Raw genomic sequence first — 121896 nt, 5'->3', positions numbered from 1 at the left:
ATGCTCAAACCAAAATGGATCATGTGGTGTCCATTATTTTAAATGTGTCCATTATTTTAAATCAAATTGTAAGTAATGAAGCTTAGAGTCTGATGGACGAAAACGTGCAACTGTCCAAATAGTCTGGACTCTACGTGGATTATCTGTTTAACCACTAGATGTCACTGCTTTGCTTTAGAATCATTGTCCAGAATGTTTTTGCTTGTTTTCTGTCTCTCTCTCTGTCTCACTGGGATAAAACAGTTAAATCAGCCATTGTATGACAACAGCTGCTTCTGTCATTGTGTTTTTAGCCACTGGTAACCTCGGCTTTATTTCGAAAGTACTAACCGGAAGATAAAGGTTAGCTTTACAGCAGTGGGGCAGGATCCTCTCCGGTGTTTTGGTCCAGTCCACCGAGCTCACGACAATGACAGCGAGGAAGTCTGGCTCCCGCCTGGAGACGGAGATCGAGCGGTGCCGCTCAGAGGGACAATGGGACAAGATACCGGAGCTAGTGCGGCAGCTCTCGGCCAAGCTCATATCAAACGGTGAGTTACTGCTGGTTCGTGGACTGGGCCTTGTCCCTGCGCTCATGTCCTCTACTTCCGGACAGGTGATGGGAGTTTCTCCAGCACTGCTCACAGCCAGTTAGCTAGCAAAGGTCACTATTGGTTTATTTACACTGGAGGTTTTAGCTCTGTACACACTGACATAATGCTAGTTTGATTTTTAAAAAGGACTGGATTCAGCTGTCTGAGCTCCAGTGGTCTGACAGACAGCTCAGGTCAGTGGTCCAGCTCTCCCACCAGGAGGAGGTCCACTGGCACTAGCTGAGTGTACAAGCTAATAGATGTTGAATGCACACATTGGCAGTCGCTTTGGAATAAAAGCGTCAGCTAAATGACATGTGATGTAATGTAATGGATCACAGCTAGCCTTGCTATGTGGCTAAGCTTCGTGATGGCTACATGCTAGCTGTCAAACTGCAGGCTAATGATGCTAAACTGTACCACTGACAGTACAGTAAACTATTATTAATACTCCACACTGTGCTTTGGTCACATTTATATTTTCCATATAGCATCCTACTTGGACTGATCTGGCGTTTGTACTTCTAATATATTCTCATCACTTTTATATTTAAATATACTTCTTGATCAATAGACTTTCAAATATCACGAACCTGCCACACAGGAGATACTTTACTCCTCTTATATACTGTAAACTGTCTTATATACAGCCTGCTCTTGGTAGTTAATGAATTTCACTAACATAAACACTTTAAGTGTGATTCATATTTCCTATTAGGTCCCTGGCAAGGTCCATGTATATCAGTGTAATATAGTTATTACTAATCAGCATCAAGAGCGAAACGCCAATTGCTGTAAAAGTCTAATATTGACACCTCAAAGCTCTTTACAGTAGAGTTTTGCCATCCACCCATTCACACACACACACACACACACACACACACACACACACACACACACACACACACAGTGCAATCAATCATACACAGCCGTCAGAGGCACATTGGGCTCCACAGTATCTGGCCCAAGGCACACAGCCCCTGTTTAGAGGATGAAGAAAACTTGTGACATTATAGTCAATATAAATGGTGAGATTAATGTAGTTTTAAACTGAAAAATATTCCAAAAGCTTTTGTATGTGAAAGTTTTAAGTCTCCTGATTTAAGAAACAAGATTGTTGCGCTGAATAAATGTGATTTATAACATACACTAAAACTGATTCATTTAATGTTTAGTAATAGCAAACACAACCACCTGCTACTTTTCCATTTTAGTAGATGTGAAAATCACAGTAGATTCCTGACTGTTGTGGAAAATACTGCCATTGTGGAATGTCAGCATGACTGTACTTTGGCATATGAGAGCTATTAGCTCTGCTCACTGACTGGGATCAGTTTTAAGTGTTGAATAAGACGATTAGTCAGTTCACCATTTGATCTGCTAAACACACACTCACACACGATTTCGGAGCTTGTGACTATTCATAATTCTGGCCTGTGTGTGTGCCAGTAAAGCAGTGTTTGTTGATGTGTTTCCTACAGTCTCAATCAAGCATATCAATTCATTTTAGATTGATCCTAGTTTGGCAGTAGACTGACCTTAAAACCTTATACAGTAATCCTTGATTAGCCATATATTGTCCATAGATGACTGACTGTATATTTTCTCCAGACTGAACCCTACTTTATTTATGTCAAGTCTGTAACAATGGTGGAGCATTAATGGTCTTTACACTTGTGGGGTATTTCTTGATGTTTATTCGTAGATGACCTTGGGGAGCTGTTGCTGGGAGAATGCAAGCTTCAGACGTACTTGAAGGAGAATCCCATCAAACAGGGATCCAGTCCCCGGGGCCCACGACCAAAACTGGTGGAGGTCAGGAAACACCTCACTGCTGCTCTGGACAGAGGGAACCTCAAGGTAACGAATGATCGACCGATTGATGGCTGACAGCTGAATGAATAAGTTTGGTTTGTGTAGTCACATAGCAAATTCGTTTTCTAAGTTCTTGTTTCCTCATTTATTTATTTTCTGATTTTGTATGGTATCTCCAATTCTATGTTTGAAATATTGTGCAGTTAAATCGAATGTTTTTGGTGGGATTCATGCTAAGATGACATTATATATTCCTGTCTCTAAGTTAAAGATGGAAACCCAGTTCATTATGTTTTCTCTGGAAAATCCTTAGCATTGAGTGGAACATTAACCTAGTTCAGACCTGGTATTCACATCCATCCTGAGTGATCCAATCACAAGTGGTCAGCGCAAGTGCATGTGTGAACACACCCAAATGTGTCCTTAGATCTGGTCACTCAGAGCACATTCAAAAGTGTTCTGGGATGCATGTGGCCAAATTCTTTTCGCTGTGTGATCACAAATGTGTCCTGGGCCTCATATTAAGGACTGTCTGCTCAGAAGATGAACAAAACTTATTTTTACTCTTCTCAGTGTCCATACATTGATTTGTTTGAGGTTACTGCCACAATATCAACACTGACCACCACATAATAATTTTCTTTTCAAATGGGTAAAATGTAATTCCATGAGAAGCTGCATAACCATTTCCACATGGATGTATGGAGCATGCTCTTGAGTGACTGTGTGGGCTTTCCTCTAATTTGATTAAAAACACTTTCTTTGTTCTACAGGCCGACTACCTCCAGGAGGCTAGCCTGCTGATGGCTAAACTCTGCTATGTTGAGGGAGAATACAGAGACGCTTTAGGTAATACACACTATTACAATCAATCAATTGATCTATTTTATTTGTATAACCCATATTCACAAATCACAGTTTGTCTCACAGAGCTTAACAAGGTGTGACAGCCTCTGCCCTTAACTCTCAGCAAGAGTGAGGAAAAACTACCAAAAAAACCTATTAACATGGGGGAAGAAACACAGAAGCCTCAGCGAGAGCCACATGTATCAATGTGTAATATTCATACATACAAAAATGACCACTAACCATTAAAACATATATATATAAGATAAGATAAAACTTTATTGATCCACACACCGGGGAAATTCAGTAGTTACAGCAGCAGGCAAGTCAGAATGAGGTAGACAAGAGAATCCAAATATATATAAGGCAATAGAATAAAGATAAACAAATTAAGACATGCAGACATGTACATAACAAAATGCAGACATGTACATAACATACACCTTTCACTGTAGAAGTGGTTTGAATAGAAATGTTATAAAGTGAAGTGCAATCGCACAGGAGGATTGCACGAGCAAGTAGAAAAAACGTTTGTACATTAGTATAAGGACATATTGTGATGTGCAGATAACACAAATGTGCAAAAGACTATTACACACTATTTCTTTATGTTTTGATTCCTTTTATTTTATTCATTGAAAAACTGTAATTAATTGTATATATGAAATATCGCCATATCGAATCAATAAATTCATTTTGTAATACAATACATTTGTTTTGACAGGTCACTACAGCAGAGTATATATGGACGACATGCAGCTGCCGGGAGCTCCTGTGTATAGACTTTCCATGATAGCAGAGGCTTATGCTACTAAAGGTCTGTACACACTCGCACGTGCACACACACACACACACACACACACACACACACACACACACACACACACACACACACACACACACACACACACACACACACACACACACAGAGCTACAGCCAGTTATCTGTTTCTCATGTCCTTAACGTCACCCCAGTCTAATCTGCCTTAATCTCTGCAGTACCACTTCTGTCCACATGATGTCATAGTCTCACTGCTGATCAACAGCTGGAGTTTAACATAAGGAGTAATTATATAAGTAAATGCACACAAACACGCAACCAGCATCGCTTAATAATGTTTATTCTGTTAATATACCTGTATTTACCTGTTTTATTGTCATTCTTTAATTTGCCTGTGAAACAGAACACAATATATATTTACATTCATGATTGGTATATCAATGTTCTGACTATAAACGTATATTATGTTTTGAGGTTTAAGGCAGACTGTTTTGAAAACATCAGTAAGGCAAGATGATCGTCCCAGTGTCAAAAACTACACCAAACCAGTCCATTAAAAATCACTTTGACAGGCTAAAGATTTATACCACACACTGATAATTGACTCATAGCCTTTGTCACAGTTTGTGTCTTTCCCTGTCACCTTGATCACTCACTCATCTTCTCCCCTTAGGACTGTGTCTAGAGAAGGTCCCAGCTGCTTCTCCGTCTCTGTCCAACAAGAACACTGGCTCTCCATCTTCTAACAGGAGCACAACAGACAGAGACCAAGAAATCATCACATGCTATGAAAAGTCTGGAGACATCGCTCTTCTGTACCTGCAGGAGGCTGAAAAGGTGTGTGTGTGTGTGTGTGTGTGTGTGTGTGTGTGTGTGTGTGTGTGTGTGTGTGTGTGTGTGTGTGTGTGTGTGTGTGTGTGTGTGTGTGTGTGTGTGTGTGTGTGTGTGTTTTTCCCCTGTGGGTGTGTGATGAATACTGCACCACCAACAGCGTGCAAGTTTGACTAATGCATTACCACCCATGACAACCAACTGGCAAACAAATCTCTTTGTCTTTATTTGGAGACCGTCTCTTGGGACACAGACTAAGCTGGCAAGCAAGAGTACAATATAATAAAAGATGGGAGGATACAAATCAAAGACTCCCAACATCAACATTATACTAAAAGTCATGTGAGATATATCCCATAAACTCATCTAGCAGAAGGTGTAATAGTAGGGATGTGATATAAGGTATAATTAGAAAAATGCAATGCATATCTGGTCATATTCAAAAACTACAGAGAAACATTGTGAACTGGAGGAATATTTAAACATAAACTAAAATTATAAGTCATGTCAGTAAAGGGATAGTTAAAAGAATCTTAAATATGGTAAAACCAGGGTTTTTAAAGTTGTTTAATTAGTCAATGAAATGAAATGAAATATGACAAATTATTATTTGTCATATATTAAATTATTCTGTTTTGTCTGACAACCTTTCCAAGCCAATGACGCACAGTTAACTATCATAGAAAACAAATAAATGCTAGCAATTCAGAGGCTGTGACCAGATAATTTGGGGCATTTTTGCCTAAAAATGACTTAAGTGATGAATCTAATGTCAAATAATTGCCAAATAAGTTTCTATCATTTCACAAATTTTTGAGTTGATACTTTAAGCTCAGCCTCCTGTATAATTGCCCCTATACTGAAACAAAACTAGCAATTTTATTCATCAACTACAGCCTAATTACTATGTTCCTATTATAAGGTCATTATTATAAAAAGATAGAAATGTGATCGTTTGAATTCAATTTGTGAATGAATAAATGAAATGTGTAAATGAAATCATAGAAGTGAGTAATTTGAAAATGTAAACATCTATCGGTAAAGAACATCAAAACCAGTGTTTCCCCTGAGAGAGGATTGCTAACTAGACAGAGGTTTATCCAAACGCTGACAGTTTGTAATGCATCTGTGTCAAGTTGTGAAATTCAGCACAGCTCATTATTTTAACTTAACCCTTTTTTTCATCCTGTCACTGGCAGCTGTGAATCAAATATTAGATAACCACCTTTAGCGCTGCTTCCACATTGACATAGATGTTTGACTCCTCTACACAATATTAAAATCTAAAAATAATCTAAAAACTTAGACATAGATTAGTGGGATTCAGGCAGAACTTTCTCTATATTTTGTTTTAACTTTTTCAAATTTCTGTCCTTACCCCTGTGTGTGTTTTTCTGCAGGCCTTGTCAGCAGGGATTCAGAATCGCAGCCCAAAACCCGGGCCGACGGCCCAGGACCAGGAGCTGGGCTACTTCCTGGAGACGGGCCTGCAGAGGGCCCACGTCATCCACTTCAAGAATGGGTGAGCAAGGGAAACAGATGGTGGTAGATAAATATAAGAGGCAGATAAATGAGAGAAAGCATAACAAAGATTTTTTACCTTTATTTACTCTGCTCTTAAATGTTGACCTGTTTTCTTATTTAGAAAGGACGTCAGTTGCCCAAACAGACACTAAGAAAAACCCTTGTGGGCACTTTCCACCCACTTTGCAAAGATGGGTGTTACAAAGCTGCTGGCAGGTGGTTAAAAGCATAAAAGCGTGAAGACAGTTAAATAACATTCTCAGTGCAGCTGAAAGTAGTTCCCACGCTTTTGTTGTTTTAAGTACAGCATGACTGTTGCAACTGCTAATGTCTTTACTAGAAAAAAGATTGGGCTGGGGGAAATCTGCATATGTCTTGTATATTTTGTGCAATGGATTCACTCCCATCTCCGAGGAAAAAAGAAGGAACCAAAAAGAAAGACACTGATCATCCAAATTAAATTCTGGGATAAGATATAGAATCTTCCTTATTGAAGCCTCAAGTTATGGCTTCAAATTTAGAAAAAGTAGATGATTTTCTTTACTGACATCGTCTTACTCCATTTCTGAGTTTTATCGTTAAAATGTGTTCTTGTTTGAAGCCACCAGCATGACATTTTTACAATATATGAACAAACTTCAAGAATCCAAGTCCTGAGACGTGGAAGGCAATATTCAGGATGTACTTTGTTTAGCTTTACAACATCAACTTTAGACATCATAGTGAAAACTAGTAACTAGAAACATCTGCTATTGATGCTACTAAATATTCCCAGTCAGTGACTCACACAAAAACTTGAAAATGTTTTGGACATAGTGTGTTGTACAACTTGAAATATCTTGAAATAAGTGTTTTTTTCCCTGTTTCCTGTCTATATTACCATAGTAACCTCACAAAAGGTGTTGGCCGGTTTCGAGAGATTCTTCGGGCTGTTGAGACCAGAACCACACAGAACCTGCGCATGGTGAGTGATGTGTGGGGAGGTTATCTATTTATTTCACTTAGAATCTATTTGATTTTTGTATCACATGATAACAGAAGACTGCAGATCACAGTGGTAAAACGAAGTAAAGTTAGCGCCAAGTTAACAGATTGCTGCTGTGTAGGTGCCAAAGTATCTTTTTACTAATGTGTATGAATATGTGTGCATGCAGACCATAGCCAGACAGCTTGCAGAGATCTTGCTCAGAGGAATGTGTGAACAGAGTTACTGGTCCCCTCTGGAAGACCCGCCCACGGTGTCACCATTGGACGATCCAACGCGGCAAGGACACACTCACAGCAAGAACTACAACCTAAGCCGACGCCCACGAGTGTACTCAGGAGAGAAGTAAGTGATAATGTTTTTCTTGATGCTAAACTTGGAGAATGGAGAAGAATCGCCAACATGGTTCTAAAATTAAATCTGTTGCCAGTGTAATTTTTCACCGGTAACTCTCTGCATCTTCTCCATCACTTTTCACTTCATTCTCCCACTTTCTCTTAATGTCTGTAGTGGCCGTTTTACCTTGTTCCACGTTCCAATAGGCCACTTAATGTTAGCCTGCAGAGTGATTACTAGTTACTAAGACTCGTGTCCAACTGAAATACTTCTGGCCTTGTTGACCGTTTTGCTTGAACGGTTCCAGCAAAACGGTTATCCACACACCTTAGCTCGGTCCATCACCGGCTTGTTGATACATATAGCCCAAATATCCGTTACATGTCCATTGTTCGATTCACACTGCCAGTTGCAGGTCGCACGTTTTATGGGTGTCACGGTCAAAGACTCTGCTCCACAGACTTCACACAAAAAATATCTAGCTACGCATGTGCACTAACACTACGGCATCTTTCATAAGCAATAAGCTGTAAATTAGCACCTAAAGCAGAATATAACTAAATATTAGCAAATACACTACAAAATATACTTTAACTGTTGTATAAACTTGAATAACTTTAGAACCTTTTCAAACCAACTAATACTTAGGAAAATAAAAATGCAGGTTGCTTAGTGGCTCTTACCATGTATAACTCCATCTTTCTCTCTCTCAGTTTGTTTTGCCCTCAGGAGAATACAGAAGAAGCATTGCTGCTGCTGCTCATCAGTGAGTCCATGGTGAGACACAAATACCCAGTGGAAAATCACACTAGTCTTAAAACATTGGATCCTCTACTGGGTTAGGGAACATTCACACAGTGCTGTTTTAACAACTATAAACTAATATCTATCCTTGTGTGTGTTTGTGTTTAAGGCTAACCGTGATGCCGTCTTGAGCAGAATTCCTGAACACAACAATGATCGTATCATCAGCCTACAGTCTGCGTCTGTGGTGTACGACCTGCTGACTATAGCTCTGGGGAGGAGGGGGCAGTACGAGATGCTGTCAGAGGTGAGTAATATTACCATCACAGTGATAATTAAAAGTGTTGAAGGCCCAAACACCCATTATACACCTATATTGATTTTCACATCAATGTCTTACTAAAATCGAATAGGCTTTAAAGTGCTGGTGATGGTTGAATTTAGCATGACTAGGTCAGTGCCCGTTCTAAACCTGTCTGTTCTCTTGGCTTGTGTTAATGTTCCAGAGCTGCTTCAGAATGATTCCTTGTCATTAGTGAGTCCTCCTCAAACAGTTTTACAATATACTGTCACTTTTTATTGTTTGTGTGCTGGATGTTGTGTGCAGAGCTTTTTATCAACAGTCTGTGGTGTAGAGTGAAGTTGGATTTTTTTTTGTTCATCCTACCCAGTTTATATGCAGTGAAGATTTTATCGACAATGTTTGTTTTTTTTACATTGCATGTTAGCTATTTCAGATGTCTGTAAAGCAATCAACATAATCTTCAGACCCGAGTTCACAACCTTTCAAAATAAAAGCTCTGTAACTCAGCTCAACATAATGCTTTGCAGCAACAAAATGTTGTGGTTTTACTTTGAAGACAAATTGCCAAACCGGAAGTGATCCTATGAAGTGTCCAATATGTTAAAATTAAAATAAAAAAACTCAGAAGAAGATTGTAGAATTAGTAGGTAACTAAAATTGATGTACCCTAATGATTCTAATGAAATGTGTCCTCTGTCCAATCTGTCCAGTGTTTGGAGAGGGCCATGAAGTTTGCCTTTGAAGAGTTCCATTTGTGGTACCAGCTCGCCTTGTCACTAATGGCAGCTGGCAAATCTGCTCGTGCTGTTAAGGTCCTAAAGGAGTGTATTCGTCTAAAGCCTGACGACCCCACCATCCCTCTGCTGGCTGTCAAACTGTGTATCGGAGCCCTGCACTGGGTAATGGCCATTCTAAAGACATGAACTCAAACAGGGCTCATTTATAAAGCATCTCAGTTATTTTAGAGACTTGTGGTAAAGTTTTCTTATGCTATATTTCTGTGTATGTCACTTTTCTTTGTTCAACCCTCTATGTTGTTGTTCTAAAATCATTTAATTTTTATCGCCAACCCCCCTTCCTTTTTTCTCTGTTTATTATATTTCTACTCAAACAATTCAGCTGGATGACGGTGAGTGCTTTGCTAAGATGGTGATTGACATGGGGGAGAAAGCGGCTGAGTTCAGAGCCAAAGGCTTCTTGGCCATTGGGCTGGTTTACAGCCTTAAAGCCACTGATGGTAAGTCTGAATTTTATTTGGGTTTACGTGTTATTGTACATTGATTAGAATCTTACTTAAATTAAGCAACTTGTTGTTTATTTTTTCAAAAGAGTTACGGCAGAAATGTGTTTCCTGTTTTGTGGATTGTGGATGTTTTGATTGCTTGTCTGTCTCTGTGTCTGCGTCTCTTTAGCCTCCTTACGAAGCATGCAGGAGGACTACCAGAGGAAAGCTTTGGGTGCCTTCCAGAGGTTGGGACTGAGCCATGTTGCTCTCCTTTCTGTTTTCTGTTTTACTCCCACATTTTCCACACAATTATTTTTGACTGGAGCTTTTGCTTTTTTCCAATGGAACAAAATTAGGACTGGTATAAAGACACAACCCTATCAGAACTGCCCTGTATCTTTTGACACTAAATATGCTTGTATCCGTGCAATCTGCGCATATAGAACATTGCTTGGCACTCACTTCTGTCCTTAGACTACGTCCTTCCATAAAAATGTTCTGATAGTGTTGTTAATTGTGTCTAAATGTTTAAATGTCAGTGTTGTAGTTGTTAACTGTGTCTAAATATTTCAATGTGCTCTGGTTTGATTTCTTCCATATTATATTACTTTGCAGTCTTTGCTAGCCTTTTACCATTTTGCTGCTGCAACGACCCAATTTCCCCCAGGGATCTTTAAAGTTTCATATAATCGTATTTAATTTCTTATTCAGCATGTCTGAACACTCTCTCTCTCTCTCTCTGTGTAGAGCTCAGAGTCTGTCTCCAACTGACCACCTCGCAGCCTTCTACTTGGCACTGCAGCTTGCTGTGTCCAGACAGGTAAGACACTGTGTCGTGGTAAAAACTGGATAAATTTGTTATGAATGTGGACATTTTAGAGGGGAATAAGCAAAAGGTTGAGAGCATCAGGGAATTTAAGATCGGTCACTTTACATGATGCTTTTTATCTCAACTGTAGTAAAAACCTGTGGTCTGTATGTGTGTGTGTGTAGATCCCTGAGGCACTGGGGTATGTTCGCCAGGCGTTGCAGCTTCAAGGGGATGATGTCCACTCCCTTCATCTGCTGGCCCTGCTGCTCTCTGCTCAGAAACACTACCACGACGGTCTCAATATTATAGAGATGGCCCTGTCCGAGTATCCGGAGAACTTCAAGTAAGATCCACACACAAGTGCTGCGCTTCATTGACAGCACACACACACGTGTATTTACTTCCGTTTCATTAGACCTAGCTTCAGATTACTGTGTATTTAAGTGTGTGCTTTATCCTTCAGTCTACTGTATACCAAGGTGAAACTTGAGTCGATGTGCAGAGGACCAGAGGAAGCTCTGCTCACCTGTAAACACATGCTGCAAATCTGGAAGAGCTTTTACAACCTTACCAACCCCAGGTACACACACACTCTCAAAATGCAGAAATGTGTTTTGATGTCATTCCTCATTAAGATTTTTTTTTTAATTTTATTTTTTTAAAGTTCTTAGTTAGTTGTTCTTAGATCCTAGTTTCATACTAAGCCATTTTCACACATGAACAACGTAGCAGGAAATCCTCCGGTCAGACGCATTCACAACAACACCGACATCTCCCGAGCATTTAGGTGAGGGGTGGTGCAGAAAGAAGAGGCAGGTGTTTTTGTTTACTGCACATCGACACCGGCATCCGACCTTAGAACCAAAAGCTGTCTTGACATCAGCGTCTTATATGTGTTCTACACAGCCTTTCCATCCTGAGATATTTTTGATCATTTTTGTTTAGTTTTTTAATTTTTGCGTCTGTAGTGCATTAGAAAGGTCATCAACACTTGCTCCTACATAATAGTTTGCTAGAGTCAAATGATAAATTATAAACTTTATAAGTATAAGTAACTAAGAGGACAAGAAGAGGCTAATAAACCAAAGTATTTATTGGTACTGGAGACCATGTTTGCTTAGCAACTCTAATTAGCAAAATAAAAAATGAGCAAAGGCTCATTTGTCACATTTGTCTGTCTCTGTGTGTATTTGTGCCCCTGTTGACATAAATGCATGTTTTATGGCAGTGATTCAGGGCGTGGCAGCAGTTTGCTGGATAGAGCCATGGCAGACAGACGACAGCTCAACGCCATGACTCTTCCTGACTTCAGTGACCCTGAGACTGGTAGGCCGCGCACACACACACACACACACACACACACACACACACACACACACACACACACACACACACACACACACACACACACACACACACACACACACACACACACACACACACACACACACACACACACCTCAACATCTCCCCAGTGAAATACATCCAGTTGTGCAACGTTTCTCAGTAAACAAAGATTCAAACACAGACATAACTTTGTATCTATAATAGTGACCCTGACTTATTTTTGTATTTGGAATATCAGCTAATTTCAATGTAATTGTGCAAAGGAAATCAAGATTGAGACATGGCCTCTTCTTTCTTTTTTAATTTAATAAATTCCAATGCATAGCTACACATGGCATACTATGTCTGTGCCCACTCTTCTTTACCGTGCCTTTTGTTTTCTTCCTATTTCTTTTTATTCCTCATCATTCTTATTATTTAACTTAATTATACTATTTGTCAAAAAAGTTTTAGATAATTTTAGAATACAATCTGTTTGTATGTTGTTGTTTTTTTCTCTGTCCCTTGTTTGATTTCAATCATTGCGGTTTTATTTCCTTTGTTTTACTCTCAGCTTCTTCCTCTTCTCACTCTGGTTCTGAAGCAGTATCCCCCACTTCCCCATCCACCATTTCCACCTTCTCATCTCCGCTACCCTCCCCTTTCTTTCCTTCCTCCCCTTCCTCCCCTTCCTCCCCTTCCTCCCCTGTGTTCATCCTCCAGCCTCCTCCACCACCCAAAAACCCACGCTTCCTCCCGCCTCTTCCACCTCATCCCCCCCCTCCTCCACCTCTTCCCACATCCACCAAGACCAGGACTCACTCGTTTTGCAACCACGCGACACTTCGCCATCTTTCCTCCAACTGTAATCTGCCCTTGTGTCCACTTGCCCTGTAGCATGGTGTGGAGAGTGACCTAAAAAATATGCAGCTTTTGGGAAATTGGCTCGTTGGTCAATTTTCACATTTAGTAATGAGTGCATTCCCAGTAATATGTATTGATGATACATTAATGTGATGAAGAGGGAGAGGAGGAAAGAGAGGTTTCTTGTGTCATGTGTCCCCGGACAATCTAGACCTATAGATAGCATAACTAAGAGCTGGTACAAGACAGACCTGATCCAGCTCTAACAGTAGCTTTATCGAAAAAGGAGGTCTTAAGTCACCTCTTAAACATAGAGAGATGATTTCACAGGAGAGGAGCTTAATAGCTCAAGGCGCTGGCTCCTTTTCTACTATTGGAGACTTTAAAAGTGCAATAGATGTCGTGTGTAGCAAAGCAATAATAATAAGATTTAAAACAATACAACAATATTTAAATAAACTAGTGGATGATGGACGTGTGGCCCCGGACATCCTTGAGGTTGTGGTGTGACAGATGATTGATTGGCTCGAGGAACGTGGGCAGAAAGAGTTTTGGTCAGATATGGTGATGTGATGTCGGAATTGTCATAGAGAGACCTGACAGTGTGGGTAAGTGGAAGTGAAAACTTGTTTGTGGTCTTTTATTCACCTTGGTTGACATCAAGACAAATATAGAAGTATAGAGCATCAAACCTGTTGTTGTAAAAAGAAACTTGAGTCACAATTTCCATTTCTTATTTTCTAACTCAAAGACAACATTCGTGGTGTTGCCACAGTATTATCATAGAGCTCTAACATGACCAATCTGCTGGGATATGTTGATCATTTTGAGATCACTCATCACTAAACTCTAGAGATGACCAACAAGCTGATGACCCAAAAGCTCAACACATTCTTAAAAGGATCACTGTAGAGCTCTCTGAGATCTTAGACGAGGTGAATCTTGAAGTTGTGGTCTTGTAAACCTCACAAGAATGAAACAGCCTAACCCAAAGTATTGGATGTGCTTTATAGTCGCACATACTGTAGTTGTCTCACCTGCTGTGAACCTGTGCATGTTGCTTTGGGTGTGGATCTGAGTGCAGCTGAAGGTTGATGGAGCTGATGTTTTTGTGACTTAACTCAGGTGAACTCTGTCACTTGACACACACAGCTTCAAACATAACACGGCCATGGTTGATTCATACAGGATTTATACATCAGTTATGTTGTTTTTTGACAGTACGGAAAATATTTGTTCACAGATCACACCCTTACGAACTCTTCACATCTATCTGCTCTTCCCAGCTGTTTGTCTTTTTGTTAAAATTGTTCATCCTCCTTATCTTTCTTTTTTCTTCTGTGAGGATTTTTCAGTTAACATTCATTTGTCTCGTTTCCCACTTCATTTTCCACTTTGTTTCATTCCTGTTTTATGTTGTCTCTCCTTGATACCATCTCTTCTAGTGATGTTTATACCGGAAAACAATAATGGTTATATATAGATAAATCTATAAAATCAAATCAAGATTTTCCTCCAGAACAGATTTTCATCACTGAGCCTGAGAAAAAGCTGGATGGATAGATTGATAGATTGATAGATAGGTATATAGATAGCTAAATGGATGGACATATAGCTGGATAGGTTGTTAGTTAGTTAGGTCGATAAATAACTAAATGGATGCACAGGAAGCTGGATAAATCGTTAGATGGGATCATTTATTGATCCCATTGCAAAATAAGGAAAAAGGTGCATTATTTAAAATGATCAATATAAATCTATTAATTAATAGATTACATGACTGAAATCCACACAGTGTTCTGTAAAACAGTAACTTGTTAAATGTCAGTGTCCCTCTGGAGAGCATGTGCTTTAACACATTTATTTAAAATAAACAAAAAAAAAGAAGTAGAAAGAGCCTGTGTCTTCTGATGTGGTTTCAAAGGCGACTCTGAAGAACAAAAATCTCCTCTCTCTTCTGCACAATCATCCTCTGTGGACTGAGCATCTTCTTTCCTCTCATAATGATATTTCATCTCTGACTCTTCCTCTCATTCAATCATTAACAGTCATCTTTCTGTTTTTTTCCCCCAATCCCTCCTTCTTTTCAAGACGGCCTTCACGACGCTAACATTCTTGGTTTTTCCTCCATGTTTTCTGTTTGTAAGTAGCCATCAAACGTCCATCCGGCCTCCCCTTTCCCATCCGTTTCCCATCTGTCCATCCGCCCTGTTGACTTTCCATTTTCCCGATGGGGTTCAGATGTATGTACGATATGTGTTCAAAGACAATGTGTACATATATCCTCTGCTTTAACTTGATGTCTGCGAGCACATTACAGGAGATGTGATGAGCTTTTAGTCATGTTGATGGTACAGTATGTCAGCTGTATTTTGTTATTTTCACCTTTTTTTTTTTGGTTTGAATATGCAGCTGATGAATAAACCTAAACGTTAGGGTCACAGAAATGGCATCAGTGAAAGCAATCCATAACAATTCCTATTGTACCACATCTACCACTTTCTCCAGCTGTTCAGGAGACTAATCACTGACTGAACAACGCTTCATGCTTTCACTGTCAGGTTTGCATCTTACTGTCTGTATGAGATACAGGTATCACTAAGCACGACAAGAACAGTGTATCCATTGAAAACCCTCGTATTATTAGATTAGAGTTTTTATTAGCCTTTGGGTAAACTGGCTGAAAATTTCCCTTTGCAAAAAATATTTTGATATCTATCAATATGATGTTAATTTAGGGAACAATTAATGTCTTATGTCAATGTTTGTCTGCAAGTCTTTAAATGGGATGTATTAAGTTGGCTGCTGCCATCTTATACGTTGTTTCTTGTAGTCTATCCTTCAAACTCAGGATACTCAGCTGCAAATGTGTTTGTGTTGTGTGTGAGAGAGAGAGATTGTATTGTCGTTTTCCTAAATCTTCTTATCAGCAAGACACTTTTGAGACACACACACACTCACACGCACAGAGCTTAAATGTTCAAATCTCCTTGATTTTTTACACGTTGGTAGTTTGTCTCCCTGAACACACGGACGCTCCGTCCATATTGATGCAGTGAATGGAGAAACAGGACAGACAATGTGAAACCAGAATAAGAGAAGGGGACAGGAAATCTTTCCTTAATCAGATTTAAAGCTTTTATTCCAGCCCTCTGTGACCACCAGTCACCTTTCATTTAGTCCATGTTTCAGGCTAGAAAGGCATATCTTTATATTATCTATTCCCTCTAGGCTGGAAATGACAAAACAGTTCAATTCAGAATTCGGCCTTGATATCTGAAATCTGCAAACTAAAGTAAAAAAAAATCTAGCTCATAAATCAGTGTTTTAGTTCCATGAAAACATGGAAAGCTAACTAACGACTTTAAAGAGATAATCCACTGCTAATCTATCTTTTAAGTGTCCAGCAATTTCAAGTGGTCTCACATCTGGTTTCAAAATGCACCCTGAATGTGTCTCCTGTGACCACTTGGGATCAGATCTCACTTTCCCGCTCTGCAAATAATCACGTACGTCATTTGTGTCCGAGACGACCAAATGATGTTGTTTTTAGCCAGTCTGACTTTACAGATGTGTCCGATGTCAGTGTTTGTGTGTGCGCGTCCGTGTGTTGGCTCGAATGAATGCAATCATTATGTGGTGATCAGTGTTTATATCGTGGGCACTGAGGAGATTAACAATACATTTTATTCATAATGAAACTAGCAGGTCAGAGGACGAAAACAATGTAGCCACCTTTGACTCTGATCTGAGTGAGTGAAACTCGGGACATATTTAGGACGCATTTGGGTGCGTTCAGACCTGAAGTTAGCGCTGACCATTTGTGATCAGATCACTCGGGATGGATGTTCAAAACACTGACAATAACTACACTGACACTAAAGTCTCATGGAAGCACCATATGTAGCTATACATTGTTTAGGTGAAATAATGATCTGTGCTGTTGATGCACCAAAGTGAACTGTGCTGCAGGGATGGTTCCTATGAATACAATGATATTCAGGTATATGCAATATGTAACTTTTGACAATATATGAATATGTGGGACACATTATAGGAGTTTACAACCCATAAATCCTGTTTTGCTTTCACAGATCTGCAGTGTACATCTGCAGTCCAATGCGGGGGCCATTTTGCATCCCTGTAACAATCTGATGCAACTTGAACGTAGAAGCAAAAATATCACAGTCTCTTCCTTCGACTACTAATCAGCAGAGTGATGCAGTGTTTATGCATGGTGGTGCGGATATTAATTCACTCTAACCTGGTTGATCCAGGGCCATAACACTGTGTGTTGTAACGTGTGGAATGGTGTGGACTGAAGTGACTGAAGAAGACTGTAGTGCAGGCACAGGAAACTGTGTGCCAGTGTGGAGTCTTGAGCTTTTGGCTGCAAACAAACCCTCCAGATTTCACCTATAAAACCATTTTTTTCCCTGAAATTGTGGAAATCATTGAAATCTGCTGTTTGGATTAGTTGATTTTAAACCCTGCATAGTGGCACATGGCTATCCTAACACTGCCGTAGCAGTGAGTCTGTACTTGAAGGAGATGGCGTGTATGTTGGTTGGTAATGGATTCTTTCCCTCCAGGTTCGGTGCACGCTACTTCCATAGCAGCCAGTCGTGTAGAGCAGGCTCTGTCTGAGGTGGCCTCCTCCCTGCAGAGCAGCGCCCCCAAACATGGGCCGCTCCACCCCTGGATGACCCTGGCTCAGATCTGGCTGCATGCAGGTATGCACATAAACATTTGAAAGAAATTATATTAGCACTTTTTTAAACAGGATTTACAGAGAGAGTGAAACTAAGTGAAGGTTGAAGGTCGACTAGAACCTACAGTCCCCTCATGAAACCACATTTAAACATTTAAACTAGCTATAGTGAAAAGTTAATGTTAGAAAACTACAATGGCACCCAAAGAGTGCACACCTCCACCAAGGCTCAACAGTCCCCTAATGAAAATTTGTATTCATTAGGCCCTGAACTTTATTTGGCTCTGCATCAAATTACACGCACTCAAAAATATCAGTCGTCTAAATGTCCCTTTTTCATCAAGATCATTTAATCCTTCTCTGGGAAATCTGTGAAAATGTATTTTCCCATTCCCATTTCCCATAACCTAAAAATATGTGTTACCTTAATATTCAGTAGGTGACTTGGTTAATGTCCCCTAATAGTTTCTGTGAGTTTTAACGATCCACTGTCTCTAATCCGTTGACCTATACCTGTCTGAGGTGTGTTAGGTTACAAAGTCAAACCCATAGAAACTCACCTGTGAAGGCTCATGTAGCATTTGTCTGCTGTGAACCTAAAAATGTCCTAAAGCCCGTCTCTGTGTGGACAAGTCAGTCAACAGACAAAGTTTGTTAAAATATTTCACTCCATTTAAGCAGAAGAAAGTATATAAATATCTTTTCATTACACATTGACAAAGAGCACTTAGCTGGGCTTGCTGTAAACCGGTAAACTTGAAGTTGTAGTGAGTATTCTGGCATCAGCCTGAAGGATTGTATCTAACAGTATTTCGATGGACTATCTGCAATCACAACAAATAATGTTTTCAGCAGCAGCAGCAGATGCTTACAGACACACAGAGTGCACGTAAACAGATGCAGGAAACGTGCACACACATGTAGACAGAGGTTGTTTTGTTGCTCCTGGTTATCTCTCTAGCTGCTTCCTGGCAGAGGTGGTCATTTCCAGCCTGGCGACACAGCTAATGTAATCTTCCAATCGCAGCACGGAACAGGCACAGATCAAACTCATTTCCTCTGTCTCTCTCACTCACTGCTTGTATCGTTGTGTGTTCGCCACAGCAATACAAGGCTCATGCATTGAATTACCTTGATACTGAAAATGTTAATCAGTTTCCTGCAGCTCAGTTTGACAGGTTTAGAAATGTTACTTGTTTTGTGGCAGCGTCCTCTTTGTACTGTGTCACACCAGTATAAAGGAATTGCAGTCTAAATTTTATAAAATGGACACCTCCAGTTATATTTCAAATTTTTGTTTTATATTCTTAATGACAGTTATATCAAACTTTTAGCTAAACAGAAACGTTTGAAACACATTTAAAAACACTAAATGAGACTTGCTGCATTGCTTTAGTTTGTTTATCTAAAGAGTTAAACACTCGAATGTCTCCCTCACTGTCTTTGTTTCTATCTGATAGCCGAGGTGTACATCAGCATGTCGAAGCCTGCCGAGGCATCAGCGTGCACCCAGGAAGCCTCCAACCTCTTCCCCACATCCCATAATGTGCTGTACACGAGGGGGCAGATAGCCGAGCTGAGGGGCAACATAGACGAGGCAAAACGCTGGTATGAGGAGGCCCTGTCCATCAACCCGACACATGTCAAGACCATGCAGAGACTGGTAATACACAACACGCACACACACACACGCACACACTCAGACTCTGATGTTCTCCCTTCGGCTCTGTCCTGTGTTTGGTCTCTTGGGAACATAACAAATTCTGTCGTGTCTGTCTGCTGTGTCGGGCAGCCCGAGGGTTTGTGTGTTTTATGTAATTAGCCACAGTCTCGTGGGAGAGTCCTGCCGACCTTCTGTGAAGAGAGAAAACACTGCCTCCTTCTTTTGACCTCTCTCTGGCCACATCCATACCACCAGGTTTTATTTGGAAAACCGCGTCTAAAATGTCCATACAAGGGTTTTGGCTCTTTATCAGTTTTAATCCCTGTCCATACTAACGCTGAAAATGCTTATCACGTGACCGCTGGGAATGTGCGTGCCGATGTAAACAGGAAGCATTTGGGGCGTTAGTTGCTGAATGCCGCAGAATGCTCGAATAATAGCTCGGCTTGTACCCATGTAAACAGTTGTATCAATGTCAAATGCAGAACTTAAAGGGATAGTTCACCGAAAAATGAAAATTCACTCATTATCCACTCACCCCTATGCCGATGGAGGGGTGGGTGAAGTGTTTGAGTCCACAAAACACTTCTGGAGTCTCAGAGGTAAACAGTGTTTCAGCCAAGGTGACCTCTTCTTCAGGCGTAAGAAAACAACAGAAAAACCCCACAAAGTGTAGTTGTTCTACTGCTCCTGTGGTGTCATCCAAGTGTCTGGAAGCCCCGACATTCATTTACACTGTGTTTTAAGCCTAAAAGTCAGCAACCGGATGGAGCCATGCGTGTGCCCTTGGGCGAGAGCTTGTGAGCAGAGTGTGAGTGCGAACGTGAACGCGGCTCCAGAGGAGGAGAATTGTATTGGATTTGGCTGCAACACTGTTTACCCCTGAGACTCAAACACTTCACCCACCCCTCCATCGGCATAGTGGTGAGTAGTTAGAGGGAATTTTCATTTTTCTGTGAACTATCCCTTTAACACATTCACTTGCACCACATCATAGGCCATCCAGTAGGTTATAAGAAAGCCAGTCTGCATCAGTACTGAGCTCCACTGACCCTAAATGAAGTGATTGAATAATAATATTTTCGTGCACACAACTAATGTCCAGTCTTCATGGTGCAAACAGCCACCACGTAGCATTTAGAATGAACCGCAACAGCCTATTTTCCTTTAAATTTTCTCTCTCCCTCTCTTTATTTTCCTCTCCCTCTCTTTTGTTATTCACTGTCTTTGTGTCTCTACCTCTCCACAGGGTCTGATTCTCCAACAGCTGCAGCGCTACAGTCTGTCTGAGAAAGTCCTGAGGGACGCTGTGCAGGTCAACAGGTATGTGTGTTTGTTGTGTGTGCATGCATGCGTGTGTGTGTGCACGCCAGTATAATGTACTGTACTTCATTGTAATATTTGGTGGCAATAACATTATTTCATTTGCTCTTTTCTTCTCTTCGCCTTTCCTCTACTTTCATCCCTTCTTCCTACTTCCATTTTCTCATTTCCACTCTCTCCTTGATCCTCCTCTCCTCTCCTCTCCCCTCCCCTCCTCAGTACGGCTCATGATGTGTGGAACAGTCTGGGTGAGGTGTTGCAGGCTCAGGGAAACGCTGCTGCTGCCACTGAGTGTTTCCTCACCGCCTTGGAGCTGGAGGCCAGCAGCCCCATTCTGCCCTTCACCATCATACCCAGAGCTCTATGAGACACACACACACACACAGCATGCCTGGATGCAACTTACACACAATTGCATAAGGTGTTACTGCCATACCCTCAGAGATACACACACTGACACACACCATAGAAATGCAAATAATACATATGAACATTCATACACGCTTCTCCCTACCCACCCTTCCCATAATGCCTTGCTGTGGCTGTGACTCTTGTGTGTGGGAGTAAGTCTGTGCCGATACATTGCTCGTTTATGTCAGTCTGCACTTTTGGTGTGCCTGTTTGTGTCTGTGCACGTACACCCATGTTTGTGTATGTGCGGCAACATGACGTCTGTGCATATTCTGTGTGTGTGTTTGTTTTTTGTCCTGTTCACAGATGTAAATATGTTTCAATTCAATTCATTACTGTGACATTGTTAGCATTCGCAAACCTTAAAGTTTACATTTTGTTTACATGTTATTAAGTACCAAAACAAACACACACACACACAATTTCATGGTCCTTTCACACACTGAGGGAAGATCTAGAAAATTTTACAAAAATTGCTTATGGGCAGTTAAATAGTTCTATTAATGTTTCCTTTATAGGCCAAATGTAACTGGTAATCTCGTTGACTCTGAAAACACACACACACACACACACACACACACACACAACACACACACACACACACACACACATTCACCTCTTGCTGCAGAGAATTGTTACTGTGGGGAATCACTGACATTGAAGGAGGAGACGTGCGCGTAAAGTTTTCACTTTCTGACTGAGTGTAAGATGATAACACAAAAATATGTGACTGCAGTAAATAGAAAGCCAGCTGCCATTAGCCTATGTTAGCATAAAGGCTTTCTCCACTTTCTGTAATAAAATGCACTCACCAGTATCTCTACAGCTCACTAATTAACATGTTCTGTGTTGTGTAATCTGAACAGAATCATGTTTAAACAACAACATACAGATTGTGCGACCTCTCCTACATTTGTCTTTCGCTGCATTTTCTCTGTCTGCCTCTTCACTGAGTAACAGTGGAAAACATGCTCATTAATGAACTGTAAAGATGATGGTAGGTGGATGTTGCTCATCTAGGGTAATCAAAGCTAAACCAATAAGCTCCTAGCGTTATATTTAGTCAACAGACATGCGAGTGTTCGTCTCATCAAGAGCAACGAGATCGATTTCTCAAAAATGTCTATTGTTTTAAAAATCATCTATTGCTGTAGAGTGATTCCATTTCCACATTAATAAGGATTTTTAATGATTGCAATCTGTTTGGAAAAGCTGAGTGTCACACACATAAGAGCAGACACCAGTCAGTTTCATATAAACTGCAGCTCCTGTCAAACATTTCTATTTTTACTCGAGGAAATCTACTCCACTCACAGCACAAAATCATGAGTCTGATTTTGTGTTGTGCGTAAACGCAGCCCCAGTGACTGTGTTGTGTCTTTGCCCTGTCGCACAATCACGCTAAATACAACCAGAGGAATATAGCTTTTTTAATTTTTAATTGTTTGAAGATAAATACACAGAGTTATCATTGTACATTTGATTGTTCCAAGTGTAATATTACTGTTATTATTTCAGAGAGTAAATTATAATTCTATTTTCTGGAGAGCGATGTTGCTGAGGTGCTGTGGGAGGAGAGGAAGGATGAGCTGATTCAGTTTGTTCATATGAGCCCTGTCAGTGAGTCCTTAGTGCTGTAAATGAATGACTGATATAAGAATGATATCAATGAATCAGAGAATAAAATTGGTTAAAAACAACCGTGGATTATTTGTCTTTTTTCTGTTATTCGATATCGTGAATATTGACGACCTCTGTGCTCTCTCCCTTTCATCAACTCAATTTAAACTGGTTAAAAAAATATTTACTGTCAGGCTTAAAATTATTTGTTGTATCTATATCTATATGTGTGTGTGTGTGTGTGTGGTATTCCCTCTGGCTGTGACCTGAGGGGTCAACAGTGTGTGTTACTATCTCAGGTGTGTGTCTGTCAGTGGCCAGGTGTGTCCTCCTTTGTGTGTCTTTAATCAGAGGATTACAACACTGACAGGCTTTGTTCTCGAGTGTCAGGAAGCTAAAGCTGTGTCCGACTGCCCCTCCTCCTCTGCACTCTCACCCTTTTCCACCGCTGCCACCTGAGGTCCCTGCCGCAGGTATCTCAGGTATCACTTAACAGTTCGTCCAGCAGCGGTGGCTCTGTTGCTTTTCAGCCTTTTTGAATTTCACTTGGTGGTAAGGACATTTTAATGTGGTGTTGAAAAGCAACTTTACATTTGGAACAATCTCTCTGAGGAGATCCGCCTGACAAACTCCTCTTTTAAAGGGGACATAGCATGCAAATTCCACTTTGTTAGTGCTTCACAGGTTAATGTGGGTATCTGCATGTCTACCAACCCAAAACCTGGGAACACTGCGTTTGTTATAGTTCCTCTAAGTCAAACGTCATGTGAGCGACTGATTCGCTTCCTGGGTATTGTGCGACAAGGAACTGGAAGTCTCCTACATGGTCTTGGCCCACCCCCGTCCCCACACCGTCCCCCACACTCGTTACTTCCGTGTTTACACGGAGGCAGCGGCGTTCCCAACACGCAGCGGGCTGTTCACGGACCAGCATTTCTCCTGGTCAGCCGCGATTCACTCACATGTGGCATTTGTCTGATCGTTGGGACTGGGAGGCTGCAGCAGCTGCTCGGCGACCGCCGCCTCCGTCGTGAGCTGAATTTGTGTCAGCGCCACACGCCAGCAGTGGGAGGACTTCGCAGTGTTCAGCGCTACTGTAACCCCGAACCCGACATTCAACGCAACAACAAGCGGAGAAAGCAGAACGCGGGCTGACCTTATATGTAGTCTATGGGGCTGACCAGGGAAATGCACATCCGGTGAACAGCCAGGCGCTGCGCTGGAGAAGCGCTGCGCTGCCCAGTCTTCCACACTGCCAGCTGTGTGAAGACTTCGCAGTGTTCAGCTCTACTGCCGGGACAGTAGTTCCGCGGGTTACAGTAGTTCCGCGGGTTACAGTAGTCGGCGGAAGTGCCGCTGCGAGGCAGCGCAGCGCCGTTCTCCAGCACGCAGCCGCCTGGCTGTTCACAGGACGAGCATTTCTCCGTGGTCAGCCCCATAGACTGTATTATAGTCAGCCGCGATTCTGCTTTCTCCGCTTGTTGTTGTACCGTGAATGTCGTTGGGGTAAATGATGGTCTTCATAGCCCCCCTCTCTTTCTCTCTCTGTCTGTCTGCTTGTGTGCTTGTAGTGGATGGGCAGGGGGACATTTAATTATGTGATTGGGAATTAAACCCAGGACAACAAGGGAATACAAAGTATGGGATGCATATTTGATAATTTATATCATATAAAATATGTAATTTATATCGTTTAAAATCATGGGGGAGGAGGGGAGCTGGCTCATTAGCATTTAAAGGAACAGGCACTCAAACAGGTCACTCGGTGGAGGCTGTTTATACAGGTAAAAAGGGTGCTGTTTATATGATCCTTGTTATTTTGACCAGTATGTTACAGACATTTCATTAAGACCCCAAGGAACCATATCAACTTGTGTAAATGGGCATGCTATGTCCCCTTTAAAACTCTCATTAAAACCACCTTTTTATAGGTGTGCTTCCTAGGTTCCCACGTCTGTGCTCTGTGATTTTCAAATTGCTTTAAAATAGTTTCTTATTGTTTGTTTTCACTGTTTTCTGTTGTTTCCTTTCAATTTTTGGTTCTTAACTTGTGAAGCACCTTCTAACTGTTTTGAAAGGTGATATATAAATAACTTTTACTGTTAATTTTATTTAAAAATGTGTTCTCAACAAAAAATCGTACACCTATGCACGTACATGTATACAAATATGTGCATACATGTAAAAGAAATGTCAGTAAGACATCACTTGGGGATTGTGTAGTGAAAGTACATTAGACGTCTAGATTTTACATTAGAATTTGTCTTTACAGCATTTACATTTTTTTAAATGAATTCTTGAGATTCTCCGCCAATGTGTTTTAACCCCAATGCCCGATTGTTTGTTGTTTTTATAACGTTGAATGTAAGCAAGATTACACAAAAACTATAGATGAATAATCATGAAGGATATGGTATGAGTCAGGGGAAAAGATTTTACATTTCTGTACGGGTCTGGATCAGGCGAGACAGTTTAATTTATAAAGCACAATTTATAAACAGAGGTAGAGTCATGCAGACAAAATGAAAAGAGGTGAGCACAGTGAGGACGGCAAGAAGGAGCAGCGAAGAGGAAAACATCTTGTCGAGGCTGAGGATAGGACATACTAGACTCAGTAATACACTGCACTTAATAACCAGACATCTAACAGGATTATGTGATTACTGCCAAATAGAGTGAGTGGAGCATGTAATGCTTCACTGCAATAAGTATGTTGGAGAACGAGAAAAGCTAAAGAAGGAAATTGCAAAGCATGGAGTGGAAGAACTGAGCTTGGAAGTAGTATTTACCATTGGAATAGGGAGTATGCTCCATTATCTGAGGGAGACAGGAATGGACAAAAGAATATGGCCTAGATAACGCAGTAGGTTGCCATCCGCCACTAGAACGAACGAAGAAGAAGGAGAAGCTATCAAATATCAAGGGAAATAAGAGATATACTGATCGAATGGGGAAGAAGAAGAGGAAGTAGGATATTGAAAAAAACTCACAGTGGTGGTAATGCACCTTGACGCTGGTTGGCACTCGCCAATAAACGAGAAAAATAAAACAAATTAAGAAGATACAACAGTCTAAAATAATACAATTAAAATAAAGTAAAATACAATGATGGTATGAGCTTGTGAAATAGTTTATTTAAAGGCATTTGTGAAGTTTTCAATCTGGTTTTAAAAACTGCAGTGGTTGGAGCATTCCCAACACCAGCAGGCAGTGTGTTGCAGCACTGTGCTGCTTAGTGACTAAAAGCTGCTTCTCCATGATACAACATTTCCGTTGATTTCTCAGAGAATAATTCATGGAACTTAATGAAAGAATCAGGAATGTTCAGGGGACTGATAATTGTGTGTGCACTTTAGTACAGATCCAAATCAGAATCTGGATCTAATGAATTTGAATGTGGTTGTCGAGAAATCAGACATTTAACTAGTTTTTTTTATAGCATATTGATTGGATAACTGATCAGTATAATGCAGAACATAATTGTCCTCTATTCCATATATCATTATAAATATCAGAGGTACGTATTTGACATTTTACTCTATTATATTTCCTGCTTGTGAATTTACCCTGTTTTTAAAGGAAAAGTTAATTTTCCCGAATTATTAAATATCACCAAATTTGGAGGTGCATTTTCTTACCTCCTCGGGAGTAAAGCAGTGGCCAGACTCCAAAGTTTTTCTTTTTCTTTTAGTACATTTATTGCCGATACTTTTCTGTCTTACTTTGAGGAATTTTACTTTTACTCAATTCTGATATTTTAACAATGATGCAATGAATATTCTTCAATTGTGACATTAATTGTTTTTAGATTCCAGTACTTTTCCACATATCTTTACCCTCTAACATCACAGACAGTTGAAGCTTTTTATAGGTGTGCAAACAGAACAATATTCTTAGAGCTTGTTGAACTCACCTCACATCATATCAAAGAAGAATGGCACTAAGGAGAGCTCATAAACCTCAGGGCCCAACAGTCTTCTTGAATTCAATCCAGCTGCACCAAATTACACACCATCATGAATGTCAATCCCCTCAAATGTGGCAGATTTTTCGTCAGCAAGATCCATGAATTATTCCCAGGGAAATTGGTGAAAATGTCCAAAAAACTCAAGCTCAATGTTAAAGAAAGTCAAATTGTAAAGGGCTCTTCCCTGACCCACACCACATTGCTCCAACAAGTATCATAGTAATCTGTCCAGTAGGTTTTGCATAATGCTGCTAAATAACAGACTAACAAACAAATGCACATGAAAACAACAACCTTGGCTGTAAGGTACAAATAGACACATGCTGAGGTCTCATTGGTTGATTTCTCCTGAGGCCAAACACCCCATTAGACGCCACTTATAACATTGTGTGTCCAGTGATCAAAACGTGAAGAGGGAATCGCCTCTGTCTTTTCCCTTTGAACAGCCCCACAGACACACACCATGTTTACAACACTGATGCTGAAGTGATGCTGTGTTTCAGCAGCTTTTATTTTATACCAGTGGTTTCCTACATCATAGTGTTTCCCCCAGAAAACAGCCTCTGTGCTACATCTCGACCAGAACAGTAGGATTTTCTGATGTTTATATTGGTTATCACTAATTACTCACATGAGCACATTCTCATAAATATAAATTATGATCATAATTTAAGCTTGTTGGATGAATGGATGAAGTTACATACTGAAAATCGGTTCTGTCCGGCCCCCTCTCTCTCCCCACATCATTCTTCTGGATGAAAAACTGAAATATTTATGTGCGTGAACGCCGGCGCCAGGAGAAGGGATTTGTGAGTCTGTTTGTGTAAGAGTGTGTGCGTGTGTGCCAATATACATATTTTGCACATTTGTGGCCATCATAGGAGACACAGAGAGAACCTTCTCAACTGGAAGCCCTGTTAATGTTAATAATGCTGGAGAGGCAGCTCACTATTAACAGAGCAGCAAGATATTAATACACTTCAGACGGTTACATAACTCCAGCTGCTCTGTGTGTTACATGGATTACTAACACCTCCCACACTTCTCCATCCCTGTGTCTTTCCTCTCTCCCCCATCTCTGCCTGACTGCTTCTCATCACGAGCAGATCCTGCCTTTTCTAGGTTCTATCAATAGTACAGATATAAAGTGGTACTGCTCTCCAATACACACCAAGTATGGTGTTTGCGTGAAAACTGGTTGTTAAAGCCAGTATACCAGCTTTTCACTCAGAAGACAGAGGGAGGTGTTTCATCAGGATGTCAATCTGTTCTTTCTCTTTTTATCCCTCGCTCTCTTCCTCAAGTCCTTGGATTCAATTATTGTCTTTCAACCTCTCCATCTCTTCCCCTGATTGTCTCCTTCTCTTGCTCTGTCCACAAACTCCCACGGTTTTCTCCCTCTCTTTTCACTTCCACCCATCCCATGCCTGGCTCTGTTGCCAAGCAACACCTCATCTGCACAGACGATCTTGGCAATCTGGGGTAGTCTCTCTGACTACCCCCAACACAAACACACACTCACTTTTTGTATCATTACACTAGTAAAAAAACTTCAGTCAAATTAAAATCAACTTGTGAACATGTGCCTTTTAAACTAACAACTTTACACGATAATCTGTTGTTCTGCCGGACATGTTCTTTATTAAAATCTGTATCAAGGAAATAAAATTAAGGTAACCATGGTGACATGTTTAAACAGGTGGAGATTCCCCCAAAGAATCCTCCTTCACTTGGAGAGGACACAAGTCGACTCACAACATTCACACAGGAAACAGACTTGAAGACTCAACGAGATCTTAGTTCATGGTTTTTTATTGGAAAAACAAAATGTAAAGACTAGCATGTACAACTTGGAATGCAGATCAACTGAACTGAACAGAACAGTCGGACTGGGCCGGGCCTCGCCGCACCCACTCTCTCTCTCACACACACAGACACTCACGCACGCCAACTCATACACAAACACGAGATAGAAATGCTGCTAAGCACCGACCCTGCCCCCACTAAACTGAAATTAACCCCCCCGTTGAATGACATGCACGCAATGTTGGAGGCAATATACTCTACCTGAGCACGCTTCAGGAAGGAATAACCTGATTTTAGTTCACTACTGACTTCAAACTTCTTAATCGTTTTTTTTAAATCTCCACCTTTGAAAAAAAGTACACTCATGGGAATGTAATTGCCCCAAACATTGCTATTGTGCATCACTTTTAAAGCCCACCCAACCCCTCCAAAAGTCTAGGACACACCCACCACCCGAGGAGTTAAAATCTATGCCCCACCAAGGCCTCACCCTCAAAAAAGGTAAACACACAAAGGATAAAGCGAGTATCCTGACATGCCAGAAACACAGAATCTAAAATTAGTTCTTATTTATTCCATTTTAATATTTTTCTTAAAAATATCTCTGTCGTCACGGACTTCATTTAGGTAAGCAAACTGCAGGTTCCGCTGGTTCACTCACTCCCATCCATCTGTTACCTGACCCCTCCCCTTCCTCCTCTCAGTGGGTCCCAGGTCGACCTGAGGCCCGACAACAGCCCTCTGCGTTTGGGCTCTTGACAGTAAACCCATCTAAAGCTGCATGCATGAAGAACAGAAAGAAAGAAAACAGAAAGTCGTAGAAGAAAGGCGATTGGCCAGCCCAAATAATTATCATGACGTCAGGCAGATGGAACCAGGAAGCAGGAGAGCGGAGGCCAAACCAGCCGGCTGTGGAGGGGCTGCTTGGTTGAGATCTGATTGGGCAGCTCAGTGCTGGGGGAGGGGGGAGGGGGAATACAAGCCAGTACATGCAGATTCATTTAGGGTTTTTTCTTTTCGTCTTTTAACTTATTTGAGCTTGTTTATATGGACAAATTTTCAGTTTTCCAACATCCAGTTTAAGTTGTCTATACAGAACAGTATGAATAAATGTAGATTTTTGCAGTAAGAGGTAAGTGAAACATTTGACTGATTCTGAATCTTTGATGTGAGAGCCCAGTTCATTTGGCGGTCATCATCTGAACAAATTCTGTAGAGGGAAAAAAAACAATACAAATTCATCAGAAACAGTGTTTAACCTGTGGGCTGTAAAACAATGAAAGAACATGATTGATGAGATTACAACAAACATCCAGGAATAAATCATGACACTATGGTGGTAGAAAGCATGTGTGTCCATATAGCTGCTGTTTTGCACGTAAACTGCACTTATGTGTTTAACGTCTTTTTGAAGTGTTTAATCTCATGTACCTTCATAGTTGACCTGTCCGTCTCCATCAATGTCGGCTTCTCTGATCATCTCGTCTACTTCCTCGTCTGTCAGCTTCTCTCCCAGGTTGGTCATTACGTGACGCAGCTCTGCCGCACTAATGTAACCATTGCCATCCTGAAACACACAAACATTACAGTTAGTCACACAAGTTCTACAAATTGTAGAACACTAACAAATCAGTCATGCCAAACAGTCCTCTAAAGAAGTGTCAGCTACAGATTTAGGAATGTTCTTAAATTCAGATTAGTTTTGTGCAGTTGACAGCTAATGAGCAAAACACTTAATTTACTCAATTATTTGTATTGCCTTGCCTTCAAATAATAAAACACACACCTTATCGAAGACCCTGAATGCCTCCCTGATCTCCTCCTCACTGTCAGTGTCCTTCATCTTCCTCGCCATCATCGTCAGGAACTCAGGGAAATCAATGGTCCCGTTACCTATAGAAGAGAGGTCAGATTTAAGTTATACATAACATTTTTATATACTGAGGCAAGTTTAAAATATAAATCCTTCCCCGTGTTGAGGGGGAACTAGCGTACCATCTGCGTCCACCTCATTGATCATGTCCTGGAGTTCAGCCTCAGTTGGGTTTTGACCCAGTGACCTCATGACTGTGCCTAGCTCCTTAGTGGTGATGGTACCATCTCCGTCCTTGTCAAACAGGGAGAAGGCCTCCTTGAACTCTGGACAGCCACGAGGAGAGGACAAGAAAAACAACAGAGGGCAGAGAAAAGGATGACAGAGGAAAACATTAGCAACAGCACATGTGAGCAGATGTAAGAAAAGGTGTCTTTTATGCCTAAAATGGTAAAAATGTGTTTTTATATTGTCACCTTACCTGCAATCTGCTCCTCTGTTAGTTGGTCAGCCTAAAAAAAAATATATAAAAAAAAAAGAACAGAAGGAAGAGGGGGTAATGTTTGGTTAGAACAGCATCATATTAGAGCAACAATTACAAGTCAGATGGAAGCATAGAATAGTACAATACAAAGGAGGCAGGCTGCAGCAAGACTCCATTAAAACAAGCTGTTGTTAGGTGTACTAAGTATCCAGCAAGAGGCATATGATGTGAGATCCTGGTATCAAATAAATTTAGGGCGACATAACAGTCAGACATGCTTATTTTTAAACTTTGAGACTCCCCGAGCACATCATCATCATCATTTCTACTGTGAACCACAACCAAATACAATTAAAAAAAACACGGATTCTAGAAGTTTGTTTTTGCTCAGGCCATAAAACAAACACCACTAAACTATCAAGTTATTTCAAAAGGTCTGGTGAGGCCATTCATTCTCTGTGTACAACCTTTATATCTTCAAAGTGGATATCTGTGAGGTCTGCCACTAGCTTCATTGCCTTCGGTTGTGCTTTTTTCACATCTCCACCTCTGCCTCCACCTCCTCTTCCTCCTCCATCCAGCCTCAACACACCACCTCCCCTGCGCTGTTTCAGATCTAAACTTCTTCCACCGGCACCTCCTCCAGGTACTCCTGTTTTCATGTCGAGGCCGTCCAGTGCCCCTCGCACCATCACCAAGCCTTCAGCTAGACACTCTGCCCTCTTGCTGATCTGGTTGCCCTGTTTTTTGACCTCGGCCAGCTCTGTCTTGGTTCTCTGCAGGGAGTTCCTCAGGTCCTGCATCTCTCTGACCACGGTGTCCATGCGGCTGGATGACGTGTCCATTAGCAACTGCAGGAAGGCTCTGTAGTTCCTCTCCTGCTGCTGGATGAGCTCCTTGTAGTAGTGCTGTTGTTCATCCAAGAGGTCATAGACGGTAGACAGGCTCACCAGCTCATCCTCTGCGGGGTACAGAGCAACTTTCTTCGGCAGCATGACGAGGGAAGGATGGCAAGAGGGTTGATGCCTCAGCAGGGAGGGAATAGCTGGATGAAAAAAATGTTGGCCATACATCTAGAAGTCGTTCCTGATCGGTACAAGTGATTGAAGAAGGTAAAGATGAACGGTAGACTTTGCCATTTATCTGAGTAGTTGCATAATTTAGGGATGAAGGGAAAAAATCCAAGTCTTGATTTGAGTAAAAAAAAATTGATGTATTTTTTTTTAGTCCTGGAAGGGTAGTTTGTTAGAGGAACACATGATGATCAGATGACTTGATAACTGCAGGACGTGTCTTTCAGTCCTTCATTGATGGTGGACTTTTTACACGATTCTTCTGTAGTGGAAGAGATCAACAGATTGGCACTGACTTGGCGATGCGTCCCTCCTCGGTGTAGCTGGATGAGGAACTGATGTAAGTTGGTCCTTCTGTTGATGTTTGCCTAGTTATGTGTCTGTTCGTCTGTCTCTGTCTCAATAAATCTGTCTGCCTACCTGTCCATCTTTCTTTCTGTCCTCGTGTCTTCCAGCAATGTGAATGTACGTGGCCAGACGCTGTCCCTCCCTGGCTCCATCTGACACCAATTGGGTGAGACTCTGCTGAACCCAACTCCCTGTGCCTCCATTTCAAACTGTGTGTGTGCGTGTATGTGTGCATGTGAGCCAAAGCATGACAGTCAAAGACTAAGCCATCTGTCCATCGCTCCAGCAGATGTACAGAAAGCTGAAGAGTCCCCCTCCTGCAGTAGTTCAACACTTGAAGAGCCTTCAACAGATTGACAGAGAAGGGGAACGCGTGTGTGTGTCTAGTTGCCAGGAGGCCGAGTCAGAGGAGGTCATTCAAGTGTGTCAGGAAAATTGGTTTAAGGTTTGAGAGTAACTGTGTCCAGACTGGGGGAGGTCACAGGGGTTGTGTGTATGTTTAGATGCATGTGTCAATCTGTGGCCTGTCACCTCACTGCTACTGTTGCAGCTCCTAGGGAGGATCAGTTGGCTGGATATATGACTCTTAGACAGACAGTCACTGGTCACACCAAATGCCCCCCCACCTTGGGCAGCCCCCCTCTCAACAGAGGTTCACTCTGAGTCACGGTTAGTTTGACCGTAATGTCCCAAAATAGAAAATTACATTTCTTACAAAACTCAATCCATACAATCACTGACAATATTGCATATAAAATGACATACATATAACAAGCAAGAATCATGTTTATAGAGGCGTGTCTTCTACAAGTTATTGCAAATATTATTATTATAATAATGTCAGTAAGACCTGATTGGACAACATAAAACACATGGATTTGAATGTAATGGGTTGTGATATTTCAGTTTTTGAGAAATATAGCATGATATATAGAAAATGTCTTGGGTGTATTTGTCACCTTAAGGACAGAGAGAAAGAGAATACAGGTATGCGTTATGGATAAAGGTGAAATGTTTGAACTACATGGTTTAAGTATATTAGAATAATAAGGTTTTCAGAATATGCCTGATGATACTGACAGTACGGATTTATGTGTCTGTGTCCATGCACGTGCCTGTGGGCTTTAGCTATGGTTAACAAGCTGCTAACCCCTCGAATATCCAGGCCAAATTCATCCCAAGGCGCTACAGTGCCTAGAAATACAGAGCACATTACTATTAGATAGTTACAGTGTAGCATGACTGCCCCATGATGTACTTAAAAAGCATCCATGACAGTATTAAGGAATTTAAGGTGAAAATGACAATGTTTTATTAACAAGACCAAGTAAAAGACTATAGAAACCAAGCATATAGCTGTATTAGAGAGCATAATTGAAGATTTGCCTTTCATTCTAGACATAAAGACGTTGTCTTGGTCATAGCTATGCATTGAAATCTTACTGCACTGTGTGGTGACTCATGTCGGGCCGTTGACGGCATCGTTCAACAGTGTTAAATCATTAGAGTATCGGGTGGCAAATAGAATAAAAAGAGTTGCACTTCCTTTTGACATTTCAGTAGCGGTGTCATTTGTTACCTATACATTCTCACTTCAAGTAGGTTGATGATAAACCTATTTGATTCATGTGTCAATAGCCATAAACTGAGTCACAAGACAAGTTGTTAAACAAATCAGACAAATATAAAAGAACCGACAACTACAACAGTGAAGTCTCAAACCTACATACTACTTACTTTACCAACCCTGTAGCTAAAGCAAGCAAACACAAATTGACACTACAGAAGCCTGTGAGCATCCAGAATATACATTTTGAAATAATTTCATGATCAACAAACATTCAAATATGCAAGCCATTGTTTGCAAAGAGAAAGTACTGAGGCATATTTTTCTGGAGTCAGATGAGGCCATCGTATCAGAATATGTTTATCAGGATTAAGCATCTAACCCCGCAGACAGGGTTTCAGCCTTCTCAGGGCCAGGGACAAGCGTAATGGAAAACACTGTATTTTTCATTGCAAAATCAGTTTTCATGCTATTGCTAGCGGTGTGCCCATGTGCCATTTACCGTCCTACTTTATTTGGAATGGTGAAGTCAAAAGGATGAAGCCACACTGCTATTGGAGGGTAGGGAATTACAAACAACGCAATGTGAACCACTGTCTGCAATGATTCTTTGCATGTAAACAATCACTTCAACTCAATAGGGTTTTTGAAAATGGATACAGAAGTGCAACACATACTATTGCAATACTGAAGTATGTAATACATGCACACCTTTCTTTAATATCAGGGTCAGAGCTAATCAGGGGTATGGTCTTTGAAGGATGTAGGTGGGGGAAAAAATTATCCTACAGAGAGACCTGCTAAATGTCAGAAAAAGACGGTGCCACTAATGAAAATGTTTATATTTGGACGTATGTGCAACCAAATTGCTCAAACTCTGGAGCCCTGTGACTTAAGATTCAGATGTGATTTAATACAAATATCAGCTGCCATGGTGAAAATCCCTGTGTTTACAGGGAATGTTCAATACATGTGATGTGTAACTAAAATTGGATTTTCAAGCTGCTGAGCAAAACTACCATAAAACTCAAACAAGCCTCTACTCAAGCCTCTCTGCAACAGTACAAAAAAAGAAGAAAGAGACTTGGTCAAATCAGTCCACTGGTTATAGACCCAAGACTTATAAAAACAAGAGCCTGCTGTTTTTCATTATAATAATACAATTTTATAGCAATACAAATATTTATGTGGGATACAGATTATAATGAGCTGCTGGGGCAGATAACCAGGAGGCACACTAAGACAAACTGTGATAGTCAAAGCATGCGTGCAAGAAGGACGTGTCAACCAATACAAATACTGACGGTTTCCTATTTTGCTTAACAATCCTAGGGTTGTGATCAAAAAGAAAAAAGGAAAGACATAAACTTAGGTGACTTGTTGCTGTTAAAGAGGTGTTTACATAGCTGATGAGGTTTACTCAAGTAGAGGGCTTTGCCTGCATGATAGCTGAGCCAGGGCCCGGTGATATGCTCCTTTTGCATCTGTCAAACATGGTTTGTGTCGACTAGCCTAAAGAAAAGGTCCACTATAGGACCAGTATTCTCCACACGACAGATGTAAACAGATCCCTCCACAAGCTAGACACTATGAAGCGTAGCGGATGAGTGATGATACCATATCTATTCCATAAATAATAAGATAAGACGACATTGCATGAACGGACAAAAAAACTAATTTCGTTTCAGTGCAGACAAAAAGCTACTTTCTTCTTGTTTGTTCAGATGATAGGACATAGCAGACATCAAGACATCTCTTTCCACAGCAACAATAAATGTGAGCAGAAACAAGTCAATTACCCTAAGCATGTTCGCAAACATCTCGTGTATTGTGTAGTTAGGTGGCCTTACACCATAATGTATGACATCATGAACTGTCAGTTGTTTGGACGTGTCTTTTACAGTGTTTTCCTATTGTACTTTGATGAGTAGTATACAGATTGTTAAAATAACATCTTAGTACATGTGAGCCTGTCTAGATACTAGGCGGGTGTTAGATTAGATGGCTGTAGAAGCAGATAGTGGAGAGCAGTGCAGTAGCTCTGACTGTGCCCCACCACCACCTCACCCATCAGTCTCATACGCCGCTGAATGTCTAACATGAATCTCACTGGTTACAAATGTCGCTGCAACACCGGCATCAACGAATCTGCGTCCAGACTACAGCTGCCTTTCCAGCATCGCTCCAGCCGCACGTATCTATACTAAAATGCACAGATGACTGATGTTATCGATGTGGGAAGCCGGGGGGGACGGGGGACGGACGGACGGACATATTTGAGGATATCACGTTAGCTGTAATGCTAACACCGGCAACCAGCCGAGCTGCTGCAGCTCCTGCCAACACATGACCACCCGTGATAAGTAGCACACGTCTGCTAACACCAGCTACTGTTATAATTTCAGTGATAAGCTCCTCGCTCGCAGCCACGAGCCGCTGTGTGTGGCCGCCAGTGTTAGCAGCTAGTTAGCTAGCTAGCTAACTCTGAGGTGTCAGTTCAGCTCGCGCGCTCTGCAGTGGCGGTTTATTAATTCCCACACAACAACTGGGAGAGACTTAGCGGAAACACACGCCGACTGACACTCACACAACCCCGCACTGTTTCACATGACACACACACCCCAACCGCAGTGGATACTCACCATGTCTGTGAGAGCTGGAGACGTCGGTGCGCTAATGCTACAGGAGGAAATGGACGGCTGCCTCTGAATGAGCCTGGCTGGAGGAGGGCAGGCGAGACGAAGCACCGCTGCGAGGCTCACGGTATTCCTCCGCACCGCGGAGAGGCGCTCGGGCAGGGAGGCGTGCGCGCGCTTTGTCCGTCTCTTCCACTCACGCGCGCCCACGAGCCTAGGAACCTTGCTCCTGCGCGCGTACCTGTGCCTGGACGTGTCACTCAGTGAAGTTACTCTGATCTTATTCTGTTCTGTAAAATTAAAAAGTAGTTACTGTTGAGTTAAGTTCCTCAACATCAGACCCACAAGTTTTAATGGAAGACAACGACAACAACAAATTATTATTATTATTGTTATTATTATTCCTTACTGGTGCTGCCGTCATTAATAACATCATTACATTAAAAAAATATCACTCTTATTATGTTCATTGTATCAACAAGTCTGACACAGCTTAAATATGATGGTTACATAACTGTCCCTGGTCCCTGTCTCCTCTTTCTCTTTCTCTCTATGTCTTTCTTTCTATCTCTCTCTCTATCGCTCTCTCTCTTTCTTTCTTTCTTTCTCTCTCTCTCTCATTCTGCCAGTATCTCTTACTCCAGAGCTGCAGGATCTGACACAACTCAATAACATGAACAACAATTATTATTATTATCATTATTAACTGGTGCTGCTTTTAATAATAATATCATTACATCTATAAATATCACTCTTACTGTTTTCATTATGACAACCAGTCTTACAGAGCTTGGTTGACAGTTACACTGTTCCTGGTCTCTGTCTTCTCTCCCCTCTGTTCCACCTGCCTCTCCTCTCATCCCAACCAGTCCAGGCAGATGTCCGCCCACATACACTCTGATTCCAGAGCTTTCCACCAGTTAATCAGGGACTTTTTTTCTCTCCACTGTCACCAGTGTTTGCTTGTTGTGGGAGCTGTTGGTTTGAGGTCCTGACCTTACTATGTCAAGTGCCTTGAGATAATGTATGTTGTGATTTGGCAGACTACAAATACAATTTAGCTACCACACTGATTACTGTTGCCTAAGATTTTAAGGTAGAAGTGCATATAAAGCCATAAATGAGATACAGAAAGTGATGTCAAGGTTATGTCTTGAGGTCAATTAAAAAACAAATAGACAAGCACCTCTCATCAGTCACACACATGTTTCACCTGATAGCAATAGGATGTTAATGCATTGAAACTTACAGCATCAGTCAGGCAACTGGTCCATTGGGCTGAAAGCCTACATGGCCTATCCAGGAACTATGGCTGGAAACGTTCACATGGCAGTACCACTATCAATAAATGTCTACAAGTATTAAGGATAACTAAGACAAGTCCTATTTCTGGTCAATTATCGGAACATTATTTTGAAACCAGACACATTTTAATTGAGTTAATTGTATGACTTTGTCTTCGGGAGAGACTTTCTCTGGGAAGTATCTTGAATAGAATTTAGTGTATGATTCCGTGCTGTTCCTTGTCAAACAGACTTAAGTATACCCTCCAGTGTCTTTCTACTCTGAGACTCTTATTGCATTATCTTCTGTGTGGCCACATGTCCCGGCCTCACAGCACAGATCATAGAGTCTGCTGATGTCTCTTGGCCAATTGCCTGCAATAACATGTGGTATTAAAGTCATTTATTTCCCTTCGGGGGTCAATAAAGTTATCTATCTATCTAGCTAAATATAGCCCAGTGAGATGCAGTATTAGCTTATGAATCCTTTATCAATGGAAAAACATATTCACAAGTTTTACTCAGATAATTAGGTTGTAAAGTAGAGTGAAAGTTCACCTCTAAAGAAAAAGTGGTATGATCGTGAGACCAATCGCATGTATCAGCGCGCACAGCAACACGGACACTGGCGGACTATTTTGCCTTACGCTAAGTTTTATCCAAGCGGAAGGATACGTTCTACACGTCTCGTCAGGCGGCAACGGGGAGGTTGCGGTGGAGTTTTTGAGAGGCGGACTCTGATTGGACAGAGCGAACCCGCAATATTCTATACGCTGTACAGACGCCGCTGATTGGCCAGGTCGGATCTGCAATGCGTCAAACCACGGCGCGGCAGCGGAGGTAGGAGGGAGAGTCTCCGCGCTGAGTGGAGAGGAAGAGGACACATGATGGAGGAGGAGGAGGACACATGATGGAGGAAGAGGAGACAGGATTGAGGAAGAGGAGACAGGATGGAGGAGGAGGAGGCATGATGGAGGCAGGGGGAAACGTCCTGGTTATTCTCAGCTGTTTGCAAATACAGAGGGAGTGTTTCTGTGTAAACATCAAGACACTGCGGGTACACATGCCAAATAAAGTTTAAAAAGTACTTATTCTAAAGAACTTAAGTTGAACATACTCAAATGTTCAAGCATGTCGATATGCTTTACAAAGGCACTTTAACATTATGAAATTAAAATTTAAATGTTATAAAGCTATAACTGACATAAAGTAGCACCCTAACTTTAAACAACTGCACGTTGTAAACCTGCCTGTTTGTAATGTTCTCTTCTTCTTTTTCCTTTGTTGCTCTGGAGCTACTTCAGAATTATTCCTTGTCATTAGTGAGTCCTCCTCAAACAGTTGTACAATATACTGTCACTTTTTATTGTTTGTGTGCTGAACGTTGTGTGCAGAGCTTTTTTATAAACAGTCTGTGGTGCAGAGTGAAGAAAACTTTGTGCTCATCCTACCTGGTTCATATGCAGTGAAGATTTGAAAGTAAATGTTTTTCATTTATGATTTACTGAACTGCTGTTATTGTTTCATAAATTACATGTTGTCTTTTAAACAACCAACAATTTTCAGACCCAAGTTCACAACTTTTCAAAATAAAAGATCTGTAATTCAGCATTGCAGCAAAAAAAAAACCAACCTTTTTCTTTTACTTTCAATACAAATTGCCAGACAGGAGGTGATTCTATGAATGTTGCTGCCATCATGGAGATCAGCGCAGCAAGACCTGTGAATGTCTGTGTCAGTCTGATATGGTGAAATAAAAAATTATTAAATTATCAAATTTTGATCAGCTATTTGACCCAGTGACCGACCACTGCTGTAGTTTATCCGGGGACGTAGAGGAAGACACGTTCAACTCTGTCAGCAAACCCAACCCCCCCACTGACAGCTACAGAGCGCTGGTCGCCTGTTTGCTCAACATCCAAATGGCACGAAATTGGACACTGCACTTCCCCAGGCCATCAAATACACACAGGGCAAGTGTGAAGCCGATAAGATGAATGGTTTGCAAGATATGCGTTCCACATACAGGCAGGCAGGCAGGCAGACGTTTGTGTGTGTATTCTGCACTTAAACATTAACAGATGTACATCATACCCAGCATGGATGAGAATCATATTTATTGACATTGTTTTATTTGCTGTGAAAATAAAGCATCTTCAGATATTATGTACACAGGATGGCTCTTTGTCCATCTTTGGATAAAATTGTTGAAACTTCACTGCTCAATACAGGAACCGTGTGTGTGTGTGTGTGTGTGTGTGTGTGTGTGTGTGTGTGTGTGTGTGTGTGTGTGTGTGTGTGTGTGTGTGTGTGTGAGAGAGCATCTGACTTTGCGTATGTCTGCTATTCTTAACAAGTGTGCCAGTATGTGGGTTGGCATGTTACCAGAAAAGCAAACTCAAAGTGAGTACTTGACCAGTGTGTGTGTGTGTGTGTGTGTGTGTGTGTGTGTGTGTGTGTGTGTGTGTGTGTGTGTGTGTGTGTGTGTGTGTGTGTGTGTGTGTGTGTGTGTGTGTGTGTGTGTGTGTGTTTAGTCTTCCAGTAGTATATCCAGTTCTTCCAAAGGCAGTCTGAGTCGAAGCTCTTTCTCTGTCATCAGATCTACAAACTCCTGCAGTTGCTTGGGGAACAGCTGTACCGCATCCATGTACAAACCCTGATATCACACACACAAACACAGACATTTGCATAAATCCAAATTTACATTCATACACACCCACACAAACAAAGAGGAAGACAATTATTTTTTGAATGTACAATTTGTGGACAGGGATCAGCTGCTGTTAGAAAATACCACTCTAATGTCTGTGTCTCACCTTGGCCCAGGGAATATTCTGTAAGGCTTTATAGAAGATCCCAGTGGCTTTATCCACCTTCCCTTCTGACACCTATAAATACACACACACACACACATACAAACACATTACATACACACAACAAAGACAGGACTTTACTGACGTTCAATATTTGTGCAACGAAACGTTCACACTAAACAAAGTAAGTCTGTGTAGGCTGGTCTGTGTATGTTAGTTCTTATAGTTATGAGATACAAATAGTTCCCTAAGGTCAGAGATCAAAAAGTTGAATGACATGGGATCCTTTGGGATCGTAAACAAACAGCAGGTGTTTGAAAGAGCACACATTTTTTCTTGTTATGATATATATATATATATACATGATATAAAATATATATTTGAGATAATTGACAGAGATGATCAGGCCTGTGGAAATGCTCGTATACATAGTGTAGAATAGGAAATGAGTTCAAGTCAGTGGAGCATCCCCGCAAGAGCAGTAAACATGTGTGTGTGTGTGTGTGTGTGTGTGTGTGTGTGTGTGTGTGTGTGTGTGTGTGTGTGTGTGTGTGTGTGTGTGTGTGTTGTTTGCCCTCTCACCAGGAAGTACATATACATCCTCCAAAGTAAAGGACAGCGAGCACCCATTTCTGTTGCTATGGCGCTTTCAAACAGTCCACGGATACGGTTGCTGAGGCCATTCTCTGGCAGGAAGGCAGGTAAGGTAGCGTCACTGCAACAGGACCTATAGAGACAATATTATTGTTTTTCTCTAATTAATAATAGGTTGTGTGAATTCTGAAAGAATATTTGAGAAAACCCTCTTGGCTTATCACACGAGAAAGAAAGATCAAACCATGACCATAAGAACTTGACAGCATTTTTTTAGTTAATTCCAATATAACATGAGTCCAGACAAAACCCCACAACTACCCATCATGCATTCTGTTACCTCTGAGCAGCATCCACCAGCTGCTTCCTTTGTTGTTCAGTAACAATGGCAAAGAGGCGTGGAACCACACTGCTGCTTTCCCTGGTTACAGATTGGAAAAAGCGGCGTGCCCTGCCAGCGCTATGGTAACGGTTCTCCACCTGAAAACAGATCGCCTGAGGGTCATTATGCTGCGATACACATTTAAAGATTCTGTGCAGAATAGGTGGAAAGAGCCAGAGGAGAAACAAGTAGCTCATGCCAAACACCCGCATGGTTGGATGTTTTATGAATTGATTTACTTTGGTATCTTATGAGCAGACCACAACTTACCTGTGCATATATGCACCAGAGAGGGGCGCTGCCAGGCCAGGTTGAGAGGGCAGAGGTCAGCATTTGTCTCAGTGTTGCCAGTGGAAACACACTGGTGCTGTTGTGGTATCTGAGCAAGGCTGCCTGCTGTACTGCCAATACCTGACACTCAGAAGCTAGCTTGTGAACATGGCTGGAATCAGCTGCAGGGGTGGTTTCATCATCACTCTTTAATTGCTCGTCGAGTGTGCGATGCAGTGCCTCCATCTTTTCTCGGGCCTGGCTGTAGACAGTGTTAGCAGCTTGGATGCCCACGGTGAGGTACTGGAACAGAGCGTAGCAGCCTACCAGACCACTCAGCCTCAGCTTCTCTCCAAGCAGGTCCTCTTGACCTAGTTGTGGAAATAATGTGATTAGGGAATGAATCAAATTAATAACTGATTCAACTGGGTCCTGTATTTAAATGAATTGGGAGGAGAAATAGCTTTTTTAATTTGTTTTAAATTAATTAAGCATCATAAAAATAAACTAGTTTGAGGTAACTTTTTCCATTTGCTATTAGTCCTCCACCTGTCAACGACCTGCAGCAAACTGAAAGCTTCAGCTCAGTTTAGAAGAACAATTGTTAGCTGTACAGAAATCCATCAAATTTAGTGGTACACGATATGAAATTAAATGCAGAGGTCATTGGCTACCAATCAGTTTAATAATGATTAACTAATCTATAATATGTGTGTAGATCATGTATTGTTGAAGCACAATCCCAGACTTTCTCCATGATTCAGACCACTTACAATGCCACATTACAGCCTACCAGTGTTTTGGGTGATTGACAATAACAGTACTTTATGTTATGGGTTAAATATTAAACATACTTATATTTGAATTAATGTGGTTTTAAATCTCTACAAGTGGGTTTCCATGGCCTGCAAAGTTGATAAAACACTACTTGCATGGGAGAAATTAAATGAATTTATGAATTCAAAACTATGGAATTGTATGTTTGATTGTGGTCAGCGGTATATTGAATACTGAACATACAGGATGTGTTGAACATGGACTAAAAATATGTGAAAACTGTCCTGTGTGGCAAAACACAGACCACCTTCAGACTTGGTGTCAACTTCCATCCTAAGTGAGCATTGGAGATCTGATCATTCAGACCATACTGGGAGTTGGTCTGGGATCCATTTGGTCACATTCTTTTATGTTTTGTTTTTTTATGGCATTTTCAAACTAAAACAATCTCTGTCCAGTCAATTTTAATCCCCATCAGTGCTGACACACCTGAAAATGCATATGTTGTGACTACTCACATACACTGGGCATGTCTGTGCTGGTATAAAAAGGAATTGCTCAGAGAATTGGAAGAATAGCTCATCTCCTACACATGTTAGTAGTTAGTAAAGACAACAGGGTCAGCAATGCATGTAATTAATTATCCATGTTGCGTGCTACACTGGTCGCCAAGGCTAATGCTGGTTGTTTTCTTCCAGAAGGGGTCATGTGATAGAATCCTGACGAATCAGCTAAGGCTACGTTGTGACAGAAAAGACCCAATCAGCAAGTGGTTATGAGTGTTTACGTCATAGTTTCCAAACATATCTGTTTCTCTAAAACTCTAAACAAGCGTGGATGGCAGGCGTATCCGTACCAGAGTTGATGTGTTTTCAAACAAAATAATCTCAGAGCCAGGAGGTAATCTCAGCACCTCCTGGCTCTGCTCACTTTCTATCTCCGACACAGCACGGACACATACATGCTCACATACACACAAAAACAACCTTGTTTGGTCTCAGAGAACAGAGGTGATGTAAATGTATATTTGCATATAGAGTAGGAAAGTGAGATCTGATTACAAGTGGTCACAGGAGACACATTCAGGACACATTGTAATGCCAGGTGACGTCCTGAGAGCTGTCCTCTTGTGACTGGCTCTCTCAAGACAGATGTTAATACCAGGTCTGAGCAGGGCCTCAGATATTAATGTGAATGTACCTTTTGCGTTGGTCTGAGGGTTGTTGTGAACTTGGTCCAGGGCTGACAAGCTGGCCGTCAGAGCCTGCTCGTAAGACCTCCTGGCTTTCAGGACAGCTACTGGGGAGAGGGAGGATGAAGAGAAGGAAGAGGAGGTTCCTTCTGCTAGCCTGGTTAGGACCAGCACAGCTGGGGACATAGTTACATCAGTTTGTCCCCCTCCTTGCCCCCCTGCCTGGTCCTCCACCTCTAGCTGGGACCACAGCAGACACAGCTCACAGAGGGTTGGGCTACTTAACCCTTTGCTTCCCCCAATCTCTGTGGCCGTGGAGAAGACTTTGCGAGCTTCTTCCAGGTTTCCCAGCATCCATTCCAGGTGAGCATACTCCCGCCACAGCACCAACGAGGAGCGGTTGTCGGGTTCTTTAAGCAGTCGCTTGGCAACCCGCTTGCTGCTCTTGCCTTGAGGACGGAGACGTTTTTTGTTGCCACTGCATAAGCAGCGCACAACCTGATGCATGCAAAAATACAAATATGTTAGTGCCGAGGTTCAGCACATTTCGGACCTGAAAATAAGTTGAGCGAAATTCTTTCTTTTTCTTTATAAATAAACCAATTCTTACCTTGAGTTTCTCGTACTGCATCCAACTGAGTGACAGAACAGCTCGGTGATGAAGAGGAAGGACGGGTTGGACCATATTGAACACGTTGGTGACAAACCTCTCGCCCTGCTTTCCAAGCCCCACCCATTTCTTTGTTCCCTGAAGGGTGGTCATGTGACCTACAGAGTTAACCCCGAGTTCAGGTAGGTTGTAGGAGGTCATAGGACGCTGGAGCTCAATACCTAGGATGTAACATGAAGCCAGATTTGTCATTGCCTTCATCTCACTATGATTCACACCGATCGCTATATTAAAAAAAAATTAAGTTGCCATTTTTTTAATGATTGTGGCATTTTTACCCTGAGTGAGCAAAGAGAGGTTCTCCAGCAGCAGGCCAGGCTGACAGGGGGCAGGAGAGAGAACAGAATCTACAGGCAGCCCCAGGAATGACAGGAAATGGAGAAGAAAACGTATCTGCAGCTCTGGTGACGGCAGACAAATTAGGGATGGACCAATGTCATCAAATAAAACCTAGAATTGGAGAGACAGAAAGAGAGATACTTTAGATACACTTAAATTACATATCATGTAAGTGTAACTTAAGAACAGATGGACTTATAAGGATTTACATCTATCTTGCTATGTATGTGTGTCAAGCTGTATGTACCTGTCTGTCAGGGTCCTCACAGTCCTCTTCTGATTGGCCCTTGGCTTTGTCCGGCCGCCAGGGCAACCACTGAGCTGCTTCACGAGAACACTCCACATCGAGCCACACTGTCCCTCTGGGCCGGCTCCGATCCTTCACCTCCTCCTCATCTTCCTCCTCCTCCTCATCCTCATCTGTGAACACACAAACACGATGCTTAGTTTACTGTTGTTTTCATAGTTCTAGCACAAAAATCAATTCCAGGATTCACATCAAGGCTCAGTATAAGTGTGCGTGTGTGTGTGTGTGGTTTACCTGCACTGGGCTGTAGCCATCCCCCACGCTCTTGTTGGAGCATCCAGGCTTTCCAGCCTCTGGCCCCCAATTCCCCAACTCTTGCCTCACCGCTGTCCCAGAACGGCTCGAAGAACTCCACCTACGCATGCAGACACACATAAAGACACATCAAACTACAAGACCCCATTTCCTCCTTATTGGAGCACCGGTATATTACCCTTTGTATGTCTATGAATATAACTCTTATTTGACTGTTTAAACTTTGGTGCAGACAATCAAACAAACCAACCTGCTGTTTGGTGGAGAGTTCTCGTACGCTGTCAGGTTTGTAAAAAGTAAAGTCGATCATGGCCTGAAACAGAGAAATCGCCTTCTCTGAGTGACCAGACTGACGCAGGAAATGACACTGCTGGGTGAAGATATCTGGACAGAAAGATAGAAATAGGCAAAATGAAAAACACATTGTATAAAGCATTGAGCATTCAGACAAATGTTTTATTCTACTAAAACAAATGAGAGTATGATGTAATAAAAGTTCCAATGTCAAGTGTGTACAATTATACATTCATGTCTGAGTGAGCTCATGTGAGAACACAGCAGGAGATCCTCCACAGGATTCACCACGAGCAGGTTCGTGTGTTGATGTCATTTCTAACAAGTGACAGATGCAAAAATTAAAAAAACTAAACAAAGAGAATACAAATATCTCAGGATGAAAAAGTGGTGCCATAGGCGTATAGGATGCCGACAAGGTTTTGGTGACAAGGGTCGACTCCAGTGTCTATGTACTGAGAACACAATCATGTGATCTGGCGGAATAAATACGTTACATTCTGCCTCTGCCTGTTATGCCAACCCTCACCTGAACACATATGTGAAAGATAACCTCCAGGGAAAGTCCGTACCCAGTAGTGCGGACATTCTGCGGAGTTCTTGACTGAAAACTACTCATGTAACTGTTTTGCACTCAGTCTTTCAGAGTGTGAAAACCTAAAAAGAGCAAAACAAATCTCTGTTACCCAACATATCCTCCTCAATCCCTGGCAGGGCTGGGTGAGAGACCATGCTGCCATCCTGCACGGCACTGAGCGTGCTCAGACACTTCCCGTAGGCAGAGTGGACCTTTGGCACAGTGAAGTTGCTAAAGTAGCTCTGGGAGAAGAGCAGATACTCCCTCCACAAGGGGGCACTGTTTGGATGGAGGAACACCTGGTGTGCAACAGATAAAACACAAGTTAACTTCGTTAGAATGACGGAAAGCTTTGGTCACACATTTAGGCATTGGTCAATTCTTTCAGCTCTGGTTTGGACATAGACTGTATATAAAGATGGGCGACATGACAGATTCAAAAGGTGAATCCTAATCCTCTTGATCGCCCCCCTGGTGGCTGCTTGCAGTATAAGTCAAACCCTGCCTCCTCCATGTTAGTTGATACGTAATAAACATTTCTCAAAGATGGTTTCTGTCATTTTAATTAGTTATTTGATGCATTGAAAATGGGTGAAGCATCATGATTGACTGCTGAGACCGACTCCAAATTGATCAAGCGTGTGTATCAGCAGGACCTCGATGGCGCAGCTCCACACCACGATCACTACTGCACACACTCTGGCTCCAAATTACGTTGAAAGAGGAAGATGGCAACACGCATATCCCGGATAGTTTAGCTTCATTTTGGTAGAACAGGAGGAGGTTGAGACGCATCACCTATCTTTATATAAAGTCTATGGTTTGGACCAAGGTAAACAAACCACACCTAGAGTGTGCTGCATTGCATGTAGTTTATATACAACAGCACTGAGCGAGTTTGATGGAAACACATGACTGAAGACTGACCAGTTTCTTCCACTCTTTAGCCAGAACCGAGGGCTCCCAGAGCTCCTGGCAGAGCCGGAGCCTCTCCAGCTGCAGAGCTATGGAGGTGGGGTTGGTTTCCACAGCGCGCTCTGCGATGCACAGCTTTTTGTCCAGGACTGCTCGGTAGGAAGACTTGCGGTGCTCAGTCGAATGGCTGCCCTGCTGTTCCTCCTCGCCTCCAAACTCTGCTGAACTCAGCTCATCCTAGAGAGCCAGACAGGAGATGAGGAAGATCAGAGGCGATGATGCACAGGAATAATCAGACAGATAACTGTGTTGGTTTTTTTCACAGATTTCCCAGGGGATAATTCATGGACCTTGATGCAAAAAATCATATTCAGGGGACTGAAAACTATAAGTGTACACAAGTTGTTACACACATAGTAGATGTCACAGATAGAGACACACTGACTCATTCCTAGTTTTGGTCTTTACCTGGGAGTTTTTGACAATTTGAAAAATATAATATATAATATATAATATAATAAGCCTACTTTTTGTATTATCGTCATGGGCAAATTCTGAAAGTTTGAAAGATTTGTCTGAACACTCTGAACCCTGAGGTAGCTGGCACTACCTCAAACTACACACTGAGGTAAACAGTACTTTTAAGTAAAAAAAAATCTTCATACACACCACTGTTACATCTGGAAAACAAATAACACACATGTTGCAATGGCCAATTGTTGAAACCCCACAAAAGTATTGAAATTATATACATTCGTACAAAAATAAACATACTATATTGTACAATGACAATAAAGTCTTGAATCTTGAATCCTCTCCGTAAATAGCTGATTAAAATACAGGTGAAAAGTAGAGCCATCATACCTGGTAATGTATGAATTTTATCCATAGCTGTGTGTCTGATGGCTGTTCTCTGAGCTTCCGGTTGAACTCCTCAGTCCTCCGGGCCATTAGCACAGAGCTCTCCCCTGTTTGTACGTCCTGTTTCTGCTGCTCTGTCTGCTCCGGCTGTCCCTTCCCCTGCAGCCAGAGGGCCGTGGAGGAGTCGTACACACCGAGAGGATTAACTGATGATGTCTGCACTCTGCCAACTGCATTGAAACATTATGGGGTTGAAGTTAATTGTATGGGTTAAAATGACATGGTCATTGTAAGGTATGTGCAAGGTAGGTCTGACACAGAAAATGTTGTGAGTAAATCTTGTACCCGTCTGTCCTCCATTGTTCTCTCCTTCGTGATCACCCAGAGGGAGGAAAGTGATGGCACTGATGACATCACGACAATCAGGACTCTTTGGTAACGTAGGAAGAGCTAATTGGGACCTCAGCAGCTGGCGACTGACTGCAGAGAAGTATCTGTCTGCTGCTTTCCTCTTGTCCCTGCCTTTCTGTTTCTTATTCGACTCCGACTCCTCCCAGCTGACTCCCTGTCTGCGAAGGTCCAGACCCAATGATGAGATGCCTTTCCTCTTATACCTGGAACACACACAATTTCAAAGCTGCAATTCCAGTTCATGCAAGATTAAATGTTTTCTCTTCTGAAGACCTGAAGATCAAGAGAGCCCTTCCCACTCTGAAGAGTGAGTGGTTTTAAATATACTCTGCATAGGCAAATACTGTAATTGGCATGAGCAGGGATAGTCACTAAGGCTACGTCGACACTTCTATGTTTTCATTTGAAAACGCATCAACGCTGCTTTTAGAGCCGCTAAAAAGGAGAAGTTTAGAAATGCTTCTGGCCTTGTTTTAGTCTGGGTCTTTGCTGTTCCTATAACATGACCCCCTTCCAGAAGAAAATAACCGACATTAGCCTTTGCTACCAGTGTAGAACACAACAAGGATAATCAATTACAAGAGTATGCTGACCCTGTTGTCTTTGCTAACAGCTGTTGTGCAGTTAAATTCATAATTTTACAATGATTCAACTGCTTCCATGTGTAGAAGACCAGCCATTATTTGAGCAATCTTTGTACTACAGCACATGCACCTAACTGTTTACACCAACATGTGAATGCCCAGTGTACGCAAGTGGTCATGTGAGATGCGTTTTTAGGCATGTTTGTAGGGACAGGGACTAAAACTGATACGGAGCCCAAACACTTGGTTGGTCAGAGAATGTTTTAGTTTGAAAAGACCGTTTTAAAATGAAAATGTAGTAGCATGGATGTAGCCTAAGAGAGACAAATGTCACAACACTATGCATTGGGTGCAAAGTGTAAGTTTGTGTGTACATGTTACCTCGCTACATCTCCTCTGTACAGGGACTTATACGTCCAGTTGGCTTGGTCTGGCTTACGGTCCATACAGAACGGCTGCTCTGCGGGCGACTGGAGGTCATCTAACCAGGAGAAAGTATTTGCTAATGCAGCAACCTGTGATCTGTAACAGTGGATACACACACACCATCAAAAAAGGACTAAACAAAAGTCAGCCAGTGTCATTGTGTATAAATGTAAGAGTGTAATGTAAATGTGTGTTGTCTATACCTATCTGCCTCTTGCTCCCTTTTGAGATCACTGGGGTAGGTGGTTTCAGAGTCTGAGCCGCTGCTGTCGGAATACCTCCCACTCTTCTTTTTGTGTTTTTTCTTCTTTTTCTTCTTCTTTTCACTCTTCTTCCTCTTCTTTTTGGATGGCACATTATCCTCTTTTTCTTTCTGCTCCTCAGCAGAACTCACCTCTCTGCTTAGACTGAAAGGTTCATTCACGAGGTTACAACACATTTACACATTTCCAATATAGTATCTTGAATACTCGTAACTAGAAAAATTATAGACTAATTAACTTTATTTAATAAGTTTCTTACGGTACAGAGGTAAAAAAAGAGGAAAAAATAAGAGGAATAAGTTCACAAAATCAAGAAAAGGCAAACAGAAATATGCATGACGATATTGGAAATGGAAAGATGCAACAAACTACAACGTTGTGTATTTGACCACACAAAGTAGAATTTCCAGTGATGTGTCTTTTTTATTATTACCTTGTCTCCTTCTTTAAAAACCGACCGTGAAGAGAGAAGGCATCTCTGGTCTGAAAACTTGTATTGCTCAGCCAGCCTAATTCTAAAGGGAGAGAGTGACCAAGAAGAGAGAGACTCAGGAGGACTGTTGGATCATGATGTTATTATCAACCACTGATTTATGTTGTTATGTGCAGTGTAGTATCATGGTTGTGACAGGCTGTTTAAATTGAGTGGAAACAAGCTGCTCTATGGGATACATTTCTATTCTCTTACAACGTAGTTAAATTGGCCTAAATGGGCCTGAAACCAAACCGGGGTTAATACGCCTTCATGTCTTCTTGGAGCAGACAAGCAAGACTTCACAATGTTGCATGTAAAGGTGCATGACCGAAACATAATTAAACCCAGATTAATGTGGCACTAGCATTTTGTATGTGGTCGATAAATAGTCTTATGGTGTTGGTTTTAAAAGACACAATGTAGCAGGAATGTAAAGTTATTGTTATAGTTATTAACGCCAGTCTTTTTTTTAGTTTTCAAATATGTACCAAAAGAAATACAACTTGAACATAGAACAGTCAAGTTCCTGTCCATCCCCTCAGAATGCCCCCCCTCTCCAAATTACTGGTCGATGATAAAACATTTGTACAGCCAGACATCCATGAAACAAAACTTATATAAATACATTTGTAAATACATTGAAGTGAAAACACAGGTGAAAAAGCAGATATAAATAATAATAATAATAATAATAATAATAATAATAATAAATAGCTGAAGGAAAGAAAAAAGGGGGGGTTATTTTGGTAGCTGCCATGCATTCTCCAAAGAAATAAATGGTTGGCGAGAGACGTACAATTTGCTGGTGGACCCCCCTTATGGTGAATCTAATTCTGTCTAAGTCAGCTCTCTGATCCAGTGACCATCTATTGGAGGGAGAGCATCCTTCCATAAGAACAAAATAAGCTTTCTGGCCAGCAGGGAGCAAAATACCATTATATTCAAATGGTAGCTAGTAAAACAAGCATCCAAACACTGGGATGAATTGAGATGGGTCTACTGTTTCTCCACATATTCTACAGAGTGTCTCACAGATAGATGCAGCTTGGGACATGACCAAAACACACGTAGCAGTGTGCAGGAGCCTGCTGGTGTCGATCTCATGTCGGGTCAAAGTCTGGCTTTATCCTAGATCGTCTTTCTTCCGATGAAGACGGTGCACTACTTCACACTGAACCTGTGTGTCCTATCGAGGATGAGTAAATTCTCTGAGAGTATTTCATCTGGGTCGGTTTCCCATGTTAGTTCATCAGTTGTCGTTCAGCTCCAACCACACGAAGCTAATACAAGCTATCTTGTGGCTAATCTGTTTAATCCACTCTGTATAATGACAACGAGGCATCAATGCGATACACAACTGTCATTAAAACGCGGGCTACACGACGGTGTGTTCACCTTTGGACGAATCTTCAACTTTATCACTCGAAGTTTCTGCAAACGCTGGAAACAGAGCCATGACGGAACGTAAACAGTCGCAGGGATATGACGTCACTCGGCAGCAGCCGGTTCACTGAAGATAAAATGTGTCAAATATTACCATATAAATTCTGTATGAGCAATAAGATTAAGAAATATTCATTACAATTTTACACAATATATATACCCAACAAATCTATACCTTCCCAAATGTTTACATATTGAAAACATTTGTAACTTTTGCAATGATGCTCCAGAATCCTTAACGCATCTATTTCACCATGCTATACATTCAGTTACTTTTTGGACTGGATTGAATTATATATTGCGTAAAAACTCATCATGATATTGAAATTGATTGCAAAAATGTAATTACATATTTTGAACATGATAAACATAACAGTGAATTCAGCGTAAACTTGCTGCTTCTATTTGGTAAATTTGACATAACATAAATGCAGGGTAACCAATCTTAATCAAAACTTCACAGGTTTATGTGAATTCATTTAAAGACTATATTCAACTATCAAACTTATATCACAAAAAATTTACTTTCGAATTTGCTCACCTATGATTTTGTGTTTGTACTTATCTATTTATATTTGGATAGGATTTCCTCAGTCTTATTTTGTTGTTGATGTTGTCAATGGATTTGATGCCTTTTGAATTTGTTTTTTGCAATAAAATGAAAAAGAGCAGTAACTGCAATTTAAACTTATCAGTAACAGATGTCAAGATGCATTTTATATTGTAAATCCCAAAAGTTAATTTATTTTAAATGTTATGAGCTATGATATACATGTTTACTATAATCCTCAAAGATAACATTGTGAAAGATATATTCTTTTATTTTTGTATTTATTTATTGCTCATATCTGGTTGGTAAAGACTCATTTACCAAAAATAGTTATGGGGGCCTGAATGGAATGAATAATTTGATGGGTGGCTTCAAATACTTATTATAATGGCAGAATTTTAAATGTTAAGTACTAAGAAGTTCCCTCATAAATTTATAAAAGTAACATGACTGTTATCTTAATCCACTAATGAGAAAATATGTTTTTACGAGATTATAATAATATTGAGGACAGTAAGAAATTGACAATTGTTTCATCCAACTCCCAGAAGACAAAAAGTTTAAAAATCCTGGATGACATTTGTCCATCTAATGAAACGTTGCATAACAGAGTTCAGTTGTAATTATATGTGTGTGTTGTGTGAAACTTTTCATTGTTGGCATCAATCCAAAGGTTGCACCCAGGGAGTGGCAGGTGAAGCTGGAGAAACAAGCGGAACAAGCTACATAATTTGAATGTATTCGGTAACAGTTTTAGGCGGCAATAAAAGTACACAAAGAATTAAATGAAAACTACTAATAAATCCATTGATGATATGAAGAAACACACATGGGCATCAGGTGAGATAAATATTTTATAACGCTCTCCACTAAACTTTTGTGGCGATGGAAGCTACAACAATTATTTCTTCAACCTTCCAAAATCTGCAGTTTATGATTAGTTGGATAGCCTCCTTATCATTGATTCCAAGTGAACTGCCCTTATAACATATATTAATATATGTTTAATATGAGAAGCATATCTGGCAACATTGCTGTTGCCATGTTTAGGGAGGTTCATATTATTACAGATCGAGGCAAAATAATAATTGTAAGATAAGGAGACAACTGGGCTCGAACCGCTGCTACTCACTATACAGCAATGGCAGGAGGAAATAAAGAATGTGTAGCTGTTTGAAAACCTAATTAAAGGAGATGTATCGTTGGTAAAATGGGCCCCTGTCATTGAAAACTACCCCAGTGATAGAGTTATTCTCATTTTTGTGAAATCTCAGTCTCATCTTTTTCTTTTTCCATGACTTATGTCCTCTAGGATTTATGGAGATAAGTTAGATTTTGAAGTTGCTGGTTTTCAATTGTAACTTAAACTGAGAGAGAGAGAGAGAGAGAGAGAGAGAGAGAGAGAGAGAGAGAGAGAGAGAGGGAGAGAAAGCGGACCGTTTGCAGGGTCTCTGCCGCGAGAGCGTTGTGTTTATAATCCACTTTATGTTACCAGGACAACGGAGCCCCCCCAGCGCGCCATCCAATCAGAACTCCACACTAAGTTCCATTGACCAATCACATTCCCGGTTTGTCTTGTCGCGTTGATCGGCCGCTGTCAGTTGTCAGCGCTCCCGCCTGCCGCGGTCAGTCTGTTGCTGGAGTTGTCACAGCTTTGAACTCTCTGTCCGTCAGTCCGCACGTTTTTCCATCCGACCACAATGAGGGAGATCGTGCACCTGCAGGCCGGCCAGTGCGGCAACCAGATCGGAGCCAAGGTTTGGAAACCCGGGTTAAAAGAAGTGTGAAAGAGCGCGAACGTTAAATTGGGATCGGGCGGGCGGCTCAACGAGTTTACCTGGCGATACAGCTAATGTTAGCCCGGGTTAAGTTTGACTCGCAAGGACAGGTCGTGCTAGTCAGCCGGCTACTTTAACCCCTAACGTTTGTCCTCCTCTAGTTCTGGGAGGTGATCAGCGACGAGCACGGCATCGACCCGTCCGGGACGTACCATGGCGACAGCGACCTGCAGCTGGAGCGGATCAACGTCTACTACAACGAGGCGACAGGTTGGTGCCACTTTGCCCGAAGCTTCTCCAGCCAGAGTCAGATCACCTCCTTTCCACCGGAGCCCATGTAATCCAATACCGCGACCGTCCAGCAGGGGGTCCTAATCCCACGGGCCCGTCCTGACTCGCCCTCCTAGTTACTGTTACTGTTTCTAGGACACAACAAATCAACAACCCCCCCCCCAGCTAACGATGTTAAGTCTAACTTTATATAACATGTATTAGACCGCACGTAAGGGAGTGTTCAAAATCAAGATGTGTCGTGCTATAGAGGCTGCAAAACATGAGGGATTCAAGTTTACTTACAAACCACTGCTGCAAACGTTTTTAGTTTGTCACTCTGTGCTTTGCTGCCAACATTTAAAAACAGGGAATTAAACTTGTAAAACGCCTTAAACCCTAAAAACTTGAAGTTCTCATTTCACTTGGATAGTGGGATGACTTTCAATCACTAGAAATGGACAGTATTGAAAACAAACTATGTATTAAATAGTAGTGATGGACAAAAGGCAGCGATCTTTACTTGTGTATTTTCTTGTACCCGTCATCTCCAGGTGGGAAGTACGTCCCTCGTGCGGTGCTGGTGGACTTGGAGCCAGGAACGATGGACTCTGTGAGGTCGGGTCCTTTTGGCCAGATCTTTAGACCAGACAACTTTGTGTTTGGTGAGGATTTTTATTTATAAATTAATTTGTATTTAAACACGGCCTGACAAAATTGGCTTGATTAGATCTTTAATACTGAAAATGAGTTGCTTTCCACAATTCTGCAAGAGTAAAGAAGCCAATCATATTCCATATATGCAGTGCTCATTGCAAGTAAAAGGTGTTCACAAATACTATGAAGTCATTTTGTAAATAGATGAGGAAGGTTTTGACTACACAGCTGTGAGACAGGCATGTATTTGCATGTACCACAGGCCAGAGCGGAGCAGGTAATAACTGGGCCAAAGGCCACTACACTGAGGGAGCCGAGCTGGTAGACTCTGTCCTGGATGTGGTGAGGAAGGAGGCAGAGGGCTGCGACTGCCTCCAGGGCTTCCAGCTCACACACTCCCTGGGCGGAGGAACCGGTTCTGGCATGGGCACGCTGCTTATCAGCAAAATTCGAGAGGAGTATCCTGATCGCATCATGAACACTTTCAGCGTAGTGCCCTCACCCAAGGTACACTTCACTCATTAAAATTTTGCTCTACCTGTTTCCTCTGTGCGCTAATGGTGTTCGTGCTTCCCCCCTTTGTGTCCTCTTCCCCTTCACCCTCCCTCTCCAGGTGTCAGACACGGTGGTGGAGCCGTACAATGCCACCCTGTCAGTCCACCAGCTGGTGGAGAACACAGATGAGACCTACTGCATTGATAATGAGGCCCTGTATGACATCTGCTTCCGTACACTGAAACTCACTACACCCACCTATGGTGACCTCAACCACCTTGTCTCAGCCACCATGAGCGGGGTGACCACCTGCCTGCGCTTTCCCGGCCAGCTCAATGCTGATCTGAGGAAACTGGCTGTCAACATGGTGCCCTTCCCCAGGCTGCACTTCTTCATGCCAGGCTTTGCCCCCCTGACCAGTCGGGGCAGCCAGCAGTACAGGTAGAGAGGCAGGAGTCCGCATCAGACCAGCAAGTAGTATTTTAATGTATTTTGAATCTTACTTGAATTGTCTGTCTTTTTCTAGGGCACTGACAGTTCCTGAACTCACCCAGCAGATGTTTGATGCCAAAAACATGATGGCGGCTTGTGACCCACGCCACGGGCGCTACCTTACTGTCGCCGCCATCTTCCGGGGCCGCATGTCCATGAAGGAGGTGGACGAGCAGATGTTGAACGTGCAAAACAAGAACAGCAGCTACTTTGTGGAGTGGATCCCCAACAATGTCAAGACGGCCGTCTGCGACATCCCTCCCCGCGGCCTCAAGATGTCCTCCACTTTCATTGGCAACAGCACAGCCATTCAGGAGCTGTTCAAACGCATCTCAGAGCAGTTCACTGCCATGTTCCGCCGCAAGGCCTTCCTCCACTGGTGAGAGAAATAAGACTGACTGAAGTTTATGTTCTTGTGCTCGCCTGTTCTTACCCAGAATTCATACACTGACTTAATGCCCATCAGTAAGTATTTACTTTACGTCCATTGTTTCAGGTACACGGGCGAAGGCATGGACGAGATGGAGTTCACAGAGGCTGAGAGCAATATGAACGACCTGGTGTCCGAGTACCAGCAGTACCAGGACGCCACTGCTGAGGAAGAGGGCGAGTTTGAGGAGGAAGGCGAAGAGGAATTGGCCTAAACAACAGCCATGACCTGTTTCTTACTATGCAAGAGTTAAGTGCTGACAATAATAAAACAATAACCTCAAAATTAAACAACATCTGCATTGAAAGTTGTCAAACGGTAACATTAAAATATTGTTCAGCCTTAATGGGAGTGCAAAGAAATTGGTTTAGAAATATTGTTGGTTTTTAAATTTCCAACTCTTTTGCCGTTTCCTTCATGTCTTGTGTTTCTTCCTTCCTGTTTTGGATGTTTTCAACTTTTGTTTCGTCTAAGTGTGTCACCTAACTGTCACACCCCCGAGTGGCAATGGCAACCATCAAACAGATCTGGCATGTGTGAGCAATCATAAAACTTTGGACATATTGTTGAAATTAAAATGGTTAACGTTACCTCTCTGTTATACACAAGTCTCAGGAAAATCCAGTCCTTGTATAACAGCTCAGTCCATTCATTGCAGACACCTGCTGACTGCTCTGTCCACTCGGTGGTGGTGTTGTGCATTAGTGGGAATGATCACCCTCTGTTTGTTCTTTGGCTTTTTCAACTTCCAGGTTTAAAATATGTTTGATGAAAGAGAATGTAACACTGATCACTTGAAACACTTGAAAGCTGAATTAAATAAATTCTTTTTTTGAAAGAAAAAACTGCTTATGAGTTTGTGACTAACTGCTACTTTTGTCTACTTTTTATCCATTTTGTTAAGACGACTTACTTTAGCTTTCAAATTACAGGCGAGGGAATTATTTGTCTCACAATCATTCAATGTTCACCTTGACTCAAGGATTAACTCATTCGATTTAGGAGGTCAAAGGTCATGGTGACCTCAAATGTTTTGGGCTTCTTGAACACGGTATGTTAAGTCTGCCTCTCAAGAATTTCTTTCAACAGTATTTCAGAAAGTGTTTATGCAATAAACTAAACCTGCTTAGTTGTGTGTCTCTGGGTGTTAATGTGCAGCAGTTTACTGAAGTAAAGAAACCTCTGTGGATGTGCAGGGACTTTAAAAGGCATTTTAATAGAGGAAATCGACAGATGTGTGCCGGCTCACTGTCACACGTTAGTAGTAACACCTGAGATTTTCCTACTATGACAAACCTAAATGTCTGAATCCGGCTGTTTCTATCTGCCCACCAGAGCAATAACATGAGGATCTGATCCCAGACCAGGTGTAATTTTCTTTTTTATTCATTTGAGGTTGATGATTGAATCCTACGCGTCACTTAGTTTACAGGATTTGACTTCCGTTGGCAGAATTACTGCTGTTATTCGACTCACTTAGTCACAGGGTGAACATTGTTGTGACACACACACAGGAAACTGGTCTAAGAGCCCAGATAACCCCAAGGTGTGGTCTCTATTCTTATCAAAAACTGTGTATAGATATGCATATGATGATAATATCCATGTCATATCTTTTTATTCAAATCAGTGATGGAGGCCTGTTATGTGAAGTGGTCATTATCTGACAGGCAGCAAATCTGATAACGTCCAACATCCTGATCCTCGTCCTTTCACTTCATCTATTCAATTTGATTTGTTGTGTCAAAAGATCCAACATGTACTTAGGTGCAAGTCCAGAAAAGGGCCTTAAAAGTCAGCAATGACATCTTAAAAGCAATTCTACACTTTAATGGAAGCCATTAAAGTGTTCCTATTTAGTTCATTTTAGAAAGTTCACTGTTCTAAAAAGTTAAATCAACACTCAATATCACAAAAAAATGTTAATAAAGAACATGACAGTGTTAAAAAAGTGTTGTTCTAGATGTGTTTTAGTTTCACAGTGAATGTTTTTGCAGTTTCTATACTGTCTCGTTTTCTATAGTGGGTAAGAGCTAACACAACCTTGAGCTGAGATGCTTCGATCAGCTGCTGCTTCCAAAGTCAAGAATTAACCGACAAGTTTGAATCCATGGACGATAAGTTGTGAAAGAGCAAGAACAAGTCCACCTGCTGATGATGTGCTCGAAAGATACAGAGCAGGTTAATAAGTGGACCTTTAGCTTAGACGATTTTCTCAACAGTTTCTATACAGTAAATGGAATTATGTACACTACTGCAGTGCCCGTTGTAAACCTGCCTGTTTGTAATGTTCTGTTCTCTTGTCCTGTGTTAATGCTCCGGAGCTACGTCAGAATTATTCCTTTTTTTTATTAGTGAGTCCTCCTCCAACAGTTCTTCAACATACTCTCACTTTTTATTGTTTGTGTGCTGGACGTTGTGTGCAGAGCTTTTTTATAAACAGTCTATGGTGCAGATTGAAGTTAGAGCAATTTGTGTTCATCCTACCTGGTTTATTTACAGTGAAGATTTTATAGTCAATTTTTCCCGAGTGAATGTTGTTGCCATGATGGAGATCTGCAGTATCTTAAAAATAATCAATTGATCAAAATGATCAGGTGGTACAGCTATTATTGCCATTATGGCCAGTTACCGACCATTGCTGTAGTTTATCTGAGGACGTAGAAGACACGTTCAACTTAATCTTTATTAATATTGAACGTTTTGTGTATCCACTTGCAAATTTGACACTGCACTTCCCTGGACCACTAACAATATACATGCCCAGTTTGAAGCTGATAGGTTGAGCGGTTCGCAAGATATACATTCCACATACAGACCAACAGACAGATGTATGTGGAATTAGCAGGTGATAATTTATAATCAGTAGTGTTTAGCTCCTAAATTATCTATTAATAATCTATTTGGACTCTAGCTACAGGTATGATCCTCTGCAACCACTTGAAGCCATTGACTTTATATTAGTTCCACAATCAGTGAGAAAAGACAAGGAGAAGAAGAGAAGTGAAAATGAGCCATGTTCACTTTTTCACACTTAAACTGATCTAAAACAAACGCACACACACAAATTCAAACTTTACACATTTTATAAATCGATGTTTCAAAAATGCACAAAGTTCAATGACACTTTCAACATCACATTTCATTTCCATCGTGCTTTCAATAGTAATCCTCCACCTTGCAACCGAGTTAAAGAAGGAATAAGATGAAATGTAATACTTGATGGAGACTCAGCATTTTGTGCAGGACAATAAAGCATTCCACTGTCTTTGTCTTACTGAACAATCTACTGAGGGCGTTTCAGAGAGCAGCAGCGACAGGGTGGTCCAGTATGTTGTGTCTGAATCCAGCCGATGGCTCACCATCAGTGACAGTGGAGCACTGGAGTGAGGTGTAGTGCTCTTATCTCCTCTAGACTGTAACATGGATTTTATATCAAATGTGAGCATGAGGCAAAAGTAAAGGCACATTGACCTCCATGACAAAACATACAAAAACAACAAAGGAGTATTTCTCATCACAAAAAAAGAACAAATGGTTATTTATTTGGGGAAATCTCAACATAGTAATATATGTTTTAGATCAGGGATGTTCTGGTCAACCGGCAGAATTCTGACGAGACATTTCTTTTGAGATTTTATGATTTTTAATCCAATATACAACAAATCAATAGTCAATGAGAACCATACTACACCATAAATCATATAGACCATGTTATATTATGGGAAACCTCAGGCGTTTGGGTTATTTGAGTTGTGTGCTGTTTTTTTCAAATCTCCGTAACCAATTTCCTCCAATTAAAGAAGAAACACAAATTGGAAAAAAGTAAAACAAAGAGAGGGTATAACGTCCCAGAGGAGAAAACGATGGCACTGTTAGTTAGACAGAGACATAAAGGGAATGAAAGAAGACGTACATACAGCTATACATACACCACTGCTGGAGGGAATAAGAGGATCGGAGGAAACCCTGGAGGCAAAACAGGGGGACAAACTCATGTCAAGATTGAAAGTGAAAGACAGAAGAAGAGAAATAAGGCCACAAAGGATGAAGAATATAAAAGAGGAAGAAAATAATAAGTGATAAATTGTTAAAAATGAAAGAACAAAAAATGAGAGGCACTGTGAGTCTCATTACAAAAAGGGTTACACTGGTATATATATTGATTTACCAACATATTACATATTGGCTTTTATTCAAATGCCAGATATCTTCCACCTCTAATGAGATGAATTTGATGCAGATTTAATTACATATTAAATCTTTAATTTGTCAAATCTCCAATGGATTTCTGTCGGAGGGGCTTCACCTAAACCAGTGACGTGAAGTTTTGTGTAGCTACACACGACCGAAAAATCAAACCTGCTCAAAATGTCTTTCTTTCAGGTTTTGATTCATCTCAAAAAACTAGTAACAGCCTTAAAAGCTCTGGTCAAAACTTGAACAAATACAGAGGGACAATAAAAGAGCCCTCTCATTGTTCACAGCAGCTCTGACTGTTTTCACTGGTCTGATCTTGTGATAAACGGTACATCTGACATGTTCGGCCTTCACCATTACAGGTAGTAGATCAATTCCCACCACATGTGCAATAACAATGCACTCCTAAACTTTCCATTTTCCATGTTCAACAGTATCACTGACGATATCAGTGTGTAAACTCATGTATTTATATGAGGAGGAGGTGGCCACTGAGGTTACTAAATACAATTATCCCAGTTCTTAAAATGTCTCTTTATGAAAGAGTCTTTTTTTTAATCAAAGTTTGTTCGGTCTTTCTAAGCCTGGTGGTGGGGTTCCGTTCATGAACACCACCATTTCACAGTCTGAAGTGACTGATGGGCGTGGGCTCATGTGGACTCAGACAGGTTTAATCTCACTGTAAGCTGCTGTCTTCAGTGGTGGCGGAGGACTGATGCTGGGCTGCTCCCTGCGCCTGGTTCACCTCCCTGACGGCCAAGATGCGTGTGAGCATGCTCTGTAGAGTGGCGCCCTCTAATGGCTGAGTAGTGTACCAGTGTGAACTGTTGAGGGCAGGGGAAAGAGAAAGTCAGACAAAGCTTTATGGTGTCAACATTAAGACATTTTGCATTTGTGCAACCAAAGTTACACAGAACAGTTTAAATTTCCATAGTTTTATTATCAGTATGTCATGTTCATCTTCTGCGAAGGTTTATGTGCTGAGGAGGCACAGTGATTGTTACAAGTAGTAAATCTTTCTTTCTGGCTTGCTGGTGTTTAAATATGCCCAAAAATGTATCATCTTACAATAATTGTATTACTTTGAGGTATCAAGTATTGAATCATCAATCTTCAATAACTGATCATAATCAAAAATAATAAAGTTACTTTAAAAGTGTGTCATTGAACAATAATTGTTACAATAATAATATTACTGTGACGTTTTATCATCTTACAATAATTGTAGTATTTGATGTTGTGTCATATTATAACAATTGTATTACATTGAATTGACAGGTATTTGAAGTGTAGGTTTTGATGGTCAAAACAAATACAATTGTATTGATTAGACAGGGTTTGTAGTAACGTTGGTCAATGCTGACCAGGGGTCTGCTCAGTTTTGTTTTATACCTGTAATAAAAATAACACATTATATCTTGAAGCTTTAATCTGTGCAAAAATGTTTTTTGAGCCATTTCCATATCGAACAATGTTGTCTTTATTTCAGTGACAGTGCGACCCACACGTGTCACAGCATTAACGCTGCTTTAGTCAGTCTCTTGATTCCACTTCTGACACTGCTAAAAAGTCTAGATATATTTTTATGTATATATTTATATATATTTATATATATTTGAAATCAGGACATGTTCGTACAAACTCATCTCACGAACAAATGTAAGAGAAATGCAAACATGTTCTCTCATGAGGCCTCTCACTTGTTCTTGAAAGATTTTTAAATAAAGTCCGGTAAATAAGTGACACACTCTTGAAGGAGAAATCAGACATCACTTGGTTTGTTTGACAGACTCTGACCTGTTTGTGTGGACAATCTGTTCAGGCTGGAGGTAAAACACATCCGATCTCTTCTTCACCGACTCTGGGCTGTTGAAGAGCAAGAGGACAGAGAAGATGTTTGTTCACTTTTCTTAACCGGGGAGTAAACCAGGGAGTGTGAGTTATCAGCAGAAATCTGTGTCTCACCATCTAGAGAGGTAGAACTCGTAGAGTCTGACGGGACAGTGGAGAGGGTTGGTGACATTTTCCAGCATTTCCATGCTTCCATCATTGTCCGTCTGCCTTCTTCTGTGCCGCTCTAGAAACAACAGGACAAACCAAAACTCAGCCTGTCAGTATTTGAAATACTAATGACATGAAATAGGAGTAGTTTCATTGTACACCAGCTACCTGTGTCTTCCTGGCTGGGCGTGGCAGAGCTGCTTCTCTGGTACTGGAGGTAGTGGACCCTTCCGGCTCGGCTGCAGGGTTTGGAGCGTCGAGTGAAGTTGACAAAGGAGAGACTTTGGTGCTGAGCCAGCGTAGTTAAGTGGAAAGTTTTGGTGCAGAAGAAGAGCAGCGTGTTGAGCAGCACTATGGGTGAGTACGCGCCCAGCTGCTTACACTCCCACAGGTAGGACTCTTCAACACGGGAGGAAACGATACCACCTGTAGGAGGAAAGAGGAAGCAGGGGAAACACTGAGGAAATGATCTGGCTCTTCAGCCACTGACTTCCCCCAGCTGAGGGGAGTTCAGTGACAATTCTCTGTGAATTCGTCACTATGACAACACCTATTATATCACATGTATTCAATCAACCCACTGTCAATGATATTGATTGGTGCACCTTTTAAGATGCACATGGTCAGAAACAAGTGCAGGAATTCAGACACTCGACCTCTACTAATTCAAACTTGTATACAGATTGGTATTTGCGAAAGGAAAATATATTGAATTGCTATTTAAGAAAAAAAGCCAACCACAAATAGTATCAATGATAATTGGGTGTGACTTTGTATCAGTGATCATACCACTAGGTAGTAGTTTAGGCTTCCAGAACTGCAGCATCCCAGTGATCTCAGTGGCAAAATGACTGTAGAGCTCGTCAGTGAAGATGTTCTCTATGCGGCCCTTCATGAACAGATACTGTTCAGAGAGGAGGCAAAACATAAAGAGTCAAAAAGTGATGAACACAGTGAAAGAATCTCAATTGAAACCGGTGATACGTTTGTGTGTGTGTGTGTGTGTTGACCTGTTGTATCCCCAAACAGAGGTAGAAGATGCTGTCTGGGCTGTAGGGCTCTCCATTGGGCCGTCTCACTTCTCTGATGAAGCGAGACAGAGCAAAGCTCAGCTCAGCAGAGTCACATTGAAGGATGTCTTCTTTTATATCCACTAGAGTGGCTACAGGTGGAGAGAACATCAAATACAATGATTATAGTTAACATAGAGCCATTAAACACATCTATCCACTAATTCCACAAACCTCTGTCTGTCTGTACGTGGAACGCATATCTCGCGAACCGCTCATTTAAACGACTTCACACTTGGCCTTTGTATTCTCAGTCGTCATAAGAAGTACTGCTTCAAACCGTGGGTCAAATTCGCCCCAGATCATATTGAAAATTAGTTTTTTTTTATCTCACCATATCGGACTGTGGCAGACACAAACAGTCATGAGTGCAGCAGGTGCTGCCCTCTTTTATGGCAGCAACATTCATATAATTACTTCTTGTTTGGCATTTAAGTAAAAGCATTGTTAATTTTGTTGATGCAATGCTTTATATTGAGCTGAATCATAGAACTTCTATTTTTAAAAGTTGTGAACTTAAACTTCTGAAGATTGTTTCAATTGCTTAACAAACCTCTGTAATAGCCAACATGTATGAAAAATAAATAATTCGTACATACATATATATATATATAAGCAACCCATGTGAACAATAATAAAGACAATTCAGTTCATATTAAATATGAAAGTTATAAAATCTTCGTCGAATGAGCACAAGGTTTTTTCTAATTGAACTCTGCACCACAGACTGTTTATAAAAAGCTCTGCACACAACGTTCAGCACACAAACAATAAAAAGTGAGTATATTCTCATAACTGTTTGAGCAGGACTCATTAATGACAAGTAATAATTCTGAAGACGCTCCGGAGCATTAACACAGGACAAGAGAACAGAACTGTACGAGTTAGAGATAAAGAAAACAGAAACTAAAACTAAAACAGTAAAGAGAACTGAGGCTTACACTGTTGTGGCTGTTTGTTGCGCAGTTGGACCCAGCACTTCCAGGCTTTAACCCCATACAGGTGGTTCAGTTTGGAGGCGACGGGCGGTTCCAGTGCACTGCGGTCCAAAACAGTCCGCCTTCGTCCCTACATAAACAAAACTATGCAATGAAAACTGGGTAGAATATTGTTGAGATGACTGAAAGGTTGACTGTGAAAATTTGACTTTTTGGGGGGAAACATTGAACATATTGGTAAAACTTTTTGTCAACTTAATACACACAACATTAAAGACTGTCATAACAGTTGAGGACCAGGTGATACTATTTGTTAAAGCAGTTTCTGCTGGCAGTCTCTAGTTTCTAAAGCACTTGAATGCAGCAGATCACAACAAAAGGTGTCCGCCAGAGAATCACAGAGCAGCCAGCAAGAGAACTTCTGCCTAATAATCAGCGACTATAGGGTCAATATCAAATGCTAATTAAATGAATCCGACATTACCCAAACGCTGTCGACCTATGTGGAGACACATACCCGTTTCCGGCCAGGGAAACCTTCTCTGGGTCTCTTCACTCCTCGCTGTGGAGCAGTCGACTTCTGACCAACTGATACTGCAGAAACACAAACAGATCCCCTCTGAGTGACAGGTGTTGAGGATGTTTCTTCATTTTAAAACTTGAATTATTTCTTGGGCATTTCGAACTACATTTATTGGAGCTTTCAAGTGAGCAACTACATGTCATTCTTTCAACAGATTCGAGGTGGGCAATCACTTAACAGGTCATGGTATCTCACCAGAAGGGAAGTCCGTCTCCAAGTCCATCACTGGAGAGGAGGGAGGTTGATGCTCGCCACTGGTGGTCGGCGGGTCACTTGTGGTCGTGCTCTCTGGCTTGACATCAAGCTGGGGTTCACCAGGCCCTGTGCTCCTTTCTGAACTTACAGTTAGAGGCAGATCGGCTTCAACTGCTTTTAGAGTGTCCTCCTTTTCATGGATTATGGGATCGACCACTTGTGACTCCACGTCTGCGCTGGAACTGCTCTGGTCTGTAGCAGATACACAGAGATAAAACACACACAAAGTCAACCTGAGGGGGTTTCTGACCTTTGCCTCCTTGCTTTGTCAAAAAGATCTAAAACATCATCGAACTCAAATATGTAAAAAAAAAACACACCTGCACTGGAAACTGGCTGATCACTGTGTTTTTCCTTCTTCAAATCCCAAGGCTCTGATTGGACAGCTGCATCTTTCATGTCCTTGTTCTTCTGTGGTACGACGATGGGTACTGGAACCTGGAAGCAATGGGAGACAATATGAGGTCTTTGAATACTTTTAAGTGTTACAGAACGTGAAAGTAAGGTAAAGGGTGAGGGTTACATACAGGCATGGGCATTGCCATCGGTACAGGTGTGTACTGGGAGTACATATTCATAGGCACTGGAATGAAGACCGGAACTGGGACTGGTACCATTATCACCCTCACATTCTCCTCTCTGGCTGATGTGGTCACTGAGGGTGAAGACTGAGCTGGAAGAGGGAGGAAGGTGGGAGGACATGAGAAGATCATCACGAGTTATTCAGGTTTCGATTGAAGCCATAATTTAGAAAAATACCAAAAAGTTTAATTTGACATTAAAACTGATGCTACTCTTAATTCTTATTAAAAAAAACATTCAATTATTTCTAGTTCCTGCGCAACATTTTATTGTATTTTTATGTATTTGATTTAAATATCGGCATTTTATACTTATCACTGAAATTCTGTAAAAGTTATGATACAAATAAAAAAAGACCAGATTGTTTTCAAATAAATGCTACATTACCTCTCCAATGGTGATGTTAATGTGTTTCACAAAATGATAACACTTAATGTTATTTCTACTAACTACTGATGAATGAACCAAGTGTTGATTTATTGAGGTTTTGTTTACACGACACCTTAAGGAAACAAACCTCAACATCATCATCCACTGACACCAGACATCTGACGTTGATTGAGAAGAAACCTTATCAACCAGCTGTAGTTTTCTGTATTTATACACATAACTCATAAAGGAATGCAGCTATGCACCAGTCATCAGTACTCAACTGCATCTTAATGTTTCTTTTACATTACATCTATTTTTTTGTCACCAGTATCCAACAGATGTCATCTGCTGCTGACTTTCTAAATGTCAGACATGGATAGGTCTATTTAAATGTACAGTTTATGAATCACATGCTGTTGTTACCAAGGCTTGGGTATAGACTCACGAGAAAGTAAAGTTTATTACCACCCGGTTTGTGTTTTTACGGCGCAATCAAATGCTTTTAAACAGTGAACAAACCAATTCTTCAATGTATCAGAACGAGTTGCTTCTCCATCACTAGTCTCACCGTTCTGCCTGATCCTGGACAGTTTTGAGAAATGCACCATAATAGACTCATCTGTATGCATGATGTGGGGGTGCATGTTAGTAGTTTTGCATCAGAAATGATCACTCACTTATTCAGTATATCTCATACTCCTTACCATCTACTGAGTCTATTCTCATTTTATAGTAACATTATTGTGCATGTTTATCATCGATATGTGGGAGACCATTTGTAAGTGAAATGTGGTGAATTAAGTCAAACTTGAGAAATTATTTGTCTATATATATTCTTTCTCAAACTTAATTTATTGACATATTTTTTGCATTTAACAAAACAAAAACAGCCTTTTTCAGGTGCAGACAACATATTAACAAACAAACAAAAGCAACAACGGTCTGACCCTTGTCACCTTAACCATATCTGAGAAAAACTGCAAAAAAAGAAACATGCACTTATGGTAAAGAAAAATACGACAGACAGTAGGTTGATAAAAAAGGTTGAATGTAAACATCAAATATGTGATACAGCTCAAGTTCAACTACGACAGCAGATGGATGAACAGAGGTTAGTCTTGGTTTATTGAGGTGCAGCAGGGAATTTAAACTTAAACTTTCATACATCAGATTTACATTAAACTTGAAGTGTAGTGTAACAGGACATATCAGTGAACTAAACATCAAAACGAAAGCTGTTCTATGCGGCCACAAAACACACAAAAAAACATTCAGATTTTAGTGGGACACTAGGCCAAGAATTTTCTTTCTCCTTACTTATTGATTCATTATGGCAGTAATACTGAATCACAACTGGGACTTCCATCATAAAAGAAACAGGACAACTGGACAGATGTTGTTCCTAGAGACATCGCCATTTGTTCCAAATTGCTTTTCTAGATTTTGCCATTTCAGTTCGATATAATCAAATCAAACTGAGTAATGTTAAAATAAACTAACACTGCCACAAACATTCACTTTGTTCTGCTGTTTAGTTTCTTTTGCCATGCAACCTTCACCGACTAACACTGTATTGGCACAACAATATCACCCTAATTTACTTAGCAGTAGTAGTAGTAATAATAATAATTATAATAATAATTATATTGCTTTCCCTCGCCTTGTTAGAGCTGCTATGACTCTGGTCCTTAACTTATTCAGCCACATTTATCTCAGCAGCATAGTTGCTTGGATGCAGCCACATGATCATACACGACTTTGTTGCTCTTTTAATTTCCTAAACATAATCAAATTTGGTTTGTAATATGTGGAACAGTGTTTTAATCTATTCTGGACCTTAATAGCAACGAGGCTAATAAGGACCTTCACAAATATGAAAACCAGATTCCGGAGATGTTATGTAGTGAAACACAGTGGGCAGGAGATATTTCAAAACACACCTTGTTTGCCCCTACAGTTAGTTTCCTGAGGCAATTTACACAACATGAACATATCACTGGGACAACATATTTGTGGATTTTAGGGCACTTGATAAATGCAACATGATTGGAATCAGCTTTAATGACATTTTCATGTTTTTGACATGTAATCAATGAGGTAAAACCTATTTTTCCTTATATATTACAGTATGCTCTGTAGGCCATTGAAACAGTACAGTTTTTCAGTCTACTCAGTGAAACCTCCAGTTTGTCAATCACTTAAACACTACTTGGAATATCCCCGCACAAAATGAATACCCTCAATGAAGGGAGGATTCAGACAGGCAGTCATGAGCATATGGTAAATGGAATCATAAATACTGCTATCTTTTGTTTGTTAAAAAACACAGAAACACTCTTTTTAGTGCTAACTTCCACTGCACTACCAGTTTGCAAAAGCACATTCATGTAACAAATGGGTATTCTGCCTTTGCCGTCAGTAAATTTTGAGTTGAACTTAAAAAAACAATCTTAAAAAAGAAAGTCGAGGTATCAAATGAAATGTAGATCTGAACATAATCAGCTTGTTAGTCTTTGTCCAGGGGGAGGGGAGAAGGTGACCTCTTGTGTCTGCAAATCAGGAGGCTGTGGAGAGAAAAACTCGGGTGACACTCGACCCTCTTCAGAAATCAGTTAAGTTTACTTGAAAAAAGCACAAAGTAGATAACTGTTATTGTAATATAAACATAGTTGTAGTTATCACGATTCAAACAAAAACTGCTTTCAGACATGCACTGAACTCCGGAGGGGCTTTATGTGAGAACACAAATGTCTGTGTGAGAGCACCTGGACATTCTGTGGAGTTCCTCTGGCCAGCTCACTAGTCAAAATAAATGATTCGATGTGAGAACACAGCAGGAGATCCTCCGCGAGCGAGTGGGTGCGCTGATGAGGTTTCTAACGTGACAGATGCAAATATGAACAATTTAATAAAAGGAATACAAATATTTATGGACGAAAAAAACTGAGTCACACACGTAGAAGACAGCAACGAAGATGACAACAGTTGATACGTTTTTGGTGATAAGGGCAGACGCCGGTGTCAAAAACATGTGATGTCCACAGCAACGTTAATATGTAAGGTCCTGCCTCTGCCTGTTGCGCCACCCCTCCCCTGAACACTCGGGAGATTTCTGTGCTGTTGTGAACGGGTCTGAGCGGAGAATCTCCTGCTGTGTTGTTCATGTGTGAAAGGTAAATTCTGGAGAAAGTCCAGACCCAGTTATTCAGACATTCTCTGGAGTTCATGTCTGAAAACAGCTAGTGATTAAATTCAAAAAACAAAAAACAAATATTTAAATCAGAAATTTTAGAGCACAACTGAGGTTTGCGGTTATGCAGGAGGCTCACCTTGTGTTTCCAGTTCAAGGGCTGTTTTGTAGATCAGTCTGGTGTGGTAGAGTTCAAAACAGGGCACAGGGCAGAGGCTGGGCTCTCCTGAACATGTCTTACAGTAATATGATGTTTGCGTTCTCGCTGTCCCACTCTTCTGCTCACACTCCTTCATTTCAGAGTTCTCCTGTTTTCTCTCCCCATCCTTCTCATCGCGTACCTCTTCTTCAGTTCTCTTCTCTGGCCCCTCCACCTTCGGCTTCGGCTTCTTCCTCTGCTCCTCGTCTTCCTCCACCCTCTTCCTCTTGTGTCGTGAGCAGACCTTGCAGTCAGAGACACTCTCTCGCATGCTCAGGAAATGCCGTCCGGTTAGGCGCGCCGGCACGCCATTACATGGTTGACTTTCTCCCTGAGGTTTAGGTGACGGTGCTGGAGATGTGGATGCTTCAGTGGATGGTTGCAAGCAGCTATCTAGCAGAGCTGGTGTAATTATTGAAACAGCTAATTGTGAACAACCAAAAAACTGAACCAAACAAAAAAACATTAATGAATGAAATGGGATTTTTTCTAATCTTAATCCCAGAGTGGTCTTTCAGTTAGAGAGCAGGATTTATTGATTTCACATTCAGATTTTGTAATTCTCTCACTCAAAACTTAAATGTATCCTGCTTGTGCTGAGATTTCCAGCACTTCAGCTACAGCCTTTCTCCTCGTGCTCACACCCACGCTTTTGTGCAGGTGTGATGTTCAACTGAGATCATCACTCCACCTGGCATTCTATTGGTTGGAGAATTTCGACAGACTTGTTTGCACAAAAATCTAAGACTAGAGGAGAGAAGCAGTGTAAGAGGAGCTGAAGCTGGAGAGCAAGAAATCTAAGCAGAAGTAGGGTATATTTGAGTGTGGGCGCAGGGTTTTGAGTGAGATCATCACAAAATCTAAACTTGAAATCAATGTCCTGCTCTAAAGTTGAGAGACAATTCTCCTGAATAAAGATGGGGAAAAAAACCTCCATAAAAATGTTGCTGCATTGGGTTGTCACAAACAACAATCGACACATTAATCCTAAGAATATGTCTTTCATATTGTCGTCCTGCCGTTAACAAGCACTTTGTGTTGTTGTTGAAAGGTACTACACAAAATAAATCAGCCTGGCCTTATAAAAAGGACACACCTTACTCGGCCTGGAGGACCATGGCTACAGTCGTCTATTATTATTGTCAATGCCTAACATTGACTATAACTCCTGCCAATTATTCGGCATTACTTTATGCTAAATAGAAGATTAATATAAGCAAACTCAATATTATATTCCACAATACATTTAGTTAATAGTTGATTTAGTTTTACTGTTAATTCAACTTTTATAATTCAAAGTTGATCATGTGATTTTTATCATTAGACAACATCAAAACATAATAACAGCTTCAAAGTAAAACTAATGAAAGCCATTAATTAATGACCATTAAGAGATCATGAGTGATTTTTCAACACATCATGTGGTGTAAAAAGTAGAACATTTTATAAAAATGTCAACATTTCTCTATGAAGACAGATTTAAATACTTAATATTTCAAATAGGTATCAAATGACTGTGAACTATGTACAGAAAGGTGACCTGGGGTACAGTAGCTTCAAGAATTAGTCAGACTCCATCACCTTTTGCATTCTATAGTTTTGTAGATGTGAGACTAGTCAGAGCTGAGGGACGAATTAATGCAGTCTGACAAAGAGAGACACTGCTCAGGATCTGCCTGGAGGAATGGGATAAACTGCCCAAATCCAGGTGTGCAGTGCTTTTAGAGACTAAGGTCCATGATTAGGTCATTCACGATGCAGTCGGTTGCCTACGCGTACACGTGATTAAACAGCAAGTACATCGTGGACCTTCGTAGAAGAATCTGAGCCGTCATTGCGGCTAAAGGGTCTTTCACAATATACTTAGTTAAGGGTATGAAAACTTGTGTATATGAGAGATGTCAGGGCTTTTTTCCCCCTTTCTAAAACATGTTTTCAAAGAAAATTGGCAATTTCATCTGGTAAACGTGTGCAAAAGGTGAAGGGGTCTAAATACTTTCTGAAGCCACTCAAAATAGGTTCTGTGGCACGTTACTGTCGGGATGCTACTAGACAGTGTGAAACTCAGCACGCACTCCCAAAACTGCTGAGCTGATGTTCTGTGAACTTAACTACCAGAACATGATCACATGCTTTTCTAGTTACCTTCTGATTCAGTGGAAGATGTGGGCAGCTGGCACATAGTCTCTTGGTCCATAGTGAAGGGGCGACACAGAACCGACTTGTTCTTCATTTGACGCCGACGGGACACAGGCACACGCATGGCGTCAGTCTGTGTACTCGCCTGGACACAGACAACACAAAATAAATGACAGTTTATTTTTTAACCAGATCTTAAATCTGAAATTTAGGGATTTAAATAGATTCAATATCTATTCAGTTAAGGATATTTCATTGTACAATACCAATTTTGCTTGGACATGTTTAACTGTGCAAGGAAACCTCTAACTTAAAGTAGGCCTGTCACAATAACAATTTTTGTTGGACGATATATTGTCCCAGAAATGATTGTGATAAATGATATTGTCATTATTTTGAAACCATTTCATACCACTGATATGACAATGTTATAGCATAATCATGCAAGTTCACCCCTTCAAAGAGCAATGAATACAATTCTTAAGAATATTCAGTCTGACATTTCAGTTAAAAATAATAAAATATCCTTGATGAATAAAACTGATAAAATAAACCACACACAACCACAACAATTAATAAAATGGACTCTCTGGCTCTGTTAACAAAAATTGGTCTAGAATAAATATTTAACATCTGGCACAGGATATGTTCCCAGCCCAGTAAACAGGATGGGGTGGTTATGATTGACATGAGCTTTTAGCTTTGTATTGTATTAGGTTAATATTTCAGCGTTTCATCTATTGTGTTTGTGTGTTTGTGAGTGAGTCTCACGAACTCTGGAGCGAATCAACACAAACACAAAGTTAACTTTAGTACAGTTCAGGTGCTAGTAACTTGTTATTAGAGTTGGTGTTCATTGTTTAAGTGTAAAGTAAGTGCAGGTCAGCAGGAGTGTGGAGGGAGGACACTCAGACAGAGACTCAGACACGGTACAAACCAACCACTGCTCTACTTCGGCTCTGATCCTGAAACAGCGGCGATAATAATTTATCATTGGCGGTACGTCGTGTTAACCCTGGATTCACACTTATGGTGCTACCGTTCGCCATTTATCTCTCCTTCACTGTCCATGTGTGAGAGAGCAGGGACGGGGCCCGGGGCCCGTGTGTGCGAGTGTAAACTCTGCCTCGCTCCCAGACTTACAGAGAGGAGACGAGAGACAGAGCAGCTAAATGCAGGCGCACTGGTGCAACAAAGGAATTTTTCGTGGCACTTCACAGATTTAAAGTCGCATGTGCTTTTTATTACATTTTTTGCATTTATGAATTGCCTCGCGGGCCACATACGGCCCGGAGACCGGATGCGCCCCACCCCTGTTCTAACCTGTGACAAAAACACAAGGTACATACATGGTCATGGTTCTTGCCGTCAATGGAGGTTGGAAGTGCTCCTGCAAAAGAGGGAGAAAACTATAAAAGCACTGTAGAAATACATATCATAAATACAAAAAACCATGACGACCATGAGTTACTACCATAACTAAATAATTTTATATTCGTTGATTGAATTCAATATAGAAAATTTTCCCTAGAAACAACATTTGGATGAGTAATTCCTATGTTGGATGGTTGTAAGGAAATTTGTCTCAAACAGAAGAGAATCGGATATGTACTTTGAAAACAGCCGCCCAGAGATATGTGTATAAACTAACCAGTCTGAGCAGTATCTGCTGACACACTAGGCTGAGTGGCAGAGCCACTGGCCAATGACACGACATCAGCTATGACAGGATTCATCTTTGAGGAGTGGTGTGGCTGCGTAGGCGCTAGAAGAAAGAAAGAAGGGACTTTAAAATCCAGGCCCAGATGTTATATTATATTTAAGATTGTTTGAACCTGCCCTTATTTCTCAAGATTTTCAATAAAATAAATATTTGTAGTTAAAGTAAAAAGTTAAGTTTTTACTTAAGTTAAAACTAAAAAGCTACTTAAACATATCTCCCACTGTGCAGTGAGGTGAGGTGAGAACATTGCCACATCACATTCCCACTCATATTTATCTTGGATGAGCTTGCACAAACTCTGCTCAACACCACATCAACACAAATTTGACACAAGTTACCATATGGTGTCTGTGGGGCCGTTCCAGTACCGTTACTGTTGCTGTTTTGGCTCGTCTCAAAATGATGGTGGCAGTAATGTAGAAGGCAGGGCAGGTGACAGAAGTTACGGACTGAACCCAAACACTGCAGCTTTTCCGTCATGTAGCCCTGTTTCCTACAACTGTCACATCTCCCCATCTGGACAGAAGATGACGGAAAGAAACAGGTGGAGAGGATGGACAAAGGAAATATAGATAAGCAAAGAAACACAACCAAAACTGACAAATACTAAGACGCTTCTTTTAGTGTAATACACTGTAGATTGCACTGTGAAATCCAACTCCTTACCCCATAGTAGATCACAGTGTACTGGGACATGCAGTGGGGTTTACAGAACTCCTCAATCTTGCCGCCATAATGACTGTGCAGCATCTTCTGGCTGATGCTAGAGCAGTAGGAGCAGGGACGCCAGGTATGATCCTTGTTACGAGAGGTCAGCTCATGTTTGTAGAGAATCTTACAGTCTGAAACACATGACATATGGGCTATTGTATTTTTTATATTACAGTGCCATAAACATGTATTTCTGCCCCAAAAGTTCAAAGACACTTCAGCTGTGTCTGAAAGCAATCACTAATCCCTATACAGTCCACTATATAGTTACCGGCGCCAATAAGCGCTTTAAAGCATTTTTTTCTTTATGCCAATGAGCTCACTACATTGTCCTCTACACAGGAGTCCCTATATAGTGTCTAGGGGGTGGTGAATGAGTTGGTGATTTCAGACACAGCCCTTAAGTCAGGATTTAGAACTATATTCATTTTTAAATAAAGCTTTATGAAGACTGTGACTGAGGTGACCAAGTCAAGTAGCATTAATTACACTCAAACCAACTTTAGGCTTCAATTATCCACTTAATTAAAAGGAAATAACAGAGGTGAATAAAATGTGAAAAGGCCTTTTCTGCGTGAACTCACTTTCACTGCAGAAGACGAGTTCCTGTTGGTTGTTGCTGATGATTTCAAAGGGGACCTTCTCCCGTTTACAGCACTCGCACACTGCCAGGATATTTTTCTGGGTTTTATATTGTTCACAGCACGTTGTACTGCAAAACATAGAAATGCGACCCTGCAAGAAAAAAAATATCATTAGTGTTATCATGTCTATGGTTAGCGTTACACTAAGGTCAAGCCCTTAACTATAAGTAAGTTAGGGTCAAGCGTGTATTTGTTGAGTGTCTACATATACACATGCTTTTGACCTGTGCTCCTTACTTGGTGACTGAATAGCGTCGGCTTGCTGCTGAAGTGTTTGCTGCACTGATGGCAGGTCAGTCTGGAGGTGTCAATGTGTCCACCTTCTGTTGTTTTGGAGGACTGACCAGGGGGCACTCTGGTCAGTGCTTGCCCTGGGACAGAGGGGGAGGACATGCCCATGTAGGGAGGCACGACTGGGGGCACTGAGGTATGACTGGGATGATGGCCTTGGTAGGGGACTGAAGATGGGTAGTCCTGAGGAATGGGAGGAACTGAGCTGGCACCAGCAGAAGGCCCTGGTTTGATTGCATCTCTGATGTAGGGGTCCCTGAGAGAGAAGGTTCCATTGGTCAGGTCTGGCTGAGAGGGGTGCCCAGTTTTCTAAAGAGACATGGAGGAAAAATAACAACAATGTCAAATTATGATGGAGACAAGGTTTAAATAAGGCTATTGCTACTGGTGCCTTTACCCTGTAAATGGAAACACAGTCATAGGAGCAGAAGTTACGAATGGTGCCGTCCACCATGGCCAGATGATACTGAGGAACAGCTGTCACCTTGCACAGGCTGCATGGGAATGGAGTACCTGCGGTAAAATTTAAAAAAACATTTGATTAGCTGTTAAATGTTGCTAGTATGTGAGCATTTGTTTTGAAAACTATTAAGCATGATTTTCAGGTCTTCTGCGTTGAAAAGGTAGGTTGGTAATTTGTTTCTGAAACACTTTATATCATATTTGTTGAAAATCCTCTTTGTGTCCAAATAGCCAGCAATAAATTTGTTCTTCTGAAAAAAAAAGGAGTAAAAGTTGGATTCAAGCAGCTGTCAGGCCGTAAGTGTTAATATGTGCATAGTTTTAACAAGCTGGGAGGGGGTAAGACGTATATATTGCTTATTTTCAAAGCCGGCTCTTGCTTGCTTTTCCAGGATTACCAACCCTAGCTTTAACGAATGCCTATCCCAGCCAAACTGGCATGTGAGTGTGTGTCCCTGCTTTGTGTGTCCTACCGCTGAGCATATGTCGGGGTGGTCGGCTCTGTTCCACACAAAGAGGTGAACAGTAAAGTTGAACTTTGCCCTTTTGGTCTCGTTCCATGATGGTGGCGGACACTACCGCCATCTTGTGACAGGAGACACAGTCCACTGTCTTTCTGCAGGTCTTCACAAAAACAATTACAGGTTTAGGGGTTTACATTTTGTACATGTGTAACATCAATAGTACATGCTTGATAAAGCGTGCCATTTTATTTATCTACAATATTAGGTGATTTCTGGTTAGCAAAGCAAAAAACGTGTGTTTTTTCTTCATGCTAAATCTACATAATCATGCCATAAATACTGAAACATCCTAATTTCAGAAGAAATAATATGTTTTTACAGACACATACCTGTTTGTAGGTGCCAATGCAAGTAGGACTACAGAAGTTGAGCTGAGATCTTTCAACCGTGAGAGTCTGACAGGAGCCTGAGTTGCTATTACAGTAAAGTCCGCAGCCTTCACAGCAGTTCATGGCTAAGTGACGCATCTTGCGCCATGTTACAAAACAAGCATCACCACAGAGTCTGTGCAGACGACCTTGATGGGTGACCTCATGCTCAATCTGCAGCAGATGACCCCAGGCAAACATAAGGACAAGAGAGAGAAGAAGATGAGGAAGAGAACCTGATTTGGCTCATTAGACACACTGACCAAATCTATTCTTACAGTAAAAGTTACAAGCCTCTCACCTTATTGGTAACTTTGCAGACACTGCAGAAGGGTTTTTCAGGCTGTCGCTCCACTGGTTTCTCAGGCGGCTTCTCTGGCTTCTTCTCCACTCGTTTGTCAAGAGGCTTCTCACTATATTTCTTCTTGTGTCTAAAGACAGACAGACAGAACTGGCCACAGAAGTGCATGTACGTGTTCTCGTCTGCTGGAATCGTGATCATGTCCCTGGGCTGAATGATCTCCCTGCAAAGAGAAAAGCACAGGGAATAAATACAGTGGATGAAAAGATACAGGGTGATGGCAGAATAGAGGGTTGGAGCAAACTGGAAAAGAGGGAAAAAGTTAAATAATATATTTATATGACAGATGTTATTACCTAAGCCAAGGAAGTTATGTTTTTGTTTGTGTTAGTTTGTTTGTCTGTCTGTTAGCAGGATTACATAAACACCACTGGAGAGATTATCATCAAGGTCACCATGGTTGAAGGATGTGGTATCGGTCAGAGAAGAGCGCATGAAATATTGGTGCAGATCCAGATCATGGGGCGGAGTCAGGATTTTTTCCCCACTGTCTTTAACATTGTGAGATGGGACGTTTTTCTGCATTTTTGTTGATATGAGAATAATGGCTCTTGATTTAAAAAAGACTCATGTTTAGCGGACTAATATTTATGAGAGAATACGAGATCATTACTGTGAATTGTATGTTTCACATAAATCAAACAGTACAAGAATTATTGTGTCAATAATGTGTTAATTATTGTGTATTGTGTAATCAATACACAGTGTCAAAGTTGAACATTAAATGAACTCTCACATGACCTATTAAGAGCGTAATTTTATAAAACAAAAACACAACCCATAAACATAGATCTTATTGTTTTGGAGAACAAAAAACCATTAAAAATGGAAACATATGTTCAGATCCTGATATGCAATTCACTGAATATTTATTTTTAATTTGGCTACAATAAAATTAAATAGTCATGGGATTTTATTAAATATATAATCAACAATTAAACAAATCTCCAAAATGTCTTGCTGCCTTGAAACATCCTTCATAATTCCATATTAAGTAGCTATTAAACAAACAGTTGATGTATTTGTCTACCTAACTTTATAGTCTACAACAATAAATCACCCTTTAAACAAACATAGTTTTACTGCAATTGTTATTGTCTGCCAAGAGATAGGCAGCCCTGTGGTGCAAGAGAAAAGGGGCAATATGAATATTTGTAGGTGTTAAATTAACGCACTTTTTATAGTGGTATCTTTATAAAACCCATACCTAAATGAAAACCCGATTTGACGTTCATACTGATGTCAAGTGGAAACAAACTAGGGCTGTCAGTATTTCCAAAAGTCAAGTTTGAACGTATTTGACATGACACAATTCGTTCAAATACATTCAACCCACATGCGCCTGCAATCTAACATGGTTGAACATCGACCTTGCCTGTGGTGCCTCCTCAGCTGCTGCTAACACGTGAGCCTGCAGATTTGTTATAAGGCAGTTGCATGGTGCAAAGATGAGACATCATCACCTTTGATCGTTACTTTGCCGTCTATGGTGTAGAACTCAAAATACTTCCACACGCAGCTTCTATGATGTTCAGGACGGCTTTGCTTGCTAGATTCCTCAATTTTCATTACAACACAACGTAACATTACTGGCTTACTTTACTGACAGGTCAAGAGGGCACCAGACGGTCTGATGCGCTTCCAGAATGTGTATTTTGAATCTGAATGGGTCATTACAGGTCGAATACGAACTTTTCCTACCATGTTTGAATGAATGTTGGAATTTTTAATAAAAAAGTGACAGCCCTAAAACAAACATGTACCTGTTGCACTGGAAACACAATCTGTTCTTGGGGGTTGGAGGCAGATGTCCAGTCAGACATACTGTGGAGCAGAAGAGCTGCGTCGAACCTTTTCTTTGGAATGCTGTTTGGCCTTTTAGAAGAACCTAGAACCATTTGCAGACCCATGAAAAATAAAAATTACAACAAATAAATTACAACAAACAAATTGAACATTCTTGTCATTAATATACTGTAGCTGACCAATATATAGATCAACTGTTGTATTTCCCAGTCAATGGCATGACATTTTTGACATTAATAATGGATTTGTTCAATATTAAAAACATGTATGTGGCACATTCTTACATTTTGCACAAAGCAGCAGAGTTACAAAGGTACCTTAGAGCAGCCACTGCAGCGAACACTACCAGGAACAGGAGGCTGAGGTGGGCGTTGGGGCGCTACTGCCAAAGCTGGTATTGGACCCGGGATTGAAATTGTTGGTCTCACAGGAAGCTGAGTCATAGCTTGTAGGACTGTACCTCTACCTGGGATAAAAATGGCTGCTGGGGGTGGGGCAGGGATTGCCGCTGGCACTTGGGTAAGAGGAGAAAGGTTGGTAAAGAAAAGCTTCATCTTTCATTGCGACTGCTACATTAAGTCATGGACTGGTGAAGTAACATTTGTGATGATATAAAATGAATATCAGTGCTCCCCCTAAAATGAAAAGGGGCGTTTCATCCCAGTGACACAATGGCCTTGTTCAGATCTGGTATTACCATCCATCCTAAGAGCTCTGATCACAAGTGGACAGCTCCATGGTCAGGGCCGATCTGCTCTATATGCAACTAAACATGCATGTCAGTTCAAAGTATAGGCTCTGAGAGGAGGAAAAATATGTTTGATTCATAGTGAAACTGTAGCGGGTCAGAGACATCAGCTGAGTAGTCTGTCCTTCATATGTGGCCCCAGACACATTTACGTTCACATAGTGAAAAGAATGTGGCCTTGTGCGTCCCTCCACCTCTGTGTGGTCTGAGAGATCTCAAGACACATTTGCATAGAGCTGTCCAGTTGTGATCGGATAACTCAGGACGGAACGTTACCAGGTCGGAACATGGTCAATATAACCACTGCAAAACAACAGCTGTAGTTTTAAAAGAGAGCAAAAAAATGTATAGTGAAAAAAGCAAAAGAACTTATCAACTCACCAGTAGGAGACACAAAGGTGTTTGCTCCTCCTACAGAGTAGACAGAACTGATTCTCAGCTCTTCCTGAAATGATTAAACATAAGAAAATAGATTTTCTTTATGTGCTTCATGGTGCCTTCCTCCTCATGTTCAAAAGATAAAAACAACTGATTTAATGTGCCTTATTTTTCATTCACAATCAGCATACAGTGGAAGCTGTTAGCACCTTAAGTACTTTGTTGTTTTAATCCAATATTGAATAATAAGAGAATAGCAAAAAGTAAACAGCAGATGCACACTTTTAACATCCTTTCGTCACACCTACCTCCTGATGCTCCAGCTCCTCTTTGATTTGCCTGATGGAGCTCTGAGGCAGTAAAGCAGCGTCGTAGCCTTCATCAATAGGCTCATCTTTAATATTGATCGTCGGAGACATCGGGGGATTACTGTCCTCCACCGGAGCTGCTTCTGACCTCTGAAATATTAAGAATAGTCATGATGAATGACTTAAGATTTTTAAAAAGCCCTATCTTGATTATCTCGCCGAATCCCCACCTCTCCCTGCTGACTGTCTTCTGTCTCCTCTCCCTCGTTCAGGGCACCACCATCTGACAGGGAGCGAAAAACATGTTTAGATAAAAGAAAACAGTTACACCTACATTTCAACTGCACATTCTTTAACCTACCGTAACTCCCAAGAAATATTGAATGATGAACACTTGTACAATTGCATTGCATACAATTACAGAGAACACCTTTTTCAAAAAATGTATGCTGCTTTTCTTAGGAAAAACAGATGCACCATGTTAAGCTCACACCGTGTTTGAAAGCTATTCGGCTTCCTGGTAGATGTGCCATTCAGCCCATAAAAGGAGCAGCTCACCCTGACCCACTCCGCTGACGTTTGACAGCAACTGTGTTACCTTAAGTCTTCTGTGAAGAGTTGTATTTGAATGAGTCACATAAACACCAGTTACATAAAAGAAAAAAGGGAAAGAGACTAAGTCTACTATTTTCAGATGACACCACTCTTGATCTCAATTCAGAGATCGAAAAACTAATTCAATATGTGTCGTATAAAAAGTTGGTTCTGTAGAGTTTAGTTTTGCCTTGGAGTTGTCCATGGTCATTTCCTTGTGAAAAGGTAAAAAAAACAATGAGGGTAAAAAATGATAAAGATAAATATAATTTTAAGAAAAATAACATTTAATTAAATAAAATCACTGATTCTTTATGTAGAACATTTCTCTCTCTCAATAACCCTCATTGCTGCCGATTTAGCCAACTCTTATCATTTGATTTCATATCAAAATTACAGGCTATACGCAGGTTTTTAAACACGGGTAAACCCACCAAAAAAAGGTGATTGGCTCCTTTCCCCATTGGTAGTAGAGGTGTTTGCCTTTCTGTTTTTCCCCCTGGTGAGTCATGAACGACACCATCAGTGTGTTGGAAACCAAGAAGCTCTCTCACATCTGTCTTTCTAATGTTGCATCTTGCGTGATATGAAGGAAAAATTTGCTCCTCAAGGTGTTGCATCCAATCCCATTGGAGACAAAAGCCAGATGTTAGTGGGTGTTTGAGGGTTTTTTGGCCAGTGGAAAAGGGGCTTCAAGCCCAGCCACAGGAAATGGAGCCACACTGCACAACTACAGATGATGACAGGCCAAAGTTGCTTCCAGTGCCAATCCAGCTATTCAAAATTATATTTCCATACAGCTGATAGACTCACAAGAAACAAATTTAAAAGAATGGTCAAAACAATAGATGACTTTTAGTCTGGGTCGAACTCTCTACTGGATCATCGGCATAATGCAACTCAATTATAGATTTTGGTACAGCCTTTTGTCATTGAAACCTTTACACACCCAGTTTGTCATACAGTCTTTCTGTTAAAAACACACAGTCTCCAAACCTAAATAACCCTTATGACAACATCTACGTTATTTTCTCAAGACTTCCACAATCTCCCCTCACTGCCACAAAAGACATTATGCAACTGTTTTCACAGGCTAAATACAACTATCAGCAATAAATTAATTGAACTTGTACTTTAAACCCGTCTACCTTGTGGGATCTCTTACCTCGGCTGTTGTCAGGTGTGTTGTCCTGGGAGGAGTGGGAAGTGTTGGCAGACTCTGTGCTCTCATCCTTCTCTCTCTCCTGCTCCCCTCCTTTGGGCTCATTAGTAAAGGGATCGCCTCGACTTGAATTGTTCCCCTTGTCCGCTTTGCTTTTTTTTCTGTTTGCCTTATCCACATCAACGTCCTCCAAGGAGCCCATTGGCAGGGCAAAGTGCCAATCTTCATCCTCTTCTTCTGGCCCATACAGAGGAAGGCCATCCAGTGCATCATCAAATGCTGCCCCTCCACTTCCTCCACTTCCTCCTTTCCCTCCTCCTCCTTTCCCTCCTCCTCCTTCATTGGTTCTCAAGGTAAATGAGGAGGGTTGGCCAGAGGGAGGGGAGGAAATGCGAGGAAAGGGGGATTCTACCACCCCCTCATCCATCTTTTCTTCTTGTCTACTGCCATTGCTATCCTCTTCTTCAACCGGTTGCTGTTCCTCTTGTCCTGATGTTTCATCTACTGTGTTCGTTTCCTCCTGACCTCCACTCTTAGAAGAAGTGGCAGAGCCCCTAGAGGATTCAGCGAAGTCTCCCAGCCCCATCACTTCATCAAACACTCTGGACAGCTGCTCCTCGTGCTATAAAGGGATAGAGAGGCTTGTAAAATAAGGTCTTTCAAGAAGCCAACTCATGTCAGCTTTCTTTACTCGTCTACAATTGATTACCGAACTTACCAAACCAGTTTCATTTTCAATAGATCTTTTTCCACAGAATATCTATCAAGAATGACAAAAAAGTTCATAACTGTAAAACTTGTACAAGTTGATATAACCTAAAGTACACTTTTAAAAGAAAACATTTACAAAACTTTAAATTCCAAATTAATTTCTAAATATACAGAGTGAACTACCGTGATTTGCTAACATAAATTATCACAAATGACAAAAGGTCTCTGACTTATGGACTGCACTTGTTCTTGGATGTATGAGGTAATGCCTGATCACTCATGGCTACATACCAAGTCACTCTTCAGTGTTTTGGATTTACATTTATACCAGTTGGAATCCAGTTTGAGTTGTCAGTAAACAGATGAAAACATTTTGATTTTCAATGTTTGCACAGTAAGTACATGAGGCACAAATCCTGAGAGGTTGGTCCCAGATACAAAACTGTAAACTTTATTAATCTTTTTTCCATAAAGATAAACTACATTCAGCCTCACTGGCAGAGATGTTGATGCTGTATGTCACAATTCAACTATGTTTCTTTTGAAAGTTTATAGTGTCATCTAGAAGGGCACTGAGTGTGCATACCTCCATCAATGCCCAACAGTCCCCTTATGAAACCAAACGTATAAATATCAGTCTGCTTTTTTCCCCATCAAGATCCATGAATTATTCCCAGAGAAATTAAAAATGTTGAAACTTTCTCACTAACCTTGCACACAGGGAGGGTCGTTTGTACAAATTGTGTGTTCACATAGGCTCTGACAGTTACATACTAAAGTACGTGTGTTATAGTGTAATGCCAGCAGTTAAATTCATACCTTTATATTAACCCTTTCATAGAGTGGCACTTTATACATCAGTGATGGCTGCATATGTCTTAGGTGTGTCACCCTCATTAATCTTATAACTTTCATTTTTCTTTACTGCTGTAAATGCATCGGACCAGCAGGTGCCCCTGCTGTACAGTCTGCCTGCAGCAACAAACCCATTTCAACACATTGGTCTAAAAGGGCAACGTTCCCCATCACTTTGGCACAATAACATAACAGAATAATTAAACCAAACACAACAATCAGCAAAGTCTCGTGTCTGTATTGACAAGGAAAAACACATGTTTAGCTCTTTAGGTGTTTATAATTTCAAGCTTTTATCTTAATGTTTGGGTTAACGTGAAAAACACAACTCATATCTTCAATGAATACAAAGTTCTTCATGTTTGAGGGAACTAAAACATGAATCCTGGTGTTGTCAATATCTGGCTATTAACGATAATAATGGCTACAGGCCGCATGCAGTCCATCCAGTTGAATGGAGGAGGACTGACACCAACCCATTAACATTTGGGTAATTTCTAGCATTTAGGTAAATTCATAATTTAATGCAAACCAAACAACCAACTCAGATCATGTAATAGTTGCCGGAGACTGCGAATAAACATCACGTTTAAGTGATTCGTGTGACGACATTCAACTTCAATACAATCTCCACTTTGTATTGTTCGCAGCAGCCCTGCGCGATGCATCTGCTGAGGAACCAGCAGTCAGCTGCAGCACAAAGTTGCAGCACCGGTTTCATTCACACTCTTGTGATCCAAATATCCCGAGTCATACTGGGCTGAATATGCTAATTTGCTCACGATCAATTTAACAGGCTCTTAAATGGAGCTCGGCGGTAGCGGCGTGCATCAGAGCGGAACAGCAGCGAGCTACAGGGTTTTAAGCTAGCTGGCTGACGTTAGCATAAATATGCACATCTCGACCGGAAGCCAGCACACAGTCACAGCGAGTCGTGCAGTTGAATCGGCTAAAAGGTCAGCTTGTCGCCCGGGAATCGCTGTGATTATATTCGATGTGTGCATTTCTTACCTTTAACCGTTTAAGTCTAAATTCCTCGGAATCCGCCATGTTTTAATTACGATGCAGACGCCGCGCTTCTCGCGCTCCCACCCACCTCCACGGAGGGTTCTGGGTTTTGTATGCGAGAAGCTAGCATCAACAAGACTGCTGCCCAACGGAGAAACAAGCTAGACGGCCAACCGCGGTAAGTTAACTGTGTAAAGATGTAAGCGGGTGTTTCGGGTGCACTTTCAAGACAATTTCACATGGAAAATACAGAGAGGACGACGAAGAAGTTGAAGCGTTACCGTGTTTCGTGCTGCTCCTGACCGACGGCAGCGCTCACTGACGGCAGCCTGCCCCAGTTAGAGGATGTGTGTGGAACAGGCGCTGTCTGCTGTCGTGATTAAATGCACACTGTGTGCACACTGTGCCCCATGCAGGACCGCGACACGCAGACTTTATTAGAGAAAGCAAACGATTTGGTCATATTATCACATCCTCCGCATTCTTTTACCACAGGTTGCTTAGCTGCTTTCAAAAGATAATGTAATAGCGCACAGAGAAGAAAATAATAGTTTGAAGTCACACAAAAACAAGTGAAGATACAAATAGTATAGAGTTCATTATAAGTGAAAATTAAAATATATAAAGTGAATACGGAGTAAATTCCGAACCAGTTTCTCTTAGAAATAAGAGTAGAAGTAGTGAAAAGAAGTTACTCGACTAACTAATGCTTAGCTGAAGTGGCAGTAGGTAGTAATGATAAAAGGAGTAAAATGGAATATTGCGCATGGTATTAAACATGATTTAAAAAAAACTCAGTGATACTTCTCATGAATAATGGTATTGCACATGAATAGTAGTACTACACATGAAAAAACGAGTAATAGTAGTGTAATTGTGAAATACCAAACACATTTATTTAAAATATAAATTTAAGTGTATAAGAAGCTGTTTTTTTCCTTTATTTAAAGTCTTTGCACAAATTGATTTGTTTCATTTAGTCATGGCAGTCTATTGCTATTCAAGGGAATATTTATACAAAGAACATTGTGTATTGCTGATTGTTAGAGATAGATAGATTGATTGATTGATAGATTGATGATTTATTGATTAGAATTTAATTGTAAACTGAAACAAAAGCAAACATATTGTTCATAAAGGTGTGTTTGCGTGGAATAATTCTGAAGTAGCCCCGGAGCACTAACTCTGACCAAGAGAATAGTCCATTTCAAACATGTAGATTTAGATCGGGCACATTTATGAATGTAACATCGTATGTTTTTTATTAGAAATTAACAGTTAATAGTTTCTCCTCTCTGAGATCTGAGCTCCTGTCCAGTAGATGGCACTGTTACCGAATGTGCGGCTATACCGTAAAACCGAGAGGATCTGCGCACACAACATGTCGAACAGCGGAAACAATGAGTTAAGCAGGAATACAAAACCCAGTAAACAGCAGGTGAACCATCAGACTGAACACACAACATGTCTCATGAGTTCAGTTCACAACTTCAACGACTGGAGGCTGAAAATGACATGTTCCCCCAGAAACGTTGGTCGTATTTATTATGTCACTTTCGGTATCCAGCGTATTTCTTTGCATAGAAATAAACAAAGTAGAACAGACTGCAGCCTGTCTACTAATGACAGACCAATCTATGTGTGTGTACATCTAGGTGGGATAACCCCAACCCTTCCTGGGGTCAAACGAGCACCGGGACGTTTTCAGGAAGCAGCAGGAAGGGGCCGATCGAGCGACATCTGTTGTTGTTGTTATCACCTGCACGCCTGACAGTCAGGTCCGCGGACTACCTCGGTGTTTTCTCGGTGAGGGTTGAGGTCTCTTCGCCGGCGGGTGAATGGCGATGACTGCGGTGAGAGCGGCCGCAGCAGCGGGGGGCCCTGCGTCTTTGTCCCGGTTCAGAGGAGCGCTGGTCGCGGCTGTGCTCGGTGACTGTGTCGGCGGTGAGTTTGAAGGAGCGGAGGAGGTGCCCATGGAGAGCGTGCTGCAGCACCTGAACGGCCTGGACGACGAGACGAAAGGGGAAGGTCAGTGAAAGCATGATGTTTCATATCAGTCTGCAGGAGATAGAGCCCCGGAAGGCAAGGCGGCATCGATAACCGTGCAATAGATGATCGTCCCCTGACTCCAGGCCCACTGCACATGCACCCATGTGAAGAGAATAACTGCGGAATGTATCTACTGTGGCACCTCTCAAATCACAGTTGCAAGCGGCTTTACAAAATAAGAAACAATTAAAAGTAATTTGAAGATCACACAGCAATAGAGCACAGATGGAGAAATACAAAAAATTTTGCAAATAAGAAAACAGTTCAAACATTATGATATGATTAAAATAACTTCAAGATCAGAACTAGGAGAAAGCACAATATGAAATGTAAGAGAGATTTAAGAAGAAGAAGAGGAGTTTGCTGGATGGATCTCCTCAGGGAAGTTGTTCCAATGAGTGGGAACCCTGGCAGAGAAGGCCTGGTTACATCTGGTCCTCAGCCAGGACTGCAGACGAGTTTGACATGTTTAAAACTACAGCACGACTCTGAATACTTCACAAGCCTGCTATTATTCAGATACATGATTTTCACTTGTGGCAACAGTCTGGGTCATCAAATCACTCTTAATTTAAAACATAACATATTATCATTGGGAAATAGACATCAATAATGTTTTTTTATTGGATTTTTTAAGGACAGGTAAACATTAGTATACAATGTAACCTTTAGTATCTGATACCATGAAATTCCCATGTTTCCGGATACCCAATTCAATGCCACAGAAATTGTTTTTACAATAAATCCCATTTACGTCAACACACGCTCCTTGAACATGCAAAAACAACAATGGCTATGTAGCCGTCAAGTAATACATAAAAAGAAAAGACTATTAACATTATTTAAAAAACAGTTACATGTAGGAAATTAACTTTTTTGTAATTGTTAAATGGGAGAAGAAACAAAACCATGTAAGCAAAACAAAAGTAAAACACACTAAAAACAAACGAGCAGAAAGCGGAATACAGAACAGACATGTGGCAACTGCAGCGATCGTGATCAAGAATATGATTCACCAAGATGGAACCTTATCAACTCCCAACAAGCACCTGAGATATAAGAGTCAGTTCCTACACATTGAGTCATCGACCACTTGTCAAAAAGTGTGTGTTTGTGTGTTTGTGTGTGTTTGTGTTTGTGTGTGTGTGTTAGGTATTCTTGAGTACAGTGATGACACAGCAATGGCACGTTGTGTGGTCCAGTCTCTACTCACCCGTGCAGGCTTCGATGAGCAGGACATGGCTCGCAGGTAAACAAACACACATTGTTATTAGTATCTACTATGTTATTACTTTGAGGAAGGCTCATGAAGTAATATGAAGACTGTGCTCACAAAGAAACCAACTAAACCTCAGGTATCTCCCCCCTCCAGGTTTGCTAAGGAGTACAGTGCATCCCCTGGCCGCGGTTATGGTTCCGGAGTGATCCAGGTGCTGAAGAAGCTGTCCTCTCCACAACTCAGTGACGTGTATCAGCCAGCCAGGGACCAGTTTAATGGTCGGGGCTCCTTTGGGAATGGAGGGGCCATGAGGGCGGCTCCCTTCGCTCTGGCTTTTCCTGACCTGGCTGACGTTAAAAGGGTGAGCAGAGGGTGTCTAGTGGACTTAAAGTTATTTTATGAATGAATTATGAATATTACAGAAAGCCGCTTTTAAACAGGTGCAGGGCTGCACGACATTAGGAAAACATGCGATATTGTAATGGGTGCTTTAATAAATTCCCTTACTTTGCCCCCAGTTTCCATCAGAAATCCTTGTCCTGAGCTTTAGATTGAGAACAACCAGCTCGGTCTAAAATCTTGACTCGCAACACATATATATACCAACACAGAGGTTGTGATATATGGCACGGTTAGTATACCACAGGGTTAAGTGTTATATTGTGATTCTTCTGTGGTCAGAACAACTAAAGCATCTCAAGTTCATAATGTATTTATTACTATTATCAGTCCTGCATAAAACAAAGCATTTAGATATAAACCACATATTTGCTTTCACATATTACTTTAAAATTCCCTCTCAATGGGGGCGACCTGATAGGGGGATGTTTAAGGCACGTCCCACTTGAGCATACATGCCCTCAAACAGCAGGTCTCTGGTTTGACTCCTTGTTGGTGGAAAATCACTGCATGTCAATCCTGTCCTTGTTCCCTTTGTCTCTACCGTCACTATCTGATAAAAGGTTAAAGACCAAAAACTTGTAGGAAAAAATCCTCATTATTTGTCAATGACAGGTTGGTCTGATTTCTCTTTCTTTTTTTTCTTTCCTCTCCAGTTTGCCCGTCTCGGCGCCATGCTGACCCACTCCTGCTCTCTGGGTTACAACGGAGCAGTGCTGCAGGCGTTGGCTGTGCACCTCTCCCTGCAGGGGGCGCTAGACTTACCTCAGCAGTTCATCAGCAGGCTAATCACAGAGATGGAGGAAGTTGAGGAAGATGAGGCAGCACGCAATGATGCCAGAATGTGAGTATCATGTAATTAAAGCCTCTGTGTCTGCTTTAGCACAGATCTGATTCAGTCATGTCTCATGGGTCGAAAATTCAGCATCGATCAGTTCAACGGTTTTCTATGGTGCGTCTGTGCAGCCTAAAGGAAGCAGAGATGCCGTTCAGTGACCGCCTCCACAGAATCCGAGACCTGATGGACAGGAGCAAGGTCAGCATAGAGGAGGTCATCTCTGAACTGGGTCAGTATCTGTTTCAGTATATTTCTTTTCATCTAGCTTTTCACCCATCCCATCTTAATCACGTTTCTCATATTCCTCCATTACCTGTGATTTAGGTTCATAACGGATTAGAGCATTAACAATGTGTATTTCAAGTCTTTCCAATGTATGAATCGTCTTTCCTTCCAGGTAATGGTATTGCGGCGCTCCACTCAGTCCCTACCGCCATCTTCTGTGTCCTCCACTGCCTCCAGCCCCGCAAATGCCTTCCAGAGAACTACAGCGGCCTTGAGAGGACAATAGCATACAGCCTGGCCCTGGGAGGGGACACAGACACCATAGCCTGCATGGCTGGGGCCATCGCCGGGGCCCACTACGGCATTGAGGCCGTTCCACAGTCCTGGATGAGGTGCTGTGAGGGAGCCCAGGATGCAGACATTAACGCAGAGCGGCTTCACATGCTGTACCACCAGTCGTCACAGGGCGGCGGGAGTGGGACAGGGGGCCAGAGCCGTGAATTCAGACGTGAAAACAAGTCAAACACTTCTAACGGTACAGAGAAGAAAAGTGAAGCACAGTAATGCTCCATATTTTTTTTTTTTTTTTAACAAAAGGACTCTCACACACAGACACACATTAAAACATACACAAGAGACACACAAATTGTTCAGTGTTCGACTTTTTTGGTCTGCATATGCATACACAATAAATTATACACAATCGTACCTGCTCCTTCCTGTTTTGTGATGAACAATCTTTTGTTATGTGAAAGTTGCACTATGAATTGGCCATGTCTTGTTTTATCCTTATGGTGGATAATAACTATTTAATAAACTTTTTTTTTTAATTCACACAATCTGTATGGGTGCGTACTTTGAATTTCAGACTCACTTGTTTCAGGAAAGTCTCTTCTAATGAGATCTTATCTTGTACCCCAGTGTCCACTCACAGTGGATGAAGACATTTACAAAAAATCACTGCACATAAACTGAGTCGTGCACAAAACTGAGTACAGCCTGAAATGGGCTGCGAGAAGTAGAATTAAAAAGTACCTGCAGCCATGCTAGCAGCTGTGTGAGGCTCTACTTAACACAGCAGTGATGCAAGCTAAATGCTAATGTTAGTTGTCCTACTCTCCTTTGCAGAAGAATGATTGGTTTTTAAAAAGACAAACCAAATTAAAGCCTACACCCCATGAAACCCCATTTACATCTGCTAGATCCACTTTTTTGGGGGGTTTGCACCAAAGTCCACACACTCAAAGATACAGTATCTGTCCCTTAAATATGCCGGATTTTCTTTTTGATTGGATTCTGTCTTGGCTTATGTCACATTTTAATAGTTTAATAGAAATCTGTTCAGTAGTTATTGCAAAATCCTGCTGTTAAACGTACAAAACAAACGAACCAAGAACCAAATGGACATGAACGACAACATAACCTCATGGTGGAGGTAAAAACTTAAATTATCTTCTGTTTAAGAACACACTCTGCATGCCACTTAGCAGGAAGTGTTGCACAGGTAAACTTTGGTTTACTTTGGTTAAAGTTTTAGAAGTAAATTTGACATCAGATTGCAGTTTCCAGCAGCACGTCTTTTAGATGTTAAAATCTGTGTATGCACAGCTGAGGATAGAATACAACCCACAAGGTCTGAGTGTCAGTAAAAAACAAGTGTGTAGTTAAAAAGAAGTTTAATAACAAGAGGAAATCACAGGTTTTTCTCCACAGGGGCGACCTCTAAAAACAGTTGCAGCAGCACTGTTAACCTTGTTAACAGGCCTGGGCAGAGCTTGTAATGGATGATGGGAATGTAGACTAAGATTCCACTGAAGATAAATAAAGTCACATAGAGGTATTCAATCTGAGGACTGTCTATGATGGGTGCCAGCACAAGGAATACTGCTGCAATGAGGACCAGGATGGGGAGTATAATGGGAACCTGTGGAGAGAGGAAGAAATAAATGTTACAACAAATTACACGAGAACACAACCTTGATCCCTCTCTCTATATCTTATCTTATCTTAACAAGCTGTGATTATCATTGTTGTAAATAAAAGTATGTGTGACACTGACGCTGTACGGCCTGGGGAGTTCTGGCTTCTTGATCTTGAGATAGAGGAGTCCAGACAGGGTGATGGCGTAAAAAAACCAGGCAGTGAAACTGACAACAGTAAAAACAATAAATGTCAGATGAACACAAACAGGTTGTACATTTATTTTCTGAAGAAATGAAGATGAAATGCAGACCCAGCCTTCACCTGAAGAAGTTGACGATGCTCTGGAAGTCTCCTGGGATCAGCACCACCAGAGAGACGATGGTGGTGAAGATCAGAGCCGGGGATGGAGTCAGTCTGTGGACGTGAGCCATGGACAGAATATCTGGCTACAAAACAAACACAACCCTGTGACAACAATCTTACTCCAAACGATTTAACATATCCTCTATTACAAAAAGAAATGATCACCATGTGTCCTTCCCTGGCAGCGACAAAGCACACGCGGCCGCCACTGAAGAAGGTACCATTCAGTGAGCCAAAGGCTGACAACGCAGCAGCCACAGACATGATCCAGCCCCAGCTCCCTAACACCTTATTCCTGTGGAGGAAGGAGGGAGTTCTTTCAAAAGACGCCTGCTACAAGTAGAAAGAATAACAAGAGGTTTGGTGCAACATTCATTTTTTTTTTTTCACAGTTTAAAATGTTAGGAAATGAAATGTTTCATAACATCAAAGCTCCTTTGTTTATCAGTTATTTTAACATGAGAACTAACCCACTCTACCACAATGTGTGATGTGTGATTTGGTGTTGCCTTACCCCCAGGTAACTGCTACTGCGCTGGAGGACATGAGCTCTTTGGGCGTCATCACTGTCAGGTAGCTCACATTCACTAGCAGATACAAGCCAGTCACCAGAGAAATGGCTATCACAACTGCCCGGGGAAGGTTGACCTGAGACAAAAATGTACAGTCACTTTTTATGTAATTTATTTGTTTTATTATTGTTTGTAAAGTGGATGTTGTGGGCAGAGCTTTTTTATAAACAGTCTTTGTTGCATAGTGAAGTTAGAAAACTTAGAAAAAGTTAGAAAAGAATATTTTATAGTAAATCCCGTAAAACCCTAACCCTATCCCCCTAACCCTAACCCCCCTAACCCTAACCCTAACCCTAACCCCTAACCCTAACCCTAACCCTACAACAGTCTTTGCTTTATTACTGTGTACGTCTGTGGTTTACATATAATTTTGAATTATTTACTACGCTGGCGTTATTTTTTACATTTCAATGTCAACACATGACGTTGATTAGGTCAGATTCAGTTTGAAAAGGAGGTGCAGGGGTGGAGGTGGGTTGTGAAGTGGCCTGCAATGGAAAGAGGAAAAGTAAAAGCTGCTTCAATGAGCTTCGCCAATTGAATGCATAGGAGGAGATGAGCACAGAGATCTGCTGCAGTAAGTTTACAGACGTGGCTGAGCTTGACTTTGTGTCCTGCTAACACTATGGTTAATTATAGAATAATGTACAAGAGATTCATTTTTGAAAGTAATAGCCTGCAGGACCACAAATGTTTCTGTCCTTGTTTCCTTATACACTCAGCTCAAGCTGGTGGTTGTGGGTTCTTTTTTAAATGATCTGAAGATTAAGATAAACCATTATCTATAACTTCTTTTATGAAGACCCAGATTCCCAGAACAAGGTTCAAATGACAACAAACTATATCTTATTTATTACTGCAGAAAAATGGTTTGGCCTTGAACCTCTGTCACTGTTATATGTCAGTATAAATATATATATATATCATATTTAAAATGTCAGTCACATAAAGTACAGAGATCTACATAAATACTATTGCTCCAAATCTTCTTCCTTTTCTCACCCATCTTATCAACACTTCCCTGTCGAGAGTTAACCCTCTCCTGAAGAAACCCACCCTCAACCTGTCTGAAGTAAACAACTACAGACCTGTCTCTCTTCTTCCCTTTCTTTCCAAAACTCTCGAGTGAGCTATCTTTAATCAACTCTCCTCCTTTCTCCACCATAACAACCTCCTTGACCCTCACCAGTCTGGTATCAAGGCAGGCCACTCAACTGAAACTGCCCTCCTTGCTGTCTCTGAGCAACTTCACACTGCTAGAGCAGCCTCTCTCTCCTCTGTCCATATCCTTCTAGACCTTTTTGCTGCATTTGACACAGTGAACCACCAGATCCTTATTTCCTCCCTTCAGGATCTCGGGGTCTCAGGCTCTGCTCTCTTCCTGCTCTCATCCTACCTCAACGGCCGCACTTACCGGGTAACTTGGAGAGGATCTGTGTCTGAACCTTGTCCTCTCACTACTGGGTCCCTCAAGGTTCCGTCCTGGGTCCCCATCTCTTCTCTCTGTACACCAACTCTCTCGGCTCTGTCATTCACTCACATGACTTTTCCTACCATAGCTATGCTGATGACACCCAACTAATCCTCTCTTTTCCCCAATCTGAAACACAGGTAGCAGCACGATTCTCTGCCTGTCTGACTGACATCTCTCAGTGGATGTCCGCACACCACCTGAAAATTAACCTTGACAAAACTGAACCTCTTTTCCTTCCAGGGAAAGGCTCTCCCACCCACGACCTGACTATTACCTTTTTTTTTTTTTTTTTTCAGGGAGATTGACAATTTATTAATCTCTCACAGTTTGCATGAGGTTACATCACATCATCTTACATTTACATTCAGTTTCCTCATCTCTGAATCAACCTCTTAGTTTGGTTACAGTCGTTTTTGTGTGCTTGCAAAATAGCAGTTTTGTTGTTTTTATGATAAATGGTTCAGGAAAGAAAGTGCTGATGAGTAAAAGTGGCTCTCCTCTATCAGGCAGTATATTAATCAAATCCTAAATCTATTTCAAATCTATTACCTTTGACAATGCCGTGTTAGCCCCCACCCAGACTGCTAGGAACCTGGTTGTGACACTCGACACTCATCTCTCCCTTACTGCCAACATTACTGCAACAACCCGTTCCTGTAGATTCATGCTGCACAACATCAGGAGAATACGCCCCCTTCTCACTCAGAAGGTGGCGCAGGTTCTGGTCTGGGCCCTCGTCATCTCATGCCTAGACTATTGTAACTCGCTCCTGGCAGGTCTACCTGTTAGCGCCATCTGACCTCTGCAGCTCATCCAGAATGCAGCAGCTCCACTGGTCTTTAACCTAAATTCACTCACACTACACTGCTCCTCCACTCCCTTCACTGGTTACCAGTGGCTGTCCACATCCGTTTCAAAACATTAGTACTTGTGTACCGTGCTGCGAATGGATCGGGTCCAGTCTACATCCAGGACATGGTCAAACGTTACACCCCAGCTCGTCCACTCCGCTCTGCATCTGCCAATCGTCTTGTTGCTCCCTCACTGCGAGCTAAACACTCTGAAATCACAACTGTTTGCTGTCCTGGCTCCTAAATGGTGGAACGAGCTCCCCAATGACATCAGGACAGCAGACAGTCTACATATCTTCCGCCGCAAACTAAAAACACATCTCTTCCGACTATACCTTGGATAAAAAAAAAATATATATATATATATATATAAATAAATAAATAAAAGTAGCGCTGTAGTAGCACTTATATGGCACTTACATATAGCACTTTGTAGTTTGGCTTTCTTGAAGACAATTTTACTTTCTTGATTCTTGTTGTTCTGGGTTTGTACCCTCATGGTTGAATGCACTTATTTTAAGTCGCTTTGGATAAAAGCTTCAGCTAAATGAAATGTAATGTAAAATACCTAACGTCTACCAAGAAACGTCATGTAAGATTTACACACTTCTGTGTGACCGGCTTTTTCTGCCAAAGAATAATATGAAATACTATAAACTGCCACCTGTTGCTGTTTTCTTATATTTTTACGAAATACACACACACATGCACGTAATAATTCAAACTGGTGGATGCACAGTTTGACTTCACAGATAAATATACACCTGCATCATGCGTACAATCACATCGTTGTAATGAAACATTACACCTCTGGCACTTGGTTTATTGGTCTACACAGAAATGTGTTGTTAAATAGTTGTTCATTTATAACCATTATTGGCCATACCTCTATCATTACAATTGTCATTGCTCCTCCCTTCATCTCTTTTGCATAAATACTTTATACATTGATACACCTCTCTATTTATGTTAAGACTGTCTTTTCTCATGGATGTCTTAAAGGGATCCCTCACATGAGACGCTCTGAGGCTATACGTTTTTTTTCCTGCTAAAATGTATTTATGGTAGTCTTTCCTCACTTTGTGAATATAGGCTATTCAAATAAAATTGGTTTGATTGATTGAATTAACAAAAGATTCATTTTAAAATAAGGAATTGATGCATAATAATCGTAATAAAGAAGATATCACATTTCAAGTAACTTGAGGGACTGCTGCAGTTATTTATACAGTTATATACTGTATATGAAGAATTATTTACTCACTTAAGCACAGATGCACATTCCAGCGTGTTAGTCTCACCTCTGGTCTTTTCAGCTCCTCAGTGACATAGTTCAAGTTGTACCAGCCAGCATAAGACCAGAGTCCTTGATAAAAAGCCATTCCTAGAGTGCTCAAAGAATACTGAGTCCCTTTGAATGCATTCTCTACTTTCAGATTTTCTACAATGACAGTGCTGCTCTGTGTGAGCGCCACTATCCCTCCTATTACTATGCATGTCAGTGCCACCAATTTGGCCACCAAGAAGACCACCTGGATTCTTAGAGCAATGCGCACGTTCAGGATATTTACTGTGGCAACAACCAAAATGGCCACAGCAGCAATACACTTCACTACCAGCTGTGGAGGAGGGCAGCCCACGTAGAAAGGTGCTGTGGCATATTCTGCAATGCTAATCGATATGGCCGCGATGCTGAACGGCTTCACGACCAAGAGAAAAGTGACTGCCGCAAAGAAAGCAGGACATGACCCATAGATCCTCAGTATGTAGATGAATTCCCCACCAGATTCAGGGATGATTGTGCCGAGCTCAGTGTAGGAGAGCGCTGCCAACATAGCTACGACTCCTGAAACAGCCCAGATCAACAAACTTGCTCCAGGACTTCCCACGTAGGCCAGGACAAACTGTGGGGACATGAATATACCGGATCCGATCATTGTTCCCGAAATCAGTGCCACGCCTCCAATCAACCCAATTTCCCGTTTCATTTTCACGCTTTCGGGTCCTTTGTCCGCCATGGCTGCGCCGACCGGAGAGCACAAGTTCAAGTTCACTGTAGCTGTTATGCAGCCTTGTGGAGCGAACGCTGAGATAACACACTGATACTGTCACTGGCAAACCAGTAACTTGTTATGGGACTGTAAAAACTGTTTATTGTAGGGTTATTGTAGGTTTATTAACTCCTCTGTGGTTTGTGCAGCTCTTAACCCAGAAAGTTCTCATTTGAGTTCACTATGCAGTCACTGATGTGGATATGAGCATTATATATGTATTATGAAATGTATGTTATAATTTACTGTCGAGCCTTGTTTATTTGTGTGGCTAAATGCATACGAAAAAAGTATGATCTTAAAAAAGTCTTCTTTGTGGGAGGTATCAATGCACTATGAATGATTAATGATTTATAAACTTGATTGTAGATCTAGTATAATCTTAATGTGTTTGACACTTACATAAGTACATAACATCTTCATCATCATAACATCAAATATTTGCCAACAGCACACTTTCAAAAAGTGATCTTACTTCTGAACTAAACTTACTTCTGGATGTTTCAGCTCCTCAGTTAAATAATTCAAAGTGTTCCAGCCATCATAGGACCACAAGCACTGATAGAAAGCAACACCAATGGAGTTGACGCCAACATTTGTTCCCTCAAATGACCCGTCAAAGTTCTGTGTGTTTCCCTGGAAAAGCATCACAACGCCTCCGAGCACGATCACTGCCAGTGCCAGCACTTTCACGACCATGGAACCCACCTGGATGGCGGTGGCCAGGCGCACGCTCAGACAGTTAACAATGGCAAGCACTATGATGGTCACTGCAGCCACGCACTTCACCAGCACCTGTGGAGGGGTGCAGCCATCATAAAACACGGCCACGACATATTCAGCACAACTCAGGGCGATTCCTGTGGCACTGGCGGGCCTCATGACCATGACAAAGCTGAAGACAAACATGAACGCCACCCCTTTCCCCACTGTCCGCAGCATGTAGATGTACTCTCCTCCAGACTCTGATATCACTGTGCCCAGTTCAGCATAGCAGAGGCCCCCCAGCATGGCCAGCAACCCAGAGCAGGCCCATAAAATCATGCTGGCCCCAGGGCTGCCAATAGTAGCCAGCACATACTGGGGAGATATGAAAATCCCAGATCCCATCATGGTTCCAGCGATGAAGGACACTGCTCCTACTATCCCCACTTCCCTCTTCAGGTTGAGCCCCTGTGCTCCTTTCTCCATTGTTTGAGATCTGCTGCTTCCTCACAGTCCTGCACAGATCTAGTTATTGATTATCACTGCTGACGTTGGAGCCGAGTCCAGATTAGGAGGTCAAAACAATGTCCAACAGCCAATCAAACAAGGTGCAGCCAAATCATTTACATATTTCTCATTGCTTTTAACCAGGTGTTTCTTTTATTGCTTTACTGTCTGTTGTCTTTCAAAAAAAAATTGCAATTGCACTGCATGTATTTTCTGTCTATAAAGCACTTTGTAAATGTGTTTCTGAAAACTTCTCTATGAATTATGTTTTTTAATAACAATTATTAACAATATAAATGATATTATAATAACAATAACAATACGAATTCTTATTCTTATTCTTATTCTTATTATTACTGTTGTTATTATTATTGTTATCATTATTATCTATCTTGTCCTATGTTCTAAAATATTACTTCCAGTGGCATTCTCTTATTAGTCAATCACCATTTCCTATCATGCATCTGATATTGATTGATAAGTGGGATGAGTTTTACACTTATTAAAAAAATAAACTAATCAAAGAAACTGTAGATTGTACTTTCTTATTCTAAGGTTATTACTCTGCATTACTTTCACAGGGCAAAGACAAATAGAACATTTACTTGAGTTAATATAACTTCTCAGTCCTACTATTTGGACTAATCTGTCAAAAAGAAGTATGTAAATAAAGTAGTAGTTTTTGCTAAATAATAACTAAAATATATGTTGCATCTCCCTATTTTGATATTCATTCATTTTCTGAATTTCAGCTGGAATAGATACTCCAGATTCAAATGTGCTAGCTGAGAAGAAATGGGCTCTCATCTCGTGTGTGTTATGCATATGACAATGCATTCAGCAATACCTGCTTTCCATGACTAACACATAATTCTATAGTGAAACACCACTAAAGACTCTGACATCATCGTAATTGACGCTGACACACCTGCTGTTTAAATCGAATCGGTAAATTGAGGCTTTCACTTCGTCACAACAACAGTTTGTACATCATCACTTTCATATGCAGGATGCAGGAATGTTTCCACAGCACAAACACACATGGGCAACTTGACATGTTTGTCATGTTACAGTGTGTCATTCATAAGCATTAGTGTGATTATAGCTGCAGTTGATGTGATGACACTTTTGCAGCTATAATTTCCCTACAATGGCTTTTTAGTTTTCAGGTTTTTGTTGTGAAGTCAGGGATGAAGGATGATGACAATGTCTTCTAGATAAAGTAATTTTTTCAGTAAAGTTTGATATTTAAAGCTGAATGTGGAGATACATTTAGTTGAGAAACATAATGAAATATCACTGTATCACAGAAAAAGTAAATTATGGAATAGTTGTACCAAAACTGAAATGAATGTTCAAATAAATGTATTAACATAACATTCTGAATGGATATGTGATGGAACAGGACGTGCAGCTTGTCCTGTTGCTGAAGTGTGTCTCATTCTGATGATCAGGTTTTCTATATTTGTTTTTTATTTTTGCTCTGAATTCTCTATTAGTTTTTCTATTTATTTCAAAACAAGCCAGTCATCAAGCTGAGGACTGCCTTGTTTCGATTGGTATGTGGTACCCGAAGCAGAAAGCTCGAAGGTGTGTGTTTAACATCAAGTTTGAAGACAAAATATAAAGAAGGGAAAGAACTGGACAAGTTCACACTTCACATTCCTACTTCTTTCGGACTGAAAATGTGCACTTTAATCTCTTTGTTTTTTTCTTGTCTAAAATGCTCTTATAAACGTTTCATTCATTCATCTTATCCTGATACTGATAAGCATTTGAATTGTATTTTAAACTGAAAGATTATTTTACAGTACTTGCAAATGACAAAATGTACTGTATCAAGTCCTGTGGGCAGTGGATATACAAGATCAAACATTGACTAAACTGATTTATCCCCAGTATAATCTATTGTATCTTGAGTGATGTTATGGTTTAAACGTCCGCAGCAATACAATTCTACTGCTTTTCTCCACCTTTGTGATCTTTTATGGGGATGATGGGAGGAAAGGGTCACCTCGACATTGACTGTTTGTTGTTCCCACTTAATTTCTTCAGTGAAATAACACATTCCACGCATCTCCTTTCACTTACCTCTGGACGTTTCAACTCCTCCGTCACATAATTGAGATTGTTCCAGCCATCGTAGGACCACAGTCCCTGGTAGAAAGCAATGCCAATTGGGTTGATGCCCACATTTGTGTTCTCAAAAGAATCTTTAAAGCTTTCATTGTTGCCTCTGATAAGCATCACCACTCCTCCTATAATGATGACTGCCAGGGCCAGGACCTTGACCACCATAAAGAACACTTGCAATGACATTGCAAAGCGCACATTGAGGCAGTTCACGGTGGCGAGGGCGACGATCGCCACTGCAGCCATGCACTTCACCAGCAGCGCTGGAGGGGGGCAGTCTGGGTAGAAAGGAGCCACCACATACTGAGCAAAACTCAGAGCGATGCCAGCGACGCCAGCAGGCCTCACAAACAACACAGAGCTGAAGATCAGCATGAAGGCGACCACCGGCCCTACAGTCCGGAGGATGTAGATGTACTCTCCCCCGGACTCCTTGATGACGGTGCCCAGCTCAGCGTAGCAGAAGGAGGCCATAATCACCAGGACACCACAGCACGCCCACACCACCAGGCTGGCTCCGGGGCTGCCGATGGTGGAGAGCACCGTCTGTGGGGACATGAAGATCCCAGATCCAATCATCGTGCCTCCGATGAGGGACACGGCTCCTGCCAGCCCCACTTCTCGCTTCAGGCTAAGCTTCTCTGTCTTCTTGTCCATAATCACACCATCTGTTGTCTGACACCTTGTCCAGTGGAGAAAACTCTCTGGCCAAAGTCACTCTTGCACCAACCCAGAAAGTTAATTATTACGTGGGTGGGTCATACAACTGAGTACTTATTTCCTACTGTGCACCTTTTGTATTTTGAAGAGATCAGTGTGTGCTGTGATGGCCTTGTGTCTTTGTTCGGCTGCGCTCCCTTCATTGGTTTCAGGGTCGAGAGATGAAACCCTATCAAACATGCAGTGACCCTGAGTAAAGTGGGCTCTAGTAAATCTTTAAATCATTTACATACACCGCCCACTTGCTTCACTCCCCGCCCCACAAATTCCACTCAAACATTTCGCATTAAGCTAAAGATTACGTGAAGTTTCATTTCTTTCTCCTCTTCTTTCCACTTTCAGTATTGGCATTTGAATTACTACTTTAAATTCCTCTGGCTTAAAATTCCTGAAATCCTTTTCCAGGCCAGAAAAGCAACACAGTGAGTCATTTCAAGCAGTTTTATATTGGGTTTGCCTTCATAGTAATGACCATGAAAACAGACAGATCATTATTTCAGCAGGGACAGGTATTGTTACAAATACTTATGTAATAAAAGAAATTACATATTTTACATTATATATGAACGTAGTAAAATATTTATTCTATATGTTGAATCTGAAAACACACATCCAACTAGCTAACGGTGTTTATCACAACTTATCACAGCGATCACCTTCAACCTGATTTACAAACCACCGGTGTTTTATGATCTTGTCACTTTGTAACTTAATGACAGATTCCAGCTACAAGGTGTTCAGCGTGTTTTTTTTTCCTTGTGTGTGTTAGAGTTCATGTCACAAGAGGAAATCTTCTCAGGGGCTGATCCAGTTATGCCTCACACAGCAAACCTCTGACACAGACCTGACGTCAACACCTGATCTACGGTCGTCGCAGGCCGTGTTCATACCTGGGACTTTAATAACATGGGGGAGCTCTAATTACAAGTGTGAATCCACCCACGATGCATCGAGGACGTGTTGACATCCAATCACTCGGACCACATTCTGAGGTGGTCTGAGCCACATGTGGTCACAACACAAGTTGCACAAATGGTGCAAACTGGCTTACTCCGTGTCATCTGAAAATTGTGGAAGCCCATAGAGATAAATTACGAGGGCACACACGAACACAAGAATTTGGAGCGATTTGGTTTCACTGGAAAACGCCATGGAAGAGACCCACTGTGTACTGTTTTGATGTCTTCTTCTTCTCTTCCATTCCAGCAGAGTCAGCAGAGGAGGTGCATTGCTGCCTCTGACCAGTTCAAAACAAGAGTTGGTCTTTGTAAACAGAAATTATCTACTTTTTTTTAGGAACAACGGAGAATTGGGTCCGGAAGTTCTCCACAGTTCAGTGCATGTCTGAAAGGAGCTTAGGTGATCACTGGAGATGCATGTGGGGACACATTGTAAAACCAGCTGTGAACTGATGTGTACTTAGAGCTGTCCACTTCAGATCACCCAATCCACATTTTGATACCAGGTATGAACAGAGCCCTGGTGTAATGGTATCGACCTGATAAGATTTAACATGTCCCGTCGATATGTACTATGGTTTTAGCCTGGTGGTCCCTCTTTTATCTGTCCGGCTCCATCAGCAGGCCTTATCTTCACCTCCTGTAACGAAGAGGTGAACAGTCTTGTTGGAGTGCAGCATCTGTCCGGCTCGCTGCGCCCCGCTGATGGCAGCCAGTTTGTGGGCATCGTAACGCGAGTAGAGGGCAGTGCAGGTCCAGCTGCTCGCTTCTCCCTGAACATCCGATGCCAGCATGTTACACACCTCGCTGTAGAAATGGGGGAAGGAGGGCAATCCATAAAATATGAGGTTGCGGATCCCTTTGATAGTGTACCTGAAAAAAAAAAAAGAAGTCAGCGGTCAGGGTTTCTGCAGGATTTATAACAATTAGATTAAGACATTTTAAAGATGTTTTAAGAGGTTATGTTTTCACCACTGTCCATTTGTATGAAAGTTTAAGATTTCTAACATTTTCACCAATTTTCATAAGAATAATAATTCATAAATCTTGGTGAAAAAAATCCTATTTAAGGGACTCTATCTCTGAGGGTGTGCAAGTTGATGTTGCTCTAAACAAAAATCTGCATTGAACAGATCTAAATGTGGTTCCATAGGCTATATCCATACTACAACTTTTTCATTTGAAAACGCATCAACTCTGCTGTGGATATGCCTCTTGTCTAAGTCTGGAAACACTGCTGGCCCCATTTTCGTTCGAAAGCTCCGGTGCTTCATTTTAGTCTGGACGGGCAGAAGCAGAGATGTTTGGAACCACAACGTAGACACTCATCTCACTCTGATTGAGTCTTTTCAGTTACGATGTAGCCTTAGCTGATTCATCAGGCTCCTATCACATAACTTCCAGCTGGAAAAAAACGCCATTAGCGTCGACTACCAGTGTTGAACGCGACATAAATAATTATTTACAATCGTTGCTGACACGGTTGTCTTTGTTAACAGCCGTTGCACAGGTTATCTGCCCTTTTTGAATAAAAAGAAGTATGATGTAACCGCAGTGAGGAAGGCTTTTTTCAGTCAACTACCACAGATGTGTAGCAGTAACTATGTGGATTCAGGAGGGAATCAACCATTTTCATTATCGTCAATAGTTTTAGAAGAATTTCCAAATGATCATGACGATGTAGAACTTTAGGAGACTGTTTGGCCTTGGTGGAGGTCTACGCTGAACCCCTTAGTTCTTCACATATACATAAGTGAAGCACCAGGTCCAACTTTTGAACTCTGTAAAAGAGATGATGTAATCACAGATGGCGATGTCTAGGAAAGGTAATAAACACTGCTACATGATAAGGGGGAGATTTACCAGCAGATTGACCCTCACTGATATCTGATGAAAACACAAATGCCTCCTCAAATCCATCACAGAACCCAACACATGTGAAACTGCCTGATGGAGCATTAAAAACAACTGACCTCTTGTAGAAGTGGAAGCGTTCAGTAAAGAGCACAAACTGTCTCTCCCCGTTCTGGAAGAAGTGCCTGGCTCGGGACATCTCTGATTTGGTGGTGTACTCGCAGATGCTGGCAAAGTTGATCTCCTCTTTCTTCATGTAGTTGCGCAGTCGGACATAGTCGAAGTAAGAGGGGATGTAGATCAGAGTGTGGGACATAACTGAGTCCCTGTACTGAGGCAGCACTTTATCTAAAAAGAACTGAAATCTGTGGGATGGGAAAGAGTGGAAAGAAGACTCATTGAAAATATTGTTGGGAACATACAATCATATGTTAAGACCTCCTGAACTAATTAATTTAAATGATGAATCAGATATAAACAAAGAAATCTCAAATGTCGACAATGTCTATATAATATACAAAAGATTAGCATGACTACTAAAAAGTTATCATAAAAACAAATAAAATAAAGACATTAAATGCCATGAGATACAGTACTCAAGGGATTACTGAGGATATTCTATTTTTTGACTTAAGAAAAAAGGTGACTGCTGCAAGAACACTGCACAGAGCACTTTAACTGAATGTCCGTCTTAGAGACTCCATCTTACAGAGATGACATGGTCAATAGTCAGGCTGTGATGGTTCACCTGTGGGAGGATCTTACCGAGCATCATGGTCCATGAAGCTGTCGGAGGGGAACATTTGAAACACATGTGGCAGCTGAACCATCACCTGACAGATGGAACCTGTTTTGGGCATGTTCTTAGTGACAATCTGAAACAGGAAAAACAAAAGGACTTTCTTAATTACTTACAAGTTCAAATGAAAATGAATAAACTGTCTACTACTGCCAGTGGCTTTGTGTTTTAACTCTCTACCTCAGAAGGTCAGTAAAATAGCTGGACAGGTTTATCTTGGAACATCTTGCAGACTGCAGTCAACAACCTCAGTATCTGTACTGCTGCAACAACTGAGGGTTGCCTAATAATGAGTTGAACTAAAGCGAGTACCTGTCCCCGGTAGTTTGCGCAGTGTTTGGTCAGGATGTTGTTGATCTGCGGCTCGTGGATGGAGCTGAACACCAGCGTCTGCCTGTAGTGTTTGGACCAGTTGTTCAGGCTCCACATTCTCACCCTGGAGAAGTCCACGCCATGGGAGTCCAGCGGCTGCAGGTTCATGTGCTTCATCACATGCTGATGGGAGTGGATAATGTCATGTTTTATAATAAATCAAATGTCACCCTCAATAGTGTTTTTACTGATTTATTACAGTTGTTGGTCACCCGATGGCACTACATTTCCCCGGCAGTGTGGAACTTCAGTAGATGCTCTGATAGAGAGAGGCAACCACGCAGTAATATGCCATTTTCTGCCCTTTCACTTTTTCCAAAAATCAAGGTCCAAGGAATTTGACCAGGCACACAATTTGTCCGAATCTTTTAGTTGAACATGATGTTAAGCCGCTTGTCTGTGGTGCCTCCTCCTCCTCCTCTCTTTGTTACTGGGCCCAAAATACACACACTACTGCTCAGATATTTTGGTGTCGTGATTGTCTGCCCAAGGCCGCTTTGCTTGCAAGTGTCCTCCATTTTCGTAGCAAAACAACGTAAAATTATTGGAATACTTTACTGATACAGTAGATCAAGAGGGTAAGGGCCAAGCTGATACTGAGCACCCTCTGCTGGATCACGAGGCAAACTACTCCAGATGGCCTGATGAGGTTCTAGGGCTGTATATTTTGAATTTGAACAGGCACATTACAGTTTGAATATGAACTCTCCTCCCACATTCGAATGAATGTTTTATTTTCAAATAATAAGTTACGATGTTCATTTTTACTATTATCTGTTTTTCCTACCAATTTAGGCCTAAGTGCACATGAGTCTAAACTGAATGGATGTCAAATCAATGTGGAGAGAATCAAAATAAATAAATGACTATTTCCAAGAGGAAACACTGGTGACAGCACCCTCCTGAATCTGTTTGCAAACTTACCAGGATGTGCTCCCAGTTCTGCATGAGGAAGACATCTGCCTGGTCCATCACAAGCAGCTCAATGGAGGAGAGGAAGTCGAAGTCTCTCTGACTTTCTCCCTCTGCTCCCAAGACTGTTCGCAGGCCCAGGGGTGACGTAATGATGATGTCTGACGAGTAGAAGGGGGCGTATAGTCGCACACTGCTCCTTACAATGGAGACACCTGGTGAAGAGAGAGGACAGCAGCAAGGTCTCAGGCTCAAGAACTCAGGTTTTCTTAACGTGGGTCACATTTTATTTCCAAACTGTACCTATCCTGAAGTGATCGTCAACATTGCCTGAGAAGATGGCGCGGTAGTCATCCGGTCTCTGCATTTTGGGTGGCTCTTCATCCGCATCCTCCCCAAACTCTTCTTTGAACCTCTTCTTATTGCTGACCACGATCTTCTTGCCTTTGGTTTCCAGCAGGCTGATGAACGTCTGAACGACTTGCAGAGCTCCGCTTCGGAACGGCACCAGAATCAGCACCTGACACATTCATAAGAAAGTTAAATATTGCGCTTCATTTTATTTCAAGAAGATGTTTTATTGCCCAGCCATAATCATAAAGCAATTCATTATTTGTGATGTTTAGAAATAACAAATGAAGCTCTGTAAAGACACCAAATTAAATGTACACAATTGTTTACCTTGGGCCGGGTCAGACCTTGGTCTCTGGGTTCGTCCTGTGGCTCAGCTCCGGGTTTAGCCTTAGTTTTTGGCTCTCTTAACTGAGCATTGTTAGCAAGGACCTGGGAGTTGGCCTTCAGTACATGGTTGAGCACATGTAGACAGTATGCACTGCGCACCTGAGGGTGCTTATTCAGATGACAGGTCTCTGGGTAGTATAGATCCTTGTAGGAACCCATGAGGGCCAGCAGTTCTAGCTGGAAAGGGCTGATCTCTTCAGCCACATTCTTAGAATTGGACGTCTGGTTTAGATCTTTCCAGGACAACTCCAAGAGTTTGTGGAAATCTGGGAGGTTTGTGACTTTCTGAGGGCCAGGGGGTCCAAACTTCTCCAGGGGACTGGTACAGAGCAGAGAGCCTAATTTTGGCCACTGAGTAAGAGAAACGCAAAGACAGAATATATAGTTAGGATTTATTTCAATGAAAAAAATGTTCACTGGTAGATTTGAACAAATGATGTTGTTAATACCGTGATCTGAGTCTTTGTTTTACTGCCAGATGTTATCCTCTGCACATCTTCTTCACTGAGCTCTGTGTGTAAATGCTGTAAAAACATGTCTGCACAGAGAAAATAAACAAAGTAAAACAAGTTGTAGTCACATTGTTATAAGTTTTCTAATTCAGTGAAAAGTTGATATTATTGCTTCCAAGCAGAGTCGTTGACGTCCGAATAGCGATACATCGAAAAATTATAAATTTTCCCATCCCTAGTGCTGAGGCATAATAAAACCACTCAAAATGCATCTTTACTTTCTGAGTAATAATTCAATGTATTGTACTTGAAAAACCAACAGATAGCTTTTACTTTGAAGAGAAATTGTTCCCACCTTTCTCATCCTTGCTGTCTTCCTGCTCTGCAGTGTGCTCTTGTCCTCCTTCACCCATGAAGTTGTTCTCCAGACAGAACTGGGACTCATGCTCATTATCTATGAATTCTTTGTCTCCTTGATCCTTCTCCTCCCCGACAACCGCTTCAGTCTGAACTTCTTCTGCATCTGCAACTTCCTCCTCTCCCTCTTCTTCACCACCATCCTCGCTCTCGTCTCCAACTCCATCACTGTCCTCTGTTATGAAAAGCACAATGGTTTTTAGACAAATGCAAATATAGTCACAATAAGACATTCAAGTTTACTGGAAATAAACAACTCACCTTCACCAAGAAGCTCTTCTTCCCCCTCCTCATGATCAGAGCTTTCCTCCTCTTCACTCTGGTCATTATCATCTTGTTGGCTGAGAGTTGACAGAAGTTTCTGGTAGGCTGTTTTATGCTCTGGTTCCTCCTCCTCCTCTTCTAGCTCATCAGGCTCAGCATCAGATCCCAAAGGGCTTGCGGGCTATAACAGTGGTGAGGACACAACACATTATTATTATAATATTGGAAGAGCTTACATATGATATGATCTCTGCAGCAGAATTAAAACATCACAGCAATCATACATTGCATAAAGTGAGATTGATGTGCAGTTCTACTCACCAGTTCCACTATTTCAGTTCGTTCAGGTTTTTCGTTGACGCTTTGAAAAAGACACACAAAAGGAAATGAATCAACTTAGAAAACAAACATATTTGAAGACCACAAATTAATGAGGACATGTTACAAAGCTCTTTGTTTGGGCTGCTTGAGGATCCACCCATTAATTACTTATGATGCAGAGAAGATTACAATGCAAGAGAGGAAAGCTCGTCCTTGAAAGTTTTGACAGAAGCCACATAGAGAACATGAGAGAGAGAGAGAGAGAGAGAGAGAGAGAGAGAGAGATGTTTCTACCATGTGTAATTGAACTTTTTTCTTTGTTGCTAGCCCTTTTGTTAAACAGCCACAGTAAAGAACCACATTAACAACTAATTTATTTTACATAGATCCTGTGTTGTTGGTCTCCTCGTGTGGGGTATTAGGTCACATTATAACCTGCTTTTAATAAGCGGAAGTATCTTCAAACCACAAAATAATGCATTTCAGCGAGAACACGTCGTTGTTAAGGTCGCGGACTTTATTAGCTTTGTTTCTGCTAACTACACACAACTGTAGCTAGCATCATGCGGCTAAACTGTGCCACAGCGGTGTGAGTAATTTAGCAGGTTTGCTAACACCGCAGCTGAATAGCAGCAGTCACACAGGCTGGAGTTTGCTGTGCTACTCACACATCATGGAACGGATGCTCCTCTCCAAACTCCTTCAAGTGTTTCTTCTGTTTCTTGGATAAACTAGTGAAAAGTTGCTTGTTCTGGCTCCTCTTCCCCATGTTGACACTGTGCTACACGTGTGTCTCCTGCTTCGGTGGTGGCTGTTGTGATTCAGTAAAACTGTCTTGGTGCCACCTATGGGAGCGGAGGAGAATTACACTTGCAGGGTTGTTTCTAATTGCGGGTTGGGACATGAGGAGAGGGAAGTGATCCACTTAATTTTGCAGTACATGCAGTCCAGGAGAAAAATATCATTACTGCTCCTCAGATAATATAACTGTCAAGGCCTGAGATACCAATTTATGTAAAAGTGAGTATTGTAAAATACTAGTGAAGTGCCCGTTATAAACCTGCCTGTTTGTAATGTTCTGTTCTCTTGTCCTGTGTTAATGCTCCAGTGCTACTTCAGAATTATTCCTTATCATTAGTGATTCCTCCTCAAACAGTTCTACATTATATTGTCACTCTTTATTGTCTGTGTGCTGGACGTCATGTGCAGATCTTTTTATAAACAGTCTATGGTGCAGAACGAAGTTAGAAAACTTTTTGTTCATCCTACCTGGTTTATCTGCGATGAAGATTTTATATCATGTCATTGTCTATCATAAAATAAACTGGTGTTAAATTTTCATACACTGCATGTCAGCTTTTTTCAGCTCTGTTAAACAACCATCACAATCCTCAGACCCAAGTTCACAACTTTTCTAAATAATAACCTTGTTATTCAGCTGGATATAAAAAATTGCAGCAACAAACAAACATTGTGCTTTTACTTTGAGGACAAATTGCAAGTGATTCTGTGAACATTGTTGCCATGAAGGAGATCAACACCTGTCAATCCGTCTGTGTCAGTCCGATATGGTGAAATCCAAAAATCAAATTTTTGACCCAAGGTTTTACCCAGGTACCGACCACTGCTGCAGTTTATCAGAGGACGTAGAAGATTGCACCAAATTCAACACTGCACTTCCCTGACCAATTAACAATACACGTACCAATTGTGAAGCCAATAGGATGAATGCTTCGCAAGAAATGTGCTCCACATACAGACAGACAAACGTTTATAAAATTATTAGGAAGATTAGTAGGTTACTAGGCATTTAAACAGGTTATTGATGTCTTTTTCTCATTTTGTCTTGTAAAGAAAAGTGCTATCTAATTCAAGTGTATTATTATTATTTTTAAAGTGAAAAGAAATCTGTGGATTTGTACGACAACCACCTTTCTACATACTCTGATACCTGAATCAAGCTGGTAAATATTGGATAAATTGGTGCTCTCAGGATGACTTCAGGGTCAGATGAGGGCAGTGGAAGGTTATCTGTAAATGTTCAGTCGAAACAGCTGAGCAGACAATATCCTGTGGAGCCTGTAGCCTATCTGCTGCTTGAAAACTAACCTTGATTAATTATTGAACATCGTAAGATCAGTTTACTGTTTGCCTGTTTTAGCTGTTACCATGGCAGAAGCTCATCTATTGTTAAACATATGGGTGTCTAGTTATGTACCCGCGGTATTTTCAGCTCCTTCTCACACGTCAATTAGGAGTTTATTGTTCGATAATTGCATCTCACTATGGCTTAGGCTGAAAGAGCTGGTTTTTCTGAATGGGATGTGAACATGTAAGACTATCTTGTATTTTAATGGAGCGGCCAAAGGTGAAACAGGAGAAAGAGAAGGCTGTGAAAACAGTCAGGTTTAGAGTGGCATCGGCCAACAGCGGCCGGGTCCTTACGGAGGTGTTCAAGGATGAAACAGCCTGGTGCGGCTCAGTGTCGGATTCTGTGGACTCGGACTGCACCAGCACCCCGGAGGCAGAACAGGGGAGCTCGCCTCCCGCCAGTGAGGCCAACAGCCACCTGAATGGACTGGTGGTGGAGACCGCTGTGGACGAGAGCGGCTGCGAACCCGATGACCTGCTTTTGTACGCCAGTGCCAAGAGGGAGATGCTCTTCAGCAACAAACGCATCAACATCTGCAGCAAGAATGGGACCATACGGGGAGTGAGGAACAAAGTGAGCGCAGGCCAAGTGCTTTTCAACAACCTCTCCAACATCTACCCTGTAAGTAGCTCTGCCACTGGTGACATAGGTGTTTCAGAATTTCTATTTGAAATTCAATTTATTGCCAATTAATTCTACTATAATCAGACAATGTGCAAAATGTATCTCTCTCAGAGTTGGAGATAATGGTCTAATGGGAAGTATTGATGATTCTATATTCTATATTCTCTTTCCTTTTAAGAGTTCCCTTCGTCATCAGAAAAGGAGACCCTGGGAGAAAGAGTAAAGAGATTGGAACACAATGTGATCAAATGGAAGAAACATCCCTGCATCTGAAATGTTCTTGTTTTAAACAAAGACTCCTCTCTTATACTAACTATACTAATTTACAAAAAGAAATTCCTCATGGTCTAATGTTATGACCCCCATATAACTACAGCTTTTCAGATCAACAATGCTCAAGTCTGCACACGTTATTGATTCAGATTCAAAATGAAGTTATAGATAACCTGCTGTAATGCAGTTGTGAGCACATGGATGCATTTTTTAACTTTGAAACATGTGTAACCTCTTATATGATTTATACAAGTGCAAAACAAATGAAAACTTTGAAATATGTGCAACAGTTTTTTCATGTGCTACTTAACCTTTAACCATGCATAGACCCCCCTTTCACAGACAGAAGGTAAATTGTAACTTAAAGCTTAACAAACTATTTCAATTTCACTCCACCCTCTCAGACTTTTCAAACCTTTCCAAAACGATTTTTGTACTTTTTCAAGACGTTGTAAGTATAATTTTAAACCTGAATTTAAAATGATTTAGTCTCTGTCACGGTGTTTCATTGAATTATGTAAACATATATGTTTTTTGTAAGCATTTTTAAATGATGATCATACTGAATGGGTATGCTTCATATTATATTTAATCCATATTTCCATATATAAATGGTAGCTGCATCAACCTTCCTTTGGTTTAACAGGTAGATTATTTCACATTGCTGTATTACATGTTTGGTGGAATAGTTCCAGGCAACAGTTGCTGCCTGGTTCATTACATTTATGAAGTATATTACACATGAAGTAATCTAACAGTACCTATGTAACTGCTGGTTATAAAACATTATTCCAACAGCTATACATCAGTAATGGAAATTGTTTAGTTTTTACATTTTCTCTTTGATGCCTCCTTAAATATGTGACCCTCCAAGAACTAACAAACTCCTTTATAAGACATTATTTATTGGTCATAAATACACAACCAATAAATATGAGACTAATGAATGCTTTAAAACATAATACTTGAAAATACAATAAAATGTATACATACGTGAGGGATGGGGGATGCACATGTAAGGTCGGAGGTCTGTCCAAGTAAAATGTGCATAACTCAGTGAATTTTCAACTGATTTGCAAACTCTTTGTTTTGTTACAAATGTCTGATGTGTACGTGTGATATAGAATGGAATTGGTTACACTTAAATGAGGGTTTTCATACAAAACTATTTGATCTTTTCTAGATGATAATATAGAACAATTTCAAAAATATTCAAGATTAAGTAAGTAAGTAAGTAAGGTTCTAAGTACAGTCTTTTAATACTACATCTAAATGCCTGCCATGGTGTAATTTCCAGTATTATTATGGAAATAAATAAAAAACTTCAGTGTGTAAGATTTAGGTGAAAGGGATCTATTGGCAGAAATTGAATAAAAAATAATTCTAGTGATGTTTTTACTAGTGTGTGATCATCTTAATTGTCCAAATTGTTGTTTTCTTTACCCCAGAATGAGCCCTTTATATTGAAAATACTTTAAATACCATGTTTTTTTACAGTAGCCTAAACTGGACAAACTAAACATCTTTAGAGTTTTTATGACAACTGAAGGCTTCCACAGGTTCTCTTTCATATTTGTAAGAGGAGGATGAGGTGAGGGGTAATCAGCTGCAACATGCAACTTCACCACTAGATGTCACTAAATTCTACACACTGAACCTTTAATTCAGAAAATAGAAATAACTACAGCAAAAACTGTGTTTATATATTCAGTGTCTGGTAGGCTTCATAATGTTCTGGACATTTATACATCGACAGCAAAATATCTCCTTCTTCGATAAACTGAATCTAATCAGTAATCTGTAGTTCACTGGTTGGGTGTTGCCTCTCTACTATTGTGTAAGTAATAATAATAATAATAATAATAATAATAATAATAATAATAATAATGATAATAATAATAAGAAGAACAATAACACTACTACTACTACTACTACTACTACTACTACTACTACTGCAACTACTACTACTACTACTACTACTACCACTAATAATAATAATAATAATAACAATAATAATAACAACAACAATAATAATAATAAAATGGTACTGGTGCTTATGGACTGAAATGCCCGCCACTGCTCTGATCTCCAGATTAGTACAAGGTGTTTTTTGCTGGACTTTCCCTTTAAGTGGCAGATTTGTGCAGCAACATCCCACCGTGCACCTGCCTCAGTCAGCAGCAGGGACAGCGACCCTCTGTCCCCCTCCTCACTGTGACGGACAGACAGAGAGTCGGTGGTCTCCGAGGGGCAGGGCACCTTCATTTTGTAAAGACGAGCCGCTCACCCAGCACAACCTGCGATCATGTTACTGCGGCACTGACGGCCAGGATGCGGGCTTTCCTCTAGACACACCCCCGCCTTTTCTTCATCTTCCAGCCGCCGGACAGATCCACTTATTACAGGGCTGTTGTTTATTCCCCCACCGATCATCATGCCCACTGTCCGCCTGCCTCGGGCTTTTCTTCTTCGGGTGCCGAACCTCTGGATGATCGCAGTCTGACGGGTCTCGGCGGAAGGGACGCTGCAGAGCAAGGTGGTGAGGTCTCGTCCTTCTCCACGCCCTGTCATTATCACCATCAACAGCTGCCCAGCACCATGTCCCCTCCAGCATCGGCTGCCACAGCGACTGAAAGCAGCACCACCACCGTTTTCGAGGAGGACACCAGAGAGGAGGTATTTTCTCACATCCACTATATGAGCAATAGATGCCTTTTTGTTTTGAGCTTTAATGGATCCATGCATGATGTGCAGGCTGTAACACACCGCAGGTGCATTGAAAATTCACATTATCTTATAGCCTGCAGTAAGAATTGTACAATATGTTAAAACCAGCATCTCCTGTTTTTCACGTCTCATTTGAGTCTTAGTATTTACTCTTACATTTTTTTTAAACCTGTCAACCTATTCAGAACTGCAATAAAAATTGCATGAAAATATCCTCAGAGTAAAAATAACTTTGGGTGCATGACCCAGTCATTGATTTTAGTAAGTGTGTTAAGAAGCTTGACTGTGCTAACAATGTTGCAGGGTGCAACATTACATTTAAGATTTCATAAATGATCTGAAATCCATCTATATCATGCTCTCTTTTGTTGTTTTGTTTCTTTGTTCAAAAGCAAAGGCCCCTGAAGCAGTCCCTGAGAAAGTCTCTGTGCCGGGAGAGTTTCTGGAAATGCCTGCTTCTCTCTATTCTCATGTACGGCTGCATGGGGGCGATGGTTTGGTGTCATGTCACCAAGGTCACCCGCCTCACCTTTGACAGTGCCTTCAAAGGGAAATCCATGATGTACCATGACACCCCCTGCTCTGATGGCTACATCTACATCCCTCTGGCCCTACTGGGCATGCTCTATTTAGTCTACCTTGTGGAGTGCTGGCACTGTCATGTGAAGAGTGAGCTGCAGCACAAGGTGGACGTGGAAGGCATCTACGAGCGTGTCCAGAGGATGCAACAAGCCAAACCCTGTATCTGGTGGAAGGCCATCAGCTACCACTATGTTCGCCGAACTCGACAAGTCACACGCTACCGAAATGGGGACGCATACACGAGTACCCAGGTTTACCATGAACGAGTCAACACCCATGTGGCTGAAGCGGAATATGACTACAGTCACTGTGGTGTGAAAGATGTTTCAAAACAGCTGCTGGGCTTGGAGAAGTCTGCTCTCACAAAGATGCGGTTCACCAAGTGCTTCAGTTTTGCCAACGTAGAGTCAGAGAATTCCTACCTTACACAACGTGCAAGATTCTTCACCGACAACGAGGGCCTTGATGACTACATGGAAGCCAGGGAGGGCATGCACCTGAAAAACATTGACCTGAAGGAGTACGTCCTGGTGATGTCTGACCCAGAGCACCACCCCTGGTATCTGTCCCACTACGTCTTCTGGTTCGTCTCATTCCTCACTTTCTCCTGGCCTCTCAGAGTCTTCACAGAGTATCGTACCGCATACGTCCACTATCGTGTGGAGAAGCTCTTTGGGCACGATTACCTCCCGGTGACCCCATGTGACGACCGGCCATATTGGCGTCGCATCCCTCGTGTTAACACAATTGACAGTACTGAATTAGAATGGCACATTCGGTCCAACCAGCAACTTGTGCCCAGTTACTCAGAGGCTGGTCTGATGGACCTGGCCCAGGGCCCGTCCAGCTTCAGTGGGATCCGTCAGAATTGCGAGCGCTGCCATCGAACCATGAGCTGCTCCTCTGTGTTCTCCAGGAGCGCCCTCAGCATCTGCACCGGTGCCAGCTCCCGCATCCCCTTCAGCAGCAGCCGATTCTCCCTGGCCCGTCGCTACGGCTCCCAACGCAGCTGCTTCTGGAGGAGCGGCAGCCTGGATGACCAGGAGAGCCCCAGTGAAAATACCCGCTGTCTATCTGAGCGTCTCGCCACAGACGACGAGGAACCCCCAGACTATAACGATGCACTCTGCTACCCAGTGCTCATTGTCCACTGCAGCGAGAACTGCCACCACCACAGGTCGTTTCACAGACATGGCTCCTGTGTGGAGACGTCTTTATAACTATGCAGTCACTAACGGAGCACAGTGGCATTTCTGTAGCATTCAAACACTTTATAAACACTTTTCTTAATGTGAGGGACACCGATTTATGTTATATTGCCATACTATCTGAAACAGATGCCTGAATCCTGAATGTGTAGATCACTAAAGCAATAACAGTGATTAGAGGGTTGAGAACAAAGTGACAATGGATTGTGAACCACATTGTTATAGTGTATTTGCTTGGCTTCCTATGAAACTCAAGAAAAGACTGTTACTTTGTCTATCATTGCCATAGAGTGTAAGATCTCATATGTGCAGTCCATATGAAACTGACACTGACACTGACTCTGCAGTTACCTCATAAGACCTTTTCAGAGGCCACGGAAGAGACGGACAGGTTTAAACAGCTCCTTCATTCAGTGAGATCTCACAAACAGAAACACATCAGAAATGAAAGAGAAGGACACATCAGATAAAGCTGATTTTTATGTTTTCACAAGTACTACTGCTAATTACAGCAATATCTGAGTATCAAGTTAACGGCTGTATGTTGCACTTAGGCACATCACAGACATTCATTGTTGGAAACCTTCGATTGAAGTCCTGGATACGTTCACTCACTGTTATACTGATATGAGATTGAAACAAAACCAAAAAAATATTATTTCACTCTTGTGAAATGAAATTCTATTTCACTTATGTTGTGGCAAAGTGTTGTAAATTACTTTTTGGTGTACCTCCTTAAAAAAACAAAATAAGATCTATTTGCTTAGTCACTTGAGTTAGTGACTTCCTACATTTCCCACAATGCCCTTTGACAACTGCAGACAACAGGTTCAGGTTTAATTTGAACTGTTGGTGGAAAGCAATATAAAGATACAAAAAAGAGCATGTGTTGTATTTAAGAAAAATCTAGGACTTGTGCCCTTTACTCAGCATACACCTGTCGTGTTGCTGCATTGCATTGTGGGTGATGCGCTTCCTCTACAGTGGATTTCTCCCTGTCTGACTGTCGACTGTTGGTGCTTTATGGCAGCTGCAAAAAGAAACATCCCTGACTGTTGGATGTTGATGGACTAACATCTTGAACATGATGTTTACAGTTGATAAACATGTTCAACCACAAATCTCCACTGTGGATGTTAAACTTAATCTGCAAGGAAATATGAAACAGCAAAACTTAATCAGAGAAGCTTTTAATGTTGTGAAGGTGTTTCAGGCAGGATTTCTGCTTTCATATTTGATTCATTTGTCTTGACTGACCCAGAAACTGGAGCACACAACTGGGTCATGAGCCTTTTCCTTGACCAACTAAGACATAGCATAAACGTCCACCATCCATGATAACCTAAACAAGTACTTTAGTGTTTCTTACAGTTTGTCTTAAATTGGACTTTTTTGCTGCCCACTGCCACGATACAACCTTGCCGGCAACTCTGTGACAAGCGCATAAATGTGTCAATATGTCATTTCCTTACAACCAGACAAGATAAGGACAGGTTTACACTGCATCTGCTACACATTTGAATATGAGTCACGACCATTATCATCTGACAAACAACTAAAGATGTTGTGGATTAAGGTGCATAAAGACCAAGAGCTTATTAAAGACATTATCAAAGTTGCATGATTTCCCTCTGCTAAGATAATGTGTTTAAAACTATGAAACATACCTGAATGTAAACCACCAGCATATATGATATACTGTGGTATATGTCCCATATATGTCTAGTAAAGGATAATGCTCCATTTTTAAGATGTAAAATGAGGATTTCACTGTCTGGCGTGTACTGAATGTGCTCAGAGAGGCAAAAACACAGAGCACACCGACATATCACCATGTTTTCTACAGAGACTTTGGATGTTGACATCTAACTTATAAATAGGATCACTGACTCTTTTTGAATCGAGTTTACAGGCTGTATATGCAAGGATGTAAATGCACTTACGTTTACACGTGGACATCTTACGACCTTTGTAATACTGACTTTTTGTACAACACCTCACAGGATCATATTGAATGCATCCTAGCAAATAAGATATTGCTTTGTTACTTTGTTGTTTGCTTTCAATTATGTGGTGACACAAGTATTATGCACTTGAAATGACACTCATGGACATTATGAATTGTAGTGAAGCTGAATGTTGGTGTAAATCCCCTTAAAGTAATAAAGTATTCAATCTGTAACAAGTAAATAACAGCTCAGACATGAAACAATACACAATCACTTAAAGCTTCTTGTAAAATGTTACATTTTTTCTTGTTGTCATTATAATCAAATGGGCTGTATAAATAACTAATCAGTTTTAAAATATGTATTCAAATATATCTTATGCTGGATAAATAAAAGTTGCAATAAAAATGTTAAAATAATAAACCCATGGATATTTAAATAATGTTGCTGGCTTGGATCCTCAAACTGGCTGATATAGTTTGGAATAGCCTCATGGACACCAGCAGGAAGACATTTTAACATTTCATAGCAGAAAAAGAGGAGGTATAAATATAAAAAAAAAAATATATATATATATATATATACATTTTTTTTTGCTGCTTAACTTTCAGGATACTTGTATTATTCATTTCTCTGAGTCAGTTCAGGAAACTATTCTTTGATTTTGCCTTACCGTGTCAGAACCAGATCATAAAGAAAACATGCTAAATTTCTGCTATTGGACTGTAAAAAAACTAAACAATCAAATGCCAGTATGTGTGTGCAGGGGAGTCGCTTGTCTCCAATAGGTTTAAACTATAGAAAAGACGTTTTTGAAGTAGTGCGAGAATGGTTTTTATTTTTCAAATTCGTGTCAGCAAGGGAAATAATCAGTCCACAGCCGAGGTTAAAACTAAACTGTCAACACTTTATTTAAAAATAAAATAAATTAAAATGAGATAAGGCGAAACGGAAGCAGAGCAAAAGTGTTTTAAATTAAATTAAATCAGTCCACCGGTTATAAACAAGGTGCCCGATTCGAAGCAATGTTCTGCTCCAGAATGCCAGCTGGAGTTGTGTCTTTAACTCATGTGTGAGGTGATTGATGGTGAATTGCCAGTTGCTGGGTCATTTGCCCCAGAAAAAAAGTTATGACTGATTAAAGTCAGAGGAGATGAAAAATAAAATAAAATAAATGGAGTAGAATGAAAGTAAAATACTGAAAATGGAAATACTGTAGAGCAACTGTATTCAACTACTTTATCACTCAGATAATTAACAGCAGGGAGAGACAGACAGTCTCTTCAAACTTCTTTGTTTGGTCTTCAAACCAATCCCAAAATTGAATTTGTATGACTCAATCACTTAGGTTATCTACAACTAATCATAAAGTTTGGTTTACACTCATCAATTAAAGTAAAACAATTTATATATAATCCTTTTAAATCTTGTAGTTTCACTGTGCTTTCTACAAAATAGATACTAATTCTAAATTGATCTTACATAACTTTCTTAATTGAGTATCAATATTATTTTAAATTGGAAATTACAAATTTGACCTAATCTTTCTTGACACTCAATTAAAATCATTGTTTTGGCCTTTAAAGTTTTGTTTACTGTTTTATCCATCACCCCAATACAAACATTGCTTGAGTGGCATTGATGTTTGCAATGAGACCTGTCTTACAGTGTTACTGCACAGGAGCATTTATTTCTACAGATAAATACAATCAATGAGCTAATGCGTGTTTGGATACAAAACACTTGATGAAATATGAACATATATTAAATTGTACAGCGTAAGTGACACACATCCACATGTTGCTGTGGTCGTGACATGTGTCAGAACACATTGAAGAGATGATGGCTACGTGCCAGCCAAAGAGAGAAGCTGTTTGCAGCTTCTGCATTCACACCCAACTAATAACAAGTCTTTTAGCCAAGATCTCAACATAGTGCATCTTAATGTTGAAATTTCTCGCCTCACATAGTGAAAGTAAAAGCTAATGCTAAGCTACCTGCAATTAGATAATATCCCTTGCCTCCCAGAGCGATTACAGGCGTTGAAGGCGTGATTCAATCTCTGATGGACTGAGGTGTGTTGGTAGAAACCACCAGTCCTTTCAATACTCCCATCTTGCCGATTGCAAAACCAAACCGAACTGATGAGTGGAGATTTGTTCAGGATTTGTAAGCTATTAATGATATCCATTGTTCAGATACCAATTCGATTATTGCTTCATTGCTGCATGATTCAAGTGTCATACAGTTGTCGATTTGAGCACAGATTTCTCTTAATTCCAACCAGACAGCCCGTACTTGTATTTGTTCAGGGAAAGTCTGGCGGTGTATGCAACAGTGGTAAAGCGTGACCTGATGACCTGCGCCTGCCTGGTGGCAGCACACTCCTGTTGTATATTGATGACCTGTTGAAAGTCTAAGGACACTTGTCGCTCTTACTCTATTTTGCTGCTGCAGAGACTTCCTGAAAGTGGTCACAGAGCATCCCTGGCTAAGCTACAGATGTGCTCGCCAGAGGTTACATGTTTGGTAAACGTGCTGAGAGATGGACAGTGCCTTTTTTTGCCTGAGTGAGTATAAGTCTTGAACAACGTGCGTCCACCTAAGAAAAAAAAGGAAATGCTCTCTTTCGTGGGAATGGCGAACTATTCTAGACACTGGATCTAGGAGTAAGCTGCCATGGACTCCATCGTGTGCACTGCCACGCTGCAGGCTGTGCCGACCACAGCACAACGGACAGAGGAGATGGACAAGGCTTTAAATGACCTCAAAAGTGCTCTCCCCAGCGCCCCCTGCCTTGGATTCCCTGACTAGAGGCAGCCATTTTGACTGTAGGATTGTGACGTGAAAGGTTATGCCACAGAAACATCATGGTGCAGAAACACAAGTCTCATTACCGCCCTGTTGCAAACTACTCATCATGCTTGTATCCTGTTGTTGGCACCATCGTCTGTCTCAGGGCTGTAGCCGCTGTCGCTCTCAAGATTGAAAAAAATGTTTTTGTTTTGGATCATGATTATGTGGTTCATGTTCCCCCAGACGCCCATGAAGAGGTGACGTAGAGGGAAACTGGGGGTGGTTCTTCATCCTCCTCCTAATGAGTAGTCCCAAGAGGAGGAGTTTGTTCCAGTAACTTAAATGTTCCACACACAAGAAACACTATTCGAAGTGCACACAAATATAATACAAAGAGCTAAATGAACTGCTAAGCAGAATAACTGATGACAATCACACTGACTTGGTTCAGAGGGGATGGAACAAAGCAGACTTGACTAAAACCATGAACCTCTGAGTTCCTATGAGCAAAGAGAAACACGCAGATAATGACATTTGACTGGATCTGTTAAAAAATGCTGAGTTTGATGCATTCTCCAATGTTAAATCCCATTCTTTCAATAAGGCTGATTACAGACCTGTGGCTGATGAGATACCCGACCCAAAGCCTGACACTGATTGGACGTTTCATAGTTAAAGGTAAAGGTAAATTAAACGTATCTTTCTGAGAAGACGATGGAGATAGCAGGACTTCACCCCTGTGGGTGGGGCCATCCATGTTTGTTTCTACCTGAGACAAATCCCTAATGCTTTCCATGATTTCTGTTACAAGTCTTACAAGATTTCAAATAATCAGACAGTGAATTCATATAATTCTAATAACTGAGTTTCGGTTGCTTTATTCAATTCAACCCTATTCAATTTTATGCAATTCATAAATAGAAAACACACACAACACACCACACACTCACACACACACACACACACACACACACACACACACACACACACACACACACACACACACACACACACACAAGATCACTTGAAAAGGTGAACTTGTATGATTATGCCATAATATTGTTATTTTATCAGTGGTTTGAAATGGTTTGAGAGTTATGACAATAATATAATATAACGCAATAATTTCTGGAACAATATGTCGTCCAACAAAATTTGCTATCGTGACAGGCCTATACCTTTAATATTATTCCTAATGCACCAATTTAGAGGTTTCCTTGCACAGTTACACATGTCCAAGCAAAATTGGTACTGTACAATGATATATCCTTCACTGAATAGATATTGAATCAAATCAAATCGGGACCTTGTGAATTGGAATTGATTAATAATGGACAAACACTTAAACAAACACTTGAGAAAACCCTGACATTTACTTCAAAAAGCTAGGTTACAATTTACACACTTCTTCGTTCTTTGTAATTTTAAGAGGGAAATCCTCAAGTAAAGTTTACTTACTAGTAAGAATTAGTAGATAAAGACTACCTAAGTAAATTTTACTGGCGATTTTCACCCTTTGATATAAAATACACTCACATTTTGCTAGTAAATTTTACTTTGACTACCTTTGCATCTAATTTGAAAATATTGAAATTAACTACCTTGTATTTACTTAATATGTTTCTCAGTAATATTTACATATTATTTGATGTACTTTACAGCACTATTCTACAATGAATTACACACTTTTTGTTCATCATTTAGTCCTTTTAAATCTGAACATAGCTCTAATGGTCCTCCTGGGGAGCTTGGGGAACCTTTTAAATAGGTACTTCCTCTTTTTGACAGATGCACCTTTATCAGGTGAACCATTGGGGGCCAACGTCTCCTCAGCTGGATCATGCCTGACATCTTGATCAACAGCAGCTTCCTCTTTAGCTGGACCACTTTCTGCTCCAGCAGCTGCTGTTTCTTCAGGCAGGTTTGTGCTGCCTTCAAATAATAGAGGACTGGCTGAGTCTGAAGAGAGGATGCCTTGACAACCCACAGCTTTGGGTTTCCCTTCAGACTTCTTGTCAGATATTTTCCCCCGAGGGTCATCTGTCTTTAAAACCAATATTTTCCCAAATGAGGCAGCCAGGTATGTGATGCCG

The 121896-nt window shown here is 41.2% G+C and overlaps 9 protein-coding genes across 16 annotated transcripts; 4 read left to right on the top strand and 5 right to left on the bottom strand.

Moving 5' to 3' along the window:
* Positions 1–225: 225 nt before the first annotated feature.
* Positions 226–22772, top strand: ttc7b (tetratricopeptide repeat domain 7B). Of its 3 annotated transcripts, XM_047341647.1 has the most exons (23): positions 226–530; positions 2278–2432; positions 3161–3236; positions 3958–4050; positions 4688–4851; positions 6246–6367; positions 7255–7333; positions 7524–7699; positions 8404–8467; positions 8604–8741; positions 9449–9637; positions 9858–9975; positions 10151–10208; positions 10711–10783; positions 10957–11117; positions 11238–11354; positions 12003–12100; positions 12675–12965; positions 15056–15106; positions 17557–17697; positions 19136–19338; positions 20588–20661; positions 20881–22772. In XM_047341647.1, the coding sequence occupies exons 1-23, from the start codon at positions 410–412 to the stop codon at positions 21026–21028; spliced, it is 2910 nt and encodes a 969-aa protein (XP_047197603.1). In that variant the 5' UTR covers positions 226–409; the 3' UTR covers positions 21029–22772. The 3 variants fall into 3 exon arrangements, with proteins under 3 accessions (XP_047197603.1, XP_035022979.1, XP_035022980.1); XM_035167088.2 differs by lacking the exon at positions 15056–15106 and having other exon boundaries at positions 227–530; XM_035167089.2 differs by lacking the exons at positions 12675–12965; positions 15056–15106 and having other exon boundaries at positions 230–530.
* A 5681-nt stretch (positions 22773–28453) lies between these two features.
* calm1a (calmodulin 1a) lies at positions 28454–36664 on the bottom strand. The gene is made up of 6 exons (XM_035167091.2): positions 36393–36664; positions 30760–30790; positions 30461–30604; positions 30252–30358; positions 29897–30032; positions 28454–29675 (listed from the first exon to the last, which is right to left on the bottom strand). Exons 1-6 carry the CDS (start codon positions 36393–36395, stop codon positions 29647–29649), a joined length of 450 nt encoding a protein of 149 aa, XP_035022982.2. The 5' UTR covers positions 36396–36664; the 3' UTR covers positions 28454–29646.
* A 3105-nt stretch (positions 36665–39769) lies between these two features.
* Positions 39770–51558, bottom strand: nrde2 (NRDE-2, necessary for RNA interference, domain containing). The gene is made up of 19 exons (XM_035168874.2): positions 51470–51558; positions 50033–50114; positions 49540–49743; positions 49292–49432; positions 48261–48529; positions 47919–48145; positions 47067–47291; positions 46249–46438; positions 45519–45652; positions 45248–45368; positions 44954–45126; positions 44646–44817; positions 44308–44528; positions 43706–44195; positions 41729–42099; positions 41417–41556; positions 41065–41209; positions 40486–40557; positions 39770–40325 (listed from the first exon to the last, which is right to left on the bottom strand). The coding sequence occupies exons 1-19, from the start codon at positions 51528–51530 to the stop codon at positions 40200–40202; spliced, it is 3564 nt and encodes a 1187-aa protein (XP_035024765.1). The 5' UTR covers positions 51531–51558; the 3' UTR covers positions 39770–40199.
* A 2095-nt stretch (positions 51559–53653) lies between these two features.
* Positions 53654–57034, top strand: LOC118116132 (tubulin beta-4B chain). The gene is made up of 7 exons (XM_035167486.2): positions 53654–53824; positions 54007–54115; positions 54670–54780; positions 55035–55279; positions 55386–55708; positions 55794–56138; positions 56256–57034. Exons 1-7 carry the CDS (start codon positions 53768–53770, stop codon positions 56401–56403), a joined length of 1338 nt encoding a protein of 445 aa, XP_035023377.1. The 5' UTR covers positions 53654–53767; the 3' UTR covers positions 56404–57034.
* A 2223-nt stretch (positions 57035–59257) lies between these two features.
* On the bottom strand, positions 59258–84776 carry si:ch211-266o15.1 (zinc finger MYM-type protein 4). Of its 6 annotated transcripts, none has more exons than XM_035167482.2 (30): positions 84654–84776; positions 82517–82558; positions 81802–82420; positions 80273–80325; positions 80043–80192; positions 79738–79801; positions 78926–79122; positions 78566–78690; positions 76743–76965; positions 76403–76615; positions 76023–76173; positions 75485–75600; positions 75034–75396; positions 74737–74887; positions 74108–74283; positions 73780–73957; positions 73370–73483; positions 73068–73108; positions 71725–71863; positions 65764–65909; positions 65557–65674; positions 65177–65428; positions 64916–64992; positions 64402–64528; positions 63401–63552; positions 63180–63294; positions 62559–62816; positions 62355–62466; positions 62187–62255; positions 59258–61213 (listed from the first exon to the last, which is right to left on the bottom strand). In XM_035167482.2, exons 3-30 carry the CDS (start codon positions 82382–82384, stop codon positions 61066–61068), a joined length of 4611 nt encoding a protein of 1536 aa, XP_035023373.2. In that variant the 5' UTR covers positions 82385–82420; positions 82517–82558; positions 84654–84776; the 3' UTR covers positions 59258–61065. The 6 variants fall into 6 exon arrangements, with proteins under 6 accessions (XP_035023373.2, XP_035023370.2, XP_035023371.2 ...); XM_035167479.2 differs by lacking the exon at positions 84654–84776 and adding an exon at positions 84376–84513; XM_035167480.2 differs by lacking the exon at positions 84654–84776 and adding an exon at positions 84376–84513 and having other exon boundaries at positions 73810–73957.
* Positions 84414–89936, top strand: adprs (ADP-ribosylserine hydrolase). Its single transcript, XM_035167487.2, has 7 exons — positions 84414–84550; positions 86028–86400; positions 87574–87670; positions 87794–88001; positions 88696–88883; positions 89006–89106; positions 89275–89936. The coding sequence occupies exons 2-7, from the start codon at positions 86211–86213 to the stop codon at positions 89664–89666; spliced, it is 1176 nt and encodes a 391-aa protein (XP_035023378.1). The 5' UTR covers positions 84414–84550; positions 86028–86210; the 3' UTR covers positions 89667–89936.
* Positions 89937–90795: 859 nt separating this feature from the next.
* On the bottom strand, positions 90796–100338 carry zmp:0000001267 (b(0,+)-type amino acid transporter 1). The gene is made up of 6 exons (XM_035168552.1): positions 99640–100338; positions 91903–92036; positions 91554–91683; positions 91347–91471; positions 91162–91249; positions 90796–91026 (listed from the first exon to the last, which is right to left on the bottom strand). The coding sequence occupies exons 1-6, from the start codon at positions 100336–100338 to the stop codon at positions 90796–90798; spliced, it is 1407 nt and encodes a 468-aa protein (XP_035024443.1).
* A 490-nt stretch (positions 100339–100828) lies between these two features.
* Positions 100829–108351, bottom strand: utp25 (UTP25 small subunit processor component). Its single transcript, XM_035168941.2, has 12 exons — positions 108161–108351; positions 107493–107532; positions 107169–107352; positions 106846–107082; positions 106488–106576; positions 105979–106389; positions 105601–105817; positions 105310–105512; positions 104326–104508; positions 103980–104089; positions 103334–103579; positions 100829–102233 (listed from the first exon to the last, which is right to left on the bottom strand). The coding sequence occupies exons 1-12, from the start codon at positions 108259–108261 to the stop codon at positions 101978–101980; spliced, it is 2277 nt and encodes a 758-aa protein (XP_035024832.2). The 5' UTR covers positions 108262–108351; the 3' UTR covers positions 100829–101977.
* A 4342-nt stretch (positions 108352–112693) lies between these two features.
* Positions 112694–117388, top strand: LOC118116533 (transmembrane protein 151B). Its single transcript, XM_035168277.2, has 2 exons — positions 112694–113217; positions 113661–117388. Exons 1-2 carry the CDS (start codon positions 113140–113142, stop codon positions 115068–115070), a joined length of 1488 nt encoding a protein of 495 aa, XP_035024168.1. The 5' UTR covers positions 112694–113139; the 3' UTR covers positions 115071–117388.
* The last annotated feature ends 4508 nt before the right edge of the window (positions 117389–121896 follow it).

The sequence above is a fragment of the Hippoglossus stenolepis genome, chromosome 10 (assembly GCF_022539355.2).
Source record: "Hippoglossus stenolepis isolate QCI-W04-F060 chromosome 10, HSTE1.2, whole genome shotgun sequence".
Taxonomy (NCBI): domain Eukaryota; kingdom Metazoa; phylum Chordata; class Actinopteri; order Pleuronectiformes; family Pleuronectidae; genus Hippoglossus; species Hippoglossus stenolepis.
Note: the sequence above shows the minus strand (reverse complement) of the source record. Positions and strands in the feature narration are given on the sequence as shown.

Bases quoted from the DNA above. Each gene is read 5' to 3' on its own strand.
- LOC118116533 (XM_035168277.2), top strand. From the start codon at position 113,140: ATGTCCCCTCCAGCATCGGCTGCCACAGCGACTGAAAGCAGCACCACC. The intron at 113,218-113,660 runs GTATTTTCTCAC...TTTGTTCAAAAG, and splicing joins AGGAGGACACCAGAGAGGAG to CAAAGGCCCCTGAAGCAGTC.
- adprs (XM_035167487.2), top strand. From the start codon at position 86,211: ATGGCGATGACTGCGGTGAGAGCGGCCGCAGCAGCGGGGGGCCCTGCG. The intron at 87,671-87,793 runs GTAAACAAACAC...TCCCCCCTCCAG, and splicing joins GAGCAGGACATGGCTCGCAG to GTTTGCTAAGGAGTACAGTG. The intron at 89,107-89,274 runs GTCAGTATCTGT...CTTTCCTTCCAG, and splicing joins GGAGGTCATCTCTGAACTGG to GTAATGGTATTGCGGCGCTC.
- utp25 (XM_035168941.2), bottom strand. From the start codon at position 108,261: ATGGGGAAGAGGAGCCAGAACAAGCAACTTTTCACTAGTTTATCCAAG. The intron at 107,083-107,168 runs GTGAGTTGTTTA...TTTTCATAACAG, and splicing joins AGAAGAGCTTCTTGGTGAAG to AGGACAGTGATGGAGTTGGA. The intron at 102,234-103,333 runs GTCAGTTGTTTT...TTTTTTTTTCAG, and splicing joins CGCTTCCACTTCTACAAGAG to GTACACTATCAAAGGGATCC.
- ttc7b (XM_047341647.1), top strand. From the start codon at position 410: ATGACAGCGAGGAAGTCTGGCTCCCGCCTGGAGACGGAGATCGAGCGG. The intron at 2,433-3,160 runs GTAACGAATGAT...TTTGTTCTACAG, and splicing joins TGGACAGAGGGAACCTCAAG to GCCGACTACCTCCAGGAGGC. The intron at 10,209-10,710 runs GTTGGGACTGAG...CTCTCTGTGTAG, and splicing joins GCTTTGGGTGCCTTCCAGAG to AGCTCAGAGTCTGTCTCCAA.
- si:ch211-266o15.1 (XM_035167479.2), bottom strand. From the start codon at position 84,414: ATGGCGGATTCCGAGGAATTTAGACTTAAACGGTTAAAG. The intron at 82,421-82,516 runs GTAAGTTCGGTA...ATCCCTTTATAG, and splicing joins TTGAAAATGAAACTGGTTTG to CACGAGGAGCAGCTGTCCAG. The intron at 62,467-62,558 runs GTAGCTGGTGTA...TGTTGTTTCTAG, and splicing joins GCCCAGCCAGGAAGACACAG to AGCGGCACAGAAGAAGGCAG.
- zmp:0000001267 (XM_035168552.1), bottom strand. From the start codon at position 100,338: ATGGACAAGAAGACAGAGAAGCTTAGCCTGAAGCGAGAAGTGGGGCTG. The intron at 92,037-99,639 runs GTAAGTGAAAGG...TTTTTGTCTCAG, and splicing joins AGGAGTTGAAACGTCCAGAG to GTCAACCTTCCCCGGGCAGT. The intron at 91,250-91,346 runs GTGAAGGCTGGG...TACTGTTGTCAG, and splicing joins AGCATCGTCAACTTCTTCAG to TTTCACTGCCTGGTTTTTTT.
- LOC118116132 (XM_035167486.2), top strand. From the start codon at position 53,768: ATGAGGGAGATCGTGCACCTGCAGGCCGGCCAGTGCGGCAACCAGATC. The intron at 55,709-55,793 runs GTAGAGAGGCAG...GTCTTTTTCTAG, and splicing joins CGGGGCAGCCAGCAGTACAG to GGCACTGACAGTTCCTGAAC. The intron at 56,139-56,255 runs GTGAGAGAAATA...CCATTGTTTCAG, and splicing joins CGCAAGGCCTTCCTCCACTG to GTACACGGGCGAAGGCATGG.
- calm1a (XM_035167091.2), bottom strand. The intron at 30,605-30,759 runs GTAAGGTGACAA...GTGGCTGTCCAG, and splicing joins AACAGAGGAGCAGATTGCAG to AGTTCAAGGAGGCCTTCTCC. The intron at 29,676-29,896 runs GTACATGAGATT...TTCCCTCTACAG, and splicing joins CGGACAGGTCAACTATGAAG to AATTTGTTCAGATGATGACC.
- nrde2 (XM_035168874.2), bottom strand. From the start codon at position 51,530: ATGGCTCTGTTTCCAGCGTTTGCAGAAACTTCGAGTGATAAAGTTGAA. The intron at 49,744-50,032 runs GTAATAATAAAA...TGAACCTTTCAG, and splicing joins TTTTTAAAGAAGGAGACAAG to TCTAAGCAGAGAGGTGAGTT. The intron at 44,818-44,953 runs GTACATACAGCT...CTCCAATTCTAG, and splicing joins GTGAGGACCCTGACAGACAG to GTTTTATTTGATGACATTGG.